At 36.3% G+C, this 132804-nt stretch overlaps 25 protein-coding genes, 3 long non-coding RNA genes, 4 other non-coding genes and 1 pseudogene across 49 annotated transcripts; 18 read left to right on the forward strand and 15 right to left on the reverse strand.

The window, feature by feature from the left end:
- Positions 1-6161: 6161 nt before the first annotated feature.
- LOC106407578 lies at positions 6162-8366 on the reverse strand. Of its 7 annotated transcripts, none has more exons than XR_007324343.1 (5): positions 7588-8366; positions 7415-7509; positions 7226-7265; positions 7079-7139; positions 6162-6589 (listed from the first exon to the last, which is right to left on the reverse strand). XR_007324343.1 is itself a non-coding variant. In XM_013848451.3 (5 exons), exons 1-5 carry the CDS (start codon positions 7619-7621, stop codon positions 6374-6376), a joined length of 261 nt encoding a protein of 86 aa, XP_013703905.1. In that variant the 5' UTR covers positions 7622-8355; the 3' UTR covers positions 6162-6373. The 7 variants fall into 7 exon arrangements, 3 of the variants coding, with proteins under 3 accessions (XP_013703905.1, XP_013703906.1, XP_013703904.1); XM_013848451.3 differs by having other exon boundaries at positions 6162-6445; positions 7415-7468; positions 7588-8355; XM_013848452.3 differs by having other exon boundaries at positions 7415-7468; positions 7588-8354.
- A 1886-nt stretch (positions 8367-10252) lies between these two features.
- On the forward strand, positions 10253-12415 carry LOC111206523. Its single transcript, XR_002658798.2, has 4 exons — positions 10253-10770; positions 10867-10947; positions 11053-11122; positions 12044-12415. It is a non-coding gene; the product is annotated as an uncharacterized LOC111206523 (long non-coding RNA).
- A 2607-nt stretch (positions 12416-15022) lies between these two features.
- Positions 15023-15492, reverse strand: LOC106409056 (wound-induced basic protein). The gene is made up of 2 exons (XM_013849744.3): positions 15332-15492; positions 15023-15171 (listed from the first exon to the last, which is right to left on the reverse strand). Exons 1-2 carry the CDS (start codon positions 15397-15399, stop codon positions 15102-15104), a joined length of 138 nt encoding a protein of 45 aa, XP_013705198.1. The 5' UTR covers positions 15400-15492; the 3' UTR covers positions 15023-15101.
- A 171-nt stretch (positions 15493-15663) lies between these two features.
- Positions 15664-17537, reverse strand: LOC106411536 (FHA domain-containing protein FHA2). The gene is made up of 3 exons (XM_013852320.3): positions 16719-17537; positions 16410-16567; positions 15664-16018 (listed from the first exon to the last, which is right to left on the reverse strand). Exons 1-3 carry the CDS (start codon positions 17287-17289, stop codon positions 15809-15811), a joined length of 939 nt encoding a protein of 312 aa, XP_013707774.1. The 5' UTR covers positions 17290-17537; the 3' UTR covers positions 15664-15808.
- A 606-nt stretch (positions 17538-18143) lies between these two features.
- LOC106410810 lies at positions 18144-21107 on the forward strand. The gene is made up of 2 exons (XM_013851421.3): positions 18144-18812; positions 19496-21107. Exons 1-2 carry the CDS (start codon positions 18547-18549, stop codon positions 20874-20876), a joined length of 1647 nt encoding a protein of 548 aa, XP_013706875.1. The 5' UTR covers positions 18144-18546; the 3' UTR covers positions 20877-21107.
- Positions 21108-21197: 90 nt separating this feature from the next.
- Positions 21198-22783, reverse strand: LOC106410811 (E3 ubiquitin-protein ligase RNF4). Of its 5 annotated transcripts, none has more exons than XM_013851424.3 (6): positions 22584-22783; positions 22157-22403; positions 22003-22066; positions 21845-21918; positions 21535-21775; positions 21198-21445 (listed from the first exon to the last, which is right to left on the reverse strand). In XM_013851424.3, exons 2-5 carry the CDS (start codon positions 22349-22351, stop codon positions 21557-21559), a joined length of 552 nt encoding a protein of 183 aa, XP_013706878.1. In that variant the 5' UTR covers positions 22352-22403; positions 22584-22783; the 3' UTR covers positions 21198-21445; positions 21535-21556. The 5 variants fall into 5 exon arrangements, with proteins under 5 accessions (XP_013706878.1, XP_013706876.1, XP_013706877.1 ...); XM_013851422.2 differs by having other exon boundaries at positions 21531-21775; XM_013851423.3 differs by having other exon boundaries at positions 21527-21775.
- A 219-nt stretch (positions 22784-23002) lies between these two features.
- LOC106409674 (RPM1-interacting protein 4-like) lies at positions 23003-24639 on the reverse strand. Its single transcript, XM_013850257.3, has 4 exons — positions 24441-24639; positions 23920-24294; positions 23565-23759; positions 23003-23367 (listed from the first exon to the last, which is right to left on the reverse strand). The coding sequence occupies exons 1-4, from the start codon at positions 24444-24446 to the stop codon at positions 23326-23328; spliced, it is 618 nt and encodes a 205-aa protein (XP_013705711.1). The 5' UTR covers positions 24447-24639; the 3' UTR covers positions 23003-23325.
- Positions 24640-29881: 5242 nt separating this feature from the next.
- Positions 29882-29953, reverse strand: TRNAK-UUU. Its single transcript has one exon. It is a non-coding gene; the product is annotated as a tRNA-Lys (tRNA).
- Positions 29954-29965: 12 nt separating this feature from the next.
- On the forward strand, positions 29966-33030 carry LOC106410817 (GPI transamidase component PIG-S). Its single transcript, XM_013851431.3, has 12 exons — positions 29966-30892; positions 30983-31067; positions 31151-31240; positions 31327-31400; positions 31499-31583; positions 31680-31763; positions 31884-32014; positions 32131-32212; positions 32292-32339; positions 32418-32490; positions 32586-32689; positions 32779-33030. The coding sequence occupies exons 1-12, from the start codon at positions 30066-30068 to the stop codon at positions 32893-32895; spliced, it is 1800 nt and encodes a 599-aa protein (XP_013706885.1). The 5' UTR covers positions 29966-30065; the 3' UTR covers positions 32896-33030.
- On the reverse strand, positions 32980-34785 carry LOC106410818 (ankyrin repeat and SAM domain-containing protein 6-like). The gene is made up of 6 exons (XM_013851432.3): positions 34414-34785; positions 34169-34230; positions 33804-34066; positions 33623-33697; positions 33480-33542; positions 32980-33332 (listed from the first exon to the last, which is right to left on the reverse strand). Exons 1-6 carry the CDS (start codon positions 34524-34526, stop codon positions 33288-33290), a joined length of 621 nt encoding a protein of 206 aa, XP_013706886.1. The 5' UTR covers positions 34527-34785; the 3' UTR covers positions 32980-33287.
- Positions 34786-35293: 508 nt separating this feature from the next.
- Positions 35294-48994, forward strand: LOC106410276 (callose synthase 9). The gene is made up of 52 exons (XM_048759383.1): positions 35294-35527; positions 35822-36033; positions 36101-36198; positions 36292-36446; positions 36553-36649; positions 36747-36857; positions 36944-37069; positions 37144-37233; positions 37543-37640; positions 37715-37832; positions 37980-38123; positions 38601-38677; positions 38750-38828; positions 39145-39267; positions 39451-39556; positions 39644-39767; positions 39885-40074; positions 40165-40217; positions 40455-40515; positions 40858-40939; positions 41215-41264; positions 41514-41600; positions 41701-41786; positions 41892-41913; positions 42035-42129; positions 42239-42320; positions 42460-42617; positions 42703-42823; positions 43007-43104; positions 43196-43286; positions 43372-43532; positions 43620-43729; positions 43857-43988; positions 44108-44176; positions 44255-44432; positions 44520-44634; positions 44799-44918; positions 45173-45294; positions 45375-45458; positions 45544-45656; positions 45751-45803; positions 45876-46052; positions 46334-46381; positions 46468-46626; positions 46912-47025; positions 47097-47185; positions 47294-47452; positions 47531-47633; positions 47737-47856; positions 48180-48230; positions 48326-48508; positions 48587-48994. Exons 2-52 carry the CDS (start codon positions 35829-35831, stop codon positions 48821-48823), a joined length of 5724 nt encoding a protein of 1907 aa, XP_048615340.1. The 5' UTR covers positions 35294-35527; positions 35822-35828; the 3' UTR covers positions 48824-48994.
- A 1865-nt stretch (positions 48995-50859) lies between these two features.
- Positions 50860-51381, forward strand: LOC125587355. The gene has a single exon (XM_048757622.1). The coding sequence runs from the start codon at positions 50860-50862 to the stop codon at positions 51379-51381; it is 522 nt and encodes a 173-aa protein (XP_048613579.1).
- Positions 51382-51939: 558 nt separating this feature from the next.
- On the forward strand, positions 51940-53671 carry LOC106411004 (putative oxidoreductase TDA3). Of its 2 annotated transcripts, none has more exons than XM_013851671.3 (2): positions 51940-53140; positions 53193-53671. In XM_013851671.3, the coding sequence occupies exons 1-2, from the start codon at positions 52273-52275 to the stop codon at positions 53582-53584; spliced, it is 1260 nt and encodes a 419-aa protein (XP_013707125.1). In that variant the 5' UTR covers positions 51940-52272; the 3' UTR covers positions 53585-53671. The 2 variants fall into 2 exon arrangements, with proteins under 2 accessions (XP_013707125.1, XP_013707126.1); XM_013851672.3 differs by having other exon boundaries at positions 53214-53671.
- A 509-nt stretch (positions 53672-54180) lies between these two features.
- Positions 54181-55349, forward strand: BNAC05G44820D. 3 transcript variants are annotated; one of them, XM_013851927.3, is made up of 4 exons: positions 54181-54655; positions 54746-54829; positions 54889-54996; positions 55093-55349. In XM_013851927.3, the coding sequence occupies exons 1-4, from the start codon at positions 54355-54357 to the stop codon at positions 55206-55208; spliced, it is 609 nt and encodes a 202-aa protein (XP_013707381.1). In that variant the 5' UTR covers positions 54181-54354; the 3' UTR covers positions 55209-55349. The 3 variants fall into 3 exon arrangements, with proteins under 3 accessions (XP_013707381.1, XP_022559294.1, XP_013707382.1); XM_022703573.2 differs by having other exon boundaries at positions 54183-54655; positions 54895-54996; XM_013851928.3 differs by having other exon boundaries at positions 54215-54655; positions 54898-54996.
- On the reverse strand, positions 55234-58296 carry LOC106411219 (GPI transamidase component PIG-T-like). Of its 2 annotated transcripts, none has more exons than XM_022703571.2 (5): positions 57830-58296; positions 56136-57287; positions 55919-56062; positions 55667-55847; positions 55234-55568 (listed from the first exon to the last, which is right to left on the reverse strand). In XM_022703571.2, exons 1-5 carry the CDS (start codon positions 58046-58048, stop codon positions 55372-55374), a joined length of 1893 nt encoding a protein of 630 aa, XP_022559292.2. In that variant the 5' UTR covers positions 58049-58296; the 3' UTR covers positions 55234-55371. The 2 variants fall into 2 exon arrangements, with proteins under 2 accessions (XP_022559292.2, XP_022559293.2); XM_022703572.2 differs by having other exon boundaries at positions 55234-55565; positions 57830-58295.
- A 3353-nt stretch (positions 58297-61649) lies between these two features.
- On the forward strand, positions 61650-64136 carry LOC106407040 (purple acid phosphatase 15). The gene is made up of 5 exons (XM_013847815.3): positions 61650-61995; positions 62282-62473; positions 62568-63310; positions 63582-63860; positions 63931-64136. Exons 1-5 carry the CDS (start codon positions 61722-61724, stop codon positions 64063-64065), a joined length of 1623 nt encoding a protein of 540 aa, XP_013703269.1. The 5' UTR covers positions 61650-61721; the 3' UTR covers positions 64066-64136.
- Positions 64099-67472, reverse strand: LOC106408661 (annotated as a pseudogene).
- On the forward strand, positions 65744-65825 carry TRNAS-UGA. The gene has a single exon. It is a non-coding gene; the product is annotated as a tRNA-Ser (tRNA).
- Positions 67473-67521: 49 nt separating the features above from the next.
- Positions 67522-73153, forward strand: LOC106410527 (protein transport protein Sec24-like At3g07100). 2 transcript variants are annotated; one of them, XM_048759384.1, is made up of 15 exons: positions 67522-67728; positions 67813-67974; positions 68046-69024; positions 69158-69296; positions 69682-69872; positions 70078-70185; positions 70266-70469; positions 70597-70828; positions 70981-71130; positions 71238-71394; positions 71488-71615; positions 71693-72015; positions 72100-72288; positions 72424-72670; positions 72747-73153. In XM_048759384.1, exons 3-14 carry the CDS (start codon positions 68059-68061, stop codon positions 72655-72657), a joined length of 3021 nt encoding a protein of 1006 aa, XP_048615341.1. In that variant the 5' UTR covers positions 67522-67728; positions 67813-67974; positions 68046-68058; the 3' UTR covers positions 72658-72670; positions 72747-73153. The 2 variants fall into 2 exon arrangements, with proteins under 2 accessions (XP_048615341.1, XP_013706494.2); XM_013851040.3 differs by having other exon boundaries at positions 67813-69024.
- Positions 73154-73473: 320 nt separating this feature from the next.
- Positions 73474-75194, forward strand: LOC111197769 (desumoylating isopeptidase 1-like). Of its 2 annotated transcripts, none has more exons than XM_022703603.2 (5): positions 73474-73617; positions 73849-73890; positions 73983-74080; positions 74323-74639; positions 74714-75194. In XM_022703603.2, exons 2-5 carry the CDS (start codon positions 73882-73884, stop codon positions 75097-75099), a joined length of 810 nt encoding a protein of 269 aa, XP_022559324.1. In that variant the 5' UTR covers positions 73474-73617; positions 73849-73881; the 3' UTR covers positions 75100-75194. The 2 variants fall into 2 exon arrangements, with proteins under 2 accessions (XP_022559324.1, XP_022559325.1); XM_022703604.2 differs by having other exon boundaries at positions 73522-73617; positions 73785-73890.
- LOC106411356 (thiamine-repressible mitochondrial transport protein THI74) lies at positions 75149-77175 on the reverse strand. Of its 2 annotated transcripts, none has more exons than XM_022715562.2 (3): positions 76215-77175; positions 75681-76101; positions 75149-75613 (listed from the first exon to the last, which is right to left on the reverse strand). In XM_022715562.2, the coding sequence occupies exons 1-3, from the start codon at positions 76677-76679 to the stop codon at positions 75276-75278; spliced, it is 1224 nt and encodes a 407-aa protein (XP_022571283.1). In that variant the 5' UTR covers positions 76680-77175; the 3' UTR covers positions 75149-75275. The 2 variants fall into 2 exon arrangements, with proteins under 2 accessions (XP_022571283.1, XP_022571284.1); XM_022715563.2 differs by having other exon boundaries at positions 75149-75604; positions 76215-77157.
- Positions 77176-82844: 5669 nt separating this feature from the next.
- LOC125587949 lies at positions 82845-84587 on the forward strand. Its single transcript, XR_007324344.1, has 2 exons — positions 82845-84257; positions 84351-84587. It is a non-coding gene; the product is annotated as an uncharacterized LOC125587949 (long non-coding RNA).
- A 1172-nt stretch (positions 84588-85759) lies between these two features.
- LOC106409866 (probable serine/threonine-protein kinase PBL26) lies at positions 85760-89806 on the reverse strand. The gene is made up of 6 exons (XM_013850417.3): positions 89424-89806; positions 89127-89341; positions 88836-89029; positions 88457-88646; positions 87981-88372; positions 85760-87842 (listed from the first exon to the last, which is right to left on the reverse strand). The coding sequence occupies exons 2-6, from the start codon at positions 89242-89244 to the stop codon at positions 87411-87413; spliced, it is 1326 nt and encodes a 441-aa protein (XP_013705871.2). The 5' UTR covers positions 89245-89341; positions 89424-89806; the 3' UTR covers positions 85760-87410.
- A 120-nt stretch (positions 89807-89926) lies between these two features.
- On the reverse strand, positions 89927-93995 carry LOC106407530. Its single transcript, XM_048759385.1, has 17 exons — positions 93767-93995; positions 93582-93684; positions 93408-93499; positions 93197-93339; positions 92981-93118; positions 92779-92875; positions 92481-92618; positions 92301-92401; positions 92091-92204; positions 91763-92001; positions 91618-91676; positions 91348-91533; positions 91153-91276; positions 91001-91059; positions 90785-90930; positions 90529-90705; positions 89927-90459 (listed from the first exon to the last, which is right to left on the reverse strand). The coding sequence occupies exons 1-17, from the start codon at positions 93828-93830 to the stop codon at positions 90157-90159; spliced, it is 2283 nt and encodes a 760-aa protein (XP_048615342.1). The 5' UTR covers positions 93831-93995; the 3' UTR covers positions 89927-90156.
- TRNAM-CAU lies at positions 93992-94077 on the forward strand. Its single transcript is given in 2 exon segments — positions 93992-94029; positions 94042-94077. It is a non-coding gene; the product is annotated as a tRNA-Met (tRNA).
- A 544-nt stretch (positions 94078-94621) lies between these two features.
- Positions 94622-97302, forward strand: LOC106411224 (guanine nucleotide-binding protein-like NSN1). Its single transcript, XM_013851937.3, has 9 exons — positions 94622-94774; positions 94863-95107; positions 95249-95321; positions 95403-95576; positions 95659-95873; positions 95957-96221; positions 96309-96488; positions 96559-96770; positions 96847-97302. Exons 1-9 carry the CDS (start codon positions 94756-94758, stop codon positions 97204-97206), a joined length of 1743 nt encoding a protein of 580 aa, XP_013707391.1. The 5' UTR covers positions 94622-94755; the 3' UTR covers positions 97207-97302.
- Positions 97303-112745: 15443 nt separating this feature from the next.
- Positions 112746-113558, reverse strand: LOC106408656 (peptidyl-prolyl cis-trans isomerase CYP19-2-like). Its single transcript, XM_013849385.3, has one exon. It carries the CDS (start codon positions 113556-113558, stop codon positions 112746-112748), a length of 813 nt encoding a protein of 270 aa, XP_013704839.3.
- A 358-nt stretch (positions 113559-113916) lies between these two features.
- On the forward strand, positions 113917-116420 carry LOC106409340. The gene is made up of 7 exons (XM_013849984.3): positions 113917-114389; positions 114891-115164; positions 115317-115431; positions 115504-115628; positions 115860-115941; positions 116049-116160; positions 116238-116420. The coding sequence occupies exons 1-7, from the start codon at positions 114201-114203 to the stop codon at positions 116418-116420; spliced, it is 1080 nt and encodes a 359-aa protein (XP_013705438.2). The 5' UTR covers positions 113917-114200.
- A 109-nt stretch (positions 116421-116529) lies between these two features.
- On the forward strand, positions 116530-117238 carry LOC125587950. The gene is made up of 2 exons (XR_007324345.1): positions 116530-116610; positions 116708-117238. It is a non-coding gene; the product is annotated as an uncharacterized LOC125587950 (long non-coding RNA).
- A 1507-nt stretch (positions 117239-118745) lies between these two features.
- TRNAV-UAC lies at positions 118746-118818 on the reverse strand. Its single transcript has one exon. It is a non-coding gene; the product is annotated as a tRNA-Val (tRNA).
- A 119-nt stretch (positions 118819-118937) lies between these two features.
- Positions 118938-123252, forward strand: LOC106410327 (sterol 3-beta-glucosyltransferase UGT80A2). Its single transcript, XM_013850822.3, has 14 exons — positions 118938-119702; positions 120113-120321; positions 120421-120666; positions 120786-120897; positions 121015-121185; positions 121294-121357; positions 121455-121512; positions 121582-121759; positions 121852-121982; positions 122068-122170; positions 122265-122341; positions 122452-122499; positions 122603-122752; positions 122859-123252. Exons 1-14 carry the CDS (start codon positions 119495-119497, stop codon positions 123027-123029), a joined length of 1926 nt encoding a protein of 641 aa, XP_013706276.1. The 5' UTR covers positions 118938-119494; the 3' UTR covers positions 123030-123252.
- Positions 123253-124155: 903 nt separating this feature from the next.
- LOC106410328 (probable pectate lyase 8) lies at positions 124156-128347 on the forward strand. The gene is made up of 6 exons (XM_013850823.2): positions 124156-124413; positions 124784-124849; positions 126213-126855; positions 127399-127502; positions 127592-127730; positions 127887-128347. The coding sequence occupies exons 1-6, from the start codon at positions 124337-124339 to the stop codon at positions 128106-128108; spliced, it is 1251 nt and encodes a 416-aa protein (XP_013706277.1). The 5' UTR covers positions 124156-124336; the 3' UTR covers positions 128109-128347.
- A 2175-nt stretch (positions 128348-130522) lies between these two features.
- LOC111206524 (putative defensin-like protein 73) lies at positions 130523-132016 on the reverse strand. The gene is made up of 2 exons (XM_022703577.2): positions 131125-132016; positions 130523-130994 (listed from the first exon to the last, which is right to left on the reverse strand). The coding sequence occupies exons 1-2, from the start codon at positions 131201-131203 to the stop codon at positions 130855-130857; spliced, it is 219 nt and encodes a 72-aa protein (XP_022559298.1). The 5' UTR covers positions 131204-132016; the 3' UTR covers positions 130523-130854.
- Positions 132017-132804: the final 788 nt, after the last annotated feature.

The raw sequence follows: 132804 nt of genomic DNA on the forward strand, positions 1-132804 counted from the left end.
ATCACTAAGTGAGCCGGGCCATGGCCTTCAATAAGGCTGGTCGTGCCTGCTATAGTATTGATATTGGCACTCTTTAAAATGAGGTTAACAAAATATCTTTTGTCTTTTAATGGCTTTGTTTTATGTTCTTAATAATTTCGACTTTGTATAAGGCATATATATAAAGTAAAAACTTTATTTCATAAATAGAATTGCCAAAGTCATAGAACATAAAGCCAAATCAAGAATTCAAAATGCAAAGACAAAAGCAATATGATATCGAAATCTTCATATTCAGTCACTTGTAAGGAGGTCTGAAGTCTCAAAGTCCTCATGATCATCTTTGTCATGGGCTTGATCATCCTCATGATCCAGATCATTCTCATTATCATAATGGACCAAATTTGCCTCAGAGTTCTTGCCTTTTATGCTCTCCTGGTAGAGTTTAACAAGGTGTTGGGGAGTTTTGCATTTATTAGCCCAATGATTGGTCATCCCACAACGATGGCAAGCTGATTTGGTCGAGCTCGAGCCATGGGTTTTGAAGTCGGACTTATACCCACGGTTAGCTTGATGACCTCGGCTGTAGCCTCGGCCTCGGCTGCGACCAAGATGGTCTTGTGGTTGAAATCCACGGCCACGTGGTTGAAACCCACGGTTACGACCTTGCCATCTACCACGGCCTCTTATGCGACCATGGTATGACTCTCTTGGAGTCTCATCTTTTGGCTCTACGGCCGCATGTGCCTCAGGCAATGCTTTAGCACCAGGAGGCCTTAGCTCACTGTTCATCATGAGCAACTCATTGTTTTGCTCAGCTAGCAACAAACAAGAGATTAAGGCAGCATAAGTGGAGAAACCCTTCTCTCGGTACTGTTGCTGAAGCACAACATTGCTGGTGTGGAATGTGGAGAATGTTTTCTCCAACATATCAGCATCAGTAATAGTCTCACCACAAAGTTTCAACTTTGAGACTATTTTGAACAAAGCCGAGTTATACTCTTCCACAGACTTATAGTCTTGGATTCTCAGGTTTCTCCAATCATAAAGGGCTTTTGGCAATATCACAGTTTTCTGATGATTAAATCTGGTTTTCAACTCTGTCCAAAGTTCCAGAGGATTCTCAATTGTGAGATACTGGTCCTTGAGACCTTCAGCAAGGTGATGGCGAATGACAACAAGTGCCTTGTAATTATCCTTGTCTGATGGCTCAGTGCCTTCAGTGATAGTATCACCAAGGTTTCTGGACCTTAAGAGGATTTTGGTATCAAGCTCCCATTGGAGGTAATTATCTCCGGAGAGATTGAGGGAAGCATATTCAAGGTTGTTGATTTTCGACATCTGAATCAAATATCCATAAAGGAGTAAGGATTCATAATATAATTCAGGATTTGAATTTATATGCCAAGGAGATTGATGATTTATTATGCATTTTATTTTCAGAAAATATTTTATATGCATTAAGATAAAAATTTTGTCAATCAATATGGATGGATTAAAATGCATCATGGACAAGACAAATAACTTTTATAATGTTCAAGATATTTGTAAACCAAAGTAGATTTTCAAAATCGGTTAAAACTTGGTTTATAATTTCGAATAAAGCAAATGTACTTAAATTTTAAATGGAAACCGATTTTGTCTAACTATATGCAAACAGTGTGAATCATTTAGATGCAAATAACATGAACCACTTCAGACGCACTAGTATCATCATTGCTAAAGCTATGCGAACATGTATGTTTGGTTTCAATTATGTGATACCTATGTCCAGTTTTAACAATATGATAGTTGGATGCATGCAAAGGTCAGTTCATGGATGATTCAAGTTTGATCTAATGATTTACTAAATGATGCTATCAGGTATGCAAATGATCAGTACATAATTTAATCATAGAATCAGGTTCAAGTATGAAACTAGATCAAGTTTTATTTTAACTAGCAAACAATGTGATCAAAATTCAGTATGATATAAAATCAGTTCATGGTTGGTTTAATTAACAATATGATCAAATGATTTCAACCAGATTTTATTCTACCTTATGACATATCAAGACTATGGCTTATAAAACTTTAGAAATAATTTTTAGTCAAAGATATGCTTTTAATAAAATCAAACAAGCATTTATAAAATCGATTATGCATTTATAAAAATCATAAAAGGTTTTTAAAACTTTGATAGTTACAAAACAAATATTAATAGTCAAGGATATGCAATGAATGATTTTAATTTCGATTTTATTGATGGGTTGACTGATTTTAGGAGATCTGGCCGAAAATGGCACAGCAAGGGATTGATGGAATTTTGTTTTGGCCAGATTATACACTTATGTTTATCACATCTGGTAAAATGGCCAAACAAAAGGATTGAATCAAAAGGTTTAAGCTTTCTCTAATAATCTTATGATTCATAAGTTTTTATAAACAAGATTCATGTAGATCTTTAGGTATTTTCATAAGTTTATAAGTTTTTAGAGAAACATAGAACCTTTAGAGAATTTTAAGTTTTATGGATTCAAGATACTTTTAGAATCAAGTTTCATATGGATCATATGGATCATAGAAACAAGATCAATATTTTAAATCCATAGATTGTTCATAACTTATGGATTCATATAGATCCTAGATTTCTTTCAGATATAATGGTGTTCTTTAGATTTCAAGGTTTTGATTTGTTTACCTTTTTCACCACAAGAATCTGAGAGGACCACCGTGAGAGAGAGGCTGAGAGTTGGCCGGAATTTGAGAGAGAGAGGAGATTTCCGGCGGAGAGAGAGAGCTGGCCTGGTGGAGAGAAGGCTGAGCGCCGGTGGAGCAAAGGCTGAGCACCGGAGGAGCTGGCCGGAAAGGGAAACGCCGGCGGAGAGAGATTTCTCAGGTGGAGAGCACAATCGTGCTGATAACGTGTTAGAAATATGAGAGAAGTGTTGTTGTGAAAGTTGTGTCTTTCTCATTAGCTCTCACTATCAATATATAGTGGAGGTTCATAAGGGTTTACACAAAGGAGAGAATCTACACATTTATTACATATTTACCACAAATATCTAGACTTGGTCAAAGCTCATAAATGCTCCGGTTGAATGAGTCTTCATCTTGACTAGTCTTGGTCGGATGAGACGGACCGGAGACGGGTGTAGACGGACCGGATAGTCGGGTCAGATGTAAACCTCCTTGATGGTTAATGGCAATCCACATATCCATATCATGGATTTATAACAGATAAAGATATTTTGAATTTAGATTCAACACACGTGACAAAAAAAAGAAATGGTCTAGTTTGTTGAAATCGAATGTAATTGTGTAAACAACCAACAAAAAACTACCCTAGTACATGTTACCGTCTTAAAATGTAATAAAAACATAAAACTGACCATGAGTGTAAATCACTCTTAGATAATGTCATAAAGCTAATAGAAATTATTTTGTTCCTGTAATAAGCGAAGGTACTTCAATATTTGACAAAAAGACAGTCCTTTTTTGTCTGTGTGTGCCATATGCCTTTTTTGTTAAAACTTTCATAATTTATAAAGGTGATCGTGTTATTTTCCCATGATAGGTATTGTATAGCATCAGATGTCCACCAAACTATGACCTCATATTAAATATCCATCAATTGTATACTAAAAAACGTATTTCTCCCCGAATTAAAAGTTACAATCTTATTTCTCTCCAAACCGATAGTTTCAAATTTAATTATACATAAACTATGGTTTAAATCGATTTACGGTTTACCCAACAATATTAACCAGTTAAAACAACAAAGATTCTAATTTTAATTAAACCAAATTTGTTGAATCAAAAAAAAAGAAATAATTAAACCAGACCCATGACCCATTGCTCTCTTCTTCTTAACCCGAGAAAAAAACTAGCGAGAGATGATGGCACCTCCTCCTCCTTCACCATCATCGTCTCCTTCTCTTCAACATCTCACCTTCAAAAATTATCTTCCTTCCAGAGCACCACCACCATCATCTTTACGTGGAGAAATTGGATCCTTATAATATTTAAAGCTTGGAACGGATTTTTTTTAATTTGTTGGGGATTATGCAGCTTCAAGATTTTTATTTAATGTAGTTTTGATCTATAGAAAACAAAAATATTTAAAGCTTGGAACGGATTTTTTTTAATTTGTTGGGGATTATGCAGCTTCAAGATTTTTATTTAATGTAGTTTTGATCTATAGAAACAAGTTTTGTAAATCATCGCAAAATTGTAGAGAGAGAGAGAGGGGTAAGAGTTGTTGTCAGGTAAAGAAGAAGAGAGCAATGGGTCACGGGTCTGGTTTGATTATTTCTTTTTTTGGTTCAGCAAATTTGGTTTAATTAAAATTAGAATTTTTTTGTTTAACTGGTTAATATTGTTTGGTAAACTGTAAACCGATTTAAACCATAGTTCATGTATAATTAAATTTGAAACTATCGGTTTGGGGAGAAATAAGATTGTAACTTTTAATTCGGGGAGAAATACGTTTTCAATATTCAATTCATGGATATTTAGTATGAGGTCATAGTTTGGTAGACATCTGATGCTATACGATAGTTATCGTGGGAAAACAGCACGTTCACCCATTTATAATTGTTTTAGTATCCCTTGTATTATGATTTAATAATATATACGATTGCGATCCGATGCAACTAAATACAATTATTATGAACAACTCCTTTTAGCAAAAAAAAAAAACTCTTCAAACAACTCCATTATGAAATTCTTCTCGTGACATGTGTATATTCACGACAAACTATTCCACATGCACAAATCTATGATTATTAGAAAAACTAGATCCATTTCCTCGCTAAGCGCATATAATCTATTTAAAATTGAATAACTCATCTCATAAATTTTAGTAACTTTTTTTATATAGATTATCTTTTGTTTTTTGAATTCCTTTTATTAAAAGAATTTATAAATAATGTAATCCAAAATTTTATCTTCAGTATTAATGTAGTACTTCAGTATTTATGTAGTACTATAAATAAAATCGAACATGTAGTTTGATGATAAAACCCAAAATTAAAACTGTAATTGTCTTTTTATCGAAACTGACTTCTGGAAATTTAATTTTTTATTTTCAATAAATAGATATATATTATTTTTTTTCTTTATCTTCTGATTCCACAACTAATAAACTAAATGTTTTTATCTTCTTATTAATTCAACCAGAAAGTTTTTGATACATGGTTAGGGCATTTTTGATAACTAAAATAGTAAGAGGTCGTTTCTATGCTTTGAGCAGCGCAAAATACACTCTATCAAAAACTCTTGCCCGAGAATGTAATGATATTTTAATCTTATGGTGTGATTAATATTTTCCCTATTATTATCATGTAAAAGAAAAGAAAATTGAGATATAAGAATTAGATATGAATGAGAAATACAGAGAATGGTAAGTACCAAACAAAGAGGCAAAACCACAGAAAGAATATTTATTACACGCCTATAACATATAAAAGCTTGTGACATATTGCGTTAGTATAAATAAGAAAATCTCAAAAGGCCAGATGCTGGCATAGACTTCAATTATTTTCTCGTTCTTACCTATTGTATAATAATCTCACTTGTTTTATTGGTACTGAAAAGAGGTCATTTTCAAAGATAGAGAACATTCTGAAAATAGTTTCGATAGATTCAAGTTTTTTTCTTTCCACTGTCCACTTCTTTCACAATTTATCGTCTTTCGTGGATCAAATCAAACCAAACTAAAAAAATAGATATATGTTTTACATCTTAGTACTCCTGTTATGCTTTAACAATGTACATAAACTGTTAAAAGTATTGTAATTTGTAAAATGTCATATCACATATAGATATATTTGAAATATGTAGTCTAGATATTTTTCTTTTTAAATAGTTGGCCTTAACCGACATCGCCACTGCATTATTTATCAAAAGGTTTTATTGGTATAGATAGGTTCTTTGAATACTTTTTAAGATCATTCGTCTATACACCTACATAAAATTAAATATAATTTATATTTTAGCTTTATTATATAAATAGTTCTTTAGTTTTGTTACAAATTCACAATTTTACGCCTCTTATATCGCAGCTATGGCGCTAACTAATATGTGTGTAGATATTTCTTTAGAAAAACCCCAAAGACAGTTGTAGGCCAATCATGTAACAAATAAAATAATATCATTGTTGTAAATTTTTGGCAATAAGACATGTTTGTTGTGGTCCTGTGTTGTAACCAAAAGAAAATTATTATTTACCTTCATTGTTATTATTGAGTTACAATTACAGAAGGTTTTCATAGTAGTACATCACTTATTCACTTCTCTTGTGCTTTTGAAGTTGTTGGGTGTAAGAATAACATACAATAACTTTGGAGTTCATATCATAATATAAACTTACATTGCCTCATGTTTCTTTTCCCCAACCAAAATGATACCAAATTTACAAAACCCTTTTGACCATCAGCCACCAAATGTAGCTCCTTTCATGATCTTTCTCCACTTTATTAGACTTCTGCAAAGAACAAACCCGTTACTTTTATGCACAAACTCTTTCCTGGCACGTGCTAATGCGTCTACTTTTAGTTTAGCACACAAGCATTTACATCTTGCATGTATCTCTTCGAACCCCTGACCAAAAATGTAATTCCGTCGGTTTCTAATCAAGAAAAAAAAAAGCCAAGGATTGGTGTGAATACATATGAGAACGTACCTTATTCATGCAAGAATACCATGACTCATAAAACATTTAACTTGCCCATTCTTTCTTAAGACCTATACCTTTATATATGCTCGAAATACCCAAATGCTAAGTCCTACAATTAGCTTTTGATTTAAGAGAAAACATTGATTAAGTCTCCTAAGTATCACAATCTGTCTTTTGATGGACCTAACACTATCTGCCTCAAAATTGTCAAACCTAGCCTTCTTCAAAGCCAGTATTCTTCCTGTTTCAGGCTCTCGTGCACCGAACACACTAATGTACATCCCTTGTCCGATCTACAAAATCCTCAGAAAGAAAAACATACCAAATCTTCCCTCTGAATTGAAAAAAAATCTGACCAACGACATTTGAATCTATACATAACGAAACACATATTTATAAAAAAGAAGAAAAAAAAGATATAAGCCGAGAAAAGCAAATTACTGCTACTGGTGGAGTTGCCACTTGCCAGGCTCTTGCGCGTGCTTCTCCTATAGTAGAGAGACTGATAACAAAAAGAGAAAAAAAAACTTAGATTAAATTAATCAAGTCTTAAAATTGTACGTATCTACACAAAATTAAAAGTCTTACATGGTGGTATGTCGTATGCGCCTTCTTCTCGCCCCTTTACCTTTTGTTGTTACCGGAGAAGCAAATAAAGAGAAATCAAGCAAAGGTCATGGGGATGAAAATATCAGAGAGAAATATTGTATTTGAAACTGTGAATGTGGTAAACTTTTATTAGCTTTTCAAATGCTTCCGATCGAAACTGGAACCAACCATGGATAGCTTCGCGGCGACGTTGGTCAGCCACGCAAGCAAGACGGCGACGACCTGCTGAGGCAAAAGCTTGGCTAGTGACAACTTTGAGGCATCTGATCCCATGAAAAATTCGATGGAGGGAAGCAAACTCTACGAATATGCAAATGTAAACAGAAAGAAGTAAACGGTACCGTTGACATCGAGGGAGTCGTGCGAAATCAACATCTCCCGCTGCGTAGCATCAGAAACTTGGGTCGCCGCGTGTTTGGGAGGGGCTTTCCGAGAAGAAGGCTTTGACTTGGAGATCCCTTTCTTTGTTGTCTGCTTGTAGAAACCTTTTATGCTCGTGAATTTTCAGCTAATCGAACTGATAATCGTCACCACTTGTCCTTTCCGTTTGGTTTCTTCGAGATAAGATCGCCGGAAACAGGGGATTTTCTGTTGGAATTCATCGATCGAGAGAATATTTTTCTGTGTAATAAATCTGAGAAGAATAATAGAGATATAAAGAAACATAGAGGGATGAAGGCGAAAGGAAGCAATAAATGAGATTTTCGGAGGATTCATTGAACAGAGATGGAGTAGTGTGTCGATTGATCGACGATCCGTTGAAGAAGTGGAAACGGCGAAGCTAGGAGATCAACGATCTATTGAAGAAGAGGAAACTATGGATCTAGGAGATAGACGATCCACTTAGAAGTGGAGATGTCGAAGGAAATCATCGACCCAGCCTCACGTTCTAAGGTTTCTCTTGGACTGAGCTTTTGGACCAAATAATTCACTTCACGGATAAAAAAACAACAGCCCAACAGTACTGCCCAAAATCGGTGTGGCGTGGCAAAAACCAAGTTTTTCATTGGTTGATTTTTGAAGCTGACGTGGATAGGCTCAATGGAGCTCATATCCCCTTTTACTTATTGTTTGATATCACCGTAACTATTTGATAAACAATACATTAAGTTTTTAGCATAATATTTTCTTAAGTGAGTATCTATCTCAGAAGCTTTAGAGTTTCTTTTTTTTTTTTTTGTTAAAGTATTAGCTTTAGAGTTTTTGACCTACATCACTCTAAAACTTATGAGTTATGATAAACTTTGCATGTATATTTAAATTCTTAGATATCGCTTCTCTTTTCTAATCTAATTTTAGTTTACGTGTAAAAGTTTTGCATATACTAAGGCCACGAGTTTTCACAGTAGTTTTTATTGTTTAAGAAAACAAAAAAAAAGAAACAAATACAGTTCGGACGTATTTTTAGGTCATAATCAGAAATATATATATATATATATGTTTATAAGTACGTCAATCCTCTCGAATATCTCTTTTTAAGTTTTTGTTACAAAAATAATCTTCAAGAAAGAAAATGACCAAAATAGCCTTTTTTATTTTGAAAATTTTAATTTTAATTTTTTATTTTTTAAATTTGTAACTCTATCTCTAAAACTTTACCACTTAACTCTAAACTCTAAGTGTAGATTAGTTAACCCTAGGGTAAAACTTATTTTAGGGTAAAACCCAAAATACATTTTTACCTTTTAATAAAACTTATTTTGATCATTTTCTTTATTGTGGGCTATTTTTGTGACAAACACTTAAAAAAATGAATATCATAAAGAATTTCTCTTGTAATTTTATAAGTATGTGAATTTCATAGAAAATGAGTCATTTTGTACGATACAAAAGTTGAAACTAAAAGCTGTACATGTTTCTTACCAACAAAAGCTAAAAAAGCCAAGAAGGAGCTTATGAAATGAGATAGCTAAAACAAAGTAGCACTCAGTCGTGTCTCAGCCAAGCTTGCACAAGGTTGCTGAATTTTTTCCTATAGACTTCTTGGCAAGGATTGCGTCTCTTATTTGCCGGTCAATCACGTTGAATAGCGCCTGTGGAGTGGTGGAGATTCCATTGTGTAGCCTGTTGTTCCTCTCCCATCATAATTTACATATCGTGGTTTGAGCAGTATGTAGATTGAGAGTCGGAGGGCAGAAGCTGAGCTTCATAGCTAGCCATTCCATGAACGCTGTCCAATGTGAAAGAGAGTTTGAGGGTAGCCAAGTCTTATGAGGACCATGGTCCAAAGTTCCTCACGGTTTCTAATCAGAAATATTATAAGGACATATATGTTATCTCTGTAACGATGTTGGTAGAATTCGTGTTATTCACTATGTTAACACACGAAACAAAACCAACCTTTATCCGAGGTTAAGACCTAGATGTTCGCAGTAACATTTGTTCTGTTTTCGTATCTTTGGATTGTTCGGTGCTGCACCAACTTGTTTGTATATGTTTGATGGTTTTATAACATGGCGAGATCCTTAAAATTATATTATCTTCTTATTTTGTCATTGATTGGATCACGATACTTGTATATCGTTAAAGAAGATAACATACAGACACTACAATAAAACGTTATAGACTCCAACGAAAAATTCCGATGGCCCTTTTTCTCGGAATAACTCCGATGGTTTAGCGAGATAATAGCGATAAATGATGAAGTTCATCGGAAACTTATAGGATTTCTCCGACAAAAAAGAATTGTCGGAAACGTCTCGTTAAAATTATCGGTAATTCCTCGGGTTAAACCCACAAATGAGATTTCTCGGCTTTTTATCGCAGATATCATCGGGAAATTGTCAGTATTAAAGTAGATTTCGTTCCAATGACAAGCATCGTCGGGAGTTTTGTTTTGTATATATAGAGTATTAAATATACAGTTGATAATACGTATATATAATATGTAAACTCCACTAACTAATATTTATAATTTTATAATAATATATAATATGTGGTTCACAGCTTTTGAATGCATATTTCTCGATAACATTTATATATCTAATAAATACATATCTCCTCTTCTCCTCTATCTAAGAGCACGTTCAACGCTGTCTCTTAAGTACGTATTTAACGCTTAAACGTGATTAAAAGAAAAAAAAAAAGACAAAATCCGAAGCCACGTTCCTTAATTAGGGGCGCTATGATACCGTATGTTACGGGCAAGTGTCACACAATAATTGGAAAGGGCAACGGTGGAGACGCGTCTTCGTTTCATCTTCTTTCTTTTCAGAAACCGTCTCGACGACGAGAAGGGCGATTCCTCTGGCTCTCAGTGGCTCTTCTCTCGTCGACTCCTCGGCGACGTCTCCTCTCATCGAGAAAGGAAAAATACGACGTCTCTATCGATGGCTCTGCTCGAGGAAGGATGACGGTGATTTGGATGGAGAGCTTGAGTTGGTGGCTCTCCTCGGCGATACGGCGATGTCTCAAACGGTGGGTCTCGTCGACGAAGGAAAGCGACGATCTGACAATTGGTGGCTCTCAGAGACGCAGATAAACGCCGCCGAGTGTTAATCTTTGTTTTGGTTGTTGATCAAAAGGTAAAAATCTTTTCACTTGATTCTGTCTTAAATTAAGCATGTCTTAATCTTTGTTTTGGTTGTTGATTTGTTTTTTAATTTGTTTATGTGTTTCAGTCGGTACATGGATGGATCAAGACGCACGATCCAGGTTCAAGACGAAGATAAACGGCGTCTGTTGCTCAGGCGTATGAAACGGTAATACTTTGTTCATTTGGTTATGTCTTTGAATCTTCTAATTATCCATGATCCATTTTGTTCTTTCATTTTCTAATTTTTTTTTTGTTTCTTTATGTCTTTGAGTCGGGAGATGGATGGATGAAGACGCATGATCCAGGTTCGCCAGACCAAAGGCGTACTCTTGTTGATAGAGGTAAACATTTATCTTTCTGTCCAATAGAGTAAAGCATTGTCTTAGGTAATTGTTAGGTAAAGCATTGAAATGAATTGACTCCTCGGTGATAAATGCTTTGGTTAGGTTTGCATTGTGTTTAGGTAATAAATTGATGGTTTTGTGTAGTTAATGAATTGATGTTAAGGGTTGATAGATAGAGATGGTGTAGTGTGATGAATATGTTAGGAATATGTCAACTTGGTTTAATAGATATAGATGGTGGTTGTGATCAATGCGTTAATCCTCCTCTTTCTTCTATTAAACTCTTCCCCTTTCTCCTCTTTTCTTCTCTTTTCAATTCGTTGCTTCTGTTCTTTTATCTTCTCTCTTCTTTGATCAACGGAAATGGATTACAATCCGTTTACACAGTCATCAAACTTTGTTGGACTACTTAATAGTCAACAAAGTATTTCCTTTGGTTCATCTCAAGTTCCAACTCCAGTTTCGGAGGATGTTGGTGAGTGTCGGGAACGAAGGAAGTGGACGCCCAGTGATGATATTCTGCTGAGCTGTGATGCTTCTCTCATATTATTCCACTTTATTTGAATAATTTTTGTTTCATGTTTTATTTACAAATCAATGTTTAAAATATTATCTCTTAATATGTTTTATTTAAGAATTAATTTTTTTAAAAAAAGTTTATTAATTTTTAATTTCTAAGAATCTTTAATTAAAAAAACTAGCATTGGAAGATATTAAATTCTGTCGTCTCTTAGCCAAATCTCTTAGCACACAATTACTATTAAAAATTAGTTATGATAGCCATAATGGGTTTTTGGGTTGTACATTCTCTAAATCTTTCTCCTTTACCATTTATTCTCAACAGATCTTTGCGAAAGATAAGATCTTTTCTTTCCCTTTCCTCTTCTCCTTTCCTCAATCTTTTCTTTTTTCTTTTAGATCTGTGACTCTTTTCAAAAACCACCACCACCTTAGCTCCTTGTACCGCCACGCCGTGACTCCTTACACATCCACCGTCGTAACTCCTTGCATCTCCACCGCCGTATTTCCTTACACCGCCACCGCCGTTACTCCTTGCCGAAGGCCCCGCCATTGCCACCGCCGCCCCCACAATTTCTTCACTACCAAATACAACTCCTTCCCTGTCACTGCTGTAACTCCTTGTAGCCGGAATCCACTCTACACCGGCATCGTATTCGACTGTTCTATTTGTATTTGTATTATAATGTTTATACAATTATAAACGTAATTGTTTATATGTAAATATGTAATACATATTTTATAATTTTAATATTATTAGTTTTTTTTGCATTTAATTATTTTTATTTTTAGAGAAAAATATTAAATTGTCGGAAATTTATCGGGTATATATTTTGAATGTTCGTCGGAATGTTCCGATCACTTTCCGAAAAAGACTTCCGACAACATTTATCATCGGAATTTACCGATTTATTTCCGAGAAAGGGAGGTTTCCGACACCCGAACTCCGACTACAATTTGATTGTCGGGAAATAGTTGGGAAACGTCATTACCGACCAACTTCCGATCAATATTGCTGTCGGCACTGAGCATTATTCTTGTAGTGAGAGAAAACAACAAATAAACAACTTCAAATTTTTACTACACAGTTGATGGCATTGGTAAGTTTGGGAACAAATCAAACTAAAAAATGCTCAACAGCCAAAATTTGTATTATTGTCTATAGAAATTGGGTAGAATAGTTTAAAATGAGAAAGTAGTGGGTATATTACTCTTACCTACCACAATCCACAAACCAGATTTTTTTTTTTTTTTTGATCAAAAACCAGATTTTTTTAAGAATAGTTTTTACCAGAGGCTGACACCATATAAGATAACAAAGTTTTTAACCAAATACGCATGGGCATTAGCGATTAAATTATTTGAGTTCTCTTCAATCTCTAGTAAAATTAATGAAAATTAGTTTGTCTGTATGTCACTTGCCCCAACTAGCTCTCGCGTAGGTCCCTCCACGGTGATGATTTTCAAAGGAGATTACAGTGTAATTCGTTTGGAGATCAAGATAGTGTGGGACCTTTCTTAGCAGTAGACGAGTCTAAATCAGAGTCAATCTCGTGCTCGAGATTCGCGTAGGAGAAGAATATGTAGCTACACCTTTGTTGGTATGGGCCTAACCCTCCCAAAAGACCCACATGATAATTGTCCTGACACATGATTAAGACAGGTGAGCTCGGTTCGTCGACTCGCGAACCAGTAGTCAGCTCGACTTCAGACTACTTTTAGCCGACAGAGCGAATGACCGTAAGTCAGCGGCCCGACGACTCGGTTCAGCGGCCCGACATCTCGGCCCAATCGTCGAAAAAGCCCGTTAGGTCAAAGCGAATTAGGTCAACAGGAGACCGTTTATAAAAGGAGGAGGAGAGGCAACGATGAGGGGATCCGCAAATTACTACACTCACTTTCGGCTAGATCTAGGGTTTCATATCTTATCATCTCGCCGACTTGTACGGTCCGACGAACTAGCTTTCGCCGGACTAATTCCGATCATTCCTTTTCTCCTTTTGTAATTTCGTGTCAACTCCTTGATCTAATAAAACGCGTCTTTGTCTTGACCCACCGACGAAAACTCGTCTATTTCTCTTTACTAGTTTATCGACAGTTTCCGTTCAAACAACGTTAGCGCCAGCAGGCTTTAGGGTTCACGTGCCAGATGCATGTTTCACGTGTTTCACGTGGTAGACTTGCTATTCCACGCTGTTTTTTAACCAATGGTAATAGAAACGAACTAAGAACAAATGGTAAACGCTTATTGATAATCTGAGATTTACAGACTTGATAGTTAATCATATGTTTAAGTAACCGAAACCAACATGTCCACTATCACGTAACATAAATATCGTAAGCAATTAATCTCTCCTTTGTATTTTCTTTGACATTACATGGTCCTTGTTGGATCTTTAGAATGTGTTTCTACCGAGGCTGAATAGATGAACCGATAGCAGGGCATATAAAAATAAAGAACATACGAGAATAGGGAAGCAAAGAGGTGCGATGGAGAGTGCATGAGGATCAGAGCAGAATGTAAAAGTTACTAACGGCGGGGTTTGTGCTTCAGTGGATTTCTAACTGAAGGCCCATAATGTTTTTTGCCATATAGCCCAAATAATATTGGGCCAGACTAGCAAGTTATTTGCCACATAGGCCCAACCAACTGAAAGTGGTGGTATTGTAGTTGGAAACAAACAGTAAAACTTGTGTAGAAAAAACTTCAAGAACTGTGACAGTAACTCTGGACTTGGACTAACTCTTGGGATTCAATTTTTATCTATTGTAGCAACAATTCCACAACTGTTGGATTGATTTAGTTAGTACTGGTATAAATCTTATCGATAGAAGTAACTGTTGGGTACAACAGGTAGCAACTATTTTGTTTGCTTGAGAATCAGGTTATTCCGGGAACAGAGAAAGATTCATGAACGAGGAAGACAACATCATCAAAACAGATAAAAAAAAGAGAGCAATTGAGAGGAACAGAAGCTCATGATTTTGGGGACTGGCAGGAAGAGTTATTTGAGGAACAGAGCTTTACTTGAAGAGGAAAGGGAAGGAATAAAAGTTGATCATTCTTGGGGACTATGAGCAAGTAATAGAGGAATATATAAAGTTCCAGGAAAGACAAAGGAAGCATCAGGATTCATCAGAAGAACACAATCAAAACTAAACCTCTAGCTACGTAATCAAAACTGGTTGTAATGATATTATCTTGAGAAGACTTATTGTTCTATGAGTAGGCTAAAAAGTAAACTAGCAATGTTTACGTGGTTCTTGTGGTGACAACATTGGTCTGAAGCATTTTGAACTGGAAAGTTCTTTTTCCTTTGGTGAATTGGATTTTCTTCAATTTGTCTTTTGACATATAGGAAACAGGATACGATCAAAAGCGTAACAACTAAAGATGAACCATTGAAACTGAAAATGTTTTCAGAACATAAAAAGGTTACAAAACAAAGGATAAATCTTATTCATTCATCACAGGCTTGTTGTCGCTGGCTTTGGGCTTCTGTTCTCTTGGCTTGTCCTCGCCTCTCCTAGTTTACAAACACACGATGAGTTCAATAACATCAGTAAATTGACATAGCTAGAAAAAGACATAGCTAATATTTAACATCTCCAGATCCTAGAAACAAAAAAATTGCACATCACATTCTTTTTGGATCAGACAAAAGAAAGAGAGAAAAGTGTTTGTACCTTTTGTCGGTAGAGAACTTCGAGCTCAGGAAGGATTTGAAGAGAACGGAGTTGACATCGTAAATCATCTTTTCGATCAAATCTCTGGTAACTTCTAACTCAGGTGGCTGCAAATGAAATGACGGTATCCCTAAAGATCCCCACGTTCAACCATTTTATATTGTCGGCTCTTGACCATCTTCTTGAACTAGTTTGGGCCACTATCTATGGGCCTTGTCCGGCCCATATAACCTTGTTTCCATTTTAAACGTCGTTCTTTTTCTGATATGCCCGAATTAAAGGTGAAGAGAAAAAATCTCAGGGGGTTTTAACTTTTAACTTCAATGTCAAGATAATGTGAAGAAGATAAGATAGAAAAGCTTAAGCGACCCCGTTTATACACTCAGTTCGTGGGAGACAATCAAAAGATATTATAACGATAATCCACCACTAGTAGAACAAGTACAATCATTCATGTTGGTGAATGATTACAGTTTTTCATGAGAGTAGGGAGACGAGGGATACAAATTCTAGCGTAACTCTTCCTTTGGATCTAGTGTTGATTACGAAATGCTCCGGGTATTTTCTCAGCAGCATCAACAACCCGTACCATGGTTTACCATTTGCTTCGGGGATTGCCCAGTCTTCTTGCGCCAGGTACCTTCTTACTCGACTGTGATGCCATATGTTTCCATACTTCTTCAATATCTGTCACAACAGATCAAGCGATGCATTAGCATAATACTGAATCACAAAGACGTTTGGTTTATGAAAACAGGATGAAACTCTGCAACGAACTATAGGGTAATATCTTTATACTTTCTAAGGGTCGTACAGAAGTTCGCAAAGCGATTACGTTGGAAGACTGGTAAGAACCTAGACCCACACTAAGGCTTCACAAACCTACATGGAGACTATACAAGCTTGGCTTCGACGGATTAATACAACCAATAATATAGCCAGACCAATACGAAGCTAGTATTAATAAGGATAGATATAGATCTAATAACATGAAAGAAAATTGGTGTTTTCCGACAGTAGAAAACTCGTGCTATGTTCTGTACGAAAAAAGACAGGCAAATAGGTAGTAAGAACTAACCACGGAGTGAAGTTTTTCCATAGGCATCCAATCCCCAGGACCACACAAATCAGAGAGCACAGTTGCAACAGATGACACAACATCCTTCTCCTCCAGAAGCAAAACTTGCTGATCGTCAGCTTCACGATCTATCTTCGCTCTCCCCTCTCTCTTCTTCTCTGCACACATCAAAGCAGATACAAACACCCTGGTGTCACTATCATCCAAAACCAACTTCTAACAACTTTATCTAATCAAACGCCGAGCGCCACGTAAGCATTAAGCTAATAAAGATTCAAACTTTAACATAAACGATTTTAGTTTTTTTACCAGTGGAAGCATATTCATCTCTCCTCATCTTCTTCCCACTCCCTCTAACAACCTCCTCATCATCCTCCTCCTCCTCCTCATCATCCTCATAAAACTCTCTACTCCTCCCACTCTTCTTACCCGACCCGGACCCCCCACCCGAATGATAACTCTGGTACGGAACAACAACTCCACCAGAGACATGATGCCTGGGCCCCAACGGCCCGCCCAGGATACTCCGAACCGGCAACAGAAAGTAAAACTCCTTATCCCCAATCTGCAACAGATCCTGCGAGTCTAGCTTCACGTTAGGGTTCCCGGGGAGGTGCAGGACGCCTTCGACGAAGCACCCGTTCTTCCCCAGGACCTCGAGGGAGAACCGGCGCCGCGTGAAGTCGTAGAAGATCCGCGCGTGGTTGCGGGAGATGTTCATCCCGCCGCCGAGGGAGGACAGGTCGACGTCGACGGTGGATTTCTTGGAGTTGCGGCCGAGCATGATGGAGTATGATTGCATGTAGTACTCGAAATCCTCGCCTTGGAGCTTCGCGAATCCGACCTCTACGTCGCTGCCTCCTCCTACGGCGGAAGCCATGGCGCGTGTGAAAGTCTCCGGTGAATTTGATTTGAATTAGGGTTTGCGAATCGTGGTAGTTTCTGGAACTGGAAATGATCTGTTTGGATAATTGGTTTAGCTTATCCAGTGTCATCGAAGCTTCTTTAGGTGAAATGACTATTACACCCTTGTGGTTTAGCGAGCCCTCAGTAAAAAGGCTTTGTGAGACATTGTTATGGGCCTTATGGCTCCGTTAAGTTCAAGTTATAAGTATTTTGATAGAAAAAAAAAATATTTTGCAAATTTCAGTTGTAAATTTTGTTTTTGAACAAAAAAAATGTTGTGAACTTTTAAAAATGACTATAGTCAAAGCTTCAATTGGTGACTTAATTGAACAGAAAAATGAATAAAATAATAAATAAAATTCAGTTGAGAAAATGAAAAAATAGAAATATAGGAATTTAGGTTCAATTTATTCCCCATCAAAATTGGAAGAAGAATTATATTTTTTCATCGTTGAGAAAATGAGAAGAATAGAATGGGACCTATGTGACTGTAATTTGACAAAAAAAAAAAATAACATAATCAGTATCAAAACTAAGAAATAAAAATTTCACCATTATTTTGTTCATAAAATGTTGTCACCAATTGAAGTTAAAATAAGTTGTAAGTTTAAGTTGTAAACCTATAAAAAGGGGTAATCTTAAAAATTTACAAATAGTTTGAACATTAAGTTGTAAATTACGTGTCTTGTTTACATGTAAGTTGTGAAACCAATTACTTGTTATTAAAATTGACTAATCATAATAAGCAAAAGGTCCATCCATGTTCATCACATGGAACAAGATCCTCCAAGACCAACCTGTCACACCAGACTTTTCCTCTGTTTGCTTCTTCTCACAAAGTGCACACTTGAACCCCCAAAAAAAAACATTTTCTCCAATTTTTTTATACAAATTAACAAAAAGAAAATTAGAAGAAAAATAAAAAAAGTGGTAAGAGAACAAGTCCAGCTTAAAGAAGCTCATCTCTTTACTCATTTCACGATTCCCCCGTCTCGTGTTTCTCTCACACACTTGTGTCTTTGAGTTTCCTCCTCTTCTCTTCTTTTGGTCTTTCATCAAAAAGACCAAAGTTGATGTTTTTACAGCCCTAAACAGAGACAGCCACATACATGTGTTATGTCCCCATAATCCCATTATTACCACCATTTCACACTTCTCTCCTAAAATTTCCAGATCCGACACAAACCCATCTCAGAGCAGAATCTGCAGAATCAAGAGCCATAGAGAGAGAATGAGAGTGATATTGGACTCTTGGTGCTTCTGCAAAGGAGTAAGCAAAAGCGAGAAGATGAAAGGTTCGATTTTCTCCGGCAAAGCTCCGGCGATGGCTCGAATCTCCGTCTCCGGACCAAACGGTACTGTTACTTCCGGAACAGGATTCCTCATTCATCGGAATCTACTCCTCACCACTCACCTTAATCTCCCTTCCGTCTCCGCCACCGAAACCGCCGAGGTCCGCCTCCAGAACGGCGTCGCCGCCGCTCTCTTCCCTCACAGGTCCCCACACCACTCTCTTTGTCTCCTGTATTGTCGGTTGCACGATCCGGTTAAACTTTTTAAACCAATGCGATTAAAAATGGCTCTAATTCATATTTTTGAAATAAAGGTGGAACCTTTATACTGTATAGTTATGCCTATATGGTATGATTCTGGATCTCATGTCTAAATTTGGTAACTTTTAGCTTCACCTTGTGGTTAATTATTGAAGAATCCTTGCAAGTTTCTCTGCATTTGTTCACTGATTATATAAAAATGGCTCTAATTCATATTTTGAAATAAAGGTGAAACCTTTATACTGTATAGTTATGTCTATATGGTAATGATTCTGGATCTCATGTCTAAATTTAGCAACTTTTAGCTTCACCTTGTGGTTAATTATTGAAGAATGTTTCTCTGCATTTGTTCATTGATTATCTAAAAATGCATTTCATATTTTTGAAATGAAGGTGAAACCTTTATACTGTAGTTATGTTTATATGATTATGAATCTTGATCTATTATCTAAACTATAGTAAGTTTTAGTGCATTTGTTCATTGATAATCTAAAAATGCAATTCATATTTTGAAATAAAGGTGAAACCTTTATAGTATACTGTAATCATGTTTATATGATAATGATTCTTGATCTATTATCTAAATATAGTAACTTTGGCCAATGGTTTACTTGATGCTACTTGCAGGTTTTTCATCACAAGTTCGGTTATTGATCTGACCATAGTTGGAGTAGACCTTGTTGATGGTGGAGACTCAAACTCTCAGAGTCAAACCCAACAACAGCCACATTACCTGAAGACATGTTCTAAACCAAACCTGGAGTTAGGAAGTGTAGTGTACCTTTTAGGCTACGCTGCTCAGAACGAGCTCAAGATTGGTGAGGGGAAGCTAGTGGTAGCTACAGACAGTCTCATCAAACTATCTACTGATGAAATGATATGGAGTCCTGGATCAGCTGGGTTTGATGTTCAAGGGAATCTCGCATTCATGATCTGTGATCCGAGGAAGCTAGCTACATCACCAGCCTCAACTTCTACATCTTCCTCATCATCATTGAAGAAAGATAACAACAAGACGCTGATGATGCAGTTTGGTATACCAATGCCTGTGATCTGTGACTGGCTGAATCAGCATTGGGAAGGTAGTTTGGATGAGCATACGAGTAAACCTAAGCTGCCTCTCATTAGGTTAATGTCTTCTGGTCAGAAGAGTGAGCGTTCTTGTGCTTCTTTCACCATGCGCCCTGTCTTCAAGCCAACTGACTCTGCTGCTGATGTGGGAACACCATCTTCATCTAACGCTAGAGATCAAACTGAGGGAGACAAGGAGGAAAAAGAAGAAGAAACCTCAAGAAAGTTAACTACTTCTACAACTCATGCACAAGGCATCCCAACCCCTGAGATATATGAATCGCCAAAGCTAACTTCAAGCCCTTTAAGAAAGGACTCTGGTGGTGGTCAAGTCCATCTTTTGGATATCAACTTCCCGCCACGTGTACCTAAAGTCCCAACCTATCTTCCTCAGCTCAACTATCCACCACAGAGTAGTAACCATATGGTGGAAGAGGCTGAGATAGCCTCCGAGGGATCAGACGCGCAGATTGCTTCAACAGGCTCAGTGAACGGCGCTCTCAGCGAGGTCATCTCAAGCTCACCACCACCAGAAGCAGCTCACTATGTATATCACCACAATCATGGATACAGCAGCGAGGAAGAGACAACAATGTACTCTGCAGAGACAGCCGAGAGCCGAAACTATCCAACACCTCCAGCGAAAAGCTGTGTTGGAAGGAGCCAAAGCTGTGTGAGCTCCTCCGGCAGATGGGGAACGCCTCAGAAGAGTTTGAGCGGTAGAAGAGCAATGCTGGAGAAGCAAAGAAGCTTTGTCCATGGGAATAATAAGATGCATTCACAAGGAGGAGCAACCTCTCAGAGGAGTAATGACTATTACAGCCCAACGGTGTCATCAATCATGAAGAAAAGGAATAATAGTTCGGAGAAACCGGTTTTCAAACCGGTGCCTAGACCTAGAGCTGCTAGCCCTTCTTCCCAGAGATGGATGTTCTGAGACCAAGAGAAAAGAGCCAAAACTTTTGATGTCTTGTACTACTAATTTGATTTCAACTCTTGTGCAGGCATATTGAAGAGAGACGTTACCAATAGAAAAACATACAGTCTTGCATTCTTGTATTAGTTCAAAAAAAAAAAACTTTTGTTTTTGCTATCATGTTTTATATGAGAATGACACCTTAAGAACAAACTTATAAGTTATATATGTTGAGAGTAAACTGTGGACCAATATGGATATGCCATTCACTGCCTTCTAGCTCTTACTAGCTTATACTGATCTAACAGATGTACCTAATACAATTATAAGGTGAGACTGTAATAGCGCACCGATGCAGAATGCTTTCTTAAGATTCAACCATGTATCTCAACAATAAAGAGTCGCTCAGATTAACAAGATACTGATGATATACATCTAAAGATTTCTTCATTGGTTCCTAAACGTTTCTCTCACTAAGCAGAACGGTATTCACATTACAAAAGGATAACTCATGAACAAACATGTTCTTCACTGTTCCCACATCAGTCTTCTCAAGGGTAGGCGCCGATAGAGTTAGACCATTTCAAACCCTGCAAAGAAAGTGGGGACATAAACAAAATCAGAACACTGAAGGATTCTTGTTGAAAATAAAGATCGACCACAAGACTTACTTACTTACTAGTGATGTTTCTGTGGATCACTCATCTGGTGGTTGGAAGGAAGACTCGAATGAGGTCTTTAGCAATGACCCTTTTTCTACACGTAGGGCATTTAGCTTGAACTGACACCGCAAGCTTTATGCATTTTTTGCAGAAGATATGACCACACTTTGTTGAGACCTCCTCGGTGAATGGACACATGCAAATTGGGCAGTTGAACTTTGGTTCCTCAACAGGAGGAGCTACGGTCTTAGACTTCCTCTGAACAAGACATTGACAAACTCGGTGAGCCTAAAGTCCTAATAAAGCAGACAAAAAAAAACATCTTACCGGATTGTTAAGCCCAACATTAGCTTGATCAGACTGACGCTTTGTGCGGTTCTTGCTTAGTCTAGTGGTACCACCTGCACTCATAATACACTAACCAAAGTGAACAAAGGAAACACTTTTGATGATACCACAAGTGATAACCGTTTTGAGAACCACACCTGACTCTACATCAACTAGTAAGGGTCCTCCTCGCTGTGAGCCTCCGGACTTGTGTCTTTTAGCCTGGAAACAAGAATAAGACAGAGTCAATTACATTTACACACATACATGTACTGTAAGAGTGCGAACAAGAACAAGAAGAAGAGAGGATACTCGATCAAAAGCAGAAGCAGTTGACTCAACAACATCATCATCATCCTCAATGGCATCAACATCAATTGTCGGTGGACCAGACACAATTGGAGTTTGTCCAGCTCTTGGTTGCTCACTTTGTGTCTCATTCACATTGTTCACCTGTTGTGACCTTCTTGAGCTTCTGGTAACTACCCTCTCACTCCGAGAACTCATACTTAAACCACCTCACGGTCCCGTTCTCTCAGCTTCAGAAGCAAAAGACTGTCTTCAATAACAAAAAGATCAAAGCTTTTGTCACATTCAGTATAGGAGAGCATAATTCAAGAAGCGGTTAAAGAAACCCACAAGAAATTAAAACACAAGCAACAAAGATAGAGAAAGCAATTGACAGATCCGGAAACAGAGAAGCATAAGATCGATGGAGGAAATTTGAAAAAGGTTGTACCTTTAATCTCGAGACGATGAAGTGTGCAGAGAGAAACGAAAGGGATCACACTGAATCAGTGGTTTTGGATATGAGATATGAATGATAACAGTACAGCCTTTTTGTATTGGTCGCGTTCTCAATTTTAAAACCAAAAGAAGAAAAAAAAAAAAAGGTTTGTACTTTAGTTTTGCTCTTGATTTTTACATGCAACACTTGTACTGTTATTGTTTCGGTTTGACTCTTCTTTTAATTTAACTACGACTCAAACTTAGTTTACTAGATTACCCACATTTATGACCAGGCCCGTGTTGGGCTTTTACTGAGGAATTTTATTGATAAAAAGCCTTTTCCTTGTGCAATGCGTATAAACCCCTAGTAAATAAAATGTTTGCATATGCATATTGTGAAGAAATATCTAAATACTGTGTTTCTGTTCAACAATTTTTGAAAATAAAACGTTTCTTTATCATGCATTATATATAGTGAAGCTCGGCTGCACATTTCTTTTCATAGGCAAATGTTTTGGTGAGATTCGATAATCAAAGGCAAACTACACAAACACAATCACACTAGCTAGCTACTATATTAATTTGAGAAATGAATTTAAATAAGTTATGTTTTAATAGTGATTGGCTCCAACGTTGTTAACAACATAAATCACTCTCCTTGTTACAAATAGAAAGAAACCAAAAAGAACACACAAGAAAATGAAAAAGAGGGAAAATGTCGTGAGTTGATACAATATGTACGTTCACTGTCTTCAATAGCTGCTTCCCTTTCGTCCCCATGAGAAGCAACAAAACTGCGCATCCCATTTCATATTATAAACAAACATTATATGTAAAATAATATACACCAAAGAAATCATCTTTGGTATTAATATACAATATATATATTAATTTATTTCTTTTAGCAAAATATACAATATTATATTAATTAATAAGTTGGATGATTATGTGTTTACCAAAAAAAAAAAAGTCGGATGATTATGTGTAGTACCTTGAAGGAGCCTGGAGCAGTAGATTCATGTGACCATTGATCGTTGATGGGGCGAGATGGAGTATTACCTACTGATCCACCGTTGGATCTGGCATCTCGCCTCTCTTCCTTGACTTGGTCGAAAATGTGTGTGTAACTCATGTTCTGATCCCCTGAGCCCACTGATCCTGGAAATGGTGGAATCGTCGTCCCTCCCTAACATACATGCATAATTCTAATAAGCCAACTAGTTCATTAATTTTATTATCAAACGTGACTCTTCAGAAATTGTATGTATTCGATATATTTTTTTAAAAAAATTCTTATAATAATGTGTAAATGCTAGCAAACAATCGAGGTATAGTATATGTCATACCCTTCCGTTGTTGCCGCCTCTAACATTTGGTTTAGGCTGTGTCTGTGGTGGCCGAGGAGGAGCTTGAGGCTGCCGCTGGTTTCCAGATCCGCCTCCACCTCCATAACCTCCGTATAGTCCGCCTCTAGCTCCGTAGAGCTGATCGGCAGGAGGAGCTCTGACTTTGTTTGTCTCGGTTGGTGGTGGCGCTCTAACCGGTTTTGGAATTATAGGAGCAGGTTGTTGTGGAGGAGGTTTTGCTTGAGTTTTGATGTCAGAGTTCTCTAGAGACTCGTACAAGTCAGCTCGTTTGTTCGTCCTAGCGTTGTCGAAGACGGCTGTGAATGGTTGAGATTGGTTGTTCCAGTCCCCAAACTTTGGAACGTGCGCACGGTTCTGCAATCAATCATTTAAATGTTGGACTAATGGTTTTTAATTAGTTTTAGACTAACTTAGAAGATCAAACTTGATGTGCAAGAAACCAATAAATTATGTCAGCCCTAATCGAGAACTATGTGATACAAAAGAGTTTTCCAACTTACTGCCATATTTCTTGATCTTGAGAGGAATGAGGAAAGGCTTCAATGGGCTATGTATGGAATGATGAAAGAGAGAAGATATATATAAAAGCGTTGACGATTCATATAATATATAGTGTCTTGTTATAAAGTTTGAATATCTCCGTTTCTTCTCTCACGGTCTACAGCGACTTCTTCAATCAAAAGTTCAAAACCATACGCATTAACACACGGCTTAACCAATTAGTTACAATTTTTTTTTTCTTTCGTTAAATATTGCCGGAGTCATTAATTACAAACTAAAGTATTTAGCATGTTGTGACTTTAAAAAGTTGTATCGCAGTTAACTTTGACGTCTCTATGGTTAGCTGGATTATTTGGTTATACTAATATGTACTTAATTACCATAGGACATATTATATACTCAACCGTGGGTGTATAATATGAAGAAAGTTGTCTCTCCAAGTGGACGACGACTTAAACGACTGTCTATGAACCCAACTTGTATATATAGCACCGAATTTAATATGTTTTGACTTTATCAATCAGTCCATCATATCTATCCTCTTGTGTTTTGTATATTGAAACAATAAATAGACATATTATAGTTTCCGGTGATGAGGAGACTGGCATATATTGCTGTATGCATTTTCCCTATATATTCTTCAAATTGTGTTGTGTTATATTTTGTTCTCCAAACTGGTTCCTAAAGATCTATTATGTATAAATATTTAGCTATAATTTTATATTATTCTTTTTGTTAATTTTTTAAGCTTCAATGTTGTAATCAAGAATTGAACAATAATTCCCTGAGATTCTTTTTTCGGTGGTTTGAGTTTAATGAAACGTGAAAGAAAGATTATAAATTTTTTTGCTTCTTTTCTGCTTTTATAATTTTACTCTTAAAGTTTATGTATTACTAGTTTAAAAGAAAAAAGAAGTTTATGTATTACTAACTATTTTTGTAAATTGATTACATGATGATCATGAGGCTCCATTGGTAGCGAATCTTTGATCATCGTCGTATAAATAAAGCGAGTCGTCTACGTATGTTAGTTGGTGGGCCTGAGTTCTATTTCCAGAATGGACCAAGTTCGTCAAGAAAATAACAAACCATTCGAACACTCGAAAAGAGTGTAAATATCAAGCTCATGCAGTGTCATACGGAGAGGAACCACAAGGACGATATGTCGCTTTGTAAAGAAAGATAATATACACCAAAGTAATCATTTTAATTTGTGATAATATACTCAATAAATACTAATCAAAGCACTCTGGTTCAACCAAGCAACACCTAAATTTCGGTTATGTACTTGGCTTGCATTACGGAACCGTTTAACAACTGGTGATCGTATGGCGGCCTGGAACGTTGGTATTGATGGTAGCCGTGTCCTCTGCAATCAGCACTTGGAAACCAAAGACCATCTTTTTTTCTCATGTTCTTACACTTCAATGGTGTGGAGGAAACTGGTTCAGAATCTGTATAGAGCCTACTTTTCTACAGACTGGTCTACCATAGTGGAGTTTCTGTCTCAGTCGGGGGATGACCGAGAGACACTCTTTATTGCTCGTTACGCCTTCCAAGCTGCAATTCACACGCTATGGAGGGAGAGGAACGCTCGTAAGCATGGTGAGACTCCGTCCTCGTAGGGAACCATCATCAAGTTCATTGACAAGGCGGTCCGAAACAGACTGATGTCATTACGAAGGGACCACCACGCTAGAGTTTTGCGAGGTGCATATCAAACATGGATTGGAGCTGTCCAAGCTTAAACTATATTTGATCAAATTTCTACTTTTGTATTTCTCTTTCTGACAAAGTTAAAGAACAAGTAGCATGAGTCGTAAAAAGTATATTTTCTTTTGAATCAAATTTAACATTTATTAAAAAAAGAAAGATGATGAGTATGTTGTAGTACCTTGGAGGAGCTTGGGAGGGAGGTTCATGTTGACCATTGATGGGGCGAGATGAAGTGTTGCCTACTGATCCACCTAGGATCTGGCTCCTTATCGCCTCTCTTCCTTGACTTGGTCGAAGATGTGTGTAACTCATGTTCCGATATGTTCTGATCCCCTGGCTCCGGTGACTAAGGCTTAAGCACCTATAGCTGATATAAGTGTTGAAAGTCAGGTACCATTCATCACCAGACCGAGAACTTTGGCATCTTTGTTACTCTCTCATGCTGATGTTTTATGCTTTCTCTGTTCTTAGGTTTTGTATCATACACCGAAGTCTTCGTTTTCATGATTTCATCTTGGAATGAAAAACTTCAGAGCTACATCTTTAGGACTAATGATCTTCCCTTCTTTGTATGTACCTTTTCTCAAAAATCCCCATGATTAATTTGGATACAACTGATAGTTTAGCAGATTATTATTGTGATATGAAACATGATCTCGTCTCAGTGTCAGGTTCGGTTCACCATTCATATTCATAATATCCTTTACATCAATTATATGTTGATTAATACTTTGAATTCCTATATTTAGTATTTGGAAAACCTTTGAAGAAGACATCTGAAACATCAAACATCATAGTTGTTTTTGCATTCTCTAAAACAAGACCTAAAGCAAATAGTTGAAGTTTTCTCGGGGCAATTCCGACAACTTTTTGGTTTCAAGTCCGAAGCCATTTATACCGGTGGACTGGGCAGTTACAAGATTTGACCTAGTGAAAGAGGCTTTACATAAACCGAACCGATATATAAACATGTGAGAAAATATATATTCTTATTTGTTTGAATCTCTATAACAATATTTTTCACTGCCTTTGTGTACAATCTATATAATATTTATTACACAAGTGTTCACACGAACAAGAGTCACAGTAAAATTGCTCAAAAGTTGTACACTCGTAAATGTTTGTATTCAAGTTACTTTCAAAAACTTCATGATATGTCAATAATACTTGTGATTGTCTATTGAATAGCGTCTCTTGATGAAACTTCAAGCCAAAGCCATGATTACTCTATATATATCAAGTTTCAAAACCTGTGTGTATTCTTCATGTATAATTCTAGCTTTATCTTTATTGGTTTTTGTATTTCAATAGATTTAGAAATTCAAACTAAATTCAGTGTTAATGGTTCTATAATTTTAAAATTCATATGTAAATCTAATGTTATTGGTTCTATGATTTTAAAATGGATTTTAAAAATGTGTTATTCAATAGCAATGATTTGTTTAGGGATTTGATTTGAAATTAGATTTAATAGATTTATAAATGTTTTTCAGATCAAAATTCAAAGGAAAAAAATTGAGTTAAACCTTGTTATTTGGTTGGACTGTATTATTCGTGTTTTCCCCCATTCTATAATCACCACTCATATTCAGCCAAACCAACTTCGATATCCGCTATTTCTATAATCACCATTTTCATATCATATGTTTCCACTTCTGTTTTTTTTACAAAGAACTTTCAAAAAAAAAAAATTGACAACGAAGAAGATTTTATTTTTGAAGAAAACAATAACGATGAAAAGTTCTTGTAATCTAAAATCAGTAAAGAGAGCATGTAATATCAACCTAGAGCAACCACAACAACAACTATGTGGATAGATTCTATATGTTATGAGAATAACATAACATATGATATATGAAAGAGGAAAAAGAAAAATACATGTTTTTAAAATATTTAATGACGATCATAAACTACAATTGTTATAAATCCATTTATTTACAATAATCCATTGATTTGATTTTGAAGTCCATCTGATTTATTCTAAAATCAACTTGTCTACTTTAAAATCTTTGGATTTTCCAAAGATTTGCAAATCCAAGTAAGATTTCTAAATTTATTAAGATACAAAAACTAATAACTCCCCTTAAAATTTTGTGAATATATTCTATTTTCATAATTTTTTTTGGCTTAGAATTTATATACATCTTCACATGAGGAGAACATTGGTAAAAAAAAACTCACCGAAGCAAGGTATGAGCTAAAATAAAATATTATAAGAAAATATTTTTAAAAATATGATAAGGAAATATTTAAATATTGTTAAATTTTTTAAGAAAGCTATTTTTTTATCATGAATATCCCCTATATATTATTTGTGAAACATTACAACTTCTTTTTGTAGTCACATGTCATCACTATGATGATTCTTAGAATTATTAGAGAAATAGGTTGGTCCATCTAATTATATAATAAGCTTTTTATTAAACTAATCATAAATTCATTATTAATGTCATTTATTATTTCTTTAAATAAAGATTACGGAATTGCCTAATGTGGATAAAATATATATGACAATTAATGATTTTGAATAATAAAGATCTGATAAAAAAAAATTATCTTCTATCAAATTTGTTTAATTTAAAACTATTAAAATAATTTTTTTAAAAAACAAAATAACCATATTATAAAAATTAAGATTTTTCTGTATATTTTATATTTTGAATTTTAAAAAATGACTATAAATTACTAAAACTGTTAAAAGTCTCACATTCAAATTTTGCGATCCATGGTTTAAAATTTTTGTTATGAAAAAATACAAATGATTACAAAATCATATAAGTAAAAGTCTAATTTAATTAATCATTAAGATTTAAAATATATATGTATATATATCATTCTAAATTAAACTATAAACCATATTGAATAAATAAATATTTTAGTTTCAAAATTTACTTTGAATAATTTTTTTTGATAAAAATTTTTGAACTAACATTGATAAATTTTTTTAAATTATCAATTACTAAAATTATTGATCCCACAATGAAAATTTTGTTATCAGTAATTTAAAGTTTTTGCTATTAAAAATACACATGATAAAAAAAACATATGAGTAGAAAACATCATTTAAAAAAAATAAAAAAAATAAAATAGACATTAATATTAAAAATATATTGTGTATGTTAATATCATTTAAATTTAATTACATATCCTATCAAAAATTTTTATTACATATCCTATCAAAATTTTTTAAAAAAATGTTTGGATTAATAAAATTGATTTATACATTCGCACCAATTTAATTATATATGTAATAGTTACTGATTTTAATTATTCAATATATATTTATTATTTCATAATATGTAAGAACATATAATACATAAAATAATTTTTATATATAATGTTTATCTTGCGCAAGACGCGTATCTTAATCTAGTTGTATAGTAAAGATGAGCTGCACATTTCTTTTCAGACTCAAATGTTTTTGTGAAATCGATTAACAAAGATTTTTTTTTGGAAAAATTCGATTAACAAAAGATAAATTACATAACACAATCACATTACTCTTTTAATTTGAGAAGAAGAATTTTGGTTAAAGAGAGGGCTCCTTGTAGTTTATACAGAAATGGTGTTTGGAGGAATTCTTATAACATTTCTAGGTTCTTTGCTCATCAGCAAAAAGTCATCTGAACTGTCATTAGACATGAACCCTAAATCCAAAATTGTCAATTCTTCATCAATCAAGGCAGTGTGTATAAAAACTGCAGGAGTACAAAAACTAACGTAACGCCGTCTGTGGATATCGAACCCACGGCCACGGGATTAAAAGTCACGCGCTCTACCACTGAGCTAAGACGGCTACTGAACAGTCATTTCAATTAATCCTATAAAGAACCCAGTTTACACGAAACGACAAAACCAACGCAGCAGTAGAGGAAGTGTTGTGGCCATCTTCAACCCTCACGAAGACGATGGAAGAAACCTCCGATCATCCGAATCCGACTACAGACACTCCCGGAACCACGCCGGAGCCCGATCTGAAGACCATGCGTTCTTCAAAACCCGGGTTAAAGCGCCTCCTCATCACCACCACCGTGCTCTTCTCGTTCCTCTCAGGTCTGCCGTTTCTATGGAAGTCAGTCGAAATCTACAGATCTCAATTACCGTTCCACGACATCGACTCACTCTCCGATCAGGTAAAGTCGGCGCCTTTGCGGTTCCCATGTACTTTCCACGCCGTATTCGTTGGGTTCGGGTCCAACGATCCGGATCAATTGCGATCTGAGATACAAGACGGTGTAAATCAATTGACCGGTGAAAGTTCACAGTGTGGCTCTTGCAATGTGTCCATCTCCGTCACTGTTCAGAGCCCAGATGAGCTCTGCTCTGAAACCTTTCCTTCCACGTGCTCTTACCGCTGCGGAGTGATCAAAAGAGATTCTTTTGGTCGTGGGTTGGATGATGCGGTGGATGAGTCGTTGGATGACGTGTTCAGTGGCTGTTCTGGGGGTATTGGGAAGATGTATAGTGTTGTTGTGGTGAATAAAGAGAATGGAGATGAGGTGAAAGCTGTGGTGGGGAAGAGACGGCATGCGTGGATTGTTGGGAGTGGGTTGGAAGAGAGGTTTGGAGAGGTGGTGGGTAGAGTTTCTGAGGTTTTTGTGAAGGTGTTTATGAACGGTGGAAGAGAGGAGGGAGACTCTATTCGTGGGGAGTTTATGCCTGTGGGATCAGATGGGAGGCTTGTTCTTTCTTTTAGCCTTTTGAATTCCAATCCACGTGATTGGATCTATGATTGGTATGAGCTGAAGCTTTGTTAGAGATTTTGCACTGCCATTATAACATTTACGTACCTGTGACTTGTTGTCTGTGTGCTTACGTTTGATAGGGACTTTCAGAGGATAGACGAGGCATTGTTAGCTCCGGTGACTAAGGCTTTAGCACCTATAGCTAATATAAGTGTTGAAAGTCAGGTACCATTCATCACCTGACCGAGATCTTTGGCATCTTTGTTATTCTCTCATGCTGATGTGTTGTGTTCTCTCTCTGTTCTTAGGTTTTGTATCATACACCGAAGTCTTCGTTTTCTTCTTGGGATGAAAAACTTCAGAGCTACATCTTCAGGACCAGTGATCTTCCCTTCTTTGTATGTACCTTTTTTTCAATATCTCCATGAATAATTTGGATACAACTGATGGTGTAACGGATTATTATCTTCAATGGTTTCGCCAGGTGAACTCGAACGAATGGCACTTGGATACTTCTGCTGGAGCTAGTGGACGGTCCAAAATACTGCAATTTGTTGTGTATATTACTCTGCTCATACTTGCTGGTTATGCTGCTTGATGCTGTGATTACTCTACTGTTTCCTGATGAACTCTACGATCTTTTCTCATATTGTCAGATATATTCCATCTGGAAAAGAATGCCCTCTTCACTTGCAGTTGCCAAATGAGGAGATATCTAAAACAAATGGCTTCATATCTCCGGTTAGTTGCCATCTTGTCATTTTGTTCTATTAATCTGTTGGTAGACCTTTTCTTCTTCTTTGTGAATCGAGGTCATCTTGTCATTTTGTTCCATAGATGTGGGGCGGTGTGATTGTATGGAACCCGAGAAGTTGTGATAAGGACTCTGAAAGCCCAAGCACGAACACGATCTCGCCTCAGGTCCGGTTCACAATACATATTCATTATATGCTTTACATCAGCTATATATTCATTAATTGAGTATTTGGGGAGCCTTGGAAGAAGATGTCTGAAACATTGTTTTTTCATTTTCTGAAACAGGATCTAGAGAAAATAGTTGAAGTTTTCTTGGGGCAATTCCGACAACTTTTTGGTTTTAAGTCGGAAGCGACTTACACCAGGGAATTGGGGAGTTACAAGATTTTACCTAGCGAAAGAGGCTTTACAAAGTGGTAAGGATATGTGTGATGCTTATCAATCAATATTAGATGTTTCTACTTAAAGCAAGGGACGCTCATGAGTTATGGATACTGATGCGTGTTGTCTTTCTCGATGTTTGCATTTGCAGGGAATTGGATGTCTTGTCACGGAAACACACGTGTTTCAATCTCCACTCTTGCGCAACAACCCTCGGCTCTCTTTCTAGATTAGTACGTGACTAACTCCACATGCCTTGTTATAGCTCGTTCGTTTCACTTTTTTCTAATCTTCATTGCTTGGAACTTGCAGGTTCAGTCACTCCCTAGGATGATAATCAAGGATGAAATTGGAGAACAAGTATGTTTCTCATCTTGAACCTTTTTCTGGAAACTGTTATTTTCTGAAAATTTCCATTGGTTTTCTTCAAACCACCAGGTGAAATATTCTCTGAAAGCAGCAAAGTTGGCTCAATCCAATGCTTCTCTGGGAGGATACAGTTCTTCAGCCAGTATGTTACACTTAAACCTATATTCAATATTCTCTGTTTTAGACCTTAATGTTGGTAAACTCTGACAAGAAGTTGCGTTTCTGTGTTCTGCAAAGGTTCCTCAAGAGAAGCAAGGTCCCTAGCTGAGAATGCCTTCTTCCATCCATCCATCATGTCCGTCAGCTACTTCTCTTACGAACATTGCTTTGCTGTGTACTCGGTTAGTTTCATGGTCGTTAATACTGTTAACATTAGATTAGCATTGCCTTGTTTCTCTTGAGTCTCATGTGTTCATACTTTCTTGGACAGCCGTTTTTCCTACCTGTTGCTGGACACGTTGTTCTTGCAGCACTACGGGAGTGGAGAAGATACAAACAAGAGAAGGCAAAGTACTTGACATGGCTAACTAGAAAGCAAGCGGCCTAGGAGGACCTTTGCATTTTTACGGATCATATGTAACTTGTAAAAGCTTTTGGTTGTTTGAATTCAAAATTACGCAACAGCATTGTATCAGAGAAGAGACCATAATTTTTTGACTGATTAACTGTCTGAGTTATCCTAGGCTTTTGCATTGTGTTTTAAACTCGAAGCTTTTCACACATCAAAAGTAGAGTAAACCGGCAGTGTTTGTTTCACTATATCTACGATTACAGATGTATACAGCCAAAATTCCAATCTCTTGATATGGGCTGATACATAAAAAAAAACGAGAAAAAAGAAAGACAATTCAGGAATCAGTTCGACAATGGCTTAATGTAACGACTTCCGGAGACCGTTTCAGATGAGCTTGAAGCCGTTATGCAAAAGACACTAGACTATCAGCGTTTGGATCCCAAAGCAAGAAGTATCTTCTTCCTTGGGCCCTGAAACAACAACACAGCTTGTAAGTAGCTTTCGTGTTACACAGAACACTGAGACTAAGAGAATTATTTTCATCCAAAATCTGTGGGGGCAGACTGATATAAAGCAGAGTGGTAGTTAATGTTTTGGCAGTTAAATATGGAGCTTACCATTGGTATAAGCATAGCCTTGAGGTCATCATCTGTCATATGCATGAGAGCATCCATATCAACCTGAGAAATAATAAAAAAAAGAATGAGAACAATGAGTCTCTGACAAGATCACACCCAAGCATAACGTAAATATTACATACTTCTTCCACTTTAAAAGCTGTTGAATACTTCTCGAGACCCAATGATTCCAGAAAGCTATCAACCGATCCACCAGCCTGAACCAAAAGATAACAAACTAAGAAACAGTAGAATAGTTTTCTCCCAAGGTAATTTATTAAGCATGATAGAATAACACAGTTGAAGAAAAGTGAATCTTATTGCCTGCTGTGATTTCTTCCTGGTAGCTTGACCTGAAGCTTTTCTAGTAACCTCTGTTTCAGTATCAGTCGCTACACTCTTCATGCTTGGTCTAGCAGCCTCCACTTTAGATTTCAGCGGGTCACTGTTCTTCGGTTGCACAGTCATCGTCCCAGAGAGCTTCTCACGTAAATCCCGCACGCCAGAACCACCTCCTCGCCCACTTTGAGAGCCATCATCTCTCTTCTGGAGCTTCAGGCGAAGATCTCTAGAATCAACTCTGCGACCTTAGCAAGCCATCAAACAAATAATCAACAACCATTGTCATAGATACTTAGTTTCTCCTAAAAGAGGATTGGTGAGAGAGAGAGAGTAGTAAAAAGACATACTTGAGAGTTGAGGTTTGTCCTTATTGAAAAGATCATGCTCCCATTTATCGTCCTGCCTTTGCCTGGAACCAAGTAAAAGAATATAAACTATTCCACAACACAAAAAACAAACACAGTTTCATTCTCAAAGTCCTCCTAAGGTAAACCAAACACACAATTCAAATAGCTAAGCAAGCAAGATCATAATGTAGCTAACAGCTAATCTAACCGTCGATTGAATTCAAACAGAGCGAATAAATTCGAACCTCTTCCCAGTAACTTGTCGGGAGCGAGTAGAGTTATCGCCAGAGCCGCCGTTGATTCGATCCTTTACCGTGTTCCTGCTTCCAGACTCAGACTCCAATCTATCAGCATACATCTTTCTTCTTGTTGGATGAAGAAAAGCACAGATTTTTATATCCTGAACCCTAAATCAGGAAACCCTAGAAAGCGAAAGAGTCTTTTCCACAAACCCTAGAACCAATCAATCACAGAGAAGGAAGAAAGAGCTCTTGGATAGAGAACAACTCGCCAAGTTTTGATTTTTGGATTCACGACGAGGAGGATCTACGTCAAGAGAGAGAGAACTCGTCATCCAAACTTCATCGGGTCGGGTCAAGTCGGGTTGAAATCAGGATCATATGACGGTTATGGAAAATCTATTTGCGGTTTAGCCGGTTTAATCCGAAAGACTTTCCGGTCTTGCCAACGCGGTTCGATTGATTTTCCTGAATACAAATCAAGCGCCGGATCGGGTCAAGTCGGGTTGAAATAAGAACTAAACCGGTTTTGACCGAGATAATTATTAAAATATCTATCTGAGATTTTAGCCAGTTTAATCCGGTTCACTGACTTTCCTTTTTTTTGTCAAAACGCTTTCCTCTTTCGGGTCGGGTCAAGTCGTGCTGAAATCAAGATTAAATGACGGTTATTGAAATTTATTTGCGGTTTAGCCGGTTTAATCCTAAAGACTTTGCGGTTGTGCCAACGCGGTTCGATTGATTTTCCTGAATTCTAATCAAGCGCCGGATCGGGTCAAGTCAAGTCGGGTTGAAATCAGGACTAAACCGGTTTTGACCGAGAGAGTTATTAAAATAGATCTATCTGAGATTTAGCCGGTTTAATCCAACGCGGTTCACTGACTTTCCTTTTTTTCTTGTTTTCAACACGCTTATTTAAAAAGTTAAAACATCGCTTCCTTCGTTGTGATGGTTTTGGCTTAAACAAAAACAAAAAGAAAATCCCTAAAAGTACTTTTGAATTCGAATCAAATCCGAAAGAGAGAGAGAGACGAGAGAGTTAGCATTCACCATTGTGACGCTGATTCTTCCATGACTGATCCGATTCTCCCCAAACTCCATATCTAGGGTTTCTAAATCGGTAACTCCCGCCTCTAAATTTGACCTGTTTGGTTCATTTTTCGTTGGTTTAACTTGTCTCGATCCTCGACGAAGCTCAGATTCGAGATCCCATAATTGCTCGTTGATTTAAAACTAGTCAAATCGTTTCGTTTGTTCTCTATATAACTCACGGTCTGTAAATTTGCATTGTCCGTTACGGCTAGGTTCACTTGTCCGAATCTGTTTTATTACATCGTTCCACTTGCTGTTTTCGCTTTCCATGGGTTTTTTTTTATTTGATTCTAAAGCTGCTGAGATTTGCTCACCTTTGTAGGTAGAAAATGTCTCGAGCGGAGTCGTCGTGGGAGCGGCTTGTAAATGCTGCGTTACAGAGGGATAGAGCAGGAGGAGGTTCTGGTGGTGGTCCTGGCCAGGGAAGTCTTATGGAGTATGTCCCTTCATCTCTGGCTAACAACAGGGACATAGATGCTATTCTGAGAGCTGCTGATGAGCTCCAAGATGAAGATCCCAGCATCGCTAGGATCTGTAAGCTTTCTCTTGCTTTCATTTCCCCACTGGTTGTGATCTTGTTAACGTTTTTTTTTTGGTGCAGTGTGTGAGCATGCTTACTCGCTGGCGCAGAATCTTGACCCTAACAGTGAAGGCAGAGGCGTGTTGCAGTTTAAAACCGGGTTGATGTCCGTTGTTAAGGTATGGTTCCCTTCTCTTCTTCTTCTTCTGCTTGTTTGATTTTTTTACAAGGTTTTGCATTCTAATGCATTGTTCTGGCTTGGTGTGTTTCAGCAAAAGTTAGCGAAAAGAGAGGTTGGGACGATAGATAGAAGTCAGGATATTAAACGGCTGCAAGACTTCTACAGGCTGTACAGAGAGAAGAACAACGTTGACACGTTGAAGGAGGATGAAAAGCAGCTCCGTGAGTCTGGGGTTTTCACTAAAGAGTACGTGAATCTCTGAATTTTCTATTTTGGCTAATAATTGTTAGAACCCAAAAACTTTACTCAGGTATCTTATTTGTTGTCTAAACGGTTTGATATTGGCTACCAGGATGGAGCGAAAAACATTGAGAAGGAAGAGAGTGTTTGCTACCCTTAAAGTTCTCGGGAATGTGTTGGAGCAGGTTGCGAAAGAGATTCCTGATGAGGTTGTGTATTTTTCCTCCTATTACTCAAAATTTTTTTTTTTTGTCAAAGTAGATCTGTATAATGCAGCTCATAATCATCTATTTTGTGTGTCAACAGCTGAAGCATGTTATTGATTCTGATGCTGCAATGAGTGAGGATACAATTGCTTACAACATCATTCCTCTGGATGCTCCTGTCACGACTAATGCCACTACGTCTTTCCCTGAGGTGAGATAATTTTTCTATTTTCCACAATCCACATGCGTGTATTGTATGCGGTTTGTCTTGATTTGATGACAATAAAATTTGAGCAGGTGCAAGCAGCAGTTGCAGCGTTGAAGTATTTTCCAGGCCTGCCAAAATTGCCTGCTGATTTTCCCATTCCCGCGACGAGGAATGCTGATATGCTTGATTTTCTCCACTACATATTTGGGTTCCAGGTTTGTCTATCTGAGACGCTTCTTTTGAGTATTAGAGAATGATCTTTCTAATATATCAATTCTTATGGCCGCAGAAAGACAGTGTCTCCAATCAGCGTGAACATATAGTTCTTCTTCTTGCTAATGAGCAATCCCGCCTTAACATTCCTGAAGAAAGAGAACCTGTAAGTACCAAAGCTTATTTGATTTTCATATGATCAGTTTCGCCGAAGTTTCTGGATTATAAGTAGGCTATTCATGATTTTGGCTCTGTTCTTCTTGTTATAGCGAAAACTTCTTATTGATTGTTCTTTGTGTGGACTTCTAGTTGACAAAGCTTAAAAGTGAAGTATCTTAAATGTTCATTCTAGAAACTTATGCTAGTGATTGTGCAGTGAATATGATTTTAGCTTGTTTTGCCGCTATATTTAGAAAGCAGTGAATTGCATTTTTAGATCTCATGGATATTTTTTTTTTCTCTTGTACTCTCGCAGAAACTGGACGACGCTGCAGTACGTAAGGTCTTTCTGAAGTCCCTAGATAACTACATTAAGTGGTGTGATTACCTTTGCATTCAGCCTGCATGGAGCAAGTAAATTATCCCCTCTTCCTTGTCTTTTACTGCTACCACTCTTGCTTTCTCACTTCAATTTTTGTAAGATGCAGTTTAGAGACCATCAGTGAAGAAAAGAGACTGCTATTCCTCTCTTTGTATTTCCTGATTTGGGGCGAAGCTGCTAACATACGGTTTCTTCCAGAATGTTTGTGCTACATATTCCACCACGTAAGTCTCTAGTGTCTCACTGTCTCATCCATGATTCTGTTCTTATATGAATCGCCTAACTTTCTGAATTGGTACTAGTACTTTGGTAATTTTACTATAATATGTGGTCAGTTGATATTAATTGTTCATGCTGAATACTTTCTGTAGATGGTAAGAGAAATGGATGAGATCTTACGCCAGCAGGTTGCTCGCCCTGCTGAGAGCTGTATGCCAGTGGATAGTCGTGGCTCTGATGATGGTGTATCATTCCTTGATCATGTCATTGCTCCACTGTATGGAGTTGTATCGGCAGTATGTTCTCTAAATATTCTTTCTCTCCTGGACTTTAGGGAGTTTCATTTCTCTGTTCTCTTCTTGATTACTGTTGTAGTATTTTATTTGATCCCACATTACTGCTTCTTAATAGAGAAACCTACATTAAAAAACTTTCCTAATCTGCTCCGTCGCTAGTTTTGTAGGCTTATGATTGGGTTTGTTATCTACTACTGTTTTAGCTGGGATACTTGGAATATTTATATCACTCTTTTGGTCATTAAACATATTGAATTTTGTTTTATCGTGTTACTTGAGGTGGTTATTAGATCTTTTCCTATTCATTCAAGGTGTGGACATATGTTTCATAGCATGTATATTCGTAGATATAATCAGTGGTAGTTGGTTTTCAATTCAAATGTCCTGTAAAAAGATGATTCTGCTTTCTCATGTATGAATATTCCTTTTAGAACTGTGTTGTTGGTTTTGATATAATAGTCATGTTGCTCTGTGCAGGAAGCTTTTAACAATGACAATGGCCGAGCACCTCATTCAGCTTGGAGAAACTATGATGACTTCAATGAGTATTTCTGGTAAATTTTTAATATCTTTCTCAATTGGCTTAATTTTCTTCTCTCTGTTCGCTGACGGGTTTGATTTTCCAGGTCGCTTCACTCCTTCGAGCTTGGTTGGCCATGGCGAACGAGTTCATCTTTTTTCCAGAAACCTATACCGAGAAAAAAGGTCTGCAATGGCCCCTCATAGTAGTGATTTTGTATTCATACTTGTTGTTGCTTCTTTGGTGAGACGAACATCAAATGAAAAAATTATAGCTCCTAGATCATGTGTTAGAGGTTGATCTTGAAGTTATGTTGGCATGTTTAGTCTTTCTATTGTATTCATTTACTTTACTCGTTAGTTAAGAGGTTCATAATTTTTTATTTTATCTTAAGAAGTTGAGGTTCAGTCTGGTTGTGTGCTTCGTTTAAGATCTAGATACAGACTTCTTTTTTCCCACATATGCGTATCTGATGTTAATATACTGGTTTTATCCTTGCAGTACGACCTTCAAACCGGTAGGGCAACGCATCGAGGAAAGACTTCATTCGTTGAGCACCGGACATTTTTGCATCTTTACCACAGCTTCCATCGGCTATGGATATTCCTAGCTATGATGTTTCAGGTTTGTAATCCCTTCTCTGGTTCCCTTTATTGTTGTAGTTTTTCTCTGTGTTCCTTAGAAAATCTTTGTTTGACGTTAAGGACGTTTGGTTGTGACGTATTCTTTCACTATCATGGGTCGTATGAATGTTATTATGTCGATAAAGGTTCTCCTGCTACTGCACTCTAACAGACTTCTTTACAGGCACTAGCTATTATTGCGTTCAACAAAAACGACATTTACTCCAGGAAGACTTTGCGTGAAATTCTCAGCCTGGGTCCGACTTTCGTTGTGATGAAGTTTTCTGAGAGTCAGTATTAAGCCTGATACTCTTTACTTTATTTTCTTTATCAATATTGTGATTTGGTGAAGAAAAAACTTGTGCTTGATGTTATAGGTGTTCTGGATGTCATCATGATGTATGGTGCTTATTCTACGACAAGACGGCTGGCTGTTTCTCGCATTTTTCTCCGCTTCATCTGGTTTAGCCTTGCTTCCATCGTCATATCCTTCCTCTATGTGTATGTGAAACTTCAGTTATTGAACTGTCCTTTTTCATATTGCTTTTGCATATTTTCCTTTTTTTGGGGTAGTTTTACATTCCCTTGTTTGATAGTTTTGTGTGTGTGTGTGTGCAGGAAAGCACTTCAAGAAGATAGTAACCCAAATTCCAACTCAGTCATGTTCAAGTTTTATGTGATTCTCATAGCCATCTATGGTGGTGTTCAGTTGTTTTTGAGTATCCTGATGCGTTTCCCAACTTGTCACAACATTGCTAATAAATGTGATCGCTGGCCTGTGATTCGATTCTTTAAGTGGATGCGCCAGGTTTGTACATCATCTTTCTCTTTCGTTCTTCATGCATAATATCTGGATCATTAGTAACAATCTCTGATGCTTACTTGATTGTATTTTCAGGAGAGACACTATGTTGGCCGTGGCATGTATGAAAAGACATCCGATTTCATAAAGTAACGTCTCCATCTTATCTTTGTTACTTTCTTTTAGTTACTTATTTTTAGTTATCTGTATTCTCTGGACTTCAAAAGTTGTTCTAGCTTATATTTGGTACTGAAAATATTTGAACTCTGTTTCTGACTTGTTTGCGAGAAGCAGAGAGATACTTGTTTAATTGATGCTGACAGCTCGTATGGTCTTTTGTGTTTTAAAGGGTAAAGGTTGTTCTAAGCCACTCTTGTATGACGCAGGTACTTGCTGTTTTGGCTTGTCGTTCTGTCTGCCAAGTTCTCCTTTGCGTACTTTCTCCAGGTTGGTTCTTTTGATAGGAAGTATAATTGTGATGTGTTGATAGTTGTACTGAAGATTGTGGTTATACGTGAAATATACATATTTTACATCATAGATTACCACTTATTTACTGAAAATTGTTTCTCTGTGTTCAATTGCTCTCAATTTGTACAGTGAACTCTTAAAGTTGGAAGTAGTTTTATGGGTGCTGGCATGCTGTTACTTTATACATAATTTTTCTGTTCATTGCGATCTCTTGTAGACAATTCCTGAAGTAATTATTAGAGAAACATCACAAAGATACTTCGTTTGGCAGTTTAAGTGTGACTCGGAGTTATATCTCTCTTGCTGATGAATTTGCAGATTGAGCCGCTCGTTGGTCCAACAAGGATGATAGTCAAACAGGATAACATTCAGTACTCGTGGCATGATTTGGTGTCAAGAAGTAAGTATTGGATTGTGGTAGTACTCGAGGATGCTTAATTTTTTTGTAAGCTTAGTTACTTGAATGATTGTGGTGTAATATGTTACTTCTCTCTGGAATCATAAACCTGTGCTTCTCTGCAGTATATGATATCAAAGTCGAACTCTAGAAGTAGCCCTTCTTGGGATGTTACTAGCTCTACTATTTAGTTTCTTGCTGATAACTGTACTGAGAACCTCAAAAGTATCATTCTTCTGTAAGATTCTCATACTCTAATATTTCTTATCTGGATGCAGACAACTACAACGCTCTGACTGTTGCCAGTTTATGGGCTCCTGTCGTCGCTGTAAGTTCAATGGTCTTTACATGAGGGTAGGCACTTTTGTTGTTCTAGGTTTTGTTGGGAGCAATCAGTGAATCAAGACGTAGTCGTTTCTAGAGACCACTCCAGTTTTGGAGGATTTTGTTAAAAACTATTTCAGAAATCTTGGTGGAGACTTGGAGTTTGTTCTGGCTAGGATGAATGCTGTCACTGGGGGGTTCACAGTAGAGTTTTCCTTCATTGTATAGTAACTTTCTCTTTCATATAATGCAGATCTACCTGTTAGACATCCATATATTCTACACCATTGTCTCTGCCTTTTTGGGTTTCTTGCTCGGTGCGAGAGATCGTTTGGGGGAGGTAAGTGTGTTACATTTCCTGTCAAAGTTAAGATATATAAATCTGTTACTACACTGTCTGTAAGAGGGTATGTCCTTACGTTGCCTTGCAATTTTCACAGATAAGATCTTTGGAAGCCATTCACAAACAGTTTGAGGAGTTTCCAGGGGCCTTCATGAGGGCTCTTCATGTCCCTATTACTAATCGGTTAGATTCCTTTCCATCTGTCTTCTAAGAAGTTCAGTTTACCTGCACGTCTCCTTTTATCTTTATTAAATATTGGTATTTTCTATAATTCAAAATCATGTGCAGGACGTCTGATCCTTCTCACCAGGTACCTGTTGACCTGTTTTACGTTTATGAACCACTACTTTCCTAGATGAACGTATGGTATATCATGTTAGTTTGCTTCTCACGTTTGTTGCTCATATCTGCATGTGATTATCAATGCGAAGGCTGCGGATAAGAATAAAGTAGACGCAGCACACTTTGCTCCGTTCTGGAACCAAATAATAAAATGTCTACGAGAGGAAGACTACATCACTGATTTGTAAGTGCTTTATGCTTTTCGGTAACTAATCTGTGTGCCTAATGTTCGTAGCTTCGGCTTTTTATAGTTTCCTTTTAACCCATATTTCTCGTTTGGAACAACTTTCTAGTGAGATGGACTTACTCCTGATGCCCAAGAATTCTGGTAGGCTCCAATTGGTTCAGTGGCCACTTTTTCTTCTATCCAGCAAGGTGAGTTTGTTACTTTACCTGCTTCTGTATTTCAATTCAACGTTTTATTGTGGCTATCTGGTTATCCTCGTTTCTTTCCGTAAAAAACGCATATGACGTCATTGCTTCGTGACTATTAATCTCCTATAATTTGCTGTAGATATTGTTGGCCAAAGAGATTGCCGCTGAGAGTAATACACAAGAGGAGATAATAGAGAGAATCGAGAGGGATGACTACATGAAGTATGCTGTTGAGGAAGTGTATCACACTCTCAAGCTTGTCCTAATGGAGACTCTGGAAGCCGAGGGGAGGATGTGGTAATGTATTTTTAAGTACTAAATTTACTTGGACAGGTTTTTGCTGGATAAAAGAATGATATGTCTTGTCTTGTAAATTTTGTAGGGTGGAAAGAATCTACGAAGATATCCAGGCCAGTATAAAGGATCGGAAGATACATCACGATTTTCAGTTGAACAAACTCTCCCTTGTTATCACTAGAGTGACTGCACTCTTGGGAATTCTGGTCAGTAATCTTTTTATAGAACGGCTCGCTCTTAGTTTGTATTGAAGTTGTAATCTTCATGATGGTGAAAGTTACATAATTGTGAATTGTAGACGTCCCTTATTAGTGGGAGAATATTGCCGTAGTTTCTTGTATGTTATCAATTAGATGGAGTTTTATGTTCTTTCTTTTTTTCTTGAACAGAAAGAAAATGAAACACCGGAGCATGCGAAAGGGGCTATCAAAGCACTTCAGGATCTCTACGATGTCATGCGGCTTGACATATTGACTTTTAATATGAGGTACATACAAAGTCGATGATTTGGCTGCGTTTTGTGTAAAACCCAGTGTGCCTTGGTCTTCTTTGTTTAATAAACATATGTTGCTGTGTAGGGGTCAGTATGAAACGTGGAACATCTTAACTCAAGCCTGGAATGAAGGTCGGCTTTTTACAAAGTTGAAATGGCCTAAAGATCCCGAGCTGGTATGATGATGATATTTTTTTTATCAAAGGCTATACTTACACTCACTTATATTCTGTCAGTCTGATAATTCTCAATGGTTTGCAGAAAGCTTTAGTCAAAAGACTGTACTCTCTGTTTACTATCAAAGATTCTGCTGCGCACGTTCCTAGAAACCTCGAGGCAAGACGCAGACTGCAATTCTTCACCAATTCGCTTTTCATGGATGTGCCTCCACCAAAGTCTGTGGACAAGATGTTATCCTTCAGGTATTTCTTTCTTTCTCCGTACTTCCATCATTTTATCAAAACAAGTTTCTCACAAGCTTACTATCTTCCTTTGAACTGTATTTTCAGTGTCTTCACTCCATATTATTCTGAGGTTGTGCTATACAGCATGGCCGAACTCACTAAGAGAAATGAGGATGGGATATCAATCTTGTTTTACCTTCAGAAAATTTATCCAGGTATATTTTGCGAATTCCTTAATATGATTAGTGACATTTGCCTAGCTTTTTATGTTTCTTATTAGTAAGTTACTTCTGTAATGAATAGGTGCCTAATATTTTCTCATTGACATCTGATTTGTCGCAGATGAGTGGAAAAATTTTCTTGCACGAATAGGACAAGATGAAAATGCATTAGAAGGTGATCTACGTAATGAGAGAGACATACTTGAACTTAGGTTTTGGGCTTCTTACCGTGGACAGACGTTAGCTAGAACAGGTAAGTAAAAAAATCACTACACCTTCTTTCTATCAAGTCAATAGCCGTAACTTTCCGCTGTTCCCTTGCATATATTTTCAGTGCTTTTCTTTACGTGTTATCTGACGTTGTATATGCAGTTCGCGGGATGATGTATTATAGGAAAGCTCTCATGCTGCAGTCTTATTTGGAAAGAAAGGCTGGTAGAGGTAAGAGGCTATAAGAGCTTTCTGTAGATATATTTGTTTTGGTCAAGCTTTTCCTTACGGCTATCTAACTTATTGCAGACGGAGAGTCGACGCCTTTTGGTAATGACGCGACGGATGCTGAAGGATTTGAGTTATCTCCTGAAGCAAGGGCCCAAGCTGATTTAAAGTTTACATATGTTGTCACATGCCAAATATATGGAAGACAGAAGGAAGATCAGAAACCCGAAGCTGCTGACATTGCATTGCTAATGCAAAGGTAAGAAGACATCTCAATCTCAGGTTTAGAGCTTCTGTTATATATATTGTACAGATTACAAGCTAGTCTCTTTCGTTCGATTGTCAGAAATGAAGCCCTTCGCATTGCTTATATCGATGTTGTTGATACTCCGAAAGAGGGTAAATCTCATACAGAATATTATTCAAAGCTTGTGAAGGCGGACATCAGTGGAAAGGATAAGGTAAACTGTGATCATCTGTGAAACCATTCACGAGTCTAGTATTCTTGTGTCCTTATGGGTAAACTATGATTGCACTGTAAAGTGAATTGGCATTTTCTTTCCCCTTCTTTGTTTTATTATTTTGTTATATGGAATTCCCACTTTGAGTTTTTCTTGTTGTACAGGAAATTTACTCTATAAGGTTGCCTGGGGACCCAAAACTTGGCGAAGGCAAACCTGAGAATCAAAACCACGCCATTGTGTTTACTCGCGGAAATGCTGTCCAGACTATTGATATGAATCAGGTCAGTATGTGGCATTTTCTTTGTTTAAAGGGCTTCTTACGAGATCTTCTGGGGGGGTTTATTATATTTAAGGTTTACTGGAGAGTTCAATTTAGTAAATTAGATGTATAAGCTTTGTAACGAGTATTTTGAAAACAGTTTGGAGTTGGGCATTTAATCATATGTACTTTACATTCTTTACGTGAGAGCTAAATGCATCTCCAGTCTGTGGCATCGGTTAGTTATTTTAACATCTATTTTTCGTTATTTGTTAGGACAATTACTTTGAAGAAGCCTTGAAGATGAGAAATCTCTTGGAGGAATTCGATCCGAACCGGGGCCATGGAATTCGACCACCCACCATTCTTGGAGTTAGGGAACATGTATTCACTGGAAGGTGTGTGAGCCAGACATATGTGTATCTTTGTTCGAGTTTCATATATTTCATCTTAAATAATTGTTTGTGACAATATGCAGTGTCTCCTCCTTGGCGTCTTTCATGTCCAATCAAGAAACTAGCTTTGTAACTCTTGGTCAGCGAGTATTGGCGAAACCCCTGAAGTAAGCTTACTACCAGTAAATTTATTTTTCTTATGAAGCATTTGATCTCATAAGGAATCCTTGTTCTGTCATTTCTATATTCCAGGATTCGCATGCATTATGGTCATCCAGATGTCTTTGACAGAGTTTTCCATATTACACGTGGTGGTATCAGCAAGGCCTCTCGGGTCATTAATATTAGTGAAGATATTTTTGCTGGTAAAGTCGATTCGTTAATTGAAAATATGGAATGTGGTTGAGCAATTTTAGTCATTTTTCCACATTTGATTAATGTTGATGCTATGATATTCAGGTTTTAACTCAACTCTACGTCAAGGGAATATCACTCATCATGAGTATATTCAGGTCCGTTATTTTCTCAACTTCTTACAAATAGAATGATAAACTACCATATATATTTATTAATTTTATCTACAGGTGGGCAAAGGGCGCGATGTGGGGCTCAATCAAATAGCTCTGTTTGAAGGGAAGGTTGCCGGTGGGAATGGTGAACAGGTTCTTAGTCGGGATGTATACAGACTTGGCCAGCTCCTTGATTTCTTCCGGATGATGTCATTCTACTTTACAACTGTTGGCTTCTACTTCTGTACAATGGTATGTGAACCCTCAAATGATTCATAGTGCTGTTGTTTGCCTCATCAAAGTTAAATACCTGCAACCAGAACGTTAACCTTTTAGTTAAAGCACTCTTAGTGTCATGGTATCTCTCATTTAGCTGTCAACTCTATAAAAGAAGTCTTCCATCATCATTTTTCGTGGATCACTTTATTTTTCGTAACCTATATCTGAGCTGTTACTGATAAGTTCCAAGTTTCTTCGAGTATGGTTTCCTGGAACTAATGCTGATGAATTGACATTTACGTGGCCTCTTGCAGTTGACGGTGCTTACTGTATACATTTTCTTATATGGGAGATTATACCTGGTAAGCATGGTTACCTAGATTTGGTTATGACGCATATGCTATCTTCATGGCTTATTAGACCCCTACTTGTGTTTGATTTTTGATAGGCACTTTCTGGAGTTGGGGCTACTATTCGGGAAAGAGCTATTCTTCTGGACGATACTGCGCTTAGCGCCGCTCTCAATGCTCAGTTTCTGTTTCAGATTGGTGTTTTCACTGCTGTGCCGATGATTTTGGGCTTCATTTTGGAACAGGGTTTTCTCCAGGTACTAATTGTTATGCCACGTTTTTGTGAGATATGATTGATAGTGGTGAAGCGTGTGTTTAAAAGTTCCTTGGAGACTGACATATACTCTGATTTAACTCGTTCATTTACTTGAATATCTACTGTGCTTATATTTGATTATTAGTTGCCTTATGGTAACAGATTCACAGGTTTTGTTCTTGTGTTCTGTACTAGTGTTTTGAATTATCTAAAACCTGATCCTACTGGATATTATGCGCATTTAGTCGTTTGTGAAAATGAACTATCTACTTCTTTCATTGTGTAGGCCATTGTCAGTTTCACAACGATGCAGTTTCAGCTATGTACCATCTTCTTCACATTCTCTCTTGGCACAAGAACCCATTATTTTGGACGGACAATTCTTCATGGTGGCGCTAGGGTATATTCTTATCATCGGCTCTTCAATCTCTCTATATTGTCTGGAATGTGATAAAAAGTGTTTGTCAACAGTACCAAGCCACTGGAAGAGGATTTGTCGTCAAGCACATCAAGTTTTCCGAAAACTACCGTCTCTACTCCAGAAGCCATTTCATCAAAGCGTACGTCTCCCGCATACTCTGTTTCATATGTGCATATATTTCTTATGTATACCTGTTTAGCCATAGTAACGGATAGTCAACTCATTCTTATGCTTTGTTCTTCTTCAGGATGGAAGTTATTCTCCTACTGGTCGTCTACCTAGCGTATGGAAACGATGAGGCTGGTGCTGTTTCCTACATTCTCCTGACGGTTAGCAGCTGGTTCTTGGTAGTCTCTTGGCTTTTTGCTCCGTACCTGTTCAACCCTGCTGGGTTTGAGTGGCAGAAGTAAGTAGTGCTGTCTCTTTTATGTTATGTTGAGCAACATGTTCTTTCAGTGACCAAAGATTATTCTTCTTTTTTCAGAGTCGTGGAGGACTTCAAAGAATGGACAAACTGGCTCTTTTACAGAGGTGGAATCGGTGTGAAAGGAGGTGAGAGCTGGGAAGCATGGTGGGAAGAAGAAATAGTAAGACTCTATTTCCCAGCAAATACCCTTTTTTTTTTTGCTTGTCCGCCTTTTAGTTTTTCTACTTATTTGGCAAATAATAATTGTCACTGTGCATCAACAGTCTCACATTCGGACCTTGAGCGGGAGGATAGTGGAGACTATTTTAAGTCTACGATTCTTTATCTTCCAGTATGGTATTGTCTACAAACTGAACCTGCAAGGATCAGATACATCAATTGCGGTACAGTGTTTCCCTTTCTCTACACTTACGCATATCATAGTTCGCTGGTTTTGTGCTATAATAAATGCCTTTCCCACGTCTTGCTATGTGGTATATTTGGAACAATAGTCGATATAATGATCCCTGTTCATGATTCATATCTATACCAATACCATCTGATAATCACTTGTTAGGATATAAAGGTTATAATTTGTCAGATTTGGGGTTTGATGATGTTTTGAATGTGTGGAGTATGACCTGGCTGGTGGGATTAGATATAGGATTTATATGATCTTTTACTGTTAGCGCAGATGCTTAATAATATAGTATTTATACATCTGCAGGTGTATGGCTGGTCATGGGCTGCATTTGCGATGCTTATTGTTCTTTTCAAGGTTGGTTTATTCAACTTCACGCTTCATTTACCAATAACCTTTGTTCTCTGAGTAAATTGCATAACCTGGTTCTGATAATCTTCATTTTTCCTTAGGTCTTTACCTTCAGTCAGAAGATGTCTGTCAACTTCCAGCTCGTTCTTAGGTTTATACAAGGCGTTTCCTTATTGATGGCTCTAGCCGGTATAGTCGTTGCGATCGTGCTCACAGACTTATCAGTGACGGACATATTCGCCAGCATATTGGCATTTATACCGACAGGATGGGGAATCCTCTCTGTAAGTTTCTTTTCTCACCAGTTTCTAATCACTGCAGAGTCCAGTTTTAACAATGTGATAATCTCTCTTTGTTTTTAGATTGCGTGTGCTTGGAAGCCGGTGATTAAGCGACTTGGGATGTGGAAATCAGTACGGTCCCTAGCTAGGCTGTTTGATGCAGGAATGGGAATGCTAATCTTCCTTCCCGTTGCGCTCTGCTCGTGGTTCCCGTTCGTCTCGACCTTCCAGACACGTATGATGTTCAACCAAGCTTTCAGTCGTGGTCTCGAGATCTCCCTCATCCTCGCTGGAAACAATCCCAACTCTGGCCTTTGAAAATCTTTTCTTATTAGCTCTATGCCTTTTTGTTGAAATACTGATTCTATCTATTTATGTGTGTTTATTGAGTGTAGTAGAAACTGATGAGAGCCTATTTGTAACTTTTTAGGCATTTTAAAGACTTTGTAATGCTTATTTGTTTCTAGATTCAGTGCATTTTGCAAGTCAGACTATTGTGTTATTTCCTTGCTTCATAAAAACTTAGTTGTAGCATGTGATGTGAAATTAGGTGTTCGATTATAAACACATGAAGGCCCTGATCGTTTGCTAGTCGCCAGCGTCAGCGACCAGAGTCGGCCACTAGCGGTTTGATGCCGCTGGTAGTTGTTCGTTTCAAGGTATCGCAGCGGTTGTCACTGAGTTGTCTGTTTCCATGTCACGTGGTTGATCGCAGCTCAACTGCGGTTGTCGCTGTATTGTTCGTTTCGATATCGCTTGCGACCAAAAAATATGATTAGAGTTATTTATATTTTTTAAAATTTTGGTTTAGTAACTCAATTTTTATTTTTAATTTATATTGTATCTTGTACATAAAACTATATTGATAAACTAAACATAAAATAAATTTTTAAAAATTCAAAGTCAGGAACTAATAAATAAAAATCAGTACAAATCTAAATCAAATAAACTAATTAGTTAATCGATATCCTCTACTCAACTCAATAGTAATATGATCATGTAAACCTTCCATGACTCTATCACCGGTAAGCTCATATGGAATATGTCCACCATGATCATCATCATCTTCTTCTTCATCTTCATCTTTTTCTTCTTCATCATTATCACTGTGTGTATGATATTCTTCTCTTCTCTGCCGCACAAAATCATTATCTTCTCGATGTGAATCACGTATGAAGTTGTGTAGAGCCATTGTTGCCGTTACTAGCTTTATTCATTTGATCAAACCATACCTTGGATGCCTACGGTCAAGAATTCTCCATTTTGATTTTCATACTCCAAATATCCGTTCAATCACTGATTGCAAGCTTGAATGTATCCGGTTAAACACCTCTCAACTGTTCGTTGGCGGTCCTCTTCTGGTTATTTGATCGAGATGATACCGAATTCTGCGATACGGATCAAGATACCATGTTTTTGTGGGATATCCCACATCAACCAAATAGTACTTTCCATTTGGCGAATGTGAAAAAAGGGCTTGTTCCTCCCACAGTAAGTCAATACCTTTGTGATGATGAATGGCATGTGTGATTATGATTAGCTCAGTTGTCTTTTTCAATTATTTTATTTATTTCCTCAAGTCCTTTTCCTCTTCTTCAAACACTCAGATCAATCCATCATCAAGCTCTTGAAGAAATAAATGCCTAGTAAACAAATAACATTGCTACATAAAAAGATAGAGAATATAGCAAACTCTGTAAAAATATATAGAATATCATGATCAATTTTTTTCCCTGGTCAATTTCTTGATTTCACATGTTCTTGTAATCATCTCACATAAAATCCCACAATATAATACATACACACACACCTTATTTTGTTACTATATAATGTCTTTGTTGTTCTGCATGATAAAATTTTATGTTTAATCCAGCTCTCGCGATACATTTTTAATTAGAAAACACTGATGTTAGTTCTTATGCTGATTTTATGTTATTACAATTATAAAATATTAAATAAAAATTATATAATTGAATAATTGTGTATGTTTAATGGGGATCTATGTCTAGCATTTTTACATGCATAACTTTGAATATTTTTATAAAAATTTATGTATGAAATATATATTTTTAAATATATATCAAATTTATTAATTAAAACTTTTAAAGGAAAAATCAAATACACTAGAATGAATGCTAGATTACAAAGAAAAAAAATTAAACCAAGATGCAATCTAAAGCAAAAAAAAGGGTTTAAGGATGTGGGTAAGAAAACAGAGGAGGTAGAGCATTCATTGAACATCGGCGGAAACTTAACCGTATGAAAGATTTATTTAAACAAAAAACGAGGGTGGGTTGGGGATTAGGCCGTTGAAAGAAGTTAACCATGTATACGGTCTAAAGCTTATCTGGAGAATGTTTGCTGGAAACTCTCTTTGGGGTAAGTGGATCAGAACTAATCTTCTCAAGGAAGTTAGTGAGAAAACGCAAGCAGGCTCTTGGATATGGAGGAAAATGCTCAAATTGAGATATGTAGCCATGACATTTCATATGAAGGCTGTGCGAAATGGGAGACATATCTCTTTCTGGTTTGATCGGTGGTCTGAGCTTGGGGTGATGCCTGAGTTACTCAGTGAGAGAGGTATACTCGAAATGGGAATCCGAAGGGAGGCTACTTTGGAGGAAGCCTTATGTAATCAAAGGAGAAAGAAAAGACACAGACGGCATATCTTAAACGACATTGAAAAGGATATGGGCATTGTTAAAGAAAAGCTGAGGTCTGGAACGGAGAATGTCGATTTGTGGAGATGGAAGTCTGGTTATAAAACCAACTTTTCAATCACTGAGACATGGCAGCAGACACGAGAAGTAGGGTCGCTTTGTACCTGGGGAAGAGTATCTGGTTTTCTCAGGCTTCAACAAAGTTTGCCTTCATGACTTGGATTGCAATAGCGCGGCAGGTTAGCAACAACGGATCGCATATCTGGCTGGAGTCAAGGTGTAGACTCTACTCGTGTGCTATGTAAAACGGCTTCTAAAACAAGAAACCATCTAAGTGCTTGTTCTCATCATTGATTTGGAAACATCTTACTAAAGGGATTTTGGACAGATCATATTTAGATAAGTGGAACATCATTGTCGAATTGATTTTCTACCCCAATAATGGAAAAAAAGGAAGAGGTTTTGTCTCAGATATGCATTACAAGTCACCTTATATACATTGTGGTGGGAAAGAAACAAGCGCCATCATGGAGACTCTCCTATGCCGTCGCAAGCCCTGTCTAAGCTTATCGACAAGTCAATCACGAATAAACTCAGCTTGGTGCAAATGAAGGAAATGAAAGGCATGGAAGGCATTTTGCAGTATTGGTTTGGCACAAGACTGTAAAAAAGTTTTGATAGCTAGGAGATAGCAAGATAGAAGAGTGGAAGTTGTAAAGAGTTAGAAGTTTCCTCTTGTTTAGCCAAAGACCCACTTGATGTAAAGATGTTTTTTGAAGAATAAAATTTAACATTCATTCAAAAAATATATATATATTTTTGTACTGTATAATTGTTGATAAACCATGTTTTCTGAAGTTTTAAACCTAAATTTTACGGTGCATAAACATTAACAAACCTTCAAGCAAACAAGTGATTAAGAGGACTCCACAAACATTACTGTTAGTTAAAACGGCGGTTACGGTAAAAAAAAGACACAAAAAAACAAGACTCAGTCTCAGCAATACAGTATTTACAGCTTAACTTTTCGGCCCAATAATGGCATAGGCCCATTAAGTAGTTTCTCACAGTCGACGTGTGGACTCGGTGACTCATCTACCTCCTCATATGGCGTTGATCTCATCCTCATCGTTCCCTCCGGCGTTATCCAGACGATTGACCCACACACGAACAATCACGATCCGCTCCAACTCATCAAAACCAATGGCGAAGAACCTAGCCGACGGCGGAGAAACCTCAAAGCGTATCGTCGTATGCGGCGGAGGCGTGATCGGCGTCTGCACGGCGTACTTCCTCGCCAAGAAAGGAGTCTCCGTCACTCTCGTCGAACAATCCGCCGTAGCGTGCGCCGCTTCGGGTAAAGCCGGAGGCTTCCTCGCTTTCGATTGGTGCGATGGAAGTCCGGTTGGGTCCTTAGCACGCGCGAGCTTCGACCTCCATCGATCCCTCGCCGAGGAGCTAAACGGCGTCGAATCGTATGGGTACAGACCTCTAACGACCCTCAGCGTCACCGTAACGGAATCAAAGCCTGTGTCGTCGGGAGGTTTGGGCTTACCTGATTGGGTCAACGGCCCGGTTAAAAGCCCATCTACGATTGGCACGACGCAGACGACAGCGCAGGTGCATCCCCAGCTCTTCACCAGGAAGGTGTTGTCGACGGCGGTGGAGAAGTACGGTGTCGAGGTTGTGATCGGGAGGCTTGAAGAGGTGAGGGTGGAGCAAGGGCGAGTTGACTCGGTCGTGCTCGAAGGTGGGCGAGTTATAGAGGCTGACTCGGTGGTTCTTGCGATGGGACCGTGGTCCGATAAGTTAGAGATGTTGTCTTCGGTGTTTAGGGTGTACGGTACGAAAGCTCATAGCATTGTCCTTGAACCGAAAGAGCCAAACGCTATAACTCCCCACGCTCTTTTCTTAAGTTATTATCCTTCTAACGGTGGTGGGGCCCTGGACCCTGAAGTGTACCCTCGTCCCACAGGTAATGTTCGGTGTTTTTTTTTTTTTTGGCCTGGTTTTAATATCTGGATTAGGTTTGTTGTTTATTTTGACAGGTGAAGTGTACTTATGTGGAATGTCATCACAAGAAGAAGTACCTGATGATCCAGATCAGGTGACTAGCAATCCTGAGTCCATAGAGGTTCTGAAAAGAGTAGCTAAAACAGTTTCGAGTTATCTGAACGAAGAAAACGCTCAAGTGAAGGCAGAGCAAGCTTGTTTCTTGCCTAGCACCGAAGATGGTGTCCCCGTGATCGGTGAGATTCCGGGTATCAAAGGTTGTTATGTAGCCACAGGACATAGCTGCTGGGGGATTCTAAATGGTCCAGCTACTGGCTCTGCATTAGCTGAGCTGATTGTAGACGGTGTGGCCACTAGTGTTGATCTTAGCCGGTTTAGTCCTTCCCGGTTTAGCAAGCGAAGATGAATTGAAGGGGTGTAGTAAACTTTTTATCCTTAATACTTCCTGTAAACGTTTAATCTTTAATCCAAAATGCTGAAGTAGGGAATATCACTGGCTTGCTTGTCGTAATATTCAAGTTAAAAATATCATGGAATTAACTGTGGATTAGTGAAATAGTTTAAAGCTTAAAGAAAAGGAAGAAGTGGTAAAGTGGCCCATGATGTAAATCTCTCAATTAAAAAGGGTTTATAAACCTAGTCACTCATCTATAATTCCCAGAACTTAGGAGGTGTTCGGTAGTTACCGTAGGTGCCGTTTACCGCTCTATTTATTTTTAAAACATCAAATTCAAAACAATCAAGTTTTAATTTTTTTTTTTAAAACTACATTTCTTTAAATAAATTACAGCTGTACAAGTGCTTTGCAGAGCAATATTTTAGTGTTTTCCATAAAATTTTACAGCAATAAAATTTAAAACTAAAGCAAAAAATCTATGACGGCAAAAAAATTTCTTTTAAAGCTAGGCCATTACCGATCAGAATCTAGACTACGAAAAACATTTGCAAGTAATTCGGGCTAAATAAAAGCCCATTCAAATGAATGCTTAAGGCCCATTAGAATGAGAACCCAACTACCCAAAAGCTGCAAAGAATCGCCGTCTGAGACAGAAGGTTATAGTGGAAGGTCTTAAAAGGACGACCAAAAAGGTCTGAGAAGAGTCTACAAAGGTACCGTTAACAGTAGCATATACGAGAAAGTTCAAGAATTCGTTGGAGCCTGTAAGCAGAGTGGTGATGGGAGACGAGGGTTGGAGAAAGATTAGACTTTTATGCCCCTCTGTATCGAAGATTATCGACTGGGTTGCTTGGAACGATCAGAAACTCGACTTTAAGTCTATAGCCGCAGCGTTTGGGCTCGAACCGTCGACGGTGAAGCTCAATGGTCACTTCATAAGCAGAGATAATGATTTAGTCGCTTCTTGTGTGACGTGGAAGTCTTTGCTCGCTTTCTTCTCAGCTAAAGGCTTGTCTACTGGTAAAGACGGAGCTGGTGCTCTCCTCGTCGACGGCAAGCTCTCTAGAGTCGGTACCAAAAGTGAGTTTCTTTAAAGTTTAGCAAATTTTGAATTCAAGATATTTTTTAATTAGTTATAGTTTCTGATGATACTTGTGGTTGATTTCACAGGAGCATACTCTGGTTCTCAGGAGGACATAACCATCAACAATCTTGGTCTAAACAGAAACAAGAAGTTGAAAGATAAGTGTTCAGGTACGGGGAAACATTGTGGTTTTGATATATCTACTTTTGAGTTTAATCTGACTTTTCAGTATCAGCAGGTGATGAACCTCTGCTCTCTGGAAGCAACAAGAGAAAACTCTTGTCTGAAGATATGCACTCACTCAAGAAACTAAAACTCAATATGGGTGATAGCTCAGGTATAAGCTCAGTATTTTCTCTTCTTTGAGATGTACTAAAACAACACTATGGTCTCTTCTTTGATGTTCCTATGGGGGGATTTATGTATGTTGCAGGAAGACAAAGTGAAATCGGCAAAACGCCATTAAAATGCAGTTTCACTAGTGATGGTCTCAAGAGGACAAGAGAAGATGATATGATTGCGTCCACATCTCGTAAGAAGATAAGATAGAGAAGTACTATGTAAAAGCAGAGCATGGTGTAATAGTTCTTTTCTTGTGTATTGGCTAAAAGCTAAATGCAAAATTTAAACTCTTAAAGTACAAATCTTAATGGTCCAAAACACTCTTTGTCGATACACATTGTACAATTAGTCTCTCTTGAAAGTGCTGAGCCTACTTATCCGTGGAAAAATATTGCCATGCTGCAGCAACTCCTGCAACCAAAATGATCTTGAAGAGAAGTTTACTAGACAAAACCGAAGATTGAGCTGCTGCGGTCGGCTCTGATGATGGTGATTCAACTGGTCTTCCTCTGATCTTGGCTGTGAATCTTGATAACAACTGCTTAAGCCCACCTGTTTTCTTTCCTGCTAGAGAAAACAGAACAATCATAAACTTGATGTTAGAATCCAGATCAGAGCTTCAAAATGATAGTGAAAACCTGGCCCTATAACATTTGATGACTAACCTTTGCTTTTGAGAAACCTTTCTTCTTCACCTATTCGTCTACGGAGAGCATTGAGCAATGATCCGAAGTACAATGCGAAAACAGTGCACGTGATCGTGATGACGTTGTAAGGCATGCTAAAATCAGGGGTTGTCAAAGGTACGAGCAATACTTCTGTGTAAGAGCGCACTAATGACTTGTCCTGCAACAATCCAAAGGATAAAAGTAAGTCATTACATTTGAATTAGGTGACAGGAGAACACATTTTTTTACCTTAAATTTTGATAACAGGGGCAATGTGCTGAGTTCTTCTTTGAAATCCAAACTTGCATGATGATCAGGAAAGCTTATCAAAGCCGATGGAATGTCGAATCCTTGGTTAGCATCAGGAGGATATTCATCTATATGTAGAAAACCCTGTTGACCAGATTGATTTGACTATCAGATTATGGAATGCGAAGAAAAGTACACATGGAAAACAAAAGATCACCTTATCATACTCTATGGATATGGCTACAGATTTCACTTCACAGGGTAGTTCCAGCATCATCTCCATCATGCCAGATGACATCTTATCCGCAGATGGTGAGACATTGATCTTCTTTAAGACCTCGCTGCTTGTATTCTGTTGTTGGTCCACAAAGATTTGTAGTGTGTGATAATAAACCTTAACATACCACGGGAAAATCTGGAAAACGTTAGCTTTTACTCTACAGTGGCCGCCATTAGTGATATCTTTTCCGGATAACTTATCCTGTGATTCTGTGGCTTTTAACAAGATGGCTATTGCACCCCTTTCGTTTCCGCTTCCCATCAAGAACCGAGAAGCGTGTAATGGTGCTTGTTGGCATGACCACTTTGAAGGAAGCTTCCAAGTCAGGCTAAGATCAAATGGCTCACTGTCACTGGATTTGTCAATATCGAAGATAAAAAGAACGCTGCTGGTTTCTCTAAGAGTCCTGTCTGGCTTTATGGACAATTCGAATTCTTCATTCTTCAAGAGTGTGTGAGCTTCTGGATGCGCAAGACCCTCCATTTGAAGATACACATTACTTGACTTTGCAAGAACACATTTTCCGACAACTTTTCTCCCAAAGAGTGAGCTAAGAGACCAACTTGGCTGTAGATCTTTTCCATCATAAACAGTGTCAGGCTGAAGAACAACAGTAAGACTCTGCTCAAGCAACATGCCAGAGTCAACCATAGATAAATGCAATCTCTGAGAATGATAAAACCCTCTGTAAACAGACGGCCTATTCATCAACGCAGAGATCCCATCCTTGTCTCTACACGGGAGCAGCTTCAGCCACGGCGTCAAATTCTCAGTACAAACAGCTTCACGCGGCAATGAACCATACCTAAGCTTATCCGAGCTTCTCCCAAACCCCCACGTAGGAGCAGCATACGAAGTGGAAGATTCGAGAAAGTTGATGGAAGCACAGAAAAGCCCTGAGAGCGCGTGTGTTAAGTTCTTCCAAGAAGTATCAACCTCAGAGCGAGGAACGTCAAACACAGCCCAAAGCTCGACACCAACAGGCTTCGCGTTCATACTTGAAAGAGTGTCAGATCCTCCCCAGTGTTCGTGGTTCCAACGTCCCTGAGTGAAAGATAGCTCCATCTCCTTGACTCGAAACTTCTGAACCTGTGTCAAGAATCTCAGAGATTACAGAAACCTCTTAATAATTAAGAAATTAATATTGTTTCATATGGAATAGCAATCATAGGTTACTCCAGAAGCTATTGGGGGGGGGGGGGGGGGGGGCTAGCAATGCCTAATGAAACATTCGCCTTTGAATTTTAGAGAGTTGATTGGCTTCCAAATTTTTAATTAAGATTAATCTTAAAATTGTTTAGGGCCTCACGGAAGATCTAAAAGATCAGATTCCTTCTATCATGGCCGGAGCAAAGCCTGATGAAACATTGGCCTCACCTCAGCTTCGAATTTCGAATTTTAAAGAGTTGATTGGCTTCCTAAATTTATAATTAAGATTAATCTTAAAACTGTTTAGGGCCTCACGGAAGATCCAAAAGATCAGATTCCTTCTAACTGCAAAAGATCAAGGCAGATTCTGATCTAATCGCATCCGAGCTAAAACCTATGCTTCACAGTGCAAACTAATACGAACGATCTGTTCCCTAATGTCTAAGCTCAATACATTTTACGATAAAGAGGTTATTATTTACCAGCTGAGAGATAGCTTTGGGGAAGAGATGGTGGTGGCGGCCATGGGAGTTCGACGGAGGAGCTCGATTCTCGAAATGGAAATGAGCCAAGACTTTCCGATCGGGCAGAGGCTTCAACAGCAACGACTCGCTGAACTCTTCTTCTACTTCGTTCGATCCGAAAGCTATCGCGAGCAGAAACGATTGCAGAATTAACAAAGGGATAACGGTTCTAGCCATAATCGGATCCGGAGACGGTTACTGGCTTGTGTTACCGTCGATCGAGCATTACAGAGTAGATCGCTGAGCTCCGGCGAGGAGAAACGCGTTTTGAGGTGTAAACGCTGGAATAGACGCGATTTAAGAGCGTTTGCGGATAAAGGCGAAATCGTGGATTGAAAAACGAATTTATCAGACCCGAAGACGTGAGAGCAGATTGGTTTACTTTACTCGCAACATTTTTAATTCAGCGCTTCTGTACAATCTTAAGCTATATGACAACTATATAAATGGAAAAAAAAATGTAAAGAGAATCTATCAAACCGCCATAACTAGAGCAACACACAAATATATTACTAGTTATGGTAAAATTAAACACAAATATATTACTGTGGTAAAATTAAAAAAAGGGTGGATATTGGATGACTAGTTATGATTTTACTACCGTGTGTGAACGTTATAAACAATTGTTGTTATACACAGTATCAAAATCATAGATAGATAATTCAACATTTTTGAAAGAAGATGATATTGTGAGGCATGTTATGTGCTAACATCTCTGATCCATAGATTGAGAATTCAACATTTTTGAAAGAAGATGATATTGTGAGGCATGTTATGTGCTAACATTTGTGACCCATTCCACATACAGCTTCTGGATCATTGACAATCAGGCCCGGCTTATAATAAAACGGGCCATGTGTCATATTTCTTTTTTTATGAGTAAATTTAAGAGTTGAAGATTTATTTAGTTTGTAAGAATTTCAAAATTAAAAATCTTAAAATACTAAAAGAAACAAATAAAAAATGTAGAATTCAGTGTGCATCTGCACTCTCAGCACAGCTTTAGAACCATAACTGTTGACAATTATACTCATAGTTCAATTCGCTAAATCTTTTTCGTGTATGTTACCTCTTGAATGATTTTATGACCTATGCAAGTAGATTTTCATTAAGATTTGAGGAATAAATGCAACCATAGTTTCAAGAAAAAAAAATCAGTATTATAGATGAAATAACACTACATTCTAATTACTATCCAACAGACCCATATTACTAAAATGAAAATAATGGAACTGGCAGTGCAGACCACAAAACATATAAAAGTATTCAGAAAAATACAACGCAGAAAGGCACAAAATATTATGGTTAGATTTCTCCACCACATAAGATTGGAATATATAATTTATGATAAACAAATGTCACTCTGTAACATTATATAATATATAGCTAAATCTCCTTGAAACTGCACGTATACACATATAACACATCGGAAATTTCATTTTTTAAATCTTATTTATTTCAATGTTAATTGGAAAAGAATTTTTGGTCTCATGATCAAAGCTGCGAGTTAAATGACTTTGAGAGTGATCATTTGCTTTAACTAAGAATTTTTCATAAAAACCCTTCGAGTAAGTTTGATTTGGGTAGAAACCCCTCGATTAAGAATGTAACACAAAAACCCCCAACTCAATCTTTTTAACGAATTGACCCATACGTCTATAGTGACGTTAAAAGCTGTATTTTATCGTTAAGTCTTAAGCGATGCGTTTTACTTATGACAAAAACATCACAGCTTTTTTATCTTCTTCATCGCTTTCCAAAATTGCCAAATCCAAAATTCTAGAGTTCTTGTAAGTTCTCTCAATATTTCTCCATTCTTCTTCGTTCATGTAAGTTAGAATACTATAGTTTTAATTTTTGAATGAGATCGCGGGTCTCCTTTTAGACATTAGGAACCTTGCCTCTCTCTTCAATCACTTATCATTCTCTCATGTTTCTCGTACTTGTAATGTATTGGCTGACTCTTTGGCCAAATCAGCTCTGGCAAAGCTGGTGGCAGACCTTACTCTCTTTGGAGCGCCATAAGTTTTTAATACAAATTTCTTTTTGATAAAAAAAAAAAAATAGTTTCAATTTTTGTTCTTATGTTTTCCATCTGTGTGTGATTTGTTGTTTCTAGTCTTAAATTGTATTCTTGATGTTTGAACTCTCTACTAATTTTTAGTGTAAAGAAATTGATTATTGGAGCCATAATCACAATAGTTTTAGGACGCAGAATACCCAGGCAGTGTCAATGTGGATCATTGACAATCATGTTGACATCGAAAACAAAGGGAATCCAGAGAGAAGATTATACCGATGTGGAGCTATCTTTGGTCCATGCTGTGTGTTTAAGTGGCAAAATGAAGCACAAATGGAAGAATTTGGTGTCTTGGCTGAAAAACAAGCTATGATGGAGAACAAATTGATGGGACTGAAGCAAGATTTCTTGATATGAATAAAGACATAAGTGAGATTACTGGTGTCCTAGAGAGAGTATTAGAGCTAAGTTTTAGAAGTGTTATTGGTTTCTTTTAGTCTTATTGTTGTTGTTGTTAGACTCATACCTTGTTAGTATCTTATGTTTAAACTGTTGGTGTTCTTTGGTTAAATTATTGTCTTTAATTGTTGGTGATGTCGTAGAGATGGTGTCCTTTCGGTGACATTATTGCTCAATTACAATCATTTCTTTACGTTTTGTCATTACGTCATTAGAATACACATAAGCATGAAAATTCCAAAATAGAGACGTTTCTACAAAGACCTGAAAATTCAAAAAAAAAGAGTTTGCATCAAATTCTAAATCCAACTGCATCTGAGTTTACATAAAAACCAAATAAAGCCAAGTTTGCAACAAAATAAGTCTATCTAGCTGACTGCATCCACTATCTTTTGTTTTCTAGAAGGTCTTCCTGGTCTTAGATTAGGTGGCTTACGAACCTGATGCAGCTTGCATTTACGTTTGTTATGACCAGCTTGCATATACATGTCTGTAGAGGAAGAACATAAAAGATAAATCCATACCAAAATAAATAAACTGAAGAACAAACAATTGCTATTAATCTAGTAGTGATTACCATTATGAATTTTGCATGAAAAGAAGGAAATTCAGAGACTCAAGCAGCCTTGTGTCTTTGTACTCAACCCACATTACTGACAACATGGAAACCAAACTCGAAATTGAAACATAAAGAAATCAATATTGAAAACACATGATAGCTACCTCGTCGTCTAACAAGCTCCTTTCACAGTCAATCTCTCTCTTTCACAAACCCGAATTCAAACCACAAACTCACAAACCCGAAATAGAACCAAAAAACATAAACCACAAAATCTCTCTCAAACTCGTGCCAACATCTCATAATCTAAGAAGAGAAAGCCCAGAAACCATTGACTAGATGATTTTCCAAGATTGAGTTCTACATCTCTAGGAAATTAAGGTTTTGGTGATTTGGGGTTTTTTTATCAATATGTTGATCTTATATTCTCAAAACATACATCGTGCCATGAGTGAAACACTTGTAGTTTTGCTCTAGATTGCATGTTATTTTTTTAATTAAATGCAACACATGGTTTTAGACTTAACGACAAAATACAGCTTTTAACGTCAATTGTAAACAGAGGGGTTAATTCGTTAAAAAAGATGACTTGAGGGATTTTTATGTTACATTCTTAATTGAGGGGTTTCTACCCAAATTAAATTTACTTAATGGGTTTTTATGTTAAAAATCCTTTAACTAACGATAATGACTATTTAATCTGATACTTTAGATATTTTAAATCTCTTCCCAAAATATCCCAACGCCAACATTAATAACAAAGCAGCCCACACTACTAACTGAAAAGCTCCGCCACAACCCTGTGGAAAACGATGACGTTTCATGACTATTCTATCACTTTCCTCGGACTATCACTTCTTTGCTTTCTTTCGCCGGCAACCGTCTCCGCCGATTATATCCCGTCAACGTTAGACGGACCGTTCGTTCCGGTGACTGTTCCGTTAGACACATCTCTCCGGGGAAAGGCAATCGATTTGCCTGACACCGATCCTCGTGTCCGCCGCCACGTCACCGGTTTCGAGCCGGAGCAGATTTCTCTATCTCTTTCCTCCGATTTCGACTCCATATGGGTCTCTTGGATCACAGGTTCCACTTCTCCACCACTCTTTACGTGATTTGTATAATAACTCTCTGCAAGTTAGTTTCTTTTTTATTATTTCGTCATAAAGAACAGAGTTATGTAATAAATGCTAAAAGGACGAATCTTATTACCAACTCTTTTTCTCTTTTTCAGACATAGAACTCTTTTTCAGTTACTTCTATCTAAAGTTAGGAACCTGCCACTCTAATGAAAGCTGACAATGAACTTAAATTATAGATTCTCATAAGTACAAATTTATATTAATAACGAATATATTGATCTGTTTGAAAGGTGAGTTCCAAATCGGAAAGAACGTGAAGCCATTAGATCCGACAAGTATCGACAGTATTGTCCAGTTCGGTACTTTGAGACACTCACTGAGTCATGAAGCCAAAGGAACATCACTTGTTTATAGTCAACTTTACCCTTTTGACGGTCTCCTCAACTATACTTCTGGAATCATACACCATGTTCGCATTACAGGTTCTTAAATCTAACTAAATTATAAAAACAATTAAAAAAACAAAAAAAATGTAATCGTTAATCAATTCTTGATAACTGGTTGTTTTAAACGCAGGGCTGAAACCAAGTACTGTCTATTACTATCGATGCGGAGATCCTTCACGACACGCTATGAGCAAGATACACCATTTCAGGACAATGCCTGTTTCTAACCCCTCGAGTTACCCTAGCCGAATAGCAGTTGTGGGTGATCTTGGTCTCACTTACAACACAACAGATACAGTTAGCCATTTGCTTCAGAACTCTCCGGACCTTGTTTTACTGATCGGTGACGTGAGCTACGCGAACTTGTACCTAACGAACGGGACTAGCTCAGATTGTTACTCTTGCTCATTCCCGGATACGCCTATACACGAGACGTATCAGCCGCGTTGGGACTATTGGGGTAGGTTTATGGAGACTCTGACTTCGAAAGTTCCTTTGATGGTGGTCGAAGGAAACCACGAGATCGAGTTACAAGCCGAGAACAAGACGTTCGAAGCTTATAAGTCAAGATTCGCTTTTCCATTTAAAGAAAGTGGCTCTTCTTCTAAGCTTTATTTTTCTTTTAACGCCGGTGGGATCCACTTTGTGATGCTCGGTGCCTACGTCGCCTTTGAGAAACCAGGCGAGCAATACGAGTGGCTAAAGAAGGATCTGGCTAAGTTTGATAGATCGGTGACTCCGTGGTTGGTAGTATCATGGCATCCACCTTGGTATAGCACTTACACAGCGCATTACAGAGAAGCTGAGTGTATGAAAGAAGCTATGGAGGAGTTGCTTTACTCTTACGGTACCGACATTGTCTTCAACGGACATGTAAGACCCACCCGACCACACACAAAACTGTCTTCTTTTTTTCTTTTCTTTTAAATAAATATATATATTAATTTCAACCCGAAAACTGGAATTTTAGATCCGGTTACAAGCTCGAAGTCAATGTATTACATAACCAGTTTCGCCCATCCATTAAACCCGGGCACATTCCACTGGTCAATCGTTACTGTTACTGTTACTGTTCTCAGCCTTGGACGATGAATTGTCTCTTTTTTTTCTTCACCTTCAGTGATTGACTAAACATTTTTTTCAGGTCCATGCTTATGAACGGACGAACAGAGTTTACAACTACGAACTAGACCCATGCGGTCCAGTTTACATAGTGGTTGGTGATGGAGGTAACCGCGAAAAAATGGCGATCGAGCACGCAGATGAACCCGGTAAATGTCCCGACCCGCTAACCACGCCGGATCCAGCAATGGGTGGGGAGTTTTGCGGTTGGAACTTCACCAGGACTGGTAAGTTCTGCTGGGACCAGCAGCCTGAGTATAGTGCATTGAGGGAAAGCAGCTTCGGCCATGGAATATTAGAGGTAATAACGGTTTTAACTAACTCTTAAACCACGTTGAGAGTTTTAAATTAGATTTAATTTTATAACGCAGGTGAAGAATGATACATGGGCACTATGGACATGGTATAGGAACCAAGATTCGAGTAGTAAAGTAGGAGATCAGATTTACATTGTGAGAGAACCTGATCGATGTAATGGTTACAACCGTCTTGTTGACCATTGCTAAGCTCAAAGTTTGGTCTTTTTTGTATGTAACAAGTATGAACATTTATCCAAATAAAAAAATAATTTTCAAAATTTCAAAGATAATGTTTCTAGAAGATCTCGAGGAACTCGAGGACGAAGCTGATGCAAACGGGACAATGGCCTTTCTGAGCCATAAGCTCTTTAGAACAGAGCTTACAAAACGTGTGACCGCACGGTGCAAAGGTCGCGCCTTTGATGTGTACATGACAAACGCAGCAGCTCAGCTCTCCTTCTTCTTCTTCTTCTTCCTCGTCTTCATCTTCTTCGTCTTCTTCGTCCATGGCGTATCTTGCTCCCGTTAACCCCATTTGCCGATCCGTCTCTTCCAACAGATCCATCAGCGACATTGTCTGCTTCGGCGCAGATGATTTCTCCTCTGTTTCTTCTTCTGAATCATCTTCATCCTCTTCGTCGTCTTCCTCTGCTTCCGCAGCTTCCTGCGCCGCGACGGCTTCTCTCGCCGACATCTGCCTCTCATCCTCGAACTTAACCACCGGATGACGGAGGATTTTATCGTCTTCGCCGTCACCGTGATCCCTAACGGAATCGTGGCGTGAAAATTGCGGCTTGAAGCTCCTCGACGGCGGTCCGTCTCCAGGGATGCTTACGTCAGCAAAATCGTCCGGGTTTTTACTCGACCCGACCCGCATTGAAGGTCCGCGCGTGAACATCCCGCGTCCTGAAGAGCCAGGTGGATTTTCCGACATCGGGATTCCGTAGACTAAGCCGGTGATCGGAACGCTTCTGCAGTGTGTTTGGTATTGGGGATAAGGATATCCGAGGTGGGGATATGAAGAGACGAGGTCCAAGCAGAGCCGGTTCGTTTCAGACGGAGTTTCTCACGGAGAATCTGCCACGTGGTCCGGTCTTTGTGTTCTTTTTCTTCTTGGTATTCTTGGCGTATGATATGAAAAGCGTTTGGCTTGTTGTTGTGCGGTGCGGTACAAGAGATTTTTGTGGCGAAGGCGGTGGTGATGATGGTATAACGATCTACAAACTATGGGAGTGTTGAATAACGTTTTAGCTTAGGTTGAAAATTCTAAAGTTTGGATCATTTGTTTGTTTTTGTTTTCTTTTAATAATTTGGTTTTTATTTTTGGATTTTCTACTAACTTTTTTATCATTTAGACTTTAGTTATGTTTAATGTTTTGTTCTTGCCTCCTTAATTTGGAAGATATTTTGTGGCTATAAAGTCTTTTCTTTTTTTAAATGGAGAACCTGGGGTAAGAAAGAACCTCTGAACGAGTCTCAAGGTGAAGAAAATGATCTAAATTAAGGATGTTTCCACAATTTTGTGACAAAAAGCTATCGATGATCAATGTGAATTATCACTCTTTTTATTACAAGGCTAACGAATTACCAGGTTAATGAAATTTGTGCATGAAGAGACAAGATGTATAAAGATCTACTGAAATGCTTTTCTTATGAGATCTCCAACCTTTCATCATGAAATTTTGACTAATGTAGCCTTTTTATAAAGGAGTCTTGGCCATTTTACACTAAATTTATCAAAAAAGTTTTTAAAAGAGGTACTGGCGTGATACAAGAAAAATATTCATGCCATATCACCAACAAATTGAAAGTGGTTTGGTTTGCCTTCGTATAAAAGAGTAATGTATGGATTAATAGTAATGACATTATTAAAAGGACCAAAAGAGTCAATATGTCCGAGTGGTTAAGGAGACAGACTTGAAATCTGTTGGGCTTTGCCCGCGCAGGTTCGAACCCTGCTGTTGACGTTATTTTTAATTTTTTTTTGCAGTATAAACGTAAATTGTGGACGACAAAACTAACGATCCCATTGGCATTACTCTTTTTGCAATGAGGAAAGAGTGTTTATATTTCAAGGTTTTCTTGTATGCGATTTCGACTTGGTTTAGCTATTTACTCTGATAAACATAAACCAACGTCATAAAGCTTTTTTCAAAACTGTTTCGTGTTTTATTTTTCTTCTGCACTTAGCTATACAGACCAAGCGTAATAGCAACATCCAGTGCCGTGCCAAGGATTTTAAGTGCTTAGACAAATTTTTAAAATAAATTTATATACAACTATAATGAAAACAATTTTCTAATACGATTCGTCAAATATAAAAGTTTAACACTTACAAAAATAAATTTATTAGGTAAATATGCTATATTATATCATATAAAAAATACATAGATTTATAAAATGAGTTACTCGATTCTCGTAAAAAAAGTTTTTTAGAAAATATTTCTTCCATTTCAGATTAATTGTGGTTGTAAGGTAAAATTTTTGTTTCAAAATAAGTGTCGTTTCATAATTTCAATGCAAAATTTATTAATTTTTTATTTCAATCTATTCTTCTATTGGTTGAAATTTGGTTAGATGTATTGGTAATGATGTTTTATATAGTAAATATACAAAATTAAATATTTTTTTAATCTGTGTGTCTAAGTCTAAAATGACAATTAAAATGAAACGAATGGAATAAATCTAAGCAACTAGACTATAAATTATTTTAAATTTTGGGACCCTAAAAAAAATATTATTCAGGGACATAAAACAAATGCATTTTTCAATATATTGTAGGCACACCTGTTGCAACATTGAGTTAGGCTTGAAGTTTCGTCGATGACTGAGATTGAACAAATGTTTGTGTAAAAATCACATTAGTTCGGAATAATTTTTTTTTGGAACACATATTTTGGGAATAAATTATTTTCTGAAAAATTATAGTCTATAGACATTAGGCCTCGAAATTTTAACTTAAACCCGAAAACCCAAACCGGAACCGATCTGAAAATACCCGACCCGAAACCGAACCGAAAATTTACAAGTACTTTTTGGGTCTAAATTTCTTTTACCCGAAAGAACTGGAACCGATAGGAACCGACCCGAATAGATCCGATCCGATAAGAACCGCCTGAATAGACCCGACCCGATAAGAACCGATCTGTACCCGACTTAAAAACAAACTATTATTTTTTGTGTTCTATTTTATATTTATTATTTTATGATTTAGTTGAAATATCTTCTGTTAACAACATTTGTTATTATTTTGTAACATTTATAAGTAATAAGAAGCTTTAAAATGTAAAATTTAGAGTTTCAAAATGTTTTATTTTAATTATTAATAGTTTTATTTAAGTTATTTTGTAAAATTTTAGATATATGACAAATATTGACTAAATTTGATGGAGTTTGATATGTCATGTCATTTTCAGATCCTAAATAGCCGAAACCAACCCGGACTCGATATAGACCAAAAATTACGGGTATTTTAATTATAAACCCGAACAGATCCAGACCCGAGAAGAACCGACCCGAACCCGAACCAAAAATTTATAAGTACTTACTGGCTCCAAATGTTTAGGATCCGAAAAGAACCGGTCTAAACCCGATCCAAAGAACCGAACGTCCATGTCTAATTAGCCATTATATCAAAAATAGGAAAAGTAAGATTAAAGAAGAAGAGAATGGGGGAAGAGATATGTTAAACGAGCTGTACCAATACAAACCGGTAAGCCCAATTCTTGGCCCATATCAATACCACATCGTCTCCTTCGCCGCGCAATGTTACGTGTCAAATCTTCTTAGAGTTACGATCTGAATCCGATCGCTGCTGTAGAATCAGTTTCGTGCTCCGCAGATTCTCGAGCTTCCTCTCTCTCACTTGAGGTAGTCTCCGCTCTCTAACCATTTATCAAAATTGATCTCAGTTTAGAATTCTGTTAAACTCATATTCAACGATGATTGATCCAGATCTTTCCGAGCTCCAGAAGAAGGTCGGAGAGAGAGTTTCTGTTATACGTTTCTTGATCTGAATCATAGTAGACGATCTTCTTGAGAAAGAGACGAAAGGTCTTTGCGGAAGTTGCCAGTTTTGAATTTGAAGTTAAACTACCGATTCTAGATGAGGTCTAGGTAGAATCTAGGATTGTAATTGATCTGCTCCCTTTGCTTTGTTTGCCTATATCTTCATCAAACAGTTTCAGGTGTTAAGCAATAATGAATACGGAGAATCGGAATTTTCCAGCTAGGCCTCCTCCTCCTCCGTCCTCCTCCTCTCCATTCGCATCTGCTCCGCCGCCAGGTGTTCCACCTCAATCCGGTGGACCAGAGGCGGTTGGCTTTAGACCACCTGCAAGGCCTTTCACACCTCCTGGTCCTCCTATGGCTCCACCAGCGGGTGTGATGAGGCCTGGCCAACCTCCTTTGGTTTCTCAGCTTCCAGGGAGTAGACCTCCACCGCCATCGTTTCCTTCAACAGCTTATGGTCCTCCTGGTGGTGGTGGTTCTTTTCAGCGGTTTCCAGCTCCTCCTCCTCCATTCCCGGCTACACAAAACCCTCCTCCTAGTGGGCCACCACCACCTCAAACTCTTGCAGGTCACTTATCGCCTCCATTGTCTTTTCGCCCACAGCAACCAATGGGACCTCCTCCACCGAGTATGACTTCTGGATTACCTGGAGGGTTTGCTTCTCCCCCTGGTCCTGGTTTTCAACAGTCCATGCCTGGTGGTCCACAGCCATCTTATCCTGGTTATTCCAGCAATCAGGTCTTACAGGGCCCTCCAAAGCCGTTCCAGTCTCCATCTCAGGGTCCTCCGTCTGCAGTCTCATCGTACCCTCCTCAGACAGGAGGTTTTGCTCAGCACCCAGGACAGCAGAATATGCATCCAAGCTATGCGCCTCCTCCTACCAGTAACGTCCAAGGCTTGGTTGAAGATTTCAATTCGCTGTCCCTTTCAAATATTCCGGGGTCGCTTGAGCCAGGACTTGATCATACCTCATTTCCAAGGCCATTGGATGGCGACGTGGAGCCGAGTTCGTTTGCTGAAGCGCACCCTATGAATTGCCATTCTAGATATCTACGGCTGACAACTAGTGCGATTCCAAATTCCCAGTCTCTGGCGTCGAGGTGGCATTTGCCTCTAGGAGCTGTTGTTTGTCCACTTGCTGAGGCTCCTGAAGGGGTTAGTATTTGCCAAACTAATAATCAAGTCTTTGAAGTTCTTTCATGTTTTGATAATCTGGAACTCTTCACGTGCTATATATGAGCATATAACTTTTCCCTTATTTTGAACATTGTCGTTTTTATCTGTTCAGGAGGAAGTACCACTAATTGATTTTGGCTCAAGTGGCATCATCCGCTGCAGAAGATGCCGTACCTATGTGAATCCTTATGTTACTTTTACAGATTCTGGAAGAAAGTGGCGGTGTAATATTTGTTCTATGCTTAATGATGGTAATTTTCTGAATCCTCAGGATTAGTTTTGTTAACCAAAGTGGTATAGAACGCCGTTGTTAATTGAATACGCCTTGTCCAATGGTCATGCAGTTTCTTTCTCTTTGATTTTTCTTAATGGTTAGTTTTTTCAAGTTGTGTTTGTCTAATCCGCGTGAGTAGAATTATCGTAAATGGATCTCGTTAAAAGCTACAAGGAACTGTTTTGGTGTTGTGTATACTTTTTCTATTGTGGTGGAATGTCATCCTTGTACATCTGCTATGAATTTTTTTCATTCACTGGAATGTCCTTTTACTTTCCATAGAGTGATGGCTCTGTGTTCAGTACTTTAAGACATATGCTTATAATATGAATAATAATGGTTATGACTAAATTCTTGTTCAGTGCCTGGTGAGTATTTCTCACATTTAGATGCTACTGGCCGAAGAATGGACATGGATCAACGTCCTGAGCTGACAAAGGGAAGTGTTGAAATCATTGCTCCAACAGAATACATGGTTCGGCCTCCGATGCCACCAATCTACTTCTTCCTCATTGATGTTTCATTTTCTGCAACTAAAAGTGGGATGCTTGAGGTAAGCATGTTGGATTTTAATATTCCACCTTGTAATTTTGTTGCATTAGCATTATTCTTCTTTAGTTGGTACGAACCAATCAATACCTGCTTTTATCTGAATACACTACGTGTCAATGGATCTAGACTAGATTAGACCTGCTCTCGCCTTTAGAGGTATGCTGTAAAATTTAGATCTTATGCTGGCCTTTTTTCTCCTTTGGCAGGTTGCTACTCAAACGATTAAGTCATGTTTGGATAACCTGCCTGGTTATCCCAGAACACAAATTGGATTTATTACTTATGACAGCACTTTACATTTTTACAACATGAAGGTAACAGAAATACGTAGGAATTTTTGTTCTGAAATACTTAAGCGTTTATCATATATTATTTTTGGGCCTTGGCAATGCAGTCATCTTTGAGCCAGCCGCAAATGATGGTCGTTTCTGATCTAGATGATATATTTGTCCCATTGCCGGATGATCTCCTTGTCAATCTATCTGAGTCTAGAAATGTAGTGGAAGCCTTTTTGGACAGTCTGCCTCTGATGTTTCACGATAATGTCAATGTGGAATCGGCTTTTGGTCCAGCCCTCAAAGCGGCGTACATGGTTATGGTTAGTTACTATGCTGCCATGAATGAAAATCAAATAATTCATTTGATCTGAGAGTCTTATATGGAACCTCATCAGGAATTTGTATCAGTTTGGAGTTGACTCTGTTTTCTCTCTCTCTCTATTTCAGAATCAACTTGGTGGCAAGTTGCTAATTTTCCAGAACTCGTTACCTTCTCTTGGTGTTGGGCGGTTAAAGTTGCGCGGAGATGATCCTCGTGTCTATGGAACTGACAAAGAATATACTCTAAGAGTAGCTGAAGACACCTTCTATAAGCAAATGGCTGCCGATTGTACCAAGTTTCAGATAGGAATTAATGTTTATGCGTTCAGTGATAAGTACACTGATATTGCCTCATTAGGTACGTGAACGTTACAGTTATTACTGGTTTTTTCTTTCAAGGGTGTGGAGTCAATATGTAACTAATGGTGCCGTCTTCCCCCTGTTAAGTATTGCTGTTTTAAGTGCGGAGGCTTTATTAGTTTATGTAGTAAAATGCATTGGTTTGTGTAGGGACTCTGGCAAAATACACTGGAGGACAGGTGTACTACTATCCAGGCTTCCAATCGTCTATCCATGGAGATAAGTTAAGACACGAGCTGGCTAGAGACCTTACAAGGGAAACTGCGTGGGAATCCGTTATGCGAATAAGATGTGGAAAAGGTTTAACAGTTTATGATACAATATTCATTTGTGTTACCTGTTATGTCACTAAAGATTTGTTAATTCGTTGGTATGCTACATGTGATCTTATATATTTGGGCATGCAGGAATTCGTTTCTCGTCCTACCATGGGAACTTCATGCTAAGGTCTACTGACCTGCTTGCTCTTCCTGCTGTTGACTGTGACAAAGCATACGCAATGCAGCTAACTCTGGAAGAGACATTGCTAACAACCCCGACGGTGTATTTCCAAGTCGCTTTACTGTATCCTTGAATAGTTGATATTTAAACCACATTTTGTTTGATTTTTAGCTGGTACACATCATTTGGTTTTGGTAATCCTTGACAAAACTAAAGATACACTGCTTCTTGCGGAGAGAGGCGTATAAGGGTACACACAGCTGTTGCACCAGTGGTTACAGATCTTGGAGAGATGTATAGACAAGCAGACACCGGTTCCATTGTCTCTGTATATTCTAGATTAGGTGCGATACATTTCAATTCTTCCCAGTAGCATCAATGTTACTTTGGATTCTATTTCATGGCCGTTTTAATTCTGCAGCAATTGAGAAAACTTTATCCTCAAAATTGGATGATGCACGGAATGTCATACAGCAAAAGATTGTTAAAGCTCTCAGAGAGTATCGTAATCTTAACGCGGTGCAGCATCGGTTGGGGTCTAGACTAATATACCCAGAGTCTCTGAAGTTCTTGCCACTTTACGGATTGGCAATTGGTAAGTCCACTCCTCTTCAAGGTGGACCTGCTGATGCTTCACTTGACGAGCGCTGTGCGGCGGGCTTCACCATGATGGCTCTGCCTGTCAAAAAGCTATTGAAGCTGTTATATCCCAGTTTATTCCGTGTTGATGAGTGGCTCTTAAAGGTTTGTGCATCTTTATCTCAATGTACATTATCAAACATCTTTTCCGAGAATTTTTAAATCATTTATGAATTCACATGTTTGCAGCCATCAGCGGACCTTGATGACCTTAAGGACGTAGTAAGGAGATTGCCTCTGGCTGCAGAGAGTTTGGATTCTAGAGGCCTTTACATATATGATGATGGTTTTCGATTGGTTTTGTGGTTTGGCCGAATGCTTTCACCTGACATTGCTAAAAATCTTCTTGGGTCTGACTTTGCAGCAGAGCTCTCAAGGGTATGCTCTTTTAATCTACATGCATCTTTCTTTACATATGAACGGATATGAAATGCAATTATTTTATCTAAATGCTTTTTTCAAGTATCTGGTAACATCACAGTATGTGTGTCTTTCTTATTTGTGGGACTTTAGGTTACACTGCAAGAGCAAGAGAATGGGATGTCGAAGAAGCTAACGAGGCTGATAAAGAAAGTGAGGGAGAATGATCCGTCATATCACCCCATGTGTTTCCTAGTGAGGCAAGGAGAACAACCCCGAGAAGGCTTCCTTCTTCTCCGACATCTCATTGAAGACCAGATGGGCGGTTCGACTAGTTATGTTGATTGGATTCTGCAACTTCACCGCCAAATCCAACAAAATGCGTAATAGTATCACAATGGTAAGAAACCTTCACATTCATTACATGCGTAGTGTCTTAAGGTCACATGTTCAACGCTTCTTTTTTTCTTTTCCAGGCAACTTGGTTGACTGAATGCGCGCGCCTCTCTGGACCATTAAAGAAACACCCATGAGCTCAAAGTCTTCTTCTTAAAGCAGTTTATTGGTATCACAGGCAGAAGTTTCAGGATCATTGCGGTCTCTGCTTCTTGGGCATAATGTTGTTGTTTTGGAAAATTACAGAAGCACACTACCCTTTGACATTTTTTTTTTTTCATTTGTTTTCTATAGAACTTTTCTCAAGTGCTGGCTTTGATTCGCCTATAACCTGAATGGTTGTCTAAAGATTAGACGTTTTTGTTTTTCTTCTGTTGCCATACCTTTTCGCTATTCAAATTTTCTTGTGCGTCTGTACCAGATTTGTTTTGGGAGTTAACAATCTGTCTTTAATCAGGGATATTAACAATAGTATTGTCTTGATGAAGGTGACTACATATAATATAACAAACTATACAATGGCAATCAATAAGCAAAAATGAAATGGTGTTGATATGAATACGAGTGAAACAATCTGTTATCCTTGTAAATTGATGTTGTCTAATCCTTTCATCATGTTTGAGAAAAAAGACCATTGATAATGAATTTAATTTAACAGTTCAAAGAAAAAAGAAGACCATTCTGAAACGTTTTTTTCAAGTATTCTGGTCGGTTCGAATCGGCCCGTTTGGTTTAGGAGAGTACACGTGTCAATATCTGAGTGGGTCGTACTTTCTAGAACGGTATGGAAAAAGTCCGCGTCGCTTATACGACGCCGTGTTGGAATCTCGGTCGCTTGCTTTTATAAACAAACCTCTCTGTTACTTATCGTCTCAGATTTAAAAGCATATCGAATTGTATTCCGAGCTTGCTGGAGGAAGAAAGAGCATCGATTTACATTCGTTCGTTATCGTAAGTTATCTCTCCCTCCTTCGTTAATCACAAATCTATTTTACCAATTACATGTTCCCGATTTAGCATTCGTGGTCTCTCGATTTGGATTTATCTATTTGCGGGCACTCCTTTTTTTTTTATAGTTGTTTCTGGATTTTGATATTCGGAAAATTCTTGAATCCTAGATCTGTTCGATTGAAAAATCTCGTGCGGGAGTATTGATTTCGAGATTTCTAATTTTCTTTCCAGGCAGTTAAGTTGTTTAGAGCCTTGTGTTCGAGAATGTCTGAGGTATGATTCTCTTTTTGTTTTCATCTCTCTTTTGAAGTTAATTGCTTGTTGATTAGTTTGGTTGAATTGGTGAAATATATATAACATGGCAGGAAGCGCATAAGGTTACGTTGAATGTCTATGATCTAAGCCGAGGCTTGGCACGCCAGCTCTCTGCTTCATTTCTGGGAAAGGTTATCGAAGGTGTCTGGTGAGTTCTTTCTCTCCTATACATGATATCATTACAAGTTACAAGAAAGCTGAAAGTCTTAACCTTTTAGCTCGACAGTGTTGCATTACTAAATCATGTTATAATTGGAATGTTTGTATGTATGCGTGAAGAAAGATTTTGATATTAACCGTCATGCTTTTGTATCATTTCCGTATATTATTTTCTTTCATTCACTTGTAATCTGGTATAGTAAACATTTGAGCTATGTATCCCTTTCTCAGGCATACGGGAATAGTTGTGTATGGGAGTGAGTACTTTTTCGGAGGAGGAATCCAGCATTTGCCTGCTGGAACCACCCCATATGGAGCACCGCTGCGAACCGTAGAGCTGGGTGAGACACATGTTCCTAAAGACGTGTTCGAGATGTACTTGGAGGAGATCAGTCCACGTTACACTGCTGAATCCTACAATCTGCTTGCTCACAACTGCAACAACTTCAGCAACGAGGTAGCTCAGTTTCTGGTTGGTAAAGGGATTCCAGACTACATTCTTCAGCTTCCCAACGAGGTCATGAACAGCCCCATGGGTGGTCTTATAAGTAAGTAGCTTATACCTTGCAATCTGTTTTGCTTTTAGCTCGTATCTGATCTAGTTTCATCTCCTCGTTTGCAGTGCCTATGATTCAAAACCTGGAGACAACTCTAAGAGCCGGCGCTGTTCCTAACGCTCCCCAGTTTAGGCCTCAGACACAACCTCTTGGAGCTTTTAGCAAGGATGAAGGTCCAAAACTACCCAACAAACCTGAGAAAGCGCCCAAGTCTGAGGATGTCAAAACCTCAGCTCCAACTGAAAAGGTGTCACCGGTTGCTCAAGCTTCTTCTAGTAAGGAGAAGGTGAAGGAGGATCCACTGGGTGATGCTAGGAGCAAGATTCAGGAAGAGATCACCCGTGAGTTTGCAGCTCTCATGGCGGAAGGCACACTAAGAGCAAGTGAAGCAGCCGCTATGGCGACAAAGAGAGTGATGCAAAAGTATGGACATCTCAATGTATCTGCCTAGAGTCTAATAAAACAAGATTAAACCATTTACTTTGCTACTGTATTGAAACTGAGTCAAATAATTTTGAACGATTTTTATTACTATTTTTTCAACTATATTCGTATATCGACCTTCAACGATTTACAGATTAAAAAATCAGAAAATAAAAGAGTAAAGAGATATAAGCATCGTGGCAGTTAGGACACTAGTGTCTCTGAAGAATCTACTCCTATGCTATCAGACACAACCTGAGGAGGATCTGTGAACGATGTTCCAGGTTCTAACTCAATAATAGATGTCTCTTTGGATCTGTAAAACATCTCTAGTGGAATATTGATGCCTGCAAAGCCAACCATTACAGCTACAGCACCAATGAAGTCGGTGAAGCTTGGTTTGTTCCCCGATAAGCTGTCTACAATCGCTGCCAATGGAACCTGAATGGTCAGCCCAGCCGATGCCACCGTGGTCGCTGTCAAAAGCACAGCCTTTGCCCAAAGGTAGTCACTGAGTACATTATCTAACAAACCTGAAAACGCTAAACTACACATCATTCAAAACAACATCCCAACATCAACTCCAAAGATTAACTTGACCTTATATACCTTTGCCAACCACCAGACCCAACTGTTTCGAGGTCAGTGCGTTGAACCGTTCTCTCTTTGTGAAGTTGAGTATCAGAGCACCAGGTAAGAAAATAAAGAAGTTGAAGAGACCTAGAAACCCAAGAAGCTGAGCCATACTAAACCGGCCGCTACCTTCATCATCATCAGGAAGATTTTTGCGTATAAGAGTGATGTAAACAGCGTAAAACACCGCCGAGATCAGAGAAAGAACATCTCCAAGAAGAGGGTTCTTAGCCGTTGCAGTTGAGTTGGACTCCGAGTCTCCCAGACTCACAATAATGGTCCCAGACATACAAAGAAGAACGCTGATGAGCTTCAACCACGTGAACTTCTCTCCCAAGAATATTAGTGATACCAGAAACGTGAATAGGCTTGATGAGCTGCTTAAGATAGTATTCGACTGCAAGCAAATTCACACAAAAATGAAAAAAAAACAAAAAGTCTTGCTAACTTTAGCAACACGCATGCATCCGTGTCCAACACTCATTCACACAAAAGCAAAGTTCTTTTTACCGTAACGGTCGTGTACTTGAGAGAGAGATTGAAAGTAAGCTGCGCCAAGAACCAAAACGGACATATCACAAGGCTTACTTTAGCAACACGCAACCTCGTCCAACGTCCCTTCTCATCTAACCCTTTCCCACCACTACCAACCTCAAGCTCTAAACTTTCCAATCTATCTGACTTCACACCACCCTGACCAAGCAAAACAGCCTTGTCTGATTCGACCAGTTCGAGCAAATGAGACCTTTTGTTTCTCCAAAACATTAAACTTCCGTACGAATCTTCGAGGTACCGACCGATCTCGAAGAGAGGAAGGTAAACGACGAAGAGAGAGTTACAAATGAAAGTGATCAAGAAGGGAGAGACCCCTGCGTCCACCACGGACTGGACTACGAAGCTGGCCGCGATCCAAATCGTGGCGACGGCGAATATGTATATAAGACCTAACACCCATCTCCATGCCTTACGTGACATGTCTCTTTGATTGCCAATTAGTGAGGGAATAAATAAACTCGAGCTCACAGATCTCTCACCCTATCAAGATCAATGATAAGATCCTTACAAAGAGAAAAAAATTCTCAGGGATACAAAGAACGACAACGAGTCGATAAAGATCTATCAAAACCATGTGAATATGAATGGCGGTTCGATTAGAGATCGGTGTGAAGTTGCTCGATCTATCAATGACTATTCAAAGTGGAATCAGAGAGCCAACGCAAACGAGATAGCTAGAGAGAATGTTTGGCGAATGTTTTTACTTCACAATTTGGGCTTTCTTATCAGGCCCAACTTGAGATTTCTTATTAGTCCAATCAGGTTTAAGGCCGATTGAGATAACCTTTGTTTCAAGTTTTTTTGTCGTCGTTGTTGTTGTTGTTTTTTTCTTAAAATCCAAGTATTTCGGATATGAAGATTCTACTAATCCCGGAAGCAAAGAGACAAACCATGTAAAATACTCCATGCTCCACATGTGCGCAGTTTATTTGAGTAATAAGTTTCGAATCCGGCGTATTTACTATTAGACACAAAGTGTCCCACATCGGATGTTGCAAGAAATCTTTAGTAATATATAAGATAGATGACCACTCCACTTATCACTAATTGATTTTAGATTGAAATCTCATCTAGCTTAACATGGTATCAGAGTCTGGTCCACGCAGTCCAACCCGATCCACATCGATCTAGCCCAAAGTTGGTCCATCAATCCTTGCCCGAGCATTCCGAGATTAACGTTCAAAGAGCCATCATTTCGAGGGGGCGTATTAGACAAAAAGTGTCCCACATCGGATGTTGGAAGGGATTCTTAGTAATATATAAGATAGAAGGATCACTCCACTTATCACCAATTGGTTTTAGTAGGCCTGGGCGTTCGGGCACCCGTTGGCGTTCGGATCGGATATTTCGGATTTCGGTTTTTTATATATCACCTCATAGGTCCCATTCTAGTAATTTTCTAACTACGGGTCGGGATCGGATATAACACCTCGGTTTCGGGTCGGTTTTGTATCACATTTGAAAACCCATAAAGTAACCATATATTATTTGGGTTCGGATTTTTTTGGATCGGTTCGGGTTATACCGAAGTAAAAGACAAAAAAAACAATAAATAAAAAGAAACACATAACTGAATGTGTGAAACTGAATGCAAAGGTTTTTAAAACAGAAAATAGCAACATCCTAAAACGCATCAACACTGAAAATAGCAACATTTAAAAGTTTTGAAGCAGAAGACTTAAAAGAAACAACAAACATAAACTGAAACACACACACGTAAATGAGAGACATTGGAACAATCTTGAGCTTAGGAGTACTTGACAATCATGATGTGGAACGTTCTACTCCTGCCAAAAGAAAAACGTAAATGTTAAGCTAAAAAAACTGAAACAGAAGCAAATCATTATAAACCAAAAGGTGTTTAGTGCAATACCTTAGAAACGAAGAGGCTCTTGATGTCATATAGCAAATTCTGATGCAAGACAGAACAAATCAAATCAGTAAAGAAAAAAAATTTAAATCTAAAAGTTACAAGAGAGATGACATACCTCTCTCAATCTTTTCTTGTTCTTCAATGTCTTCAATGATTTCTGCATTAGTAAGCACTCTTGACTCGCAAGAAATGTCTTGCTTAAGCCATTGTTCAGTACACATCAATACCTCAATCATGAAGTGAGTAAGACAACTTCGAGATGGGCTTATGATCCTTCCACCCGTACTGAAGGCACTCTCGGATGCAACAGAAGAAACCTGCATTGCAAGGACATCCTTTGCAACCCGTGACAAAATTGGGAACTTGGTACAATTTCGCTTCCAAAACGAGAGCACATCATACTCTAAACCAGCCATAATATCTGGATTCTCAACTCCTTCTTTCAAGTATATATCCAGCTCATCCCGATTATCTTTTACTCCAATCTCATTAAGCATCTCCTTGTACCTTCGACCAATTCGCTTGTAACCTAGACCATCATCATGTAAATCCGTACCAATCATGCTCAGTTCTCGACTACAAGGAGTGGATCTACTGTTGTTAGTTTTAGCTTCATCAGATTTCCCACCGGCTTCCTTCCCATATCTTGCACTATACTCTTTAAATAAACTGCGCAAAACAGACATCACCGAATCATACATTGCTTTCCCTTCCAAACTGTCTTTCCCGTAGAGCTCATCAAAACACAAGCTTGCCAGTACCATCTTCTTTGTTGGATCAAAAACTGTTGCCACAATTAACATCTTGTTGATGTTCTTCAGCCCATCCCAGTACTTATCAAACTTTTTGAACATCTCCTCAGCCTTATCCTTCAGCTCATGATCTGTGCTTTCACTTAACGCCAAAAGGTTGGTCGCTATGTTCACAATCTCCTCGTAACACTTATGAGCATTGAGAGATGTTGACGCAGACACAACTAGTGTAGAGTTGTAGAATATCACCAAGAAACGACCTAGTCTTTCGATTGCTTTCCAGTCAGCGTATTGAGGAGGTCCCACTCTCTTCTTCCCTTTATCCCCCACCTCCATAAAATAATCGTTGTAGAGTTTATCCTCTGTCTCCATCTTGTCAAACGCAACTCTAAACTTCAAAGCTGTACTCAACATTAGGTAAGTGGAGTTCCACCTAGTAGTAACATCTAAAGGCAAGCTTCCCCTAGTCATTCTACCAGATTCTACTTTCTGCTCAAAGGATATCAACCTATTTCCTGAACCTCTAACATAGACTACAGCATTACGGACTGCATCCACACTCTCATTAGCATCAGTCAATCCGTCCTTCACAATCAAGTTGATGATGTGTGCACTACATCTCATATGCAACCATTCTCCATCTAAAACTAGTGCATCATCAGACACTAAAGAGAACTGACCATGAAATCTTCTCAAGGCGGATGAATTAGCAGTTGCATTGTCAACAGTTACACAAAATATTTTCTCAATTCCCCAATCAGCCAAGACATCTAAAAGAACCCGAGAGATTGTCTGACCTTTGTGATCACTGACATGTTTGAACCCTATGATAAGCTTCTTCAGTCGCCAACACTCATCAATGTAATGCGCAGTCACCACCATGTAACTTGCCCCTGTAAAAAATAATAAGCATGTCAACACGTTAGCTATAAGCACCCAAATATCAGTACATACTCATTTAATTTAAGATTCAAAATGCTTACGGGTTATTTTAGCCTCCCAAATATCAGTAGTCAGAGATACTCTTTGCTTGTTTGCTTCAAACCACTTTTTCATAGCAGCCTTCCTCTGCAAGTACATCTTTACAATCTCTCTTGTTGAGGTCCTCCTTGACACAGGTTTGTCTAATTTCATCTGCACAGATAAAAAAAAAATTATATAAAAGAAGTCAAAACTAGTACAATAAACTAAAGAATTAAACAAGTAGATACCTTGTTACAGAAGTGTTTCCAAGCCACACTTTCTACCCAACATAATGGTAACTCCCCTATCACCATCATCTCATTCGTTGCTTCTTTGAAAGTTTCTTCACTGACTTTTGCAGACATCACATTCCCTTCTTCATCTATGACTTGCTGAGTTGAACTTTGGCCATCTGAATACGAGTAGAACTGTTTGCATATGCTGATATGCTTCAGCAAGTTTGAAGTTCCCGATTTTGTTTTACAACAAAACTTCTTCTTGCAGTAATGACAAATACATTTGTCACGGTTCTCCTTCGTTCTTGTGTAATGGTTCCAGATTTTGGACCTTGGAGGAAGAATCCTGGGAGCTTTATTGGCTCCATTGGCTGTAGGATATTCTTTACGTTTGCCTCTACTATCTGGAGTAGCCAATTCTTGTTCTTCTTCGTCCTCTACGTCTTTGTTGTTGTCAAACGAAACTCGGTTTGGAGTTGATGAAGAATCCATCTGTGACAGCTTAAATGGAACCATTATCAGACAATTATCCATCTCAGACAAGTCAAATTGAAGTAATTGGAACACTAAACAATCATCACAGACACAAACTGGTTAAATAGAACCGTAAACCATCATCAACTACACGAAACCCTACATAACCCTTAAATCGCAAAACAGAACAAATGGAGACATACCTGAGAGCGATTTCGAGAAATCGCAGATGGTGGAGATAGAGAGAATTCCCAATTTCGGTTTTGAAACATGAGTCCCTTCGATCAACTCTCTTTGATTTATATGGAATTAGAGTTTTCTCAAGATTAAGAAGACGAGGAATCGCCTAGCGTGAGAAAAGCAAAACTTGGAAACATAAACAATTAATGTTACGCGTGTTTTGGTTTAAAGGAGAGTATATACATATATATTACTATATGTATACATAAGTCTGGTTATTTCGGGTTAACTGTTTGATTTCGGATTAAACCGAACCGACCCCGATAACCGAAATATCACCAAATCAAAACCGATCGGGTATTTCCCAAAATATCAAACCGAACCGATATCCATTTTTCGGGTCGGGTTCGGGTTCGGGTTCGGGTTTCGGATATTATGCCCAGGCCTAGGTTTTAGGTTGGAAGCCCATCTAACTTAACAATTACCATCATTTTAAGTTCGTTGTACCACCTCACCACACTCATGTTAGTTTTGTTGTTTTTTTTTGTTTCTCTTTAAATACCAATTTATCAAGTTTGCATTAGAGATTGTCGTCGAGTCTCTTTTGTCACACATCAGAACTGTTAATGTCGTGGCCTCGTTAAAATGTAGCTTCGACGAATGACTTATTAATTTTTGGCAGGCCTTCATTGACATCGAATGAACAAAAGAACCCTTTGACACTTTACCAACAGAGCTTATGATAAAGACATAGAGACACTTCATATGCTAGTGCTATATAACTTCTCTTTATGGCTTTCCAATGACAAAAGCAAGGCCGATCTTGAGATTCCTCAGACTATAAGGAAAAGTAATGTTAGAAAGATTTTTTACTTCTTTGATAGATTTTCATTTTGGTCAATTTCTCTTTATATGTTTTTTTGGTGAAAAAACATATTTTAGTGTTTATTGAGATAATTGTCATTTTAAATATTTATCTATGATTTTATTTTCAAAATAATATTAGAAATGATGTGAACATATTAACATTTCATACGTTATTATGCAAATTTTCATATTTTGTGTTTATATTAAAAGAAAAAAAATCGTAATATATTTTTATTAAAGATTAAAGATTGGAATAAAAATATGAATATATTTGCAAAACACACAAATAACAAGATCTAAAATGAAAATATTATACTAAATATATTTTACATAATTTATTTCTATATAATTGAATATATTATACTAATATATTGTACGTAATTTATCAAGATCTTACAAAAGCAATGAATAATTAAAAAAAAAGTTTAAATGAAACAAGACTCTGATAGAAGCTGATAACTAAAGTTCATAACTAGTTGTTATATAACCATCAATGCATTTAATATAAAATATGAAAATTTATTAAAATAATATAAATAATATAATAAAGTGTATATATTTTGCAAAGTTATTTAGATCATGGTTAATGAAAATCTTTAGTCCAAAATAATAATATTTTATATCTATTACTATTTTAAAATACAAATTATATCTGGATAATATAATTTGAAATAATATAAAATATTCATATGTAATTAGGTTAGGTAAGGAATCACTTATATTATTTTGAATCACCGGGAAAATAAGCATTTAATTCCTGAACTATTTGAAACCGGCAATTTAAATACTGAATTATTGCTCGCACGCTTTTATTCCCTAACTATTTGTTGACTCGACAAATTGATACCTAGAAAAGTCAACTGTTAAGTCAATAACGTTTGTCGTTAATGTTTTACCAATCTTCTTCTCCATTGTACCTCAGATACTCGAAATCCCCAAATTGAAACCCTAATCTGAGAGAAAAACCAATTCCGGCAAGTATAGAGGAGATTTTCGGTGACGAGATAAAGAACTTCAAGAAGAACAAAACTCTCTGTCGAGAAGAACAAGACTCTTTGTCGGGAAACGGCTCAAGATTTCACCGACAGAGAGTTTTGTTCTTCTTGAAGTTCTTCATCACGTCACCGGTAATCTCGTGTGTACTTGCTGGAATCGCTTAAGGGTTCTAATTTGGGGATTTCGAGTATCTGAGGTACAATGGAAAAGAAGATTGGTAAAATACTAACGACAAACATTATTGACTTAACGACTGATTTTTTTGGGTATCAATTTGCGGAGTCAACAAATAGTTGGGGAATAAAAGCATGCAAGCAATAGTTCGGTATTTAAATTGTCGATTTTAAATAGTTCAAGAATTAAATGCCCATTTTCCCTTGAATCACCTTACAATTTGAGCTTTCTTATCAAGCCCAACTTGAGATTTTTATTAGCCCAATCAGATTTAAGGCCTTTTAGGTCTGAGGAGATTGAGATAACTCATGTTTCAAATTTTTTTTGTTGTTTTTTTTCAAATCAAGGTATTTCGGATACGAAGATTCTACTAATCTAGGAAGCCAGGAGACAAACCATGTAAAATACTCCATGTTCCACATGTGCGCAGTTTATTTGAGTAATAGGTTTTGAATCCGAAGTACTTACCATCTTTTTAAGTTCCTCGTACCACCTCATCACAATCATATGAGTTTTCTTGTTGTTTATGTTTCTCTCTAAGTACCAATTTATCAAGTTTTCATTAGAGATTGTCGAGGAGTCTCTTTCGTCACACACCAGAACTGTCTTTTCGATAATGTTGTGGCTCGTTAAAATGTAGCTCTAACAAATGACTTATTAATTTTTAATAAACAAAGAAACCCTTTGACACATTTACCAACAGAGCTTATGATAAAGACATAAGAGACACTTCATATCCCTAGTGTTTCTTGCCTTTGTACATACATTTGGAATCTGGCTTCGGAGTTCAGAAAATGACTTGTGGAAATAGATAATTGGGTTGCTTGGACGAATATACCCCTCCGTCATGATGAAAAAAAAAACATGTTTGTACTCTGCCAGGGCAGGTCGCGAGAAAAGCGTGTCAGTTCGGTAGAGTGACGTTCGAGATCGTGGATTGCCAGGTGGCTCACTTCTGCTCCCCTCATTGTCTCCTGTTTTTTAGTTAAAAAGGTGGATGGTATCTACGAGATAACATTGGTAAAAGAAAATCTTTTAATTAATTTTCTTAAAGAAGATTTTTCAATTAATTTTCTTGGATTATATTCAAAATAATATAAGAAAGAAGATATTTCATTTTTTTTAAGAAGATCTTTTCAAAAAGGACTTTTGTTTAAAGCATCTCCAATAGAATTCTATATTGTTTTGAATATAATCCAAGAAAATTAATTGAAAGATCTTCTTTCTTATATTATTTTGAATATAATCCAAGAAAATTAATTGAAATTCTTTAAGAAAATTAATTGAAAGATTTTAGTTTTAAAAAGTCCTCTTATAAATTTTTATGTCAATATAAATATGCATCAATATAAAGTAGAATAGAAGAGTCAAACAATTTAGAAACCATCCTACAAAATGGTTCTCTCCAAAAATTTATTAATCGCATTTAGTTTCGCTATTTTCTTCTTGATATCAAATGTTCACTGCATTGATACTATTCCGGGTACTAGAATACTACTTTGACATTTAATTTTGGTTGTACTAATATATTGATCGCTTAATTTTAATATTATATTATTTATTATTATTTAAACAGGTATTGGCATAAAAATGTCGAAAATATGCTACGATACGGTTTCATGTGCAGGTGACGGAGCTCAATGCAGAACGTTTTGTACAGGTTTTAAGGCAACAGGGGTTTGTATTTCTGAAGCTTGTTGTTGTATATTTAGAAACAAAATATTAAAATAATATCGTTAGATAATATATATATATTAATAAAAGTAAAAGAATGTAATCAATAGTAAATAAACGATATTATGAAAGAAAAAATGATATTATGAAATTGAAGCTACTTACATTAACTTCAAAAAAAAAAATATTGGTCAAAGTGTACTAAAAATTTAAAAGGTAATATGCCATACATGATATCTCTATCTCCATAATATTATTTGAAAAATCATTTTCCTACGTGACGCTTACGTTAATTCTCACGATGATTGATTACGATGATACTCCTAGTGAATCAAATAAATCTAATTATCATTACCAAATATTTTATTTATTTAGGTTCATTTTTCTTTGTTTTTGTTAAATAACCTATATAATAAATAAAATTTATAAATTTTATAAAATAAAACATCTTTTATATCACGTAATTCATAATAAGAAAACTTCACAAAATAATCTTGATGTTAAAGTAGAAAATTAATATTCCCTTTTAAACGATAATCTTAAACAATAAAATATATATTTTAAAAGTATTAAGCATTTTTTAATATCAATATGTTTTCAAATTATTACAAAATAATTTAATTTAATTTTTCTTTTTCATTCAGGTTCCCTTTTATATTTTTAAATAACATATATGATAAAGAACACATTTATAAATTTTAAAACGAAATATATATATATATATATACATATATATATATAAATTGTGATTTCACAAAAAAAAAGTTTAAAAAATAACCTTGATGTTAAAGTAAGAAAATAATCTTCCTTTGTAAAATTTACCGTTTATGTTTTTATGCAACTTTATACCTATAATCATTTTATTTTTATTATTTTATTTTTGCAAATTAAAATATACCAAATTACTAAAAAATAAAAAATATATTAACATATCTAAAATGAAGAACGATAAACTAATAAAATGAATATAGTTAATACGATTTGGTTGAATTAGATTATAAATAATTATACTTTAATTTAACGGAATATATGTAATACATTATACCCACAAAATGAATAACTAGACCAATCCAAAAGTTTTTATACAAAGTCAAACATTGAATAAAAATAATATATATATATATATAGTAATACTTTTATACGAATAAATTATAAAAAATTGAACATATTATTAAATTATGAAATTTTCAAATAATTTTATAAATATACTAACCAACTATTACAATTCAGTATTTTGTATAACTTATATATATGCATAAGATTTCAAAACAACATATATTAAATTATACTTAATCTTGCTAAAATATATTTACAAATGTAAGACTAGAATCAAACTACATGAAAATAACAAAATTAATCAAAATTTTAATTTGTATAACAAAAAATATTGAATCAAAAAATTAAATGTTATCTAATATATCCAAATAATAACCAAACAATAGAGATATTCTATATCCAAAATTATACAAATAGTAACCAAAGAGTCGAGATATTATATATCTAAAATTATATGTCTAATTAAATAACATAATTTTATTTAAAATAAACCTTGCATATTTATTACAATATAAATAACAGAATGATTAAAAATTAAAAAAAAAATCATAAATTTTTATAATGTATTTACTTTATTAATATTTATACCCGTGCATGCGGGAAAATCACCTAGTAGAACTGTAAAACAAGTAGGTTTCTGGTCATATGATCGTAACGGTAAACTTCGATAACTATTTCTATTTGTACATTTAGCATTTTATCTTATATGAATTTGATAACTTTTAACGAACAAGCTACAATTATGTTATTTTATAACTGGTTGTTGAAATAATTGTGTATTATTTATTAAAGGAGTTGATAATAAAAAAATTTAATAATGGTTTTGTTCATAATCTTGCAGTTGAACACCATTTAGTTGTTTTCATATCAATTTTATGTATTTCGTCTTTAGTTATTATTCTAAAGTATTATATTAATTAAATAAACACATATTATTAGTACAAATAAACATTCAAATATTTCATTTTTAATATTAGGTTTAAATGTTAAAATTATTTTATAACAAAAGAAAATTCGTTTACTATAGAAAATTTGGAAAGATTAAATATCACAAAAGAGAAAATGTATTTATGGGAAGTTTTGCTGCCGATTGATGCCAAGAACTTGAGTACTGAATGATCTTGTTACATCAATCAATTACCATATTCAATCAATCATTAAACAAAAACAGAATATTTTTACAATTATGAATCTGAGAACGCAGAAATTCATAATCAGTGCCTGCTGTTGAAGCTTGAGAAGTTTGAACCATTTCCATGAACCATCAGATTTATTACTGACTTGTGAGAGTTTTCCGGATCCATACAACCCAAAGTGAACCTAAGTTTGTAAGCAACCTCCGGTTAGGATCAAGGGGAATACCCTAGACAAATCTATCATACATTTGATACCAAGTCATCTCTCTCTGCCTTTGGTTTACATATATCTTCCTATGCAACACTCCTCCTATATATTAAATGAGAAGTCGTTTAAATGATTTTTGTTTAGAGCATCTCCTATAATCTTCTATACTTTTTTCTATATTCTACTTTAAAATAGAATAACTATATTATAGAGTCGGATTTGCTCTAATGATTTACTCTGTAACAGACCAAAACAACCAAATCAAGAAAACAAAAAGATGTAAAAATGATCATTCCCTCATGATCTGACAAATTTGAAACACCTCGACCCAGCTTCCTATGATGCGGTCGATTTATTCCGTCTATCAACGTGCAGCCAAGAGTATAATCCATGAAATTTGCAGTCTCGAGCTATAAAAACCCAGCTGCAATATATACATTCAAACAAAACAGAACATACTTCTATCACTATTCTCTGAAACTTCAAAAACAAAAGGCCAAAAAAAAAAAAAGAAAGAAAAACAACCAAATCAAGAAGACAAAAAGATGTAAAAGTTTTATAATCAAGAAGCACTTGGGTTCCTGGAATGTGCTGCACTTGGGTTCCGGGACTGTGCAGAACTTGGATTTAGGGACTGTGCTGCACTTGGGTTCCGAGAATGCGCCCTTGAAGCTACTCCCCACTCCATTGCCTCCGCCACGGCTCTCTCCCGTTCCTCAGCCGCCGCAGGATCCTCACGGGATGTTTCACCCGGCGGCTGAGGAGGGGAAACGTCGTCGTATCGTGGAACAGAGATAGAGCCATCAGGAGCAGTTCCCAAGAAACCGAGAGCGGTCACAACGTCGCTCATGAGTGGCCGTACCGTGTCCTCTTCCTGTAAACACATTGCAGCGACAGCCACTGCCTGGTTAAGTGCTTTCTCCGGGAACACTCCTTCAAGACTTGGATCCGCTAACTCCGGGAATCTACTCGGTTCTTTGAACACCGGTTGTGCCTAAAACACACAACAAGAACTTTGATGTTAAGCAAGACCGGTTAACATTTAATTAAAAGATTATTAAAAAATCATAATAAACCTATGTCTATGTATATAACCTCTAATAAATTTTGGGTGAAAACAAGAGAAACTCACCCAAGTCACTAGGTTCTGTTCATCTTTGGGTCTGGTCGTATCAATAACTCTTCGTCCAGTTATCAGTTCCAACAACACAACTCCGAAGCTGTAAACATCTGATTTAATGGTTAACTGACCGGTTCTCTGATACTCTGGAGCACAGTACCCGTAAGTTCCCATAACTCTTGAAGACACATGTTGTTTGTCTCCGACAGGACCTAGCTTCGCTAGCCCAAAATCTGATAACTTGGCGTTGAAGTCACTGTCCAAAAGGATATTAGCTGCCTTGAGATCTCTATAGATCACCGGAGGATCTGCCTTGTCATGCAAGTATTCAAGACCCATCGCGGCTCCTAGCGCGATTCTGATCCTTGTGTCCCAATCCAACGGTACTTGGTCAGGTGTTAGGTCTGTAACCATTTCAATAAAATATTGGGAACTAATCAAATAAAATAGAGTGAATATCGATCTTTAGGGTTTGTAGTTTTTTTTACCGAGGAGATGATCTTCAAGTGAACCACGAGACATGTACTCATAGACAAGAAGTCTTTGATCTCCATCAGCACAATAACCAATGAGATTCACGAGATGTTTGTGATGCAAAAGACTTAACATCAACACTTCTACGATAAACTCTTTGTTTCCTTGTAGACCATTTCTATCTAATTGCTTCACAGCCACAATCTGAATCCAAAACGACCATTAGCAAATTCTTGAGTCACTTGTTGTATCAATTCATGTAACAAGATTCAACAAAGATTAACTTATTCAGGTTTCAATTAAATTGATATTAATACAATAAGTATATATGGACGTTTTAGGTAAACTAGTTAAACTATCAAGAAATCAAGCTCGAGAAACATTAGTACTAACCTTGCCACATTTTTCGAGTTTGCCCTTGTAAACCCTACCAAAGCCGCCTTCACCGATCAAACATTCTTGTCTGAAATTCTTGGTGGCAGTAGCTAGCTCCCTGAAGGTGAATGTCTGAGCAGCAATGTTGTTGGTCATTTCTTTTTCTGCATCATTGTTCTTGTTCTGCTCATTTCCAGTCTTGTCTGGAATCTCTGCAAGGACCAAATTAACATCCAGACTCATAAAAACCCTAATATATAAACATTTGAAATATTTGAAAATTTTGTATAGATTTTTTGCTGAGCTCACCAGGGTGTGTTTTGTTGTTGTCTCTACCGGTCAACTCGCCATTTCTCCGGCGGCTGTTATCTGAATCTTTGGGAGTTTTTTTCTTTTCATGGAAATAAAAGCAAGAAAAGCAATTCATCTTCTCTTAACTCCTTTACGATGAGATGAACCCTTTCTCAAGCAACCTTTGATCTCTCTTTCTTCTTTTCTTCTTGTTATTAAAGATCAATAAATGCCTGCATTGACAAAAAGAAAAGAATTATATATTCAGATAAATACATAATAATCTAGAAATTAAAATGTGGAAAGCAAATTAACCTTGGAATCCTTCATAAACAATGGTTGCTCCTTCCCCAAGAAACCCCCGTTAGGGTTTTCCCTCTATCTTCACCTTTTTTTTTTCTTTTTTTTGAAACACAAAACCCAGGTCAAGAAAAACAAAATCAACACCAAAACCGTCGGGATCCGAAGCGCTGAAGAGACTCCTTGAAAATTGGATTTTTCAGGTTTAGGTTTCTGAATTTCTCTTAATATAGACAAACTAAACTATTTGTTTAATTAATGTAATAAATGGGGGTCCATATCTCGTTGCTCTCATGTTTGTGTGCCTCACATTCCTCTAAGAAATATGCTTTGGAGATTTTAAAACGAATAAAGAAGACGAAGAATGACATGGAGACCATGAAGTGAATAATGCAACAAAAAGGTTGGATGTAATGTTGATGGTTGCACGAACTAACGTATTTTAAAAATAAAAAATGCGAATTATTGTAACATTATTATTCCCAAAAACTCTTTTAAAATTGAGATTAAACAGAGGAGACATAGAAATGATGATGAATTATCTTCCGACTCTTTTGTTACAAAATCAAGTCAACAACCTTCTTGCAAATACGATTGAGATTGATACAATATCCATTAGGATTATTTGAATAATTTGTGATTGTGACCCCATTACATAAAACTGGGCCGACTAATAATATTGTTTACCTTGTAATGCCACTATGTGTAAGAGAAAATAGCATTGTTTGCACGCACGGCTCTATCGTCATCAAAGAGTGACATCGATCTGAGCCGAAGAATCCGTCAAGATAATGTCTCTCGAGTTATCAGCTTTTGGGTGATCCAACGTGTCAAACTTTATACGCACATGCACCGGCTTCAAGAAGACAATGTCTCTCACTTCTCTCTTTGACTTCAACAACACTTTCACAAACAAATCTTCATCCATAGTCGTCATGTTCCTTGCTGGATTTAAAACGTCTGCTATTCTTCTCGCCAGCTCTTCCTGGCTCGCACCTTGTGTCTCTTCGTTCTTTGCAAGTCTTAGATACAAAGCTGCATAAACAATAAGCTGCACAAAACCAAATTGGATGCTTAAAACCACGGTATAGGAGACTTGAGAGAAGATTCTAGGCGTTACCTCGCTTGTGCCAGGACTTGTATTGACAGAGCAATCGATGTGTATCCGTCCATCATCTTCACTGACCTCAGAGATATCTTCTTCTTGCTCTTTTTCATCTTCCTCAGCTAATTCAGGGTTGACTATTTCTTTGGCGAGGTTGTCTAATTCATCGTACCATTGTTGTGAGACTCCAACCTGCAAGTCATGCAAACAAAACTCCTTGAGCCACATCTGAACTAAACCGGAGTAAAAGGGAATGTAATTCTCTTTAGACCTTTTCAGCTGGTTCCACTGCACTTCCAGCATTTGAGACTTCGGTGATTGAGCCTCTTGCCTGTCGCCAGATGCAGCTTTCTTGTAACGGTTCAACAAGCTCTGTGCACTGAGGGATCTCTATGCTCAACCGTATGCTAATTTTACCTGTTAAGTCAAACACATTAAGTCAAACCATGCTGCAGCTAATGTCAAAACCATTAAGGGTTTGTCTCGCCTGGTAATAACCGGAGTTGATGAGTATGGCTGATGTGTGCTTCTTGTACTCCGTTAGCTCTGTTTTGTTTTAACCCAAAAGACCACAACATCAGTTAAGTAAGCTTTAGAACAAGAATAGTGCTCTTAATTAATGGAAAAAGATTCACTAACAGATTGAAAACTCTCTCCAGTGGAGTGGACAACCAATACGGCAACCCAAGGATCCCAATATTTGAAAACTGTATGCTAGAGCATGCTCCAGATTCTCTATTTAGCTTCAACACCCTCTGACCAGCTTCATATGTAAGAGAGATACACATAAGCTGATGCATAGAGATGAAACAGGGAGAATTGCACTTGTTTTACCTGTATCTGTCATGACAATGTCGTCTCCAAATTCAGAGAAAGAAGACAAAAGAGCAGCACTTGGCTGCTCCTTGCATGAGGTGATAGCCTTAGTTTGCTGTTGCAACCAAGTAGAAGGCAAATGTTTCAATAGCGATAGCTTCTCCGTGATCAATTCCCCATAGATCTCCATTATCCCCTGGAACCCTTCAGAGATTTTGATAAAATAATATATATGTCAGATAAAATAGATGAACACGCAGTACCATAAGATGGTTGTTATATATGAACCTTCCACAACTTCTTCGATCTCTCCAGAAGCTAAATTTATTATCCACAACTTTGAAAAGCTGAAGAAAACAAGACAAACCTATCAGGTACCAAGAGAAAGTAAAAAAAAATGAGCTTTCTCTGATGTATCAAGCAACCACTTTACCTTTTGTTAATGACTACAAGACTATCATCATCACGTTTAAGTATATTCCATGGAAACATCAGGGAGGGAGCATCAGACTCTTCTGATTTAGCATCAGCATCAACTGTTGTTTCTTCATCTTTTTCAAAACCTATTTTCTCCATTATCCAAGACCATAAGCCAACACTCTTCTTGATAACCTTTGGATATACCGTTTCCAGGACCCGCGTCTTTATATTTGCTCTTCTAATGGCATGATTCTTAAAGAGTTAAAGAAACAAAGAGATTAAAAAACAATCTTAACAAGAATATATTGAGTGATCACAACTTCTTGTAGGAGTCATAATACCTCAGAATCTACAATGTAAAGGCAATCATCTTCTTCGTCATACAGGGTCGCTGCAGGACGTAGCATCTTTGCTGATTCGAATTCTCCATCCTCAAAACCTGGGAAACAACCAATCTGAAATAGAAACATGTCTTGAAGTTTAGCTCCACATGAACCTTTTTTCTCTAAAAGTAACTTAAGACTTTCCCAAATGTGATCTAGTTCGCTTACGCTGTCTAAAATCTCCCCAGTACTAGTGGATATGATAATACGATGATGGTTGCTATCAGAAAGAAACAGACAATCTCCAGCTTCGTCTGCAGAGATGCAACCTGTTATGGAGAATGTCAAACACTAAGAGTACTTAGAGAGTAGCATGAAAGATAAGAAGAGAAGGTTGAAGAACTATACCTGGAAAGTAAAGAAACAAATCTTGCAGGAAAGAAGAGAAGTGTGGTTCCTTGATAGCATCAGCCTGTTTTGACCAAGTGTTGGTGAAAAGTTTGACGGACTTTGATTTCTCAGTATCTTGACTGAGGCTGTCAAGAGCTGCATCAAAAGCACAAGAAGAAGAAACCAGAATACGCAATCAAGCACACAAAACAACAGAACCATTAGATGCTTTCGCCTTCTTGAAGGTATGAAGCAAAGACTATTCAATAGCTTATGAAGCATTGCTAGAGAACATTTGTTAGTGATGTAGGCATACCTTTAGCTACAGAAGCAATATCCAGATCCTTGTCTTGGTAGATTAAAGGGTTCTTAAAATCTCTAAACACGAAGTAGCGTACTTCTTCTCCACTTGACTAAAACAATTAGCAAAAACATTCAATTCAAATCGACAAATAAGCTTATAACTTGGGAGAATAATATACAACAAATGAATCGTTCTTGGAGATACGATATGTTACCTTAGGAAACTCTTTCTCAGAAAGCAGTACAGGAAAAGTAAGATATTCCTTAACAATCAACTCAGCTAAAGCAGCTCGATCATCGGTGATTCTAGCTTGATCACTGAAGTGAATGCCCATGAAACAGACTCCAGGAGACTTTACAAGAATCACAGAGAACTCAGCCAAAAATCCCTGTTTAGTTGCCATGATTGTGAACAAAGGAACATGCTTAAACCTCTGCTGAAGCAACTTGAGTTTCTCAAAGAAACAACTCGGATCTCCATTAAGCAAATCGCCAACAAGAACTACGTAAGTCCCTTTCTCCTTGAAAAGCTGTTTATTCTCAGTGTCACGATTCAACCAATGATGGGAAGGACCTAAAGAGTTCAAAGTTCAGAACTTTGTTTACAACCAACACAAAGAGATGTTACAAAACAATAAGTACCTTCAAGCTTATCAAGTGAAGCTCTAACATAAGAGAGCAAATCAGCATGTGGAGAAGAAGAAGCTCGAGACACTCGTTTCACCGACGCAAATCTGAACACTGATTATCAAAATGAACACAGAATCGAAAAGACGATACATTTATCGAAAGCAGATCAAATCGAATTAAACCCACCCGCGAGTTCCGACCAATGTGTTCGACACAATGTTCCTGTCTCCACCGGATGAAGGAGCTAAACAAGTAGCAACGGGTCGCCGATACCCCCGGTGAATATTGCCTAGTGAACAAAGAATCTTTAAGAAAAACGCACGCTTGAATTAGTGAAAACCCAGACAGCTCTGAAGATCAAAGTTCCTAACCTGAGACGATCCGAGAAGAAAGCCACGAAATTTTCTTCAAATTGAGGCTTCTGCTGCTAGACATTCTTGGCTTCAATCTTCTATGGTCAACGAGTTTCAGGAATCTGAAGATTTTACAAGGGTTTAACCGCCAGCTTCGAGCCGGCGGATCAAGTCTCAGTCTTTCAGCAGCAACAATAGACGATGACTTATTCTATTCTTTTCAATGCAAAAGACTTCAACATCGGGGTGGTGGCGCAGTTGGCTAGCGCGTAGGTCTCATAGCTATCTGAGTAATCCTGAGGTCGAGAGTTCGAGCCTCTCTCACCCCAATTATTTTTTATTTCTTTGTTTTAGTTGTTGACTCTCTACGCTTGGAATATTTTTCTCTGGACCGAGCTAAAATTTTTTTTAGTAAATTTTGTTAGTTTGGTTAAAAATTTTGGTATTTTTTGAATATAATTTTTACCTTTTTTTTAAAAAATATAATAACTGGTTAATCAAAACTCTAACTTTTAAAATGTTTACTGAATCAAATCGAACTAATTCTAAATTTTAATAAAACTAAATTTAAATCAGACATGAATCAAAATTTTCAGTAATTTTTTTAAAAGCTAAACTAACCGAATATCAAACCAAGTTTTATTTTAGATTGATTCGGTAAAATTTATGTTCAACCGAACTTGCTTATCCAACTTTCAGATTAAATCTGAGCATTTGGATTTTCGAGTCGGATTCGGTCGGGTTTGAGTTGGGTCTTGTCGGGTTTTTTGGAACCAGATCCGATAAGATATTTAAAATTTATCGGTTCAGATTCTATCGGGTCCGGTTTCGGTTTGGCTCCGGTCATTTCGGGTCCGAGTAAAATGCAAGGCCTACTTCAGACCTAATTGACTCAAACAGAGTCGGGTCGGGTCGTCATCCAAATCCTTTTAACAGCAAACCCTAATTGCCGCCGATATCTCCCTTAACCCTTCTCTTCTAAACCTTCTCAAGCTTCGCTCTCAGAGATGGCGAAGTGTGGTAAAAGTAAGCTAAAATCCCTCAATTGATTCTGGAATTTTCTCTCTAGGTCTTTTTATTGAGTTGTTTGATGCTGTGATCGTCCTTTTTGTAGAGAGCAAGAGTAAGAGGGTGACCTTGAAGCAGAAGAACAAGGTCCTTAGAAAGGTGAAGGAGCACCACAAGAAGAAGGCAAAGGAGGCTAAGAAGCTCGGCCTTAACCGCAAGCCGAGAGCAGAGAAGGACCCAGGTATCCCCAATGACTGGCCTTACAAGGAACAAGAGCTTAAGGCCTTAGAAGCTCGACGCGCCAGTGCTGTGGAGGTGATTGAACAGAAGAAAGAGGCCCACAAAGAAAAGGTATCAAACTTTGTTTTGATTTATTGTGAAAGCTTGAGTTTTTTTGGTTAAAGACATGTTCTTTTTTTGTGTCTTGCTGTTTGGTTTTCTTGTAATAATTAATTGTAAAGTGATGTTTGTGTTCTGATCTCTCTTACTAAGGCTAAAAAGAGGAAGCTTGAGGATGAGGAGACCAAGAGTGGAGATGACTCAACTAGACTTGTCAATGTTCGAGGTGAAATTTTATTGTGCTTTTTGATTTTATATTTAAGTGATTTTAGTCTACCTTTGTAACATATGTTTATTTGTTTCACAGATAACTCGGAGAGGGCTTTCTACAAGGAGCTTGTGAAAGTCATTGAACTATCCGACGTCATTCTCGAGGTTCTCGATGCTCGTGATCCCCTCGGCACGCGTTGTACCGACATGGAGAGGATGGTGATGCAAGCTGGTCCCAATAAGCACCTAGTGTTGCTTCTCAACAAGATTGGTAAAGCTTTTTCTATAGAAGCTCTCTGCTCTCGTGCTGTTGTTGTCAATCATTAGACTCATAGTCTCTCTTTGTACTACAGATCTTGTTCCTCGAGAGGCTGCTGAGAAATGGCTTAAGTACCTTAGGGAAGAGTTTCCAGCTGTTGCCTTCAAATGTAGCACCCAGGAACAGAGATCAAACTTGGGTTGGAAGTCTTCTAAGGCGTCGAAACCAAGTAATCTTTTGCAGACGAGTGATTGTCTTGGAGCAGACACTCTTATCAAATTGCTGAAAAACTACTCGAGAAGTCATGAGGTTGCTTTCTCATAATTTGCTTTCAATGAGTTGCATCATCCAGTTTTGGATTAATCTTTCTCTGTTGTTTCGTGTTTCGGCAGTTGAAAAAATCTATTACAGTTGGTATTATTGGACTACCCAACGTAGGGAAGAGTAGTCTTATCAACAGTTTGAAGAGAGCTCACGTTGTCAACGTCGGCGCCACTCCTGGACTAACCAGGTCTCTCCAAGAGGTTCACTTGGACAAAAACGTGAAGCTGCTGGATTGTCCTGGAGTTGTGATGCTCAAATCTTCAGCGAATGATGCTTCTATAGCTCTCCGCAATTGTAAAAGAATCGAGAAGTTGGAAGATCCAGTTAGTCCAGGTAAATTGGAAACTATGCTAATTAATGATTGAATATATTCAAATTAATCTCAGTGATCTAACTGTGAAACCTTGTTGGGGAATCTAGTGAAGGAGATACTCAAGCTTTGTTCACCACAACTGCTGGTGACTCTGTACAAGATCCAGAGCTTCGAGGCGGTTGATGACTTTCTTTATAAAGTGGCTACTGTAAGGGGGAAGCTTAAGAAGGGTGGTCTTGTGGATATCGAAGCTGCTGCGAGGATTGTGTTGCATGACTGGAATGAAGGTGAGGTCATTATTGTCTTTTAGTTCAGTCATAAAACATGGAATCTTGAAAACTTATTAATTGTGTGCAGGTAAGATTCCGTTCTATACAATGCCGCCAAAGAGGGACCAAGGTGAACACGCAGAGTCAAAGATTGTGACGGAGTTGGCTAAGGAGTTCAACATTGATGAGGTTTACAGTGGTGAGTCCTCTTTCATTGGGAGTTTGAAGACTGTTAGCGACTTCAACCCTGTTGAGATTCCTTCCAGTGGTCCTCTCAGTTTCGATGAAACTATGATCGAGGTTGGTTTGGTTGGTTAATAGATTATCTCGTGATTCCATTTACTTGGTATGGTTTAACATTTGTTACTTATCACAGGATGGGTCTAAGACTCAGACCAAAGAAGAAGAGGCTGGTCTTGACAATGATGGTGATGAGTCTATGGGAGGGGAAGAGGAGGAAGAAGAAATAGGAAAGTTGAAGTCCGAGGCGAGCAGGCAGAACAGGAAGCTATACGCAGCTGAGAGCATGCTTAACACAAAGAGGCAGAAAGCAGAGAAGAAGCAGAGGAAGAAGGCGAAGAAAGCAGCAGGTGGTGAGGATCTTATGGACGGAGATTATGATTTCAAAGAAGATTATGGGAAGAAGAACAAAGATACAGCCATGGATGAAGGAGATGGTTTCCAAATTGATGCTAAAATACCAATGGCGGCACTTCTTGATTTGCCTGAAGAATGAGGGAGAGATTAAACAAACAATCGTTTTGTTCTTTGTGTTTATTTATGTGCTACTACTCATACATGTGTTTTGCTTCATCAAGCGATTTTGATTCTACTGTACCGGTTTTTTTTTGATCCATCAGTTATGTTAGTTTATCAAATCTATTACAATAAAGTTGACAACTTTCACTTTCTATGAAGCCACCTCAAAGAAGAAGGTTCCTCCTTTGGAAACAGAAGATACGTGTCCTCCATTCTATTGTAAATTGAAGTTTGACAAATTATGTTCGATCATGACTTCATATGGAGGCATGTTTCTTTTAATTGAATATGTGACATAATTTTCAGTCCAATAAGATATTACCGCTTCGTGCTCTGTCTTCGTCCCTTCTTAATTGCGAACCTGAGAAATAAAAATATCCACCTAAACCGTGAATGTGTAAAGTTATAGAATTTAATGTTGAATTAAATTGTCTGAGTAACTTCTTCCTCCAATCAAAGCTACTCATAACTTCATCTCCTCTGTGACATTTAAACGCTTCACCTCCAACCAAGCTCAGCATATATACTCCCATAATCATAAGCCTCCTCTACTTCCCAATCATGGGCGGATGCAGAGAATTTATTTGTTGGGGGCATATGTAAATTGGTCAATGGATTAGGACTATATTTGCTAAAAACAATGGGGGCATATTAAATTTATTCAATGATTAACATGAAATTTTAAAAAGTTGTTGGGGGGGGGGGGGGGGAAATGCCCCCCTCTCACACAACGTGGGTGAATCAGCAGTTCTCCTCGCCTACTCTATAGTTCTAGTCTGCATTTCTCGGCCTGGTATCCTACACCTCGCGTTAATGATATCTAGGCGGAAGCCCCACGTACGGTTTTGAAGCCGAGAATTCTGGCCACCTTAAGGCCAAGAAAGTATTTTAGAGAACGCCCCGTAACACTCCTTCCGATTCGAGAACACCTAAGCCTGTAATTGACGGCTGGAAGGAGCTATCCTACTCTGGCTACGCCACTGTTCCCAATCATCTCACTATTAAGTAATAACCAACTACATACATTGTTTACAGAGTATAAAATATAGCTTCCAAGCTCCACCGCTCCGGCGAACTCAATCTCCACAACCTCGGCGAAATTCAAAACCGCCTCCATGGATACTATTCCCGAAAACTCGACCAGAAAAATCCCAACAAGTCCACCACCAAAGCTCCGGCGAAGTCCAACACCGGTTCCTTGGATAAGAAAAAAGGATTTACAGCTCCAGTGCTCTGCCAAATAGCCGCAGCATCTGCCATCGTATACATATTCTACCGTCTTCGCCAGTGGACTCCAACGTCTCTTCCCTCAAAGTTTGGTCACTTCGCCGGTATATTAGATATAAGATGGTCACAAAGGCGTTCAGGTATGCTGCAATTTGTAAATCGTTTAATTGATATGAGCAATATAGAGTTTAAATGCCAACTTTTCGAAACGAAGCGGAATGTGCTACTTTGGCGTTTTCTGGTGGTCTTTCACGACAAGTCCATCAAGAAAATGACCAAACAAGGGCCAAATGATTGACCTGAAACCACTTGATGTTCTCGATAGTCTCTCTAATACTGTTTATCTTGACTGTTTATTTGTTTCAATAGTCTGAAATCTTTTAATGGTTTTTGCAGCTGGATGCTCATTTTGTGGAATGTAGGCAGCACATAGATTATGGTGATGAAATGTATTATATACTCAAACAACATCAAAGAAGCCAAGTATAACAAAGGCAGTCAAGTAGTCATCATTGCCTTACCCGCTTATTCCCTTCTTAACGAGCTTCTATGCTATATCAAATCCAGTTCCACCGGTTTGTTACATATTGAAATACTGAAATTCTTTCTAATCAAAATTTATGTAACATAAAATCGCTATTCTCTAGATAAACGAAGAAAACAAAAGTTCCAAACCTCTTTGACGATCATCATATATTAGTATAGGAGGCAACTATGCCTTAAAACAATATTGTTATATTTTTTTAATTTTTCTCAAAATCTATGTGTTAACACTCTATATACTGAAACCTAAACTTTTTATTGTTGCTTTAAAATTTCTAACCATATTTTACATTTGTATTAATGTATTTTAAACTTTCTTTCATGGTATAAGAGAATAATTATAATTTTTTATTAATTAATTTAGTAAAACTTCATAATACTCTCAAAATCGGTGGAATAACCACTATAAAATGGCTATTTTCTTGAAAAACGGAGACAATAAAAGCTCCAAACCTCTTTCAACATCATCATATGATAGTGCATGATGCAACTATGCATTAAAATAATATTGTCACATTTTTTAAAATTTTCTCAAAATCTATGTGTTACAAAATAATGAATTTTGGTAAATACTTTATATACTGAACCCTATAATCTTTAGTGTTTCTAACCACATTCTACATTTGTATCAATGTATGCTAAACTCTCTTTCATAATACATGAGTATCATTTATTTTTTTATAAATTAATTTAGTAAAATTTCATAGACTCCCTAACTTAGTGGACTAACCATTATAAAATCGCTATTCTCTAGAGAAATGAAGACAACAAAGGTTTCAAACCTTTTAGACCATCACTGTATATTAGTACATGAGGCAACTATGCATTAAAGCAATATTGTTATATTTTTTGAATTTTTCTCAAAATCTATTTGTTAACCCCTACGAAAATATTGAGTTTTACGTTAAACGCTATATATACTAAGCTTAAAGTTTTTAGTATTGTTTTAAAATTTCTAAAAAAAATTCTAAATTTGTATTAACGTATGTTAAACTCTCTTTCATGGTAAATGAGAATCGTTATAATTTTTTATCAATTAATTTAGTAAAACTTCATAATACTCCTTAAATCGGTGGAATAACCACTATAAAATCATTATTTTCTTGAAAAATGGAGACAACAAAGGCTCCAAACCTATTTCTATATCATCGTATGTTAGTGCAGGATGAAACTATGCATTGAAACAATATTGTCATATTTTTTAAAATTTTCTCAAAATCTATGTCCCCTACAAAAATATTGAGTTTTGGTAAATGTTTAATATACTAAACCATATAATCTTTAGTACTATTTCAAAATTTCTAACCACATTCTATATTTATATTAATGTATGCTAAACTCTCTTTCATTGTACATGAGCATCGTTAAATTTTTTTATAAACTAATTTAGTAAAATTTCATATACTCCCTAAATTAGTGGACTAACCATTATAAAATCGCTATTCTCTAGAGAAATGAAGACAACAATGGTTCCAAACCTCTTTGACCATCACCATATATTAGTACAGGAGACAAGTATCCATTAAACCAATATTGTTATATTTTTTTATTTTTTCTCAAAATCTATGTGTTAACCCTACGAAAATATTGAGTTTTACGTTAAACGCTCTATATACTGAAGCCTAAACATTTTAGTGTTGTTTTAAAATTTCTAACCACACTCTACATTTGTATTAATGTATCTTAAACTCTATTTCATGGTATATAGGAATCATTTTATTTTTTTTATCAATTAATTTAGTAAAACTTCATTATACTCCCTAAATCGGTGGAATAATCACTATAAAGTCGTTATTTTCTTGAAAAACAGAGACAACAAAAGCTCCAAACCTATTTCAACATCATCATATGTTAGTGCATGATGCAACTATGCATTAAAACAATAGTCATATTTTTTGAAATTTCTCAAAATCTATGTGTTAACCCCTACAAAAATATTGAATTTTGGTAAATGCTTTATATACTAAACCATATAATATTTAGTATTGTTTTAAATTTTCTAACCACATTCTAAATTTGTATTACTGTATGCTAAACTCTCTTTCATGGTACATTCGCCTCGTTGAATTTTTTTATAAATTAATTTAGTAAAATTTCATAAACTCTCTAAATTAGTGGACTAACCATAATAAAATCGTTATTCTCTAGAGAAATGAAGACAACAAAGGTTTCAAACCTCTTTGACCATCACCATATATTAGTACATGAGGCAACTATGCATTAAAGCAACATTGTTATACTTTTTGAATTTTTCTCAAAATCTATGTGTTAACCCCCTACAAAAATGTTGAGTTTTATGTTAAACGCTCTATATACAGAAGCCTAAACATTTTTCGTGTTTTTTTAAACCACATTCTACATTTGTATTAATGTATTTTAAACTCTCTTTCATGGTATATGAAAATCGTTATAATTTTTTATCAATTAATTTAATAAAACTTCATAATACTCCATAAATCGGTGGAGCAACCACTACAAAATCGCTATTTAAACAAAAATGGAGACAACAAAGGCTCTAAATCTCTTTCAACATCATCATATATTACTGTAGGATGCAACTATGCATTAAAACAATATTGTCATATTTTTTAAATTTTTCTCAAAATCTATGTGTTGTTTTACATTAAACGCTCTATATACTGAAACCTAAACTTTTTAGTGTTGTTTTAAAATTTTTAACCATATTCTACATTTGTATTAATGTATTTTAAACTCTGTTTCATGGTATATGAGAATTATTATAATTTTTTATTAATTAATTTAGTAAAACTTAGTAATACTCCCAAAATCGGTGGAATAACCACTATAAAATGACTATTTTCTTTAAAAACAAAGACAACAAAGGCTTCAAACCTCTTTCAGCATCATCATATGTTAGTGCATGATGCAACTATGCATTAAAACAATATTTTCATACTTTTTGAAATTTTATCAAAATCAATGTGTTAACACCCTTACAAAAATATTGAATTTTGGTAAATTCTTTATATACTGAAGCCTATAAATTTTAGTGATGTTTTAAAATTTCTAACTAGATTCTACATTTGTATTAAGGTATACTAAACTCTCTTTCATGGTAAATGAGCATCGTTCATTTTTTTTAATAAAATAATATACTAAAATCTCATATACTCCCTAAATTAGTGGACTAACCAATATACAATCACTATTCTCTAAAGAAATGGAGACAACAAATGATCCAAACCTCTTTGACCATCATCATATATTAGTACATGAGGCAACTATAAATTAAAGCAATATTGTTATATTTTTTGAAATTTTTTCAAAATCTATGTGTCTACGAAAATATTCAGTTTTACGTTAAATGCTCTATATACTGAAACTTATACTTTTTATTGTTGTTCTAAATTTTCTAACGACATTCTAAATTTGTATTAATGTATGTTAAACTCTTTTTTATGGTACACGAGAATCGTTCATATTTTTATCATTTAATTAGTAAAACTTCATAATACTATCTAAATCAGTGGAATAACCACTACAAAATCAATATTTACTTGAAAACCGGAGACAACAAAGGCTGTAGCCTCTTTCAACATCATAATATATTAGTGTAGGATGCAACTATGCATTAAAACAATATTGTCATATTTTTTGAAATTTTCTCAAAATCTATGTGTTAACCCTTACAAAAATATTGAATTTTGGTAAATGATTTATATACTGAACCATATAATCTTTAGTGTTGTTTTAAAATTTCAAACTACACTCTACATTTGTATTAATGTATTCTAAACTCTCTTTCATGGTACACGAGCATCGTTCAATTTTTTATAAATTAATTTAGTAAAATTTCATATACTCCCTAAATTAGGAAATTAACCATTATAAAATCACTATTCTCTAGAGAAATGAAGACAACAAAGGTTTCAAACCTCTTTGACCATCACCATATATTAGTACATGAGGAAACTATGCATTAAAGCAATATTGTTATATTTTTTGAATTATTCCCAAAATCTATGTGTTGAGTTTTACGTTAAACGCTCAATATACTGAAGCACAAAGTTTTTAGTGTTGTTTTAAATTTCTAACCACATTCTACATTTTTATTAATGTATCTTAAAATCTATTTCATAGTATATGGGAATCGTTATTATTTTTTTATCAATTAATTTAGTAAAACTTCGTAATACTTCCTAAATCGGTGGAATAATCACTATAAAGTCATTATTTTCTTGAAAAATGGAGACAACAAAGGCTCCAAACCTATTTCAACATCATCATATGTTAGTGCATAATGCAACTATGCATTAAAACAATAGTCATATTTTTTGAAATTTTTCAAAATCTATGTGTTAACCTCTACAAAAATATTGAATTTTTGTAAATGCTTTATATACTGAACCATATAATCTTTAGTATTGTTTTAAAATTAATAATCACATTCTAAATTTGTATTACTGTATGATAAACTCTCTTTCATGGTACATGAGCATCGTTAATTTTTTTATCAATTAATTTAGTAAAATTTCATAAACTCCCTAAATTAGTGGACTAACCATAATAAAATCGCTATTCTCTAGAGAAATGAAGACAACAAAGGTTTCAAACATCTTTGACCATCACCATATATTAGTACAAGAGACAACTATGCATTAAAGCAACATTGTTATACTTTTTGAATTTTTCTCAAAATCTATGTGTTAACCCCCTACAAAAATGTTGAGTTTTACGTTAAACGCTCTATATACAGAAGCCTAAACATTTTTCGTGTTTTTTTAAACCACATTCTACATTTGTATTAATGTATTTTAAACTCTCTTTCATGGTATATGAGAATCGTTATAATATTTTATCAATTAATTTAATAAAACTTCATAATACTCCATAAATCGGTGGAGCAACCACTACAAAATCGCTATTTAAAAAACAAAACGGAGACAACAAAGACTCTAAACCTCTTTCAACATCATCATATATTAGTGTAGGATGCAACTATGCATTAAAACAATATTGTCATATTTTTTGAATTTTTCTCAAAATCTATATGTTCTTTTACATTAAACGCTCTATATACTGAAACCTAAACTTTTTAGTGTTGTTTTAAAATTTTTAACCATATTCTACATTTGTATTAATGTATTTTAAACTCTCTTTCATGGTATATGAGAATCATTATAATTTTTTATTAATTAATTTAGTAAAACTTAGTAATACTCCCAAAATCGATGGAATAACCACTATAAAATGACTATTTTTAAAAGAAACGGAGACAACAAAGGCTCCAAACCTCTTTCAACATCATCATATGTTAGTGCATGATGCAACTATGCATTAAAACAATATTGTCATACTTTTTGAAATTTTATCAAAATCTATGTGTTAACACCCTTACAAAAATATTGAATTTTGGTAAATGCTTTATATATTGCCTATAAATTTTAGTGATGTTTTAAAATTTCTAACTAGATTCTACATTTGTATTAATGTATGATAAACTCTCTTTCATGGTAAATGAGCATCGTTCATTTTTTAAAATAAAATAATATATTAAAATTTCATATACTCCCTAAATTAGTGGACTAACCAATATAAAATCGCTGTTCTCTAAAGAAATGGAGACAACAAAGGATCCAAACCTCTTTGGCCATCATCATATATTAGTACATGAGGCAACTATACATTAAAGCAATATTGTTATATTTGTTGAATTTTTTTTCAAAATCTATGTGTCTACGAAAATATTCAATTTTACGTTAAATGCTCTATATACTGAAACTTATACTTTTTATTGTTGTTCTAAATTTTCTAACGACATTCTAAATTTGTATTAATGTATGTTAAACTTTTTTTATGGTATACGGGAATCGTTCAAATGTTATCAATTAATTAGTAAAACTTCATAATACTATCTAAATCAGTGGAATAACCACTACAAAATCAATATTTTCTTGAAAAACGGAGAAAGTAAAGGCTGTAAACCTCTTTCAACATCATAATATATTAGTGTAGGATGCAACTATGCATTAAAACAATATTGTCATACTTTTTGAAATTTTCTCAAAATCTATGTGTTAACCCCTACAAAAATGTTGAATTTTGGTAAATGATTTATATGCTGAACCCTATAATCTTTAGTGTTGTTTTAAAATTTCTAACTACATTCTACATTTGTATTAATGTATGCTAAACTATCTTTCATGGTACACGAGCTTCGTTCAATTTTTTACAAATTAATTTAGTAAAATTTCATATACTCCCTAAATTAGGGGATTAACTATTATAAAATCATTATTCTCTAGAGAAATGAAGACAACAAAGGTTTCAAACCTCTTTGACCTTCACCATATATTAGTACAGGAGGCAACTATGCATTAAAGCTATATTGTTATATTTTTTGAATTATTCCCAAAATCTATGTGTTGAGTTTTACGTTAAACGCTCAATATACTGAAACACAAATTTTTAGTGTTGTTTTAAATTTCTAACCACATTCTACATTTTGATTAATGTATCTTAAACTCTATTTCATGGTATATGGAAATTGTTATTATTTTTTTTATCAATTAATTTAGTAAAACTTCATAATACTCCCTAAATCGGTGGAATAATCACTATAAAGTCGTTATTTTCTTGAAAAACGGAGACAACAAATGCTCTAAACCTATTTCAACATTATCATATGTTAGTGCATGATGCAACTATGCATTAAAACAATAGTCATATTTTTTGAAATTTCTCAAAATCTATGTGTTAAACTCTACAAAAATATTGAATTTTGGTAAATGCTTTATATACTGAACCATATAATATTTAGTATTGTTTTAAAATTTCTAACCACATTTTAATTTTGTATTACTTTATGCTAAACTCTCTTTCATGATACATGAGGATCGTTATATTTTTTTATAAATTAATTTAGTAAAATTTCATAAACTCCCTAAATTAGTGGATTAACCATAATAAAATCGCTATTCTCTAGAGAAATAAAGACAACAAAGGTTTCAAACCTCTTTGACCATCACCATATATTAGTACATGAGGCAACTATGCATTAAAGCAACATTGTTATACTTTTTGAATTTTTCTCAAAATCTATGTGTTAACCCCCTACAAAAAAGTTGCGTTTTACGTTGAACGCTCTATATACAGAAACCTAAACATTTTTCATGTTTTTTTAAACCACATTCTACATTTGTATTAATGTATGTTAAACTCTCTTTCATGGTATATGAGAATCGTTATAATCTTTTATCAATTAATTTAATAAAACTTCATAATACTCCATAAATCGGTGGAGCAACCACTACAAAATCGCTATTTTAAAAAGAAAACGGAGACAACAAAGGCTCTAAACCTCTTTCAACATCATCATATATTAGTGTAGGATGCAAATATGCATTAAAACAATATTGTCATATTTTTAAAAAATTTCTCAAAATCTATGTGTTGTTTTACATTAAACGCTCTATATACTGAAACCTAAAATTTTTAGTGTTGTTTTAAAATTTTTAACTATATTCTACATTTGTATTAATGTATTTTAAACCCTATTTCATGGTATATGAGAATCATTATAATTTTTTATTAATTAATTTAGTAAAACTTAGTAATACTCTCAAAATCGGTGGAATAACCACTATAAAATGGCTATTTTCTTTAAAAACAGAGACAACAAAGGCTTCAAACCTCTTTCAACATCATCATATGTTAGTGCAGGATGCAACTATGCATTAAAACAATATTGTCATACTTTTTGAAATTTTATCAAAATCTATGTGTTAACACCCTTACAAAAATATTGAATTTTGGTAAATACTTTATATACTGAAGACTATAAATTTTAGTGATGTTTTAAAATTTCTAACTAGAGAAATGAAGACAAAAAATGTTTCAAATGTCTTTGACCATCATAATTTTTTAGTACGGGAGGCAACTATGCATTAAAGGAATATTGATATATTTTTTGAGTTTTTCTCAAAATCTATGTGTTATGTGTTAATCACTACAAAAATGTTGACTTTTGGTAAATACTTTATATACTGAACCGTATAATCTTTAGTATTGTTTTAAAATTTATAACTACATTCTACATTTGTATTAATGTATGCTTAACTCTCTTTTATGGTACATGAGCATCGTTCAATTTTTTTATAAATTAATTTAGTAAAATTTCATATACTCCCTAAATTAGCGGACTAACCATTATAAAATCGCTATTTTCTAGAGAAATGAAGACAAGAAAGGTTCCAAACCTCTTTGTACATCCCCATATATTAGTACATGAGGCAACTATGCATTAAAAAAATATTGTTATATTTTCGAATTTTTCTCAAAATCTATTTGTTAACCCCTACGAAAATATTTAAATTTACGTTAAACGCTCTATATATTGAAGCCTAAATTTTTTAGTGTTGTTTTAAAAAATTTAACCACATTCTACATTTGTATTAATGTATGTTAAACTCTCTTTCATGGTAAATGGAAATCATTATAATTTGTTATCAATTAATTTAGTGAAACTTTATAATACTCCCTAAATCGGTAGAATAACGACTATAAAATCGATATTCTCTAAAGAAATGGAGACAACAAAGGTCTCAGACCTTTTTAACCATCATCATATTATTAAAGCAATATTATTATATTTTTTGAATTTTTTTCAAAATCTATGTGTACGAAAATATTAAGTTTTACGTTAAACGCTCTATATACCGAAACTTATATTTTTTATTCTTGTTCTAAATTTTCTAACGACATTCTAAATTTGTATTAATGTATGTTAAACTCTCTTTTATTATATATAGGAATCGTTCTAATTTTTTATCAATTAATTAGTAAAACTTCATAATACTATCTAAATCAGTGGAATAACCACTACAAAATCGTTAGTTTCTTGAAAAACGGAGAGAACAAAGGCTCTAAACCTCTTTTAACATCATCATATATTAGTGTAGGATGCAACTATGCATTAAAACAATATTGTCATATTTTTTGAAATTTTCTCAAAATTTATGTGTTAACCTCTACAAAAATATTGAATTTTGGTAAATGCTTTATATACGGAACCCTATAATCTTTGGTGTTGTTTTAAAATTTCTAACCACATTCTACATTCGTTTTAATGTATGCTAAACTCTCTTTCATGGTACATGAACATCGTTCAAATTTTTTTAAAATTAATTTAGTAAAATTTCATATTCTCCCTAAATTAATGGAATAGCCGTTATAAAATCGCTATTTTCTAGAGAAATGGAGACAACAAAGGTTCTAAACCTCTTTGACCATCACCATATATTAGTACATGAGGCAACTATGCATTAAAGCAATATTGTTATATTTTTTGAAATTTTCTCAAAATCTATGTGTTAACCCTTACGAAAATATTGAGTTTTATGTTAAACGCTCTATATACTGAAACCTAAACTTTTTCGTGAAATACTGCAAGTCCAACACCGGTTCCTTGGATAAGAAAAAAGGATTTGCAGCTCCAAAAAGCCGCAGCATCCGCCATCGTATACATATTCTAGTGTCCTCGCCAGTGGACTCCAACGTCTCTTCCCTCAAAGTTTGGTCACTTCGCCGATATATTAGATATATGATGGCCACAAAGGCGTTCAGGTATGCGTTTGTAAATCCTTTAATTGATATGAGCAATAGAGAGTTTAAAGGCCAACTTTTCGAAACGAAGCGGAAGGTGGTACTTCGGCGTTTTCTGGTGGTCTTTCAAGACAAGTCCATCAAGAAAACGATCAAACAAGGGCCCAATGATTGACCTAAAACCACTTGATGTTCTCGAGAGTCTCTCTAATACTGTTTATCTTGACTGTTTATTTGTTACTATTGTCTGAAATCTTTTAATGGTTTTTGCAGCTGGATGCTCATTTTGTGGAATGTATGCAGCACGGAGATTATGGTAATGAAAGGTATTATATACTCAAAGAAGCCAAGTATAACAAAGGCAGTCAAGTCGTCATCATTGCCTTACCCGCTTATTCCCTTCTTAACGAGCTTCTACGCTATATCAAATCCAGTTCACCGGTTTGTTGCTCTGTACCTTGCAATATGGTTACACGAACCGTATCTTTAGAGATTCTCTGAATCATAAATGTTGTTCGTTTTCATGAAGATGACAGTGTAAGGGAGATAACTACAAATAATCTTCCCAAAAAACCATCTTTGATTGGTTTTTGAATCCGTTTCTTATCATTAAATACCAGGCTGAAGCAGAAGAGTATCTTGCAAAGTTGGTATTGCTGTTTGGAGATTAAGAGAGACTTAAAAGCTCTAATTCCCTTCATTTGAAAGGAACTAAGAAAAGCTGAGCTTCACAACTAAGCTCGCAGGTAAGCATATAATAAAAACTTCACATGTAAATGAATGTCGTTTCGCTTTAACATGTGTTCGGTTTTGTTTCAAAGGCTTCAAGGATGCCCAAATCAATATCAAGATATCCAACATTCAGAAGACATTTTAACCACATGGAACTTTGGAAAAACTTTAAGTTATGTTTGGGTGCCGTAGGTTGTATGTATATATGATATGGGTTTTATTCGAAATAGATATTTTTGCAAGTTGGTATCTAATGTATGATGGCTTTGGTGGAAATAGGATTCTTGCAGGTTGCTTATTATTGTCATGATACAATCCATTTGGCTTTGGCCGAAGAAATCCAACGTCTTAAAGAATAATTTATAAAATAATGTAGACGGGTACGTTGTGGGATATTGAAGATGTGCCTTAGAGAATATGTAACTGATATTTTTTGTCACTTTAGCGTTAATACTATTTTTAAAACCATTAATGTTAATATATTCTGTATTTAATAATGTAAATGGATAGTTTTTTTGTTTTAGTTAAATCTATACCACTCCGATAGAAAACTAATTAATTTTGTTTATAATCTTCACTTAGAAAACATACTTCCTCTGTTTCTTAAAAAAATGTCATTTAGAATTTTATTTTCGTGCCGTTTAGTATTTTCAATGCGGAATTTTAAATAAATTTTCATTTTTAACTTCATTTTTAGTGAATTAATTAAAAGGCAAAAATTTTAGTGTGTGAACAAAGAATAAAATAGAATTTTAAGTGATTTCTTAATGCGTGAATTTTTTTTCAGTGACACTTTTATTAAATACAAGAAGTATATTTATTGTTTACAAAGTTTTATCTATGATGAAAAAAAAAATTACTATTTAAATGGACAGATATATAGAAATTTCATATAAATGCTAATCTGTAAGTACAAAAGCACTTACCAATTTCTTAACATTTTTCAAATGTTTTTACGAATCTTTGACTACAAAAATAAACAAACAATTAGTTACGTTATCATAAATAAAGACACTGTCCTTATAGCAAATTAAATTTAAACTTCTGCGTATGGCCATACAGTGTTACGATTTACACATAGCTCGACAACTTCACATTCACTGACAATGATCTAATAAAAACAGATGACACCATCACTGGGAAAATCAGACACCCCCACCCTCGCCGTATATTCATAAATTGATATGATTAACAAATTTTAAATTAACACAGAGGCCGAACATGAACGAAAACCAACCAAAGTTTTTTTTTGCTGAAACCAACCAAAGTTTCCCCTCATCAGCCTGTAAATTATTACAAAGTCAACAAAAACTTCAACAAATCCACAAATCCACTTGAAATCTGACCTACAACATCATCATCGCAGTTAGATCACCTCAGATAACAAAAAAAAAATCTTGAATGCCCCACCAATTTTTCCTCAAACGAATAAATAATTCCAAAACAATAACCTAACAACATTCAAATCTCCTAGTAGAAGCTCACTTAAAACATTCCTCAACCAGTAGAAAGGGAAGCATGGAAACCAATTATCAGAAAGCATCTAAAGAGTTCAGTTCTAAAAACTCATTTCCTGCAACTGCGATTTAAAAAAAAAATTATTTTAAGGGTTTCAACTTCAACACCAGCTCCTACCATCCCAGTTCATTACTATAATAAAAAGTTCAAATCATAACTGACTAGAAACACTTATTAAACATATAATCAACAAATTCATTCCAACATCCTTAATCAATAGCCCATCATATAATCTCAGCTCATCAACTTCCAACACCACAGTGGAAGAACTCAATTATTGGACCACAACATGAAAACTCTAACCACCACACTAAGCACATATATAAGCCATTCGTAACTCTTTACAAAACAACCTAAGTTCAGAAGTGGCAATCGATAATGGAATAAACGCGCCATCGTTGACCTTAAAAACCTAATAAGTATATATAATTTTGACATTATCCTTATCAATGGCCATGTTAGCCATTGCCACACTAGCACCTCTCCGTACTTGCATTTAAAACACTAGCTCCTCTCTTTCTTTCAAATATTGCTAAAATATATTCTTCAAAGGTTTAATTTCCAATTTTAACAAAATTTCAAACATTATCGTAAATTTTGTAGAAAGAATATGAAGAAACAACACACAAACACGTACAAAAAACAATTCACCAAAACAAACCTCCCCCGAGCCCTATTGTTTACAAACAACATTAGGCTACAAGTTCTCAACATCCTTATACTATGCAGAATATTAAAAATTGGCAAATATCATAGCCAAATATTGTTTCACTATTAGGAAATATCAGAGTTTTTGCTTAGTATTTTCTACAATTTCATAGTAACATTCCCCCTTCTTTCATCAATCCCCTCTCTATGACCTTAAAGACAACCCTAAGCCAAAACATTTACTATGTTACACCCACTATATTTACGATACACACATTACATAAAACTTTACACTAGCATGCCAAACACATAAAATACAACCATATTAAAAGCTCTATATCTATTGACAATGAAAATTATCCAACAAAATCATAAATTTTAAACCAAACAATCCGCGTGAAACGCGGACAAACCACTAGTATCTAAAGAAGATTGAGTTTTGAGGTGCAAATGAAATGTACTTTGGCCTTCCTTTTACAATATGTTATAGGTTGCTGTTTCGGGTTAGTTTGGCTGGGGTCGGTCACTGAAATAAAGTAAAAAAATTCGGTTTGGTTTCAAAAAATATTGGTTCGTTTTTTTAAAAGCAATTATCGAATTTTTGGGTTTTTTTGTACGGTTCGGTTTTTGGTTAATTTTTGGTTAGTTTGGTTTCAAAACTTTTTATTGAAGTTGGGTTTTTGGTTCGGTTCGGTTAATTTCGGTTTAAATTGGATAAAATTAAAAAAATTTGATTATTTTAGTTTGGATTTTGGTTTTTGATTCAGAATTTCGGTTAAGAGTACTGTTTCAAAACTTTGTTTTAGAAAACTGAACTAACCGATTACCTAACAGAATCAAAAGCCAAAATATTTTTTGGTTGCCAAACTGAACCGAACTTGCAAACCGAAGAAAATCTAACTTTTCGGTCGGTTTATACCCGCAGGCACTTTTCGGTCGGTTTATACCCGCAGGCCTAATTATGTTATCTGGCAGGTGAAATTTGAAAAGAAGCCGGCTTTGCACAAAGCCAACAAGTTCACACTGAAAAAGTGTCTCAAGAGAGACTGTGAGGCGAACTACAGATAAGATGGCTTCAGATAAAGTTGATTTGGGATCTCAGACTGATTCTTAGTCTCCTAGAAAAAGAGAAGTTGCTGTTGTCAGGAGTTCATAGCGAGATTAAGGAGTTTTTTTTTCTAATGGTAATAAAATTTAAAATTAGAAGGTGACAACACCAAACGAAAAACCAACAAGTAAAAAAAAAACGAAGAAACACAACATTAGAAACAGCCACAGAGTGCTCTACTGCTCTTCAGGTATGCCATGACCTGTCCCATCTCCTTCACTTTCACGTGCCACCACCGAGTGCTCTACTGCTCTGTGGGTAGTAAGAGATGTCATGAGCTGCTCCTGCAGTTCAAAAGACTTCCCTATCCGGATCAAGCCGTACCCCATTTCACACGAAACGGTCTGCTTCTCCGGTGGATTCTCCAGCTCGGCCACCCTCAGTTGCAAAGCTCGCATATATTTCAGCCACTTCGGGACGGAGTAACCTACCACCATTGTTTCCGCCTCTGGAAAAACCTGGCCGCAGTCTGCTATCGTCACAGGCTGGAGAGGGTATCCATTGGTGCCACCAACCATCTGCTCAACGCGACTGATCACATCAACTCCATCCACAACTTCTCCGAACACCACCTGCTCGCCGTCTAAATCAGGGGACGCCCTCATGAGGATCATGAACTGAGATTCGTAGTAGTCGTAGGTGGTGCTTTCATCGTTCCTAGTCATTGAGAGGATGATGCCTTTGCCGTCGTGCTTCCTTTTGTAGTTGTTGTCCGCCAAAGGTTGGCCGTAGATGGATTCGCCTCCTCCTCCACACCCGTGAGTGGTATCTCCTCCGTACCAAATGAAGTTTGGGGTCATGCCGTGGATGATGGTTCCCTTGTAGTGGAGCGGTATGCCGGACTCCCCTATGCCTTTCTCGCCTGTGCAGAGAGCGCGGAAGTTCTCCGCCGTCTTCGGGTTCGTGTCGGCGAAGAGCTCTATCACGATCCGACCAACGGGTCTGAAGTTGACGGCGATTTCGAGGAAGACTCTAGGGTTTGTCGACATCGGGAGTTGATCACTCATTTAGGGTTTGCTACGATGCGAGGAGTGATCTTTTTTTGTATATTTTTTTTCGATGAAGGAGTTACTTATCATAAAGTTCTTTCTTGAAGACAGTAACGTACCAAACATGTCATTCTTTGATTCAAAACAAATCCATGCATTGATGGACAAGTTCTGAAAAAAAAATTGAGGAGTAAAAGAAAATCTACAATACTAAAAGCCGAATAAGGAGTGCAGCGAGCGTGCCACGTCAGCTTTTATATTCGGACTAATCAGAAGCGTCGAATCCGACACGTCAGACGGGCTCGCGGCTGTTTTGTCTGAATTGTCGTTGGGCTTCTGTGGGCTTCATCCTTAGTGGTTGCAAAGTGGGCTTCGTCACACTTTTATGTCGAAACATAAAATACAAAAGAAACTTCGGCGTCTCCGTCGAAGCTTATCGTCTCTGTCTCTTCATCTTTTCATCGCCTCTACCTTTTCGTTTTCTCCGATCGAAGAGCGAGGAAGCCGAGAGTTAATCGAGTTTTTACACAATCAATACTTCTTTTATGATTTCGTTTCACCTCCCCCTTTTCATCCTTCTTTATATATTGATCTTTTTATTTCATATAAACCAAAACCCTAGAACCAATCAAAACTCGATCCATGGCGATGAAACGAAATGGGAAGTCGCATGTCTCCTCAGACTCTGATGAACAATTCATGTCCTTCAAGGATGTCTCTCTAGGTCCCCATGAAGCTCAGCTACGCTTTCGACTCATCCATTTCTGGGAGGCTCGGAACCCGGTGAAGAAGACACTGATTGGCCTCGAAATGCTCCTTATCGACGAACAGGTGCGTTGATTTTTCAATCATAGTTTCCAGATCGTGAGATCTATCTTTCCGGAAATTTTTGTCGTTTCTTTAAAGCTACGTTTACGATGATTGTTTTAGACTTATACGCTTGGTTAGTTAGTTAAAGTAGTGTTTGTTTCGATCTGTTATGATTCTGAGGTTTCATTTTAGTCTTTTTCTTATACGATTGGTTAATTAGTTAAAGTGGTGTTTTTTGGTTGTCTGTTTGTTTCGAATCTGTTATGATTCTGAGGTTTCATTTTAGCCGTTTTCTTATACGATTGTTTTTTTTTAAAGCTAGGTTCACGATGATTGTTCTAGACGTTTACTTATACGCTTGGTTAGTTAGTTAAAGTAGTGTTTGTTTCGAATCTGTTATGATTCTGAGGTTTCATTTTAGACGTTTTCTTATACGATTGGTTAATTAGTTAAAGTGGTGTTTTTTTGGTTGTCTATTCTAATTCTGATGTCACATTTTCACTCCGTGATTTGTTATTTCAGGGAACTGTTATTCAAGGATTTATCCCACCTGGACGAATTAAGAAGTACCTGCCTGATATGAAACGTGGATCGGTTTACAAACTCATCAACTTCTACGGATCGAAAAACAAACCGGTGTATCGGGTTGCTGATCATCTCGCAACCGTGTCTTTCACATGGAATTCTGAAATGTCGGCTCTTCACGAGATTCCCATCTCGATTGATGAAGACCGTTTCAGGTTTCATTCACACGAAGATTTTGAAACTAACTGTGATCTCAAAGGTGACCTCTACGGTAAGCATAATAATTTTATAAATCATGTGTCAATTGCATTGCTTTGTATAGTCTTTAGTCTATTCTATTGCTTGGTTAACGAAATTTAGATTTTTTGGTTTGTACAGTTTTGTTAGCCGTCTAACTGAGACTCTTGATGAAAAATGTTACAGATGTTGTAGGCCATATGAAGCTGGTCGATGGACAGACCCTGATTGAGCGTCCCATCATTGACGATGTGAAGATCGCTACCACTCGGCACATCATGATTCATGTGCAATCACATGAGTAAGTGTGTACTTTTATTTCAAGTCACCATCTCTCTGTAGTTCGTAAATCCCTAAGAGTTTATTTTTGCTGTGGGCCTGTGATGAAACTCTACCTTTGGGACCAGGCTGCAACAGACTTCATCAAGAAATTCAACTCCTGTGAAAACACTCCCACGGTGCTTTTGGTCACAACCGTTAAAACCAAGCGTCTCGGAGGTAATTATTTAACTTTTAGACTCATGTTTTCAGTGATTAAGTGATATGAGCTTATTAACAATCCTATAACATTTTCTTCTTTGTCATTAGTTTCTAATTTCACTCATTCATTTATCTCTTTATATTTATGTTTGCACTGATATGAATTAACCGTTTCTAAACGTTTTCTTCTTTATCATTAGTTGTTAATTTTCACTAAATCCTTTTAATGATTCTTCCATGACTGAACAGGTACCCTTGCCCTGACGTCTATGTCCTCTACATGGGTTTTCATGGACAATGATGTCCAACCAACCAGGAATTATTTAACATGGTATGTATCCCGTCTTCAGCATATGTTCTATACAGTTTCAAGTGACGCATACACTTACGCTTATATAGTAGTAAATGACTGAAGCTCTGTTTTATGTTTTGTTTCAGGCTGGGCTCTAACCCAGAGATTGCTAATCAGGTTAGCGCAGACGTCATCACTAAGCGTGAGACACTGACTATAGCAGATATATTCTCCTACATGAGTCAGGAATCTGCAAAGGTATAAGTGAAGCTAAATTACTTAACTCATTTTAAAACGCTAATATATTTTAATCACATGCTTATAAACTGTGGCAGGATGCCTTTTTTGAGTGCACGGCTACGATTGATGATGTTGTGCATGGCTCTTCTTGGTACTATATTGGATGCAGTGAGTGCCATTCTAAGGTTACCAAAGGCACAAATTCGTTGATTTGTACAAACGCAAAATGTGCAAAGGTTAACACAACTGGTGTTGCACAGTATGATTTCTCTCCTTAGTCTTCATTTATGGCGTTTGGTTTTTGTTTATTACATTTGTGACGTTGGTTTCTGATTCTTTCACAACAGGTACCGTGCAAAGATTTCTGTTTATGACAACACTGAACAAGCTTTTTTCGTCTTACTTGGAGACGCTGGGCGTGAGTTGACTGGGAGGCATGCATCCGAATTAGTTAGCAACTACTTTGAGGTAACTGAGCATCAGTTTATGATCTCAAATGTTTTTTCCTTATTTTGTTGCTGATCTCTCACGTGACTTAACTGACACTATTACAATTGAATGTAAGGCTAATAAAAGCGAAGGAGCTGACCATGAGGTACCTATCCCGGAAGCTCTGATCAGCATCATCGGACAGACACATAAGTTCTGTGTGAAAGTTACAGATCACAACTTCTCAGGCAATACACGAGCCGTAACTGTCACCAAGATCCTCCCTCTAGACACACCACCACCTACGGAAGCCTCAGTTGGAAATGACATTGGTGCAACGTCCGAGGAAGCAAAGCATTCTGGAAACGACGTCTGTGAACCCCCTACAAGCCGTGGAGATCCTGCAGATGAGGATAGCAAGCGGACGTGTGGCAGTGCTGACCCAGGGACAGCTAAACGCCCAAGATGTGGGAATTAGAACTTGGGTTCATTGGTGTTTAAGTCTACGCTTTACAGTTCAAGGATCGTTTTTTTTTAAAAAAATTTGCTGCAGTTTAAGTACTTTTTGGGTTTTTTTCAAAGACAATGCATTGTTTGTTTTCATTTAAAGACTGTCTTTAAATCATTTGAGCTATCTTTTTTATAATCTCTGTTGATTCTTATAGTCTATGTTGTCTTTCTTTATATCTGAGCAAAATCTAGAAAATGTATAGAGTTTTCTGTATCTTTTTAAATCAATTATACCATGATTACTTATCAAAATTCCATATAATGAATCGAGAACACCTTCAAGATATTTAGACTCTTTTAATAAGATTGAATCATTCACGGTTGTCTAATAATTAAGATATTTAGACTCATGTAACTTTAGGAAATGTGTATCATTCACGGGTGTGTAACAAAATTTTCTTTTCTCTAGAGACAAATAAACCACTTAACCTAGCTAATCTTCAACGCCTCATTCAAGTCCAAGTCATATTCTGATCTGTTTTCAGTGGGAAATTTTTAGTTATTTCTAGAGCTTATCACAGAACAAATCTCTTTTTAACTTTTTATGGCTTTTCCTGTTTGAATCAAAAAGTAAACACATTTATCTAATTGATAATAGGTTGGCTGAAAGGATTGCTGTTTCAACGGAATGGATAACCCACCCAATAATCAACCCATAGAAACTGCAGGTAATTATATAATCTACTGCCTCTGTTTCTCAGGGAAAACACAGATATGAAGGATCGAGTCATTTTTTGGGTTTTTTTTTAGGAGTTTAAGTTTCTTTTTGGTCAATGAATTGGAATATCAAATCCGATCAAACCACAATTTAGTTTCAGTTACGGGACTTTGCCAAAAAATTATATCATTGTTTTTATGATATATTTAATTATATACATTTTTTTTTACAATTTTATCATTGTTTTTTCTATAATCTTTATTTCTCTATAAAATCTAAAACTCCACTCCTGTTTTACAAACTTTGCAAAACAATTTAAATATAGTGAGAATAAATTAAAAAGACATAATCCGCACGTATTGCGGACAATTTATTATCATTCCATTTTGTATAAAATTTTACAAAGAAGATTTAATTTCTTTCTGATCACGAGATCATATATGTACAATATTATTTCTATATTTTCCTGTAATTATAAAATATCATAGACAATTACATATATATGAAAAAATAAAAAACATTTCAGTAATACTAATTATACGTTTGTTTTGGTAGCATTAATCTGTGAGGAAAAACATATTTTAACTGTCCGGCTATTATGTTCCGTATGACCCAAAATGATAATTTTGAAAATACATCCCTGTGTGTAATAATTATAGTTGAAAATTCATGTCCATTTTTAATAAAGCTGATGATTTACTATAATTCCAATAAAACACACAAAAAAATTCTAATAGTTTTAAATATGCATATATTTTTGTATAATTATAGACCAATTTTATAGAATATACCATTTTTATATTTTTAATAAACCAGTTCCAGCATATATTATATTTGTTCATTTTTAAAATAAAAACACACAAATTCAATTAATATTATAGGAAAAAATCTGGGCGTAGCCCGGAAAACCCTCTAGTTCATTTTAATGAAGTAAAATGAGGAAAGAAAACTGCTAGACTTGGCTATATTTCATACGTTAACCAGATTAAAAGAAAGCAAAAAAAGATGGTGCTGCCCAGGATCGAACTGGAGACCTTTTGCGTGTAAGGCAAACGTGATAACCACTACACCACAGCACCTTATTGATTGTGATAGTGTGTTTGTAATCCAAATAGTAAATGTAAGGTTAATTGCGAATTTATATTCAGGGAGGAGAACATAAGGAAAATTGGAAAAAAAAAATCAGAGAAAAAAAGAAAAAATTACTTTATATTCAAATATCTGGGCATAGATAAATATAGAAGTATCTTAATTGTGAATCTAATCTATATTCAGGTCGCAGGGAGAGTGTGAAAAGGGGAAAGCCGAGAAACACGTAAAATACGAAATGACAGTAGAGGGAGAGATTCGCTGTCCACGGATACGACAGCGTTTCAAGGAATATTCATTTATTTCCAGCCAGATGATTCTACTTTACAATTGACCGAATTACCCATCACTCCGACAGTTAATTGCGAAATCGCAGCCTTAACTGGACCGAACCACCACGCAGCCATCTTCCCCCTTTTGTCCGAACGTGCCGCTTATCTCTCTCCCACGAGAGTGTGTCACACAATCGAACATTTTTATTTCTTTTTAAAAAAATTTCGATTTTTGAAGTATTGCAAGAAAAGAATCGTATAATTCTACTTCCTTGGCTTTTGAGATTCACAAACACGCTTACGCAAATTCGATATACACCAAGGACGAAGGAGCATACTTTATAAAGTTGAGGATCCAGATCGTGGAGAGAGTTAGAGATAGAGAGAGGATACGATGCCGCCGGAAACATCGCCGGCCAAACTCGGCAGAGCTTCTTCCTCCTCCTCTTCATCGTCATCTTCAAGCTCAGACCGTGCTTCCGTCAAAATCGAGGAGATTGAAGACGGAGGTAGTAGCGGCGTCGTCGTCATCAATGGCTCTGAAGTAGTGGAGACCAAACTAGAGTCTGCTGTCGCCGACAACACTCTGGCTGAATCTTCAGGTATCTCAGTTAGCTGATTGAACCCAAGGCAGAGTTGGATAGGCTTAAAGTTTATCCTTTCTCTGGATCCAATCCATTTTTGGATGGTTTTGATTTGTTCGGGTCCTAGTCAGCGAATAGGACCTAAAAGGAACGATTTTTTAGACTCTAGGCGGTCAATGGCCCAGTGGTCTCGACGGAGCTTCGGTCCGTATTGGGACCGGCTCTCCCCTGACACTGGGGCAAAATTTAACATCTGGACTTCCCCAGCGTCTGTTGACTGCTACAGACACTCGCTGCTGCTAGTGTGGAACCACTTCGGTGGGACCAGGATACACCGGGTTATTCAAAAAAACAAAAACAAAAATGGCCCTAGACGTCCGCACTTACGTGGTTTTGATGATTTGGGGTTTGTGGGTTTTTTTTTTCAGGTGGTGGGAGTAAAAGCTTTGCTAGAGTATGGACAATGCCTGTGGAAGGTTCTTCGAGTAGCGATAAAGCTGAATCATCATCATCAGCGTCAAAGCCTAGGTTAGACAAATCAAAGAGTGAGAGGCAACAGCAGAAAGAGAAAGTCGCTCACATTCTCGCCGAGGACGCCGCTAAGATCTTCGATGACAGACTCTCTGCAGGGAAGAAGGTACAAAACATTCTATTCTTGGGTTGTAAATCTTCTATTTTTAGTAGTGAAAGTCTTTTTTTTTTTTTCTTTAAATGTCTTATTTTGTTTTTTTGGCAGCTGAAATTGTTGAACCGTATAGCTACGGTGAAACATGATGGGACTGTTGAGTTTGAAGTCCCGGCAGATGTTATCCCACAGCCTATTGCTGTTGACCGTGAAGAAGATTCCAAAAACGGTGTTTGTCCTGATGAGTCTATCGATGGGGTGGATCTTCAGTATATCCCTCCTATGCAGATTGTGATGCTTATCGTTGGAACGCGTGGTGATGTTCAGCCTTTTGTTGCGATTGCCAAACGCCTTCAGGTTTGGCACATATCTTATTAATTTTATATTTTGAAATTTTTTTTGGTGTTGTAGTATATTTCTCTTCATTCTTCTCTCTTTCTTGTTCATAATTAATGTAGAAATTTTATTTGATACAGGACTATGGGCATAGAGTTAGACTTGCAACTCATGCGAATTTCAAAGAGTTTGTTTTGACTGCTGGTTTGGAGTTTTATCCTTTAGGTGGAGATCCAAAAGTGCTAGCTGAATGTATGTATTAACCAAACATTCCCATTCTTCTCTTCTTCGTTGTTACTTTAATCTATGTGTAGCTTTAAAGGTTATTATTTATTTATTCATTGGTTTGCTTGCTACGTTTGTGTACAGATATGGTTAAGAACAAGGGGTTTTTACCATCAGGCCCTTCAGAGATTCCGGTTCAACGAAACCAAATGAAGGATATCATAAATTCTCTGCTTCCAGCATGTAAAGAACCTGATCCAGATTCTGGTATCTCCTTTAAAGCCGACGCAATTATCGCCAATCCTCCAGCATATGGTTAGTCTCAGTAGCTTTTGAATTTGAAATGTTTTGTTTTCCCTAGCTTCCTGAGTTATCTCAGAGATTCACTTTGAATGGTAACTAACTTGAGAATCGCTGTTGCAGGACATACACACGTGGCAGAAGCACTGAGGATACCTATTCACGTGTTTTTCACCATGCCTTGGACGTAAGTCTTGTATTGACCGAATGAATGAATGTTACTTTGAACTCTCTTTCGGTTCATAACCATTCACTATCTTTCTGCTATTAAACTAATGATACAGGCCAACCAGTGAGTTTCCACACCCTTTGTCACGTGTCAAGCAACCAGCAGGATACAGAGTGAGACTTGTTTTACTCAGATATTGCTATAAAACTTGACTTCTTCTTTTAACATAATGCAATTTTCAGCTTTCGTATCAAATCGTGGATTCATTGATCTGGCTTGGAATAAGGGACATGATAAACGACCTTAGGAAAAAGAAACTGAAGCTAAGGCCCGTTACATATCTAAGTGGAACACAAAGCTCTGGCTCTAATATTCCATATGGATATATGTGGAGTCCTCATCTAGTCCCAAAGCCCAAAGGTAGTGTGTCTCCTATGAACTCACTCATGAATGCTTTTCTTCACTTTTGATAAATAGAAAATTTAGATTCAAACTTTTCAATTTATTTTCAGACTGGGGCCCACAAATAGATGTAGTGGGATTCTGCTTCCTTGATCTTGCATCAAACTATGAACCTCCTGCAGAACTCGTGGAATGGCTAGAAGCTGGTGACAAACCTATTTACATCGGCTTTGGTAGTCTCGTGAGTTTTTTTTTTTCTTGACCTGAATAGTATTTTCTTAGAGGAAATTTGAAAATAATGTCTCTTACCGTTGTGTGTTTATTAGCCTGTGCAAGAACCAGAGACAATGACTGAAATAATTGTGGAAGCACTTCAAAGAACCAAACAGAGAGGAATCATCAACAAAGGCTGGGGTGGCCTTGGAAACTGTAGGGTCTACTCGTTCTTTGACATTTCCTTTATTGCATACTTGCCTGTTTGGTATATTCATCATTATACATGTTTGATGTGGCTCTCATGCAGTGAAAGAACCGAAGGACTTTGTTTACTTGTTGGATAATGTCCCTCATGATTGGTTATTCCCAAGATGCAAGGCAGTGGTATGTCTACAATAATCTTGAACATCCTCTTGCTTTGTCTAGTCCCTTATTTGATGTTTAGCATTGTGTGTTCCCTTTTGTTTTGAAATTTGTTGTTCTTCTGCTTTCAGGTTCATCATGGAGGTGCTGGAACAACGGCTGCAGGTCTTAAAGCAGCGGTAAGTTTATTTTTGATTGTAAGCTATAAAAAATTCTGCTTCATGAGATGGGACTTTAGTAGTTAATATGGAAGTGTCTTGCCTTTTTTCTTAAACAACACAGTGCCCAACTACAATAGTGCCTTTCTTTGGAGACCAACCTTTCTGGGGAGAAAGAGTGCACGCTAGAGGAGTAGGTCCTGCACCAATCCCAGTAGACGAATTCTCACTCCATAAGCTTGAAGATGCCATTAATTTCATGCTTGACGATAAGGTAAGATAGTGGACTTTAGTAGTTTATATGCACATCCCAGGATATGATCATGGTAATGCCATTGTGGTTTACAATTGAAACTGAGCATGTGTATAATTGGGAACAGGTGAAGAGCAGTGCAGAGACACTAGCAAAGGCGATGAAGGACGAGGATGGTGTGGCTGGAGCTGTGAAGGCCTTCTTCAAACATCTTCCGAGTATGAGACAGAATGTTTCGGATCCTATCCCTGAACCATCGAGCTTCCTATCGTTTAGAAGATGCTTTGGCTGTTCGTAACTTTCTCCTCATTGACTCTTGTGCATTGTTGTGACCTCTTGTTGTATGTTTGTTTGTATTTTTCATGTTCCTTGGTTTTGGTTCTACAACTCACTCAGGGATAAGTTGTGAAAAATACTTGGGAATTTTAATGTTTAGTTGATGCATATAAATTTTTGATTTGTCATAAAGTGGAAAACAAAGATGTGTTCTAATTTTAAATATCATATGGCATTTTGTTTCAGTGTCTTGAGATGCAACTTCTGTGGAAGGGTGTGCAGAAACAACTCAACTCAATGATTGTCTGCTTATCAAACCATGATTAGTTAATTATTGCATAATTATAAACCATTATTAGCAGTTAAAAATTGTGATTACCTTTGTAATGACCATAAGGTACTACAATGCTCACATGGGGAAAAGTCAATACGCTGCACTAAGGAGGAAAAGTTATCCAGACACTATGAGACCTACTATTTTAATTAGCTGTCTTATATGATTATAATTATAAATTTGTATTTTTCCTTTCATTGTCTCTAACAAATTATTTATCCAATAAGTTTGCTAGAGAAAAAGAGAGATGAGGCATACCAATCACATGACATGATACTGTTGTTGGCCAACTCATTATTGGCATCTCACTAAACACTTACATTTGTGCCAAGTACACATACACATGTGTTTCCAATTTCTATAAGAATAAAAATGCTTTTAGAAATCTAATCCATTTCCCATCCTTATATTGTCATTTTAATACATTATTATAGCCTCTATATCAATTGTAATAGTATATTTTGAGAAAAAAACTACTATATGTTTGAAAGCTTTATAACTACACACATATATATATATATATATATATATGATATGCCAGTCTTTTTTTTTTTTGGTAAAAATGTTAAGTCCAGTCTTTTTTTTTTTTGCTTATGATTCACAATCTTTGTAATTCAAGTATATACAGAACTAAAAGAAAACGTACGAGAAAGGGAATAACATCGGTGTATTGAAAAACCATAGGTAGATAGCAATATAGGATATAATATATAACATCGCTGTATATAAAACTATATACCTATTTTATATGGTTTACTAGTATTAGATATTTTCTTTATTGATTCTATATTTTATTGTTCTTTTCCAATGAATTTACCAATAAGCTAATGGTGATAGGCTACGCAGCCTTCTTATATAATAACTTCTCTCTCGTAGCCTTTCTTCTACGCTTCTTCTCTTATTCCTTTTCCTTTCTTTTTATCTCGAGAAAAACTCTGCTTCGAGCAGAGAGAGACAACTAGACAAAACAGAGCAAGAAGAACACAGTCATAACAATGGCTGTCACAAAACTTATCCTCTTTGCTTCTGCATTACTTGTAACAACGCTGTTTGTCGGCGTTAATTCATCCAGGTATCACTTATTAATAACATCATCATATTTGTTTTTATTTGTATACATTGACGTTTTTTTAGCTTAACTTTTTACGTATTATATAGTTCATGGAACCAATCAACTAAGCTTAGTTACATGATTCATCAACGGTGAAAAGAATGCCAGTTTTCTCTCATAAATATAAAACTTACAGAAGTTCTATATCAGTGGCTGATGAGAGTTTTTAAAACAAACATATAGATCATTTTCATCACTATGATCGTAGTGTATATTGTATAGTTATTCCACTCCTAAAGAACAGGAAACTGTTAATAATTTATAGTATAATTATATATCATTGTTATAGATGAGACTGTAATTGTTAGATTGTTTATTATATGCTTTCCAGGTCGAATGAAACATGGCATGAACATGCAGTTGAGAAACCAGAGGAAGTAGCTGCCATGGTGGACATGTGAGTTTCTCTTTAAACAAAATATATTCTACGAATACAGATCATTTTCTATATAAATGTGACCTTTTTCTTATTCTCATAATCCTCACATGCAAGTCCATCGTGGATTCGTCATAAAAGGCAATAATGCTAAGAGTATCTAAATATTAGAAAGAAGTATGATATTTTAGGTGGTGAATGATGTTGTGTGTATTATTATTGTAGCATTGGTCCAGGCTCGCGAACATGTGTAATGTTTTTCAATATTAATCTTTGCAACAATGATTGGCCAGACCCTTGCACATGCTCATGCCACATGCAGTGACGCATACACTTCATGACATGTGTTGTCTTTTTAACTTGGATTTTTCTTGAAACCGATAGATAAACAGTACGAAAAGCTTATTCACATATATAAGATTTTTTTTACCTGTTTTGATTTTCAGTACAATAAAACTTTTGGTCAACAAAGGTTAAGCAATAATAATCATATATATATCATTGAGAAATATTACAAGCTATGAGATCATTTAACCCCAACCATGGTCCATTGACCCAAACCCTTTCTTGGGTTTCCTACTTTATGTGGAGTTGCCTCTTGTCTTTGGGGTTTTCTGTAGAGTTTGTAGTGACTGTTTTTATGTTCTAATAAAAATACATTTCACACTGGTAAATCGAGTTTTTTAAGCAAATCATACTACATATTTGGAAACCCAAATGTAGAAGCTTATGTTTGATATCTCAAACACATCAATTAAACTATGCATATCATCAAATTATATTTCTCCATTTTATTCTATAAAAATCACAGTGTTAGTTTATTGATAAATATTTGGTATTTTCTTATATTAATAAATGTATATGAGCTTCCAAAAGAGCAATTAAACTATACTGCCTTCGTTTTTATAGATAGATTTTTTTTTTATGTTTTCACACATATCAAAAAACATATTAAAAATTTATTATAAATACATATTTTCTTATAATTTTCAGTTTTCAAAAATATCCAGCCAATAGCAATTAAATAATCTCAATCAATTTGTTAAAATTTACAATTTATGCATAAAAATAGAAAAAAAAATCTAAGTTTGTGAAACAATAGTTTCTAAACATCTATAAAACAGATAGAATGTCTTCTTATTCGAAGTATACATTACTAATAGTATAAATTATGAGTCCAAGATTCAATTTCTTAAACAAAGTGCAATTTTGAATTTTTTTAATAATTTTCGGTTAATGTTTTTCTTTTACCTTTTTACCTAATAAAGACATTTTTATTTTTACAGAGAAGTATAAATGTCTAGTGATTAATTATCCAGTAAAAAAAAATTCAAAAATCTATTTCACTAATTCCACCACTTGCTGCTGATCGTGATCCACACAGGAGCATTCGCAACAGCACGGAGCGGAGACGCTTAGGCTACTTCTCCTGCGCCACCGGCAACCCAATCGACGACTGCTGGCGCTGCGACCGCAAATGGCAGCTCCGCCGCAAACGCCTCGCCGACTGCTCGATCGGATTCGGCCGCAACGCGATCGGCGGCCGCGACGGCCGCTACTACGTCGTAACCGACCCCGGCGACGACGATCCCGTCACCCCCAGACCGGGAACGCTCCGCCACGCCGTGATCCAGAACGAGCCGCTCTGGATCGTCTTCAAGCGCGACATGGTGATCACCTTGAAGCAGGAGCTGATCATGAACAGCTTCAAGACCATCGACGGCCGCGGCGTCAACGTCCACATCGCAAACGGCGCGTGCCTCACGATCCAGTACGTTACCAACATTATTGTGCATGGGATTCATATCCATGACTGTAAGCCCACGGGGAACGCGATGGTGAGAAGCTCTCCGTCGCATTACGGGTGGAGATCGATAGCTGACGGTGACGCGATCTCGATCTTTGGGTCGAGTCATATCTGGATTGATCATAACTCGCTCTCGAATTGCGCTGATGGGCTTGTGGATGCTGTTATGAGCTCCACTGCGATTACAGTCTCTAACAACTTCTTCACTCACCACAATGAGGTATTATATAGAAATTCTATGAATTAATAAATTTTTAACTATTCTTGAGTTGGATCGGTGTAAAATATAAAATAATGAATTTCACTGTAAATATAAATTAATAAATAATATATATAATGTTTATAGAAATATTAATAATATATTGTATAATTTGTTTTTTTTTTTTTAAATAGTGACTATCTTTATATTTTATAAACATTTCAAAATAATTTATTTGTCAGTTTACACCTCAAAATGCATCTAAATTTACGGTTAATATTTTTAGTACCAAATAATCAAATAATAACAACGTAAATTTGTATCTGTAAATTTAATCAATATATGTATGGTAAAGTCAAATATTCTTTTTATTTCTACTTAAAACATGTATCAAAATCTACAAATCTATAAAATAACTTTTTGTTAATTATTAAGTAATAAAATATTATATTTCTAAAGTTATTAATTTAAAGAGTTTTTACTCTCTATAACTAAAGTTTCACATTTTATAGGGTTTATTGGAATTGAGAATTAGGGGTTTAGTAACGGTTGCGTGTTGTTTAGGTTATGTTGCTGGGGCATAGTGATTCATACACAAGGGACAAAGTGATGCAAGTTACAATTGCTTACAACCATTTTGGTGAGGGTCTTATCCAGAGAATGCCAAGGTACAGAACCTCAAGCTTTGCTAGTTATATGGTTTGAGAAGTTTTGTAGATTCGAAAGACGAATGAAGAAACATATATGGTGTTTGCAGGTGTAGGCATGGATACTTCCATGTAGTGAACAACGACTACACACATTGGGAGATGTATGCCATTGGTGGTAGTGCTGGTCCGACTATTAACAGTCAGGGGAATCGATTTCTTGCCCCAACAAACCCATTTGCTAAGGAGGTATGTTTCGATCTTTTTCAAGTGTGCTGATGCCAAACCATATTGATGGTGTGTAGTCTTCCCTCTCTTTTGTCAAGAGAAAGAGGTCTTAATGTGTCATTGATCTTTCTAACAAGATTTGATTGCAATGAGATTGATGATTGGTGAATGTGGCAGGTGACTAAGAGGGAGTACACAGGACAATCAAAATGGAAGCACTGGAATTGGAGATCAGAAGGAGATCTTTTCTTAAACGGAGCATTTTTCACACGGTCTGGAGCTGGAGCTGGAGCCGGCTACGCCAGAGCTTCGAGTTTGTCGGCCAAATCATCCTCACTCGTAGGCACCATGACCTCTTACTCTGGTGCTCTTAACTGCAGAGCCGGTCGCAGGTGTTAATAGATCAAATAATCAGAAAAGCCATTTTATTGGTCTTGAAGAAACAAGTGATCGATAAGTTTTTACCGAATGTCAGCCTCTCGTTTTCTTCTTTATTTTAACTTTTGGGGTTCATGCGATATAACACTTCCCTATTGGATGCGGAGGCCTAGTTTAAACGCCCTCAAGTGTAATATAAAGCTGTATGAATATTCTTCTTGTCACCTACGTTGATATAAAGTTGTTTCCTTAGTCGTTTATCTTGCTTCTAGTGGTCTTAAAACACTAAATGAAAGCTTAGTACTTGGTGGGGTTACTTCCAAAGGAATCAATAGTGAAATGGTGTGATTGGATAAGTGAGTAAAGGAAGTGAATGTGGTAGGGACATGTGGAACTTAAGAAGGAAACATGGAAGAGACAATAAGCACATGAGATTGCATATCATGACTCATGAGGAGAAGGATGCAAGTGTGCTTTAAAGAAGAAGAAGGGTCTCTTTTTTCGAGTCATGTGATGTTTGGTTTGGCCAACGAACATGTTACTGTTTCTCCTCCTTTACCACTCGGTTCGTTTAATAAGACAAATCAAATTAGTTCAAATGGGGTAGTAATGTAATGAAGGAGAAGCAGTAACAATGTAACATGATGTTGACCAAGCATATGACTATTCATTTAACCAGAGTAGTGTATGCCACTATACACAATACATGCTAAATCGCATTAACAAGAACGGTTATCAAGAATGATAAAAAAAACGATCAAAACTGTATTAAAAATTCATAAAATTCATTGACTAATGTTTTTTATTTATTTCAAAAACATTTAGACATGCAATAATGTTTAGTGATGGAGCTTATTACAGCATCCGCAACGGGGGACGTCGAGAGTCCTTAGCGTCCTAACCTAGGCAAACTAGATTATAATAATATTATTTAAGCTAAATAACATAAGGATCAATCCGTAAATAAGGATTTACCGGACTTGATCCTTAGAGACGTGCCATGATTTGATTCGTTTGGTCGGCTTTTGCGTTTGGTATTGGAAAAAAAAAGAAATCATTTTCGACGGAAGACGCAGAAAAAAAGAGAGCTCTCGACGAAAGGCGATTCGATCTGTCGGAACACGAAGGTAAATCAAAGCCTTCTCATGGAGTTTTTTTGGATTTAGATTAGGTTCAATGTTGTATTTCTCTCAATTTAGGGTTGGGTTCTCGGTTTTCAAACGATTTGGGGATTTTTCCGTATGAAGTTAGGGTTTCAAATGATTTGGGTTTTCAATTGATTTGGAGATCTTTTCGTCTGTAGTTAGGGTTTATACACGATTTTGATTTGAAACAATTTGGGGAGCTTCTCTTTTGTTTTACCGTCGATTATTACAACCGAGTTACAATCGAGTTTTACAATCTTCTCGTTTGTTCTTAATCTTTGGTCATGTTTTGTTCTGACGGTTCTAACTCGATCCCTCTGTTTTGTTCAATCGATGCTCGTTGCTGTTTATAACTTCCCTTTGATAATCTTCTCGTTTGTTCTTAATCCCTTTGCTCGTTGCTTTTTATAATCTTCTCGTTTATAATGTTCTTTGATTGTTGTTGGTTAAATGTATTTTTCGCTTACATATCTTCTTCGCTTTATCTAATCTTCGCTTACACAATTGCTTTCAGGTTAACGAAGCATGGGACAAAATTATTCGTACAGCCAGCCTTCTTCATCAGACGAGTTCGACATAACTTCCCTTCTTCAAGCAGAAGCTGAACTGTACGCGGATGAAGCTGAGAGTAGCTACAATATGGCAGGACCGTTTCAGTACCCACCTCAACCTGAGGCTGATGATGGAATCTCAATAATATGTTTGGCATTTGGAATGATGTTCGGGATAGGCGTATACATCAACATTTGAAAAATGATTTAATTGAACATATTTAGAACTAATTTGGTGATGAAGATTAATAATTATTGTATCTTTATGTTTAATTATTGTATCTTTATATTTAATCATGCAATAAATAAAAATTAAATTTCACTTAAAAAAAATTATTTTTTTATTCCTAAAGACTCCAAATTGGGGAACACCATTGGACACACTATTTTGATTAGAGTTCTTGACTATTCAAACAAAAACAAAAAAAAATACTATAATAGGACTCCAAGAAGGAGTCCACCATCTCACGATCATCTTCTTCCCCGTCAGCATGTATCAATCAGAGGAGATATTTAAATCCTTAGCATGCAATTATCATGGTTCTGAAAAAGAAACTAATGTGACTGAAACTAACAATCGAACACATTTGCCTCCAGACATTTCTCCCTAACGCGATAACCGTACATATATGGTCCAGAGGACCAGAGCAGTTTACTTCAATATATAAATAAAACTGTATGAGACAAATCAGCAATGACCTTTAGATTTTCTTTTTGACTTTTCAGACCCTAATATGTATATTTGGATGTGTAGGTTTTTGTTGGCAAAGGGTGGATTATGCGATATTGCGATGTGTCTTATATATAAACCATTATCCTCAACTATTACTGCTAATGAAATGAGAATTTGGTTTTTGAGCAAAACAAAGCGGTTAACTGAAGAATGCATGAAGACAACTTAACAGTGGTTTTTAATATCAAAGTCAAGTATATGATGATAGTATTCAAATGATGTTGATTTCCATTAAAAAAAAAACAAATCAAATTTGTCAAATATCAAAAACTCAGATGAATGTAGATATGTTCTAATCGCAGAGATTTATTGATTGTTATTGATGATTTTCAATACATTTAATGGTCACAACAACACTGATTCGGATTTTCCCAGCCAACACATTGGCCAGATTGGTATCCCATCCTGATGCAAGCAGTCGCACAGTCAAAAATCATTCCACACCGTCCAATGCATTGTCCGTCGGCTTCAACTTTTTCTACATTTCACCCAAACCAAAATAAATAAAAAGAGTACTGAGAGATAAGTATATAACAAGGAGTATAATATTTTGCATAGTTTGCTATTAAATAGATATCATGAGATCTGCAACTCATATACGGAATAACCTGGAACCGTGAGAAATATGATGAGTACTGAAGCAATCATTAGGAAGCTCATGAATCCAATCTTGCAATTCGTCTTCATTGTATTGTAAATATATTACCTCCTTTTATCAATTCAGTATATCACCTTTGCTTTATTGAGTATTGAACTTGTATATACAATTGATTGGGTTGCTCTGTTCTTATATGTACAGAGTTGAAGGCAAGAAAGGGAAGACAATATTACAGGAATAATTACAGGGAATATAGACGTTGGTAGAGGATCAAGATTATATATTTTCCATACTCTTACATGATTTATATCTTTGAGTTTCTTTTATTGGTTTTTAAGATTCAAAAACAGAATCTCATTTTAGTTTAGCCATCATTATAAGAAGAGAAAAAAAAGAAATCAGGTTTGTATTAGCTATTAGTTACTATTGGCGGATACAATTCAAATATTTTGTTCCTAATCTAGCTCGATATTTGCGTTAGTCATATTTATTTTATATATTTTGTTATAAATCTGATTTGTATCGGTTTTTATTGATTTACACCTTTCTAAATTTTGTTTCAAACATTTTGTTCTCAATCTAGGGATATTTGCGTTATGCATTATATTTATATACTAGTTTAAGATCCGCGCCTTGCGCGAGATGAATATTTTATATACACATTATTTTTACGTATTATTATTTATTTAACATTTTTTATATATTATGAAACAAATTAATAAATGTATATTGAATAATTGAAAAACTATTAACTGTTATGTGTATAATTAAATTGAGACAAATGCATAAATTAAAGAAATTATTATTTTTTATTTACAGTCATACATTTAAGCAATTATTTTCTCTATTTTGTATTTTATGTAATTAAATTAAAATAATATTAACATAGATATATAGTATATTTTCATATGACTATATATTAAATGAAAATTACTAATCATATGATTTTATGAGCATTTTTATTTTTTAACAAAATTTTAAACGATTAATAACAAAACTTTTAGTGTGGGACTTTTAATATTTTTTAATAATTTATAATCATTCTTGAAAATTAAATTCAAATTTCAAAATTAAAATACTAAGTTCTCAATTTAAAGTTTTAAACCATTGATCACAAAATTTTCAATGTGAAACTTTCAACAGTTTTCGTAATTTATAGTCGTTTTTAATAATTCAAAATATAACAATATACAAAAAAAACTAAAATTTTATTATATGGTTAATATGATTATTTAATTTATTTTGATAATATAACATTAAACAAAAATAATTGAGGATATGTAAATTGTCATCAAATCTTTATTATTAAAATCATTAATTGTCAAATATATATTCTATTTAATTCCGTAACTTTTATTTAAGGAAAGAATAAAAAATATTAATTGTAAATTGTCAATTAATTTATGGTTCATTTAATTTTTTTGGCATCGTTTTTTCTGTCTGGTTTATTATGCTATTACAAATGAGAAACATTACATAGACGATATTACAGCCGACAATTCTACCTGCCTTATGAGAATTCACGCCTGACTGCATCACCCTGAGTAACCCTATGAGATCCATTCCTGACGGTACTCCTTGATCCATTTAATTTTTTTGGCATCGTTTATGGTTAGTTTAATAAAAAATATATAATATAAGTTTAGTGGATCAACATATTTCTCTAGAGATTTTAAGAAGCATTCTAGTG

This window comes from Brassica napus, chromosome C5 (assembly GCF_020379485.1).
Source record: "Brassica napus cultivar Da-Ae chromosome C5, Da-Ae, whole genome shotgun sequence".
In the NCBI taxonomy this organism is placed as follows: domain Eukaryota; kingdom Viridiplantae; phylum Streptophyta; class Magnoliopsida; order Brassicales; family Brassicaceae; genus Brassica; species Brassica napus.

What these genes read in the sequence shown, in the direction of transcription:
- LOC106407578 (XM_013848450.3), bottom strand. Translation starts at nt 7,621, where the DNA reads ATGTTGATTTCGCACGACTCCCTCGATGTCAACG. An exon ending in CGACTCCCTCGATGTCAACG is followed by an intron (nt 7,469 to 7,587) that starts GTACCGTTTACT and finishes TTGCCTCAGCAG; the next exon opens with GTCGTCGCCGTCTTGCTTGC. An exon ending in TGGCAACTCCACCAGTAGCA is followed by an intron (nt 6,562 to 7,078) that starts GTAATTTGCTTT and finishes ATTTTTGGTCAG; the next exon opens with GGGTTCGAAGAGATACATGC.
- LOC106407530 (XM_048759385.1), bottom strand. Translation starts at nt 93,830, where the DNA reads ATGTCTAGCAGCAGAAGCCTCAATTTGAAGAAAATTTCGTGGCTTTCT. An exon ending in TTCTTCTCGGATCGTCTCAG is followed by an intron (nt 93,685 to 93,766) that starts GTTAGGAACTTT and finishes TTTGTTCACTAG; the next exon opens with GCAATATTCACCGGGGGTAT. An exon ending in CATTGTCATGACAGATACAG is followed by an intron (nt 91,277 to 91,347) that starts GTAAAACAAGTG and finishes TTACATATGAAG; the next exon opens with CTGGTCAGAGGGTGTTGAAG.
- LOC111197769 (XM_022703603.2), top strand. An exon ending in AAGGTTATCGAAGGTGTCTG is followed by an intron (nt 74,081 to 74,322) that starts GTGAGTTCTTTC and finishes TCCCTTTCTCAG; the next exon opens with GCATACGGGAATAGTTGTGT. An exon ending in CCCCATGGGTGGTCTTATAA is followed by an intron (nt 74,640 to 74,713) that starts GTAAGTAGCTTA and finishes CCTCGTTTGCAG; the next exon opens with TGCCTATGATTCAAAACCTG.
- LOC106411536 (XM_013852320.3), bottom strand. Translation starts at nt 17,289, where the DNA reads ATGGCTTCCGCCGTAGGAGGAGGCAGCGACGTAGAGGTCGGATTCGCG. An exon ending in AGATGAATATGCTTCCACTG is followed by an intron (nt 16,568 to 16,718) that starts GTAAAAAAACTA and finishes TGATGTGTGCAG; the next exon opens with AGAAGAAGAGAGAGGGGAGA. An exon ending in TGGAAAAACTTCACTCCGTG is followed by an intron (nt 16,019 to 16,409) that starts GTTAGTTCTTAC and finishes CTGTTGTGACAG; the next exon opens with ATATTGAAGAAGTATGGAAA.
- LOC106409674 (XM_013850257.3), bottom strand. An exon ending in GAGGCGGCAACAACGGAAGG is followed by an intron (nt 23,760 to 23,919) that starts GTATGACATATA and finishes CATGTATGTTAG; the next exon opens with GGAGGGACGACGATTCCACC. An exon ending in CTGCTCCAGGCTCCTTCAAG is followed by an intron (nt 23,368 to 23,564) that starts GTACTACACATA and finishes TGGGATGCGCAG; the next exon opens with TTTTGTTGCTTCTCATGGGG.
- LOC106410818 (XM_013851432.3), bottom strand. Translation starts at nt 34,526, where the DNA reads ATGTATGCTGATAGATTGGAGTCTGAGTCTGGAAGCAGGAACACGGTA. An exon ending in GGACAAACCTCAACTCTCAA is followed by an intron (nt 34,067 to 34,168) that starts GTATGTCTTTTT and finishes TGGCTTGCTAAG; the next exon opens with GTCGCAGAGTTGATTCTAGA. An exon ending in AGGCTATGCTTATACCAATG is followed by an intron (nt 33,333 to 33,479) that starts GTAAGCTCCATA and finishes TTGTTGTTTCAG; the next exon opens with GGCCCAAGGAAGAAGATACT.
- LOC106411004 (XM_013851671.3), top strand. Translation starts at nt 52,273, where the DNA reads ATGGCGTTGATCTCATCCTCATCGTTCCCTCCGGCGTTATCCAGACGA. An exon ending in AGTGTACCCTCGTCCCACAG is followed by an intron (nt 53,141 to 53,192) that starts GTAATGTTCGGT and finishes TATCTGGATTAG; the next exon opens with GTTTGTTGTTTATTTTGACA.
- BNAC05G44820D (XM_013851927.3), top strand. Translation starts at nt 54,355, where the DNA reads ATGGGAGACGAGGGTTGGAGAAAGATTAGACTTTTATGCCCCTCTGTA. An exon ending in CTCTAGAGTCGGTACCAAAA is followed by an intron (nt 54,656 to 54,745) that starts GTGAGTTTCTTT and finishes TTGATTTCACAG; the next exon opens with GAGCATACTCTGGTTCTCAG. An exon ending in GTTGAAAGATAAGTGTTCAG is followed by an intron (nt 54,830 to 54,888) that starts GTACGGGGAAAC and finishes CTGACTTTTCAG; the next exon opens with TATCAGCAGGTGATGAACCT.
- LOC106408656 (XM_013849385.3), bottom strand. Translation starts at nt 113,558, where the DNA reads ATGTCGACAAACCCTAGAGTCTTCCTCGAAATCGCCGTCAACTTCAGA.
- LOC106410527 (XM_013851040.3), top strand. Translation starts at nt 68,059, where the DNA reads ATGAATACGGAGAATCGGAATTTTCCAGCTAGGCCTCCTCCTCCTCCG. An exon ending in TACATTTTTACAACATGAAG is followed by an intron (nt 70,186 to 70,265) that starts GTAACAGAAATA and finishes TTGGCAATGCAG; the next exon opens with TCATCTTTGAGCCAGCCGCA. An exon ending in CTCTGTATATTCTAGATTAG is followed by an intron (nt 71,616 to 71,692) that starts GTGCGATACATT and finishes TTAATTCTGCAG; the next exon opens with CAATTGAGAAAACTTTATCC.
- LOC125587355 (XM_048757622.1), top strand. Translation starts at nt 50,860, where the DNA reads ATGTTTGCTGGAAACTCTCTTTGGGGTAAGTGGATCAGAACTAATCTT.
- LOC106409866 (XM_013850417.3), bottom strand. Translation starts at nt 89,244, where the DNA reads ATGAATTGCTTTTCTTGCTTTTATTTCCATGAAAAGAAAAAAACTCCC. An exon ending in AACTCGAAAAATGTGGCAAG is followed by an intron (nt 88,647 to 88,835) that starts GTTAGTACTAAT and finishes TTTTGGATTCAG; the next exon opens with ATTGTGGCTGTGAAGCAATT. An exon ending in ACTTGAAGATCATCTCCTCG is followed by an intron (nt 88,373 to 88,456) that starts GTAAAAAAAACT and finishes AAATGGTTACAG; the next exon opens with ACCTAACACCTGACCAAGTA.
- LOC106407040 (XM_013847815.3), top strand. Translation starts at nt 61,722, where the DNA reads ATGACGTTTCATGACTATTCTATCACTTTCCTCGGACTATCACTTCTT. An exon ending in ATGGGTCTCTTGGATCACAG is followed by an intron (nt 61,996 to 62,281) that starts GTTCCACTTCTC and finishes TCTGTTTGAAAG; the next exon opens with GTGAGTTCCAAATCGGAAAG. An exon ending in ACACCATGTTCGCATTACAG is followed by an intron (nt 62,474 to 62,567) that starts GTTCTTAAATCT and finishes TTTTAAACGCAG; the next exon opens with GGCTGAAACCAAGTACTGTC.
- LOC106410811 (XM_013851424.3), bottom strand. Translation starts at nt 22,351, where the DNA reads ATGAGTTCTCGGAGTGAGAGGGTAGTTACCAGAAGCTCAAGAAGGTCA. An exon ending in CTGCTTCTGCTTTTGATCGA is followed by an intron (nt 22,067 to 22,156) that starts GTATCCTCTCTT and finishes TCTTGTTTCCAG; the next exon opens with GCTAAAAGACACAAGTCCGG. An exon ending in ATGTTGGGCTTAACAATCCG is followed by an intron (nt 21,776 to 21,844) that starts GTAAGATGTTTT and finishes TGTCTTGTTCAG; the next exon opens with AGGAAGTCTAAGACCGTAGC.
- LOC106411224 (XM_013851937.3), top strand. An exon ending in TAGACTTGTCAATGTTCGAG is followed by an intron (nt 95,322 to 95,402) that starts GTGAAATTTTAT and finishes TTTGTTTCACAG; the next exon opens with ATAACTCGGAGAGGGCTTTC. An exon ending in TCGATGAAACTATGATCGAG is followed by an intron (nt 96,771 to 96,846) that starts GTTGGTTTGGTT and finishes TACTTATCACAG; the next exon opens with GATGGGTCTAAGACTCAGAC.
- LOC106410327 (XM_013850822.3), top strand. Translation starts at nt 119,495, where the DNA reads ATGCCGCCGGAAACATCGCCGGCCAAACTCGGCAGAGCTTCTTCCTCC. An exon ending in ACATCGGCTTTGGTAGTCTC is followed by an intron (nt 121,983 to 122,067) that starts GTGAGTTTTTTT and finishes TGTGTTTATTAG; the next exon opens with CCTGTGCAAGAACCAGAGAC. An exon ending in ATTTCATGCTTGACGATAAG is followed by an intron (nt 122,753 to 122,858) that starts GTAAGATAGTGG and finishes AATTGGGAACAG; the next exon opens with GTGAAGAGCAGTGCAGAGAC.
- LOC106409340 (XM_013849984.3), top strand. Translation starts at nt 114,201, where the DNA reads ATGGCGATGAAACGAAATGGGAAGTCGCATGTCTCCTCAGACTCTGAT. An exon ending in TCTCAAAGGTGACCTCTACG is followed by an intron (nt 115,165 to 115,316) that starts GTAAGCATAATA and finishes AAAATGTTACAG; the next exon opens with ATGTTGTAGGCCATATGAAG. An exon ending in ACCAGGAATTATTTAACATG is followed by an intron (nt 115,942 to 116,048) that starts GTATGTATCCCG and finishes GTTTTGTTTCAG; the next exon opens with GCTGGGCTCTAACCCAGAGA.
- LOC106411219 (XM_022703571.2), bottom strand. Translation starts at nt 58,048, where the DNA reads ATGGCTAGAACCGTTATCCCTTTGTTAATTCTGCAATCGTTTCTGCTC. An exon ending in CCAAAGCTATCTCTCAGCTG is followed by an intron (nt 57,288 to 57,829) that starts GTAAATAATAAC and finishes TTCTTGACACAG; the next exon opens with GTTCAGAAGTTTCGAGTCAA. An exon ending in TATCCATAGAGTATGATAAG is followed by an intron (nt 56,063 to 56,135) that starts GTGATCTTTTGT and finishes TCTGGTCAACAG; the next exon opens with GGTTTTCTACATATAGATGA.
- LOC106410817 (XM_013851431.3), top strand. Translation starts at nt 30,066, where the DNA reads ATGGAAGAAACCTCCGATCATCCGAATCCGACTACAGACACTCCCGGA. An exon ending in CCAGTGATCTTCCCTTCTTT is followed by an intron (nt 31,241 to 31,326) that starts GTATGTACCTTT and finishes TGGTTTCGCCAG; the next exon opens with GTGAACTCGAACGAATGGCA. An exon ending in CGAACACGATCTCGCCTCAG is followed by an intron (nt 31,764 to 31,883) that starts GTCCGGTTCACA and finishes TTTCTGAAACAG; the next exon opens with GATCTAGAGAAAATAGTTGA.
- LOC106410810 (XM_013851421.3), top strand. Translation starts at nt 18,547, where the DNA reads ATGAGAGTGATATTGGACTCTTGGTGCTTCTGCAAAGGAGTAAGCAAA. An exon ending in GCCGCTCTCTTCCCTCACAG is followed by an intron (nt 18,813 to 19,495) that starts GTCCCCACACCA and finishes TGCTACTTGCAG; the next exon opens with GTTTTTCATCACAAGTTCGG.
- LOC111206524 (XM_022703577.2), bottom strand. Translation starts at nt 131,203, where the DNA reads ATGAAGACGAATTGCAAGATTGGATTCATGAGCTTCCTAATGATTGCT. An exon ending in CATATTTCTCACGGTTCCAG is followed by an intron (nt 130,995 to 131,124) that starts GTTATTCCGTAT and finishes GGTGAAATGTAG; the next exon opens with AAAAAGTTGAAGCCGACGGA.
- LOC106410328 (XM_013850823.2), top strand. Translation starts at nt 124,337, where the DNA reads ATGGCTGTCACAAAACTTATCCTCTTTGCTTCTGCATTACTTGTAACA. An exon ending in GTAGCTGCCATGGTGGACAT is followed by an intron (nt 124,850 to 126,212) that starts GTGAGTTTCTCT and finishes TGATCCACACAG; the next exon opens with GAGCATTCGCAACAGCACGG. An exon ending in TCTTCACTCACCACAATGAG is followed by an intron (nt 126,856 to 127,398) that starts GTATTATATAGA and finishes CGTGTTGTTTAG; the next exon opens with GTTATGTTGCTGGGGCATAG.
- LOC106410276 (XM_048759383.1), top strand. Translation starts at nt 35,829, where the DNA reads ATGTCTCGAGCGGAGTCGTCGTGGGAGCGGCTTGTAAATGCTGCGTTA. An exon ending in TCCTAGCTATGATGTTTCAG is followed by an intron (nt 39,268 to 39,450) that starts GTTTGTAATCCC and finishes ACTTCTTTACAG; the next exon opens with GCACTAGCTATTATTGCGTT. An exon ending in TATGGGCTCCTGTCGTCGCT is followed by an intron (nt 41,265 to 41,513) that starts GTAAGTTCAATG and finishes CATATAATGCAG; the next exon opens with ATCTACCTGTTAGACATCCA.
- LOC106409056 (XM_013849744.3), bottom strand. Translation starts at nt 15,399, where the DNA reads ATGATTTACGATGTCAACTCCGTTCTCTTCAAATCCTTCCTGAGCTCG. An exon ending in AAGTTCTCTACCGACAAAAG is followed by an intron (nt 15,172 to 15,331) that starts GTACAAACACTT and finishes TTTGTAAACTAG; the next exon opens with GAGAGGCGAGGACAAGCCAA.
- LOC106411356 (XM_022715562.2), bottom strand. Translation starts at nt 76,679, where the DNA reads ATGTCACGTAAGGCATGGAGATGGGTGTTAGGTCTTATATACATATTC. An exon ending in TCAAGTACACGACCGTTACG is followed by an intron (nt 76,102 to 76,214) that starts GTAAAAAGAACT and finishes ATTTGCTTGCAG; the next exon opens with TCGAATACTATCTTAAGCAG. An exon ending in GGGTCTGGTGGTTGGCAAAG is followed by an intron (nt 75,614 to 75,680) that starts GTATATAAGGTC and finishes TGTGTAGTTTAG; the next exon opens with CGTTTTCAGGTTTGTTAGAT.